Here is a 144,179-nt window from a genome sequence, read left to right on the forward strand (position 1 = left end):
GTAAGCAGGAATCGAACCTACGACCTTCGAATTACGCGTTCGATGCTCTAACCACTGAGCTATTACAGCGGCACTCCCTCCATCCACTTTTTTGGGTTTATCTGTGAATTTAGAAGTAGGAGCGACAGTCAGCGCCATCTATAAGCCAAACAACGAGTGTGAAAACACTCTTATGCGCATGTTTGGCGTCACGTAGCACGTGAACTTATTATGAGCGGGCAGCTGATTAATTGTCCCTCTTATACAACCTAAACACACCAAGTCTGCCAGTACGAGACCCTCGTTCAATGAAATAAGGGAAAGAAGTGTATACCCAAGGGCTCGTTTTTCCGTGTTTTTAACACAATAATAATGAGATATAACAGACAGTAATGCCAAGGAATGTACAGGGGAAGTTATTAACATTAATGGAAAGTAAATAAGAAGAAAGAAAAGTGGATGAAAAAATTACCAACTGTAAGCAGGAATCGAACCTACGACCTTCGAATTACGCGTTCGATGCTCTAACCACTGAGCTATTACAGCGGCACTCCCTCCATCCACTTTTTTGGGTTTATCTGTGAATTTAGAAGTAGGAGCGACAGTCAGCGCCATCTATAAGCCAAACAACGAGTGTGAAAACACTCTTATGCGCATGTTTGGCGTCACGTAGCACGTGAACTTATTATGAGCGGGCAGCTGATTAATTGTCCCTCTTATACAACCTAAACACACCAAGTCTGCCAGTACGAGACCCTCGTTCAATGAAATAAGGGAAAGAAGTGTATACCCAAGGGCTCGTTTTTCCGTGTTTTTAACACAATAATAATGAGATATAACAGACAGTAATGCCAAGGAATGTACAGGGGAAGTTATTAACATTAATGGAAAGTAAATAAGAAGAAAGAAAAGTGGATGAAAAAATTACCAACTGTAAGCAGGAATCGAACCTACGACCTTCGAATTACGCGTTCGATGCTCTAACCACTGAGCTATTACAGCGGCACTCCCTCCATCCACTTTTTTGGGTTTATCTGTGAATTTAGAAGTAGGAGCGACAGTCAGCGCCATCTATAAGCCAAACAACGAGTGTGAAAACACTCTTATGCGCATGTTTGGCGTCACGTAGCACGTGAACTTATTATGAGCGGGCAGCTGATTAATTGTCCCTCTTATACAACCTAAACACACCAAGTCTGCCAGTACGAGACCCTCGTTCAATGAAATAAGGGAAAGAAGTGTATACCCAAGGGCTCGTTTTTCCGTGTTTTTAACACAATAATAATGAGATATAACAGACAGTAATGCCAAGGAATGTACAGGGGAAGTTATTAACATTAATGGAAAGTAAATAAGAAGAAAGAAAAGTGGATGAAAAAATTACCAACTGTAAGCAGGAATCGAACCTACGACCTTCGAATTACGCGTTCGATGCTCTAACCACTGAGCTATTACAGCGGCACTCCCTCCATCCACTTTTTTGGGTTTATCTGTGAATTTAGAAGTAGGAGCGACAGTCAGCGCCATCTATAAGCCAAACAACGAGTGTGAAAACACTCTTATGCGCATGTTTGGCGTCACGTAGCACGTGAACTTATTATGAGCGGGCAGCTGATTAATTGTCCCTCTTATACAACCTAAACACACCAAGTCTGCCAGTACGAGACCCTCGTTCAATGAAATAAGGGAAAGAAGTGTATACCCAAGGGCTCGTTTTTCCGTGTTTTTAACACAATAATAATGAGATATAACAGACAGTAATGCCAAGGAATGTACAGGGGAAGTTATTAACATTAATGGAAAGTAAATAAGAAGAAAGAAAAGTGGATGAAAAAATTACCAACTGTAAGCAGGAATCGAACCTACGACCTTGGAATTACGCGTTCGATGCTCTAACCACTGAGCTATTACAGCGGCACTCCCTCCATCCACTTTTTTGGGTTTATCTGTGAATTTAGAAGTAGGAGCGACAGTCAGCGCCATCTATAAGCCAAACAACGAGTGTGAAAACACTCTTATGCGCATGTTTGGCGTCACGTAGCACGTGAACTTATTATGAGCGGGCAGCTGATTAATTGTCCCTCTTATACAACCTAAACACACCAAGTCTGCCAGTACGAGACCCTCGTTCAATGAAATAAGGGAAAGAAGTGTATACCCAAGGGCTCGTTTTTCCGTGTTTTTAACACAATAATAATGAGATATAACAGACAGTAATGCCAAGGAATGTACAGGGGAAGTTATTAACATTAATGGAAAGTAAATAAGAAGAAAGAAAAGTGGATGAAAAAATTACCAACTGTAAGCAGGAATCGAACCTACGACCTTCGAATTACGCGTTCGATGCTCTAACCACTGAGCTATTACAGCGGCACTCCCTCCATCCACTTTTTTGGGTTTATCTGTGAATTTAGAAGTAGGAGCGACAGTCAGCGCCATCTATAAGCCAAACAACGAGTGTGAAAACACTCTTATGCGCATGTTTGGCGTCACGTAGCACGTGAACTTATTATGAGCGGGCAGCTGATTAATTGTCCCTCTTATACAACCTAAACACACCAAGTCTGCCAGTACGAGACCCTCGTTCAATGAAATAAGGGAAAGAAGTGTATACCCAAGGGCTCGTTTTTCCGTGTTTTTAACACAATAATAATGAGATATAACAGACAGTAATGCCAAGGAATGTACAGGGGAAGTTATTAACATTAATGGAAAGTAAATAAGAAGAAAGAAAAGTGGATGAAAAAATTACCAACTGTAAGCAGGAATCGAACCTACGACCTTCGAATTACGCGTTCGATGCTCTAACCACTGAGCTATTACAGCGGCACTCCCTCCATCCACTTTTTTGGGTTTATCTGTGAATTTAGAAGTAGGAGCGACAGTCAGCGCCATCTATAAGCCAAACAACGAGTGTGAAAACACTCTTATGCGCATGTTTGGCGTCACGTAGCACGTGAACTTATTATGAGCGGGCAGCTGATTAATTGTCCCTCTTATATATATATATATATATATATATATATATATATATATATATATATATATACGTTTGTGTGGGCGTTCATTGCATTACGATTGGGTGTAATAACTTCCCCCATTCGTTTCTTGTTTCTTCCTGCTGTCTTTCTTCTACGTTGCTGACCTAGTGCACCTGTGCATAATGCCTTATGCGACCCGGACCAGAGTGCCAGCATTTTAGAATATTTCATGGTCTTCTAATAGGCTTGAGCACTCAAACGCGAAAAGCATAATTCATTGTCAGTTAAAGGTGGCCACCCGTGATAACGCTCGATTGTTTGCTGCCACGTGCGTAAATGGTGGTGCGCCTTGCCATGGATGAGAATATCGACGGCCTGTAAGCTGTCATAAGTATTTGTTGCGGTCATCTCACTTTCAGTTTCCTGGTGACAAGCTCGGCCAATTGTGTTTCTTCTTAGAGACGCCGATCCTCGACTTTGCAAACGTCACGACTATATGACAACATAAAAACTTTGTAATAAGACAACTTTGATTTTATTTGAAATTGTCATATTGGTAAAAGCACTCAGACGCTATCGGAAGACTTTTCTGATCAGTTGAACGAGGCGCTCGATAACAACAAAGTTGCCTGTGCGCTCCTTCTTGGCTGCAGCAAGGCTTTCAATAGTGTCCATTATACCTTAAAATTGGATAAACTTTTTCAGTTAGGGTTTAGGAGTGCTTTCTCGTATTTGTTGGCCAATTTTCTCCAAGGCAGGCGTCAACTTGTATCCGTTGAAGAATCTCACAGCGCGTTCCAAATCATCAAAACCGGCGTTCCACAAGGATCAATTCTTAGTCCGCTGCTATTCAATATTTTTGTAAATCACCTTCACAGTGCGATACCGGTTTCTTTATATCAATACGCCGACGACACTGTGATCGTGACGACTGCAAACATTTTTTATGAGGCGATTACTCTTCTTCGGTCAGCTGCCACTGAAGCCATAGATTGGTTTCGAGATAACCTTATTAATATGAATGTGTCTAAAACTAACTTATTGAAGAATGTAATCCTTGACTATCCTTTCATTTTGCATTGTTCTGACTGTTCATCCTGCTCTCGTGGGTCATTACAGTATTCATCTGTTGTGAAATACATTGCCTTATACATTGACAGCGACCTTTCCTGGAGTAGTCATCTCGCCTATGTTTACAAATGCCTTCGCGCTGTGTCATGTCTATTATATAACATAAGATACAACATGCCATTTTCAGTACGTAAGATGATAGCACACGCTTTAGGTTACAGTATACTGCGTTAAAGAATAACCATTTACGGACACTGTACTGCCGGATGGCACAATAGAATAAACAAAATATTGCGTTTGATTTTAAAAATATTTCTTACGACCTGAACATCAATTCTGAGAGAGACATTTTAAAACCGCTGTTTATGCCAAACTTCAATGATCTGTTAATTAAAACGGTTGTTTTAAAACATTTCTGGTCCAAAGAATTCCTGGTTCTGTATGTTACTTCTCGTTCTTTAGGGCCCAAAGTACGTTACTGGAGGCTGCAGTGTTCAACAAAGTATGGAACTAGAATACGAGCCCATTATGTCCCAACCTATTTCAATGTACTACGACCCAGCAGTTTTCGCACAAAAACAAAATACAAATTAAGGAAACTGCTACGGCGTATCTGTCCACAATTGTAATGCATGTCGTATGTTATTTCATATACACTTATTTGCAAGCATGATGCTGCACAATCATCCAGTGTGGTACTTTGCTTTAGAAGCATTTGCTATATTCCTGCTCTTTTTTCCCTTATACCTTTTCACTTTTGATTGCTATAACTATTGTATAACGCTTGTAACTATTGCTTGCAAGCCCTGTTATTTCTAGTCTTATATGCACGTTGTTTTTTGTCCTATCATCCCTCTTAGTCCGCGAAATACAATCTTGTAACACGTCTGGTTTGTTTTGCTGTCTGCCAGGCTCTGCCACTCAAGTCACCGATAGGCTTTGGCAGGCCTAGTCACATGTACTGGTTTATTCGAAGAAATAAAATGTATTATTATTATTATTATTCACACTATTAAGATTCCCCTAAACTTTGTGCGATCAACAGGTACGAAGAACTCTGTTTATCTAATTACAAGTAAACGATATCTTTAACTTATTATAGGGGGTAATTTGTAGTTTTTTTGTTAATGTTGCTTTATCTCAATGAATTTAATGCATAGCGCAATAAATTTTGTTACTTTTTTCTTTCCAGCATTCGGTCCAGACCCTCGCTTCCCCTTCTTGTGCACGTTCAGCATCTTTCGCTTCAAGAAAGGGGTACCACTCCCAGACGATGGACTGTGTGACGCCATTATTTTAGACTCCTTGTACAGAAACGGCCAATATGAGTTCTTCACGAGTAAAGATTTAAGCACCTGGGACCAAAATGTTAAAGATTTTATCGCCATGATAGGCACCGTCTACAACATCACGAAAGTTGCCATAGGATTCGATGGCTAGTAAGTATACATGTGTTATATACCGTACATACATAGGTTAGCACAGATGCCTTAGTTCTTGGCTGTGTTGTATCGTACAGTTGGATAGAATTATGTTTGAAGAGATGGCGAACCTTCTTTATAATAATTGCAATAAAGCGCAAAGCGTGGGTGTAAATCCAAGTCCGGGGTCCCTAGAATAATTTTGGTGAAGTGTCGAGTCCGCTTGACATTGTCTCAACTGGCCTCGGGAGGTCCGTCACGTATGGCATTGTCACACAGCGGTTTGTTCTATAGCGGCTAGAGGAGAGCCGGCAAGGGTGGAAAGAGGTTTGAAGTGCACTTGACCGTAACACAGAACATTTATGTGACCTGCCACAGCCTGCAAAATTGTCTGCGTAACACTGTGAATAGAACTTTTTCAGAGATGCAAGACATCGAGATGCTTCGGTTTGCAACTGACGTATTGCCACTGCTTCCTCTCGCGATAATGATAGTAGCGGTGCATGGTAAATATTGTAAAGATTCTTGTAGTGATGGATGTCTCCTTAACTCAGCTGGAAAATCGGAACTGGCTGCCTCACCACGCCCCGCAGCCCGGAAGATGATTTTGCGAGCAACCACATGCGCGCCTTATACCTGAGAGCGAGGTATGGCGAGGGTTCCCGAGTACGAGGATGCGATGAGACGTGGGGAAGAATTTGTGGGATTCATTTGCGAGTTAGTTCTGCTGCTCTCGGGACGCCATGCCCTCATAGAAAGGCCCAGCATACTTGTTGTGAGTTCGCCGGCATATACACATCATATCGAAAGTGAATGGCTGTTGAGTTGCAAGAGTAACGCCTAGAATTTTTACGTAACTGACCGCAGAAGAGTGGCTACGTGGGCTGCTTGTTACTCAATTTGTGCAATATATATACTTTCTTGATGCGCGCTCCACCACGGTGGTCTTGTGGCTAAGGTACTCGGGCTGCTAACCCGCAGATTGCGCGAGTGAATCGCGGCTGCGGCGGCTGTGTTTTCGATGGAGGCGAAAATGCTGTAGGCCTGTGTGCTAAGATTTGTGTGCACGTTGAAGAACCCCAGGTAGTCAAAATTTGCGGAGTCCTTCACTACGGCGTCTTTCATAATCATATGATGGTTTTTGGACTTCAAAACTCACATACCTTAGTGCGCAGGAGACGTTTCAGAAAGAAGACGGATAGTGCGCTTTATCCTATCTGTCTTCTTTCTGAAACGTTCTCTGCACACTAAAGAAGATATTTTGTTCAAACTAGATGTTAGAACGGCGCATTCAGCGTCTCCAGGGATTTGGTGCCGTCTAACACTACCAAGGTGTAGCCTTCTAATTTAGGGGCTCTGTTTATTGCACTGGAATGCCACTAATACATATAGCATGCTTGCATTCTTCTTCACTGGTGCGTGCTGTTGCTCTCATTTGTCATCCTCGACTTTTTTTCGTGTGTCTGAACTATCAGAAGTAGGTGCAAAAAAGAGCTACTGGCAGCATGCCGAAGAACACTTCTCTCCACCTCTAGTGCCTCATTACGCCATAGTTGGTACTCCTGCTACCGTTAAGTGTTCCTACGTTTGTCACTTGCTCCTGGCCTGGACACCACTGGCACCGTGAGAAATCATTTTATAGCGTGAGCTACACTGTAGCGTTGCCAGGTTGAACGAGGTGGCATAACCAAAAACCTGAGCAATATAATCCAAAGTCTAGCCAAAGAGAGACAAAAACGGAGATATTGTGGCCAAATATAGCCATGTTTTTTTTTTTTGCAGTTTCAATTTAAGGTAACCACTCGTGTTAAAGAACATGATGCTGTCACAATTCAGGCACTTCCAGGAGCAGCCATAGTTGTCCATTAAGAAAGTCACAGCTTGGCCGCAAAGCTGAAGTAATGAACGCGACAGCAACAGATGGGAAGGTCACGCGCGAAATGGCAACGAGATCAAAACACGACTTGCGTTTTTCAAGCAAAAATGACGCACGAAAAGTACTCACAGGTACAGATAAATGCGAATAAACTTGTCAGTTGTTACTTCACAGCGTTTGAAAAGTACGCCCTTTTCGCAAGCGGATACTGTGCAATGATTACATTGACCTACCTTTGTGTGCCCTCAAACTACAACCGAATCATTCCGGTGAACGTCCAACGCCAGACAAGACGTACAATTGTCAACACCACGAGATAAGCGCGCGTTAATGGCCACCCTGCTCCCTCTCCAAAGGGCAATGTACGCGTGGGAGTAGAGAGCATGCGCCGCAGCGTCATCACAATATGGCGAAGCGCACTCATAGCACCATCTTCTTGATAATGCTGAAAACATGATAGTTTCTCTAGAGATGCCCGTCACCAGCGGTAAGCGGTAGATATAAATACCTTGCCCTTTGAACATTGAAAAGAGTTTTCCTCTCCTTCGTGGCTCAATGATCAACGCCTCGCACGCATACCTCAGTGCTATCACGTTGGATTTCGTGCGCCGGAGTCTTCTTGTGAATTAGTTTTCTTGCATTTTTTTCACACACACGCACACATACACACACACTATATATATATATATATATATATATATATATATATATATATATAAATATATATATATATATATATATATATATTGTAGGTATTCATTAGGCACATCTACTATCTCTACACATGTTCATCATCATGAGTGGTCGTCATCTACATCTGCTGTGGGGGCATCGCTTGCCTGAGTTCTGTGCCTTGGGTGTGGTCGCTTCATCGTGCCTTCTGTGCCTAATAAAGGTTGCCTTCACCGTTACATCACAAGTGGTGGAGTGTGCTCTACGATCTTCCGTCCTCTCCCAGCCCGCTTTACCTCTTGGAGCTCGGCTAAGGTCGTCGTTTGTGCCAGGTGTCCGGTAACATGCCTCAGGACGAGCCAACCGGCGCTTCTGCGTCTACCTCCACGGCCCCGGCTACCGTGCCCTATCCATCGTGGATTATCACCGCGCACCAGCGTGAGCCGCCCACGTTCGCCGGACTTCGAGGTGAAGATGTGGAGGATTGGTTGGACCAGTTCAATCGAGCGAGTTCCACTAACAACTGGGATGGTCCTACCAAGCTTCGCTGTGTTTCTTTGTATCTGACAGGCGTAGCGCAAGCATGGTTTTTCAATCATGAAACGGACATTACAGGACTGGAAACGTTTCAAGCAACAGCTTCGCCAAATTTTCGGCACCCCGGTAGTTCGTTCAGCTCTCGCGAAGAAGACACTGGATGCTGCAAGCAACAATGCGATGAGTCCTACACATCGTACATAGAGGATGTCCTTGCTCTCTGTCACCGTTTCAGCACGTTCATGTCTGAATCAGAGAAAGTTCGTCATCTGTTGAAAGGGATCGGCACGGTCGCGTTCAATGTCTTGGTCATACAAAACCCGACCACAGTCGCTGACGTTTTTGCCACGTGCCAACGCCTAGAGGAACTTGAGTCCCAACGGTTACCGCCGGACAGCGCTGAAAACACCACCCCGACTGATGCCTCATTGCGCGCCATGATTCGGGCAATTATACGGGAAGAGCTACAATCTTTCGGCCTCTCAATGACACCGAGTCCACCTCCCCCGTCCAAAACTGTTTTGCACTACGTTATCAAAGAGGAGTTGGCGTCCATGACCGGGCCAGCGTATGTAGGCTCTCCAGTACCTCGACTCCAGCCGACGTACGCACAAGTCCTCGCTGGCTCACCACCCGTCGTACAACCGATTCCCAAACACTCCACGCCTGTCCCACTGGCTTCGTTAACTCCGAGTGCGCCTAGCCAGCCCTTTCAGCCACCATGGCGGCCGCATCGTCCGATCTGTTATTACTGCGGCTATCGGGGCCACATTGCACGTGTCAGTCGGAAGCGTCAGCAAGACGAGCGTCGTGGATTCGACACCTACGGACGGGATGATGGGACAAGCTGGTACGCTTTCCAACGTCGTCCTCATGATCCGCCGCTACGTCGCTCACTGTCCCCAACTGCGACATCTGAGCCAACCACTTCATACCGCTCTACTAGACGACGTTCACCCTTACCTCTCCGCCGCTCCGCGTCTCCATTGCTACCTGTCTCGCGATTCACCAACCAACGCCCGGAAAACTAACCTCTGCAGCTTTTGGCGGAAAAGCTGCATCGTACGAAAAGACAAAAATTCCTCCAGTGCGTCCATACAATACGATATCTGTTTTACTAGAAGGTGTGTACGTGGACGCTTTATTAGACACTGGTGCTTGTTTGTCTGTGATTGATCGTTCCTTGTGCTCACGTCTGCGAAAAGTCACCACCCCTTATGATGGAACTAAACTGCTCGCTGCTCAATGGGACGCCATTAGACCTGCCGCTAAGTGCACCGCTCGCGTTTTCATAGCTGGTATTCTTCATTTTGTGCAATTTACTGTGCTCAGTTCGTGTGCCCACCAGCTCATATTAGGCTGAGATTTTCTGTCTACGGCGAACGCTTCCATCTGCTGTCGAGAAAATGTTGTTCATATGATGGAAACTGACTATGCCCTGTATGCGGATGACAAGCCCGTTCGCTTGCTCGGTGCTGAAGATACCGAGCTACCACGTGGCCATCAGCGAATAGTTACCATCACTTCTAATGTGATCGACTCTGGTGACGTGTTTGTCCAACCATCTGCACGCTGTTTCGCAAGAGGTATAGCCCTTGCTTCAGGTCTAGCGCGGTTCCACAATGGCTCCGGACTTCTCTACGCTACAAACCAGACGTCTGAGAAAATTCTCAATTCTGAAGGCACCACAGTGGCTTGTGTTACTGAATCCCAACCTTGTCCTGCCGTTTATGCCAGCGTGTTCTGACCTTCCTTCTATTGGACGTTCATCAATCGTTTCTGTTCTTGCTGCAACTATTAGTCCAGAACTGACCTCTTCACAAACAGATGAGTTGCTTGCCTTGCTACAAAAGCACGGGAGATTGTTTGATGCCCATTCCTCTTCTCTGGGACAGACGTCCATTATTAGGCATCGTATCTAGACCGATGGCACTTCCATCGTACGCCGTCGACCATATCGTGTCTCTTTGTCCGAGCGTGAGGTCATTGAACAAAATGTAGCCGGTATGCTGCAACGGAACACTATACGTCCCTCCGAGAGTCCTTGGTCATCCCGTAATGTTTTAGTAAGGAAAAAAGATGGCTCCGTGCGATTTTGCGTGGACTACAGAGCACCTAATAAGATTACCTAGAAAGATGTTTACCCCATGCCGCGCATAGACGATGCTTTGGATTCACTGCAAGGTGCCGAGTACTTCTCAAGCCTAGACCTCTGTTCTGGTTACTGGCACATACCCATGCACGAGGATGACAAACAAAAGACAGCGTTTTCAACACCAGATGGGCTGTACGAATTCAACGTCATGCCATTCGGCCTTTGCAATGCTCCAGCAACATTCGAGCGGATGATTGACACAGTTTTACGAGGCTTGAAATGGAAGACTTGCTTGTGCTATTTAGACGATATTGTTATTTTCTCGTCAACTTTCCCTCAGCACTTGCAACGACTGAACGAAGTTCTTACGTGCCTTGCAAACGCAGGCCTACAGCTGAACACCAAGAAGTGCCGTTTAGCGAGCAAGACGATTAAAGTGTTAGGCCACATCGTAAGCAAGGATGGTATTCGTCCCGATCCAGACAAGATTTCCGCTGTCCGACACTTCCCGCGTCCTGAAAAAGCCAAAGATTTGCGCAGCTTCCTTGACCTCGCTTCCCATTTTCGCCGATTCATTCGAGACTTCGCCTCAATAGCTTCACCATTGCACAAGTTGCTCGGATCAGGCGTCGCCTTTGTATGGTCTCCTGAATGTGAAGCGGCGTTTGCCCAACTGAAGTGTGCACTCACATCCGAACCAGTCCTCTGCCATTTCGACGAAACCGCGCCTACGCTCCTGGATACAGACGCTAGTGGTCGAGGCATTGGTGAAATTCTCTTACAGCGAGACAAATCCTCACGTGAGAAAGTCGTCGCATACGCGAGCCGTGCACTATGCCCTGCCGAAAAGAATTATACTATCACCGAACAGGAGTGCCTAGCGGTCGTATGGTCGATACAAAAGTTTCAACCTTATCTCCACGGCCGCCACTTTACTGTGGTTACGGACCATCACGCCTTGTGCTGGCTCTCGACAATCAAGAACTTGTCCGGCCGCCTTGGTCACTGGATTCTTCGCTTACAAGAATACAACTTTACGATTACATACAAGTCGGGAAACAAACATCAAGACGCCGACGCACTTTCGCGTTGCCCGCTCTCTTCGGAGCCACTCAACAAACCCGCCACTGCCGCACTCGAGAAGCTTTCGGCCGTCTCTTCCCTACATGTTTCGTCATTACCTACTGTGGACCCAAATTCTCCAAGCGAGTGTGGTTTGTTCTTATCTCACAAACGTGCTGACCCTTACTGTCGCCGCATCATGGAGCGTCCTTACGGGACTTGCCGGACCCATAACGCCCGTCTTCGCCGACAGCTGACGCAATTCAAGCTCAACAACCACGTCCTCTACCGTCATATCTACCACCCTGATGGTCAACGCTGGGTGCCCGTTCTACCTCGCTCTCTTCGGGCTCAAGTCCTCAAAGCATATCACGACGACATGTATGCTGGACACATGGGCTTCCAGAAAACGTATGACCGCATAAGATGTCACTACTATGACCGGGCTTGTCCACCTGTGTCGCGAAGTACGTTGCCTCATGCGCCCTTTGTCAGCGTCGCAAGCTACCTACATCAACTCGAAGTGGACAATTACAACCGCTCCCGTGTCCCGTGCAACCATTCGAGGTAGTTGGCGTTGACCTGTATGGTCCGCTTCCTATGACTGTCACGGGCAATCGATGGATAGTAACAGCTGTCGACCACCTGACCCGCTACGCCGAAACAGCTCCCGTGCCTTCTGCATCAGCTTCGGAAGTGGCTGACTTCATCATTCGAGCAATAATCCTTCGACACGGAGCTCCTCGTGTAATCCTGAGCGACCATGGAAGAGTATTTGTTTCAGAACTCGTCGAAGAAGTGCTCAAGGCATCCGGCTCTACACACAAAACAAGCTCCAGTTACCGTCCTCAGACGAACGGCCTGACAGAGCGCTTTCATCGTACACTGTCAGATATGATAGCGATGTATATCGAACCCGACCACAGAAACTGGGACACCATTTTGCCATTTGTCACTTTTGCGTATAATACCTCTGTACAGTGCACAACCGGTTACACGCCATTCTACCTCGTCCACGGTCGCTTCCCCTCTTCTTTCCTCGATGTTTCGTTATTTTCTGCGCCTGTCAAACCATGTTCATCTTCAAGTGAAGAATACGTGTCTCGTCTACTTCATTGCCGCCAGCTGGCTTGCGTCAACACTGAAGCCAAGCAACAGGATCGCAAGCTTGAATATGATGCGTCTCATCGTGCCGTGTCCTTCAGCCCTGGCGACGAAGTCCTGCTTCTTACACCCATTCGCACACCCGGCCTGTGCGAGAAGTTTCAATTACGTTTTATTGGGCCCTACACTGTCGTGGAGCAAACGTCTCCGGTAAATTATCGCGTGGTACCCGTTTTTTTTCCGACGGACCGCCGCTACAGGGCAGCAGAAATAGTCCACGTATCCCGCATGAAGCCTTTCATATGGCGTTCCTCTTCATTTTAAACTGCGGCCAAGAACTGCGGTCAGGATGACTGCTTTTACGTGGGGGGAAAGTTAGTCTAGGCATTCATTAAGCACATCTACTATCTCTACACATGTTCATCATCATGACTGGTCGTCATCTTTATCTGCTGTGGGGACGTGGCTTGCCTGAGTTGTGTGCCTTGGGTGTGGTCGCTTCATCGTGCCTTCTGGGCCTAATAAAGGTTGCCTTCACCGTTACATCACAATATATATATATATCGTCATCATCAGCCTGACTACGTCCACTGCAGGACAAAGGCCTCTCCCATGTTCCGCCAGTTAACCCGGTCCTGTGCTTGCTGCTGCTAATTTATACCCGAAAACGTCTTAATCTCATCTGCCCACCTAACCTTCTGTCTCCCCCTAACCCGCTTCCCTTCTCTGGGAATCCAGTTAGTTACCCTTAATGACCAGCGGTTATCCTGTCTACGCGCTACATGCCCGGCCCACGTCCATTTCCTCTTCTTTATTTCAACTATGATATCCTTAACTCCCGTTTGTCCCCTAATCCACTCTGCTCTCTTCTTGTCTCTTAAGGTTACGCCTACCATTTTTTTTCCATTGCTCGCTGCGTCGTCCTCAATTTAAGCTTGTAGTACCATCATCATCGCCATCATTTCTTGATCACGGCGCCGCGCCTCTCGCGCAGCTGATGCTAGCTCGAGCTGCGCGAGGATTAGAACGAGCTTCTGGCCTGGCGGTTTGGACGTGGACAGCCACCGCGGCTCCGCTTCAGGCCTGGAATAAAGTGGCGAGACCGGCACGGCCCCATCGGCCGCCATCGACGTCATTTCACGTCTCTTCTCTCGCCGCTACATTGGTGACCCGGAGAACACGCCCTTCACCGAGCGGCCCGCGGCCATGTTCCCGCAACTCTGCCCGCCAGTGCCGCCGTTCCAATCGACCTACCCCAAGGTATGGTTCATGCAGCTCGATGCCGTTCTGGCGCTGAATGCCGTCACGGACCAGCTGCAGATGCACGCCATTCTTCTCGACGCCCTTCCGGTAGAGTTGCGCCATCTCGCTGCCACTTCAAGCACCAGCCCGCAGCCTTACGATGCCCTCTGCACTGCGGTGCTCGCCCGCAGCGGCAACACATACCGTCCGCTTCCGTTTACCCGCACCAGGCAGGTTTCCCCGGCGTCGCAGAGCAAGGTACGAACCGGTTCGCAGCCCTCCATTGACCGCTACCTCGATACCCCGGCTTCGACTACTTCTACACCTGATCCGGTCGCAGAAACATCCACTCCTGCACCTGATCACGACCGCGAGGTAGAAGACTCCCCCACTGCGACTGACCTTCCCTCCGAAAGGTACATTCCCTCAGAGCCCCCGTGCGGAGCTTCATCACACGTACCTGCCACCTGCACGTTTTCCACGAAAGCGACGGCACGTGACACCGTGGCCCCACCAGACTCCATGACGACCTCGGCTGGGCCAGCTGACCTTCCTGCAGACTCTCCGCCTGTCCCGGCGCCTGTGGAGGCCCGCGGCACCACTCGCACTGTGGACCCAGAGCCCGCTGTGACACTCCACGCCATCAGTTTCCCCTGCACACCGGTGCCTGCTGCTCAGGACCTCGTGGACTGCCGGCGCCTACTGACATCATCCTCGATGTGTCCTGCGGGGGTTCGGGCCCCTGGGCATGCACGGCTGGACGTGCGTGATGCTGTGGCGATGTCAGGGGGTCCCGAGGGCCGCACGTCTGGCTCACCGCGGGTGGAGCACACCGTGCGTGCCCCAACGGATGCGCAGTTGGGCCATCCGCCTGCCAGTGCGTGCGCGTGCTCGAGCATTTCGGCGCCGTCGACGGCCCATGACGGCTGTGACGCCACATGCCCGCCGCTCGGTCTCGCATCACCGGACGTCGGGTTTGGCTCGAACAGCGCGACGACTCATCGGCGTACGCCTACGCGTCGCGCGTCGTCAGAGGTCGGGGAAAGCGGTCTGTCAGTGCCCTCTGGGCCGGCCCGTTGTCACTGTAAACCATGTCCCACTTCGTCGGTCCAGAGCGCACCGTTTCAAGCTTATCTGCACCCTGCTCGGCCGACCAGGCGGCCGCCGCGCCCGGTGATGTGCCACCGGAAGCGACGGTACCGGCACGGTGGGCGCACTGCCAGGGTTGACCGCACTCCCTGTCGTCGTCCCCACCAGCTCCAACGTGGAGATAACGCTGGACCCTCTGAACTGGCCGTGCTGCGCTCATGCTGCAGTTCATTTTTTGAGCATCAGTGTCCGAGTGCGCGCGACAATCGGCCGCGCCGGGGCGGCCCGTGTGTGTTCTCGGCCCTTGGACATTTTTCACCTTGTTGTTAGTGATCGCTGTCGACAAGGGTGTCCCTTCATCACGACCCTCGCCCGCTCCTTCCAACAGCATGTCTGCCTGGCCAACCTCGTCCGCTGCGCCATTCCCAGTTTCGCCCGCCAGAGACCGCTGCTTACCGATGGCCCATCAACGTTGACAACCTGGACTTTCCAAATGAACACTTTATGGATTGTCGTTCATGTATATAGCTTTTGTCACTATTTCTTTCTTTTTTTTCATATGCCTTCGAATCGCGCAAAGCGCTAGGGGGGGGGGGGGAGCCCTGTAGTGCCATCATCATCGCCATCATTTCTTGATCACGGCGCCGCGGCTCTCGCGCAGCTGACGCTAGCTCGAGCTGCGCGAGGATTAGAACGAGCTTCTGGCCTGGCGGTTTGGACGTGGACAGCCTCCGCGGCTCCGCTTCAGGCCTGGAATAAAGTGGTGAGATCGGCACGGCCCCATCAGCCGCCATCGACGTCATCTCACGTCTCTTCTCTCGCCGCTACAAGCTGAACCCTCTTTGTAAGTCTCCATGTTTCTGCTCCGTAGCTAAGTACTGGCAAGATACAGCTGTTATATACCTTTCTCTTGAGGGATAGTGGCAATCTACCTGTCAGAATTTGAGAGTGCTTGCCGAATGTGCTCCACCCCATTCTTGTTCTTCTAGTTACTTCAATCTCGTGGTTCGGCTCTGCGGTTATTACCTGCCCTAAGTAGACATAGTCTTTTACAACTTCAAGTGCACTATTACCTATCTCGAAGCGCTGCTCCTTTCCGAGGTTGTTGTACATTACTTTCGTTTTCTGCAGATTAATTTTAAGACCCACCTTTCTGCTCTCCCTGTTCAACTCCGTAATCATGAGTTGCAATTCGTTCCCTGAGTAGCTCAGCAATGCAATGTCATCGGCGAAGCGCAGGTTTAAGGTATTCCCATTTACCTCTTATCCCTAACTGCTCCCATTCTAGGCTTCTGAAAACCTCCTGTAAGCACGCGATAAATAGCATTGGGGAGATAGTGTCCCCCTGCCTCACACCCTTCTTGATTGGTATTCTCTTGCTTTCTTTATGAAGCACTATGGTAGCAGTTGTTCCCCTGTAGATTTCTTCCAGAATGTTTATATATACTTCATCTACGCCATGATTCCGCAGTGTCTGCATGACGGCTGATATTTCTACTGAATCAAACGCCTTCTCGTAATCTTTGAAGGCTATGTATAGTGGTTGGTTATACTCTGAGGATTTCTCTATTACCTGGTTGATAGTATGAATGTGGTCAATTGTTGAGTAGCATGTTCGAAATCCTGCTTGTTCCTTTGGTTGATTGAATTCTAATGTTTTCTTTACTCTGTTAGCAATTACCTTTGTAAATAGCTTGTATACTACATGGAGCAAGCTGATCGGCCTGTAATTCTTCAAGTGCTTGTCATCTCCTTTTTTATGTATTAAGATGATGTTAGCGTTCTTCCAAGACTCTGGTACTCTTCCTGTCAGGAGACACCTCGTAAACAGGGTGGTTAGTTTTTCTAACACAATCTGTCCTCCATCTTTCAGCAGATCTGATGTTACCTGATCCTCACCAGCAGCTTTGCCTCTTTGCATGCTCTCCAAGACTTTTCTGGCTTCTCCTATTATTACTGGTGGGGTGTCATCTGAGTTACTGCTAGTTCTTATAGTATTAAGGTCGTGGTTGTCTCCGCTACTGTACAGATCTCAGTAAAACTCTTCCGCTATTTTAACTATCCTATTCATATTGGTAGTTATTTTGCCTTCTGTGTCCCTTAGTGCATACATCCGACTTTTGCCTATCCCAAGTTTCCTTTTCACTGCTTTGACGTTTCCTCCGTTATTCAGAGCGGAGGAATATACATATATATATATATATATATATATATATATATATATATATATATATATATATATATATATATATATATATATATATGTATTGTAGTGAAGAGGAATGCCCACTACTGCAGCCAAATTGACCTGTGGGCGCGAGGCGCGAGCTAAGGCTGTCTGGTTGCTGCTGCAACGCTGACCGTATGGCCATCCAGCTCTTATTGCTTCTGTACTGAGGCTGCTACCGCTTTTGGCCTTGCATTTACCTTATTTTTGGTGAAGAGTGCAGCGGTTTTCCCCAGTCCTGAAAATGTGCTGCCGAAAGCTACCGTCCATCATGCCTGACGACGCTGTCTTCACACCTCCACCGGCTTCGCCACGCAGGGGGTGTTTCAGTGCCCAGCTCTTGCGTGAACACAACATCTTCTGCAGCACCAGCGATAAAGATGTTGAGAATTGACTGGAATCTTATGAACGAGCTAGCGCTACTAACAAACGGGATGATCCTACGAAGCTTGGTGCCGTCGTGTTTTATTTAACGGATGTTGCCAAGCTGTGGAGCAGATACCATGAGGCGGATATCCTCACTTGGACGACCTTCAAAACATGCATCGCAGATGTTTTTGGACACCCTGGTGCGCGCAAACTTAGCGCAGAACAACGCCTACGAAGCCGTTCCCAACAAACTGGTGAGACATTCACCAGCTACATTGAGGATATCCTCCACCTCTGCCGGCGTGTCGACCCGACGATGGCGGACACTGAGAAGGTACGACATATTATAAAAGGAACTTCCGACGACGCCTTTCAAATGCTGCTCTCGAAAAACCCTGTCACTGTCTCTGTGCTCATCGAGTTGTGTCAAAATTTTGACGAGCTCCGACGACAGCGTCTTCTCACGCGATGCCCTAACGTCCCGGATGACACCCTCTGAAGACAAACCACCACCTTTGACCTTCAGTCGCTGTTATCATAGATCAAGCAGTTTGTTAGTGTTGAAGTCGCTCGTCAGCTATAGCTGCTATCAACAGCTGGCCAACCACCGTCACCTCTGCCAGCAAACATTCACCAGGTTATCCAGGAGCAAGTTTGCGTGGCTCTGCAATCTGCCCATGACACTTCACTGTTGCCGAGCCTGGCTGCCTGTGCCGAGGTGAATGCTTCTCTGGTATGCTGAGGTGGCCACTTGAACACCTCTACAGACTTTTTTATCACTACTATCAGCCGTGTCACTGCGACCCACTCCTCAGTTCGCTCAGCCAATGTCCGTGCAGAGTAGTCGACAATAGCGTACACTCGACAATCGCCCAATATGCTTTGCCTGTGGGCTACCTGACCACCTAGCACGATACTGCCGTCGGCGCGTCCTTGTCTACCACGAAAGCTACCACCAGAGCTTTAAACCTGCCCCTTGAGTGCCCCTGTTTTAACCTCACTATACAATCAATTGTGCCAAAAATGACATGCCCAACAGCAACCCTGTGCGCAGTCGTGAGGCCCCTACTGCACTCATAATGCAGAAGCGGGCTAGAATTGCCATTACACCCACTTGCTAGCCTCAATAGCAAAACGCGGCGCACCTCTTTTTATGAAGAGATGTCGACGGGGCGCTGAGTAGTTAAAGGCCTAAACTTCTTAAAAAGCTCTTTTTCCCCCACACTGAACCGCCAGAGCCAGGAGGCACCGTCTGGTCGGGAACATTGCGTTAGTAAAAGGAAAGATACACAGACCGCAGACAGCCTAAAGGTGAAAAAGAGAAAGGGGAGAGAGAGATGGAGGCAGAAGGGGAAGGAAGAGTGAAAAGGGCACCCGGGCGAGTCCAACTTAATTTCCCCCTTTTTCTTTTCTTTCTTTTCTTTGATTTCTTTTTTTTCTTTTTATGTTTTTACTTCTCTCCTCTCTCAACCTCTGATTCAAATTTGTATAATGCTGAGCACCAACAACCTGTACCCTCAATCCTGATGAAGGCCAGACTTTAGGCCGTAACGTCGAAATAAACGACGTTGTGACCACTCACGGAGGATCTACTTGAGTACTTGCAATGCTACAGCCACTAAATCACCATGCCTGCCTACACAAGACCGGTCACAGGCGCACCTCCAGTCAAGAAGATCTCACGGAAGTCGCCTAAACATATACCAACATAAGCCATCATTGGAAACTCGCAAACAAGTTATTTTCGCCTGCATTTGAGCCAGCATGAGAGGACGACACCTGCGATCAATTCCATCCGCGGAGCCTCTACAATCGACATCGAGAAAGAGCTGGCTGGCATACCATGATCTGTGACAATGCTCGTTTATCACGTCGATACGAGTGAGCTGACATCCTTCGGACTAGAGGTTTCGCTACGCCGCCTTCGTCGCCTATTAAACAACACGCTTCGGACACGCCAGAAACTCAAAACGCTCGTTGTTTTATGCGTGCTGCCCAGTTATCTCAACCAACACCTGGAAAAATACAACGAACAATTCGTGCACCGCTTTAACCTAGACGCTCGCGAATTAAACGAGACAGTCAAGGCCTACTGCCGAAGACCCAGCAAGGAGTCATACATCGACTATCATTTCGAGCAGTTGCCACCAAGACACTTTCTTGCTGCGGATGGGATTTATCTGAGTTTCATGGGTGTCACGCTGAATTTCGAAACCCTCAACAGTGCACTCGGTCGTGGAGACCTCGAACTACCACGGGGTGGTCGACTCAACCAATAGCTTCCGTCAATATCCGCTCATCACAACAAGACGCCCATGACAAGAACTCTGCATATTAGCACATTCCTGAAGCCCACGACAAGAACTCTGCATATCAACATACTCAAGGAGCGCCGCACCCTCGCAACATCTCAGACGAGTTCCCGGGGATCGGCGAAACTGTGACTCCCATGAGCCACAAGCACCCGCTCACCATCATTAACGGCGCACCACTACTAGGGGGAGAGTCTGTTGTACAGCCAACACGCGCCTCCTCATTGCGGATGACGAGACCAAAAGCACTACACGACAGCACCACTACACCACTCCTCAAAGGGAAGCCTGCCGAATAATGAAACCGCGTCCCTCTATTGCGGACCCCGGGAACACAACTCTCTATGAACACGTTCGCCGGGAGCCCAACGCCGAAATCCTCCCTACAACGACGAAGGCCTGCCGTACATAACTACAATCCTCGGACTTCATCAGTGCAATGCCCGCACCCAAAAGAAGATTGACCTCTGAAATGCAAGTCCAGCTCATCGCTTTCCAGTCGCAGGGCCACCTTTCTAAAGTACGAAAACTTGCTGCCAATTGAATTAGACAAGAAATACATAAATCAACATTGCAAGTGTACCTTCGTGCTAGAATAGCCCCCAAGGGTATGACACTCTCTCTCACAGCAGCCGCTACAAACCTACTCAAACACGACTAAGTAACATAGAAAAATGTCCTTATTGAGGCATCTACTGAATTAACAGAAATCGCTCTCAATCATAGTGATAAGCAGGTAAAGCAACTGGTCGCTATGACCAACACCATTCTCCGCCACAACACTTTATTGAACGAAGAAATCACCCGGTTGAAGGAATTCGAAAAGAATAAATACCAAGCCATCATGACCACAAAAATATATATTCTCAAAAGAGACCTTGTGCCCAATCCCGCGTTTCCTGATATAGTTCCTTATCATAACACTAACGGTACAAACGAGCACCCATATATGAACACAACCTGTGACACTTTGATTGTAAACCTATCGGACACGAGCTTGTCACCTGACGAAGAAAAACTGCTATCTAAAGGACTAAGCTTCTGCCCGACCACAAGATTTTTCGATGACTTACACTTGCTCCGAGACCTCCAAAACTTCGCTACAAGCTTAAGTTCGCGCAAACATTTTTTGGACAGGCCTTCTACCCACGAAACAATTCACCGTAGTAAAACAAGTGATTGGAAACCGAAAACTGATCAAGACCAGTGGCTGGGTCTTTATATCACGGCAGTCCAAAAAGACATAGTATACGAATACCACAGACAGAAAGGAAAACGAGAAAACTTAACAAATTCTGAAAAAATCAGTATGAGAAATCTGGCATCTAGGACAGACATCACAATGAAACCCGCTGACAGAGAAGGAGCACTTGTAGTCTTTAATACAACCATCTACTAACAAGAAGCTTAGCGCCAACTATACGACTCAAAATTTTACGAACGCCTTCCAGGTGATCTGACACAAGAACACAAACGTATTGTATTTAACAGAACTAAAGAAACTGTTGGATGCAGAAAAGATAACTAACGCTGACCACAAACACATGCGAGCAGCATACCCTATTCTAGGTCACTTCTACATCTTTTCAAAAATTCATAAACCTGGTAACCCAGGTCGACCAATCATATCAGGCATCGGTAAAATAACTGAACCCATATCAGGGTACGTGGACAAACTAATAAGCCGCATTCCATGCACCCTCGCGTCGTTCACAAAAGACACCACACATTTTCTTCGAGACATTGGAGGTCTGTGTGTGCCGAAAAACTCGTACTTGGTTACTCTTATGTCTCTTCATATTGTATAAAATATTCCTCACGATGACAGCATAACTGAATTACAAAAAATGTACACAGACCATACACCATCTAACACCCCACGTTTCTCAGTCATTGCAACTTTGACGAGGATGGTCCTCGAAATAAATTTATTTGAATTTAACTAAGAGTATTTTCGACAAATCAGCGGGAATTCTATGGGCACCAAAATGGCACCAAACTATGCCAACATATTTATGGGAAAGCTAGAGTCGAAGTTTCTTAAACACAGTTCCTTGACACCACTGTTTTACAAAAGATACATAGACGACATCATTTTTTTGGACCCACAGCGAGGATGAACTTCCCAGTTTTATCGACACTTACAATGCTGTACATCCAAACATACACTTCACACACACCTACTCGCAAACAGTCGCAAGTTTTCTTGATGTTACCACAACGACAGAAGAAGACAAGCTATCTACAACGCCATATTGCAAACCAATGGATCGACAACAATACCTCCATTGTCAAAGCCATCACCCGTGCCACTGTAAAAACGGTATTCCATACAGCCAGGCTCACCGATTTAAGCGAATCTGCTCAAGAGACGCAGATTTTGACAAGAGCTCATTAGGGGGTAAAAGTTATTCTCGATAAAAAAATACCCCCACATGTAATTGATGACGCGGTTCAAAAAGCGAGAATACTGAAGCGTGATGACTTACTTATGGAGCGACCACCGCAAGAAGACCCACAATGAACAAACCTCAGCTTAACTTACAGCACAAATTTCTCCAATGTAAACAAAAACCTTAAACGACAATACAACATTCTGGAACAAAGTGAAAGCCTGAAATGCGCAATCCCATCCGCTCCTGGTGTCGTTTACCGATGACCATGCAACCTCAAAGACACACTTGTCCACTCTCAAATCAATACCTCACCCCCTAATAATTCATGCCGATCTTGTTTAAAGTCACGATGTCTTGTATGTAAAGCGATGCGACAAACACACAAAGCAACCAGCACACAATCGTAGTTTTCGATTAACATACGAGGAAACCTAACATACGATTCCTCTGATGCGGTATATCTACTTGAATGATATGTGGGCAGTATACAGTACATCGCACAAACAGAAACACCAAATAAGATTCGCTTCAATAATCACAGAGCCCATGCAAAATCAGCCGCGAATCTACCCCTATCAAAACATCTCAATCTTCCCGACCATGCATTCGACAGACTATCAGTAACGCTCTTAGAGACGAGATTTAAATAAAACCAAGAACATGAACAACTAGAGGCATACCTTATCCACCAATTTAACACCCTCGATAGAGGAATAAATGAGACTCCGGGTACACTTGCAGAAAATAAAGCCTTAGAAAACAATAACGGCAATATAGAGAAAATAACTGAGTGCACGGCACTGGAGCTGCGAAGGGCACTGGACGACCCAAATAATTTCAAGTATAACTACTCTTACTAAGTACAGCTGTCGTCTTTTTTTTGTTTTTACTTCCCTATACAATCAATTGTGCCAAACATGACATGCCCAACAGCAACCCTGTGCACAGTCGGAAGGACCCTACTATTGTGGCTAGGATAGGGAGGTGTGAAAAGTGGCCGCCTAAACCAGTCCCCAAAGTGCACCAATGCCGCTTGGGGCGCTGCATGTACCGGCGCGGGTAATATTGCGGAGGAGGCAAACGAGACAGCACGCGCCGCTCTCCACAAAAATTCCTCCCACGCTGTGAGATGGTGACCCGTTTTCAGTAAAATCATTTTGATCGATCAAGTGTAGGGCAGTGCATGGCAACTAAGCCCTTCATAGTCTCATCTCTGTGAAACCATTCTTGCAAAGGCCTTGATATGTTTATTTTAGCGTCCGAAAACCACCTTATGATTATGAGAGATGCGGTAGCGGAGGGCTCCGGAAATTTCGACCACCTCGGGTTCTTTATCTATCATTCTCCAAGATCACAAGTTTGAATCAATGCGCCCGCACTGCGGGAGCCAGAATATCATTTTAATAAACCTCGTATTTATAATTGACATGTCATAAAGCATTGGTTAAACATGGTTGTAGTACCATACTTTTTCTTGTTAAGATAAACGTAAACCCAAGTGTTTGTTTCACTAGGCACAAAAAATTTTGGGTTTTACCTATTCCTAGAAGCGCTTATGATGAACGTTGCCCTACTTGCTACCTTACCTATTTATCACCTTAAACCACGAAGACATTGAAACTTTCTCCTTTCTTCTGCCATTGAGAACTTCCTATGAATCTCTTTAAATATTTGAAGAAACGTCGCTACGATTGCCTGTCTTGCGCATTTTATAAATGATTCTTATTACTGTATTGTATCTTTTACTGTAATGAATCTGTGTATCAATGTATAGTTTTGATCCTGATTATTTCTGACACTTTATCATAATAATATGTGTTATATTTTCTTAAGATTTTTGCCCAACTATAGCGCTGTAGATATATGTAAGTTTAAATAATCGAAATTGTTACATTACATGTATCGCCCAGCTAATTTCTTTTCCCTAATACTAGAGGTTCCCGAATTTCAGTCACTCTACTCATTGATTTTCGTTTTTCATGTTCATGCCAAGTCATGATACATATGTATTTCTTCAGTCTCTATTTGTGGGATTTCGTTTCATAATTTTTGTATTCGTACTTCGTATCATTTTATACTTGTGAAGTATATTTTTTATTCTACATGTATGAATGTCTGTCGTGTATTGCTGCTTTGCCAACTTGGAACTGTGTGGGTACTTTTTCAATCCCTCGAGATTTTAGTCCCGTGCTCCTAGACCTATTGAAATAAAAGAAATGAAGTATCTGACCAAAACAACTATAGCTAATTTAGTTGAATTAAAGTAGTAAATTTTGCACAAGAAGCCGGACGTAGAACACAGTGGCCCAATGTGCACCGGAGAGTTGCATTTGATGGCTTATGACACCGTGGCGCATGTTAAATTCATTTCTAATTGTCAAAGAAAGCAGAAATATTATTTCATCGTCAACTCTCTCTGCAAACATATGATCACTGACCTAAAAAAATACAGTAATTCTGGCAGCTTGCATCTGCTAGCGGACCATAGTCGCAGGTATTTGCCGTGTAAAATATTTGCAGTGTAAATAGTTTTTGCCCCTTTAACCTACACAGGGCCCGCTTGAATTGCATCCGTTAATGTAAACGTGCGCCTAGCTTTTCCAGGTACTGCAAACTTAATGCTCCGCGACCTGCACTATCAGCAGAAGCAAATTTTATTTTGGAAACATAACTAATAAATAGCGCTACAGTGTTGCAGGAAGGACTTGCTGACAACAACTCACAGAATTTAAGCAGCAGCTTCATTTCTACATGTATAACGAGTGCGTAAAATACTAATTGTTGAAGCAACGTGCTATACCAGCAACGGTGTTACTTATAACGCGTAACCACCACCACTACGAAACAAGGCGGGCGTTATTGCACTCATCACGATTATTACGAAGTAATAGATTTCTCCCAGCGTAGCTTGCCACAAAATATATAGGGCGACCATCCACCGCTCAGCGGTGTACAATTCGTAGGCGACAGACACTGCTAGTTCATCACATGGAAGTCGTTCGTAGCATTCCTCATTTTATTCCATCTCATGCAGCATTTTTTCTACAGACAGAGCGACTCCTTCTCTAAGTGATCCACGTTGCCACCCTTGGGACTCTTTAAGAGGCTGAACTGAAGCATTAAGTTTTGCGCAAAAGCATAATGCAGCGACGCAGGATCTACTTTTCTTGGTCGTTGACACCTTCAGGCATTTCATAGTAGCCCAGCGCTATCACCGATTGATGAAATACTTGTAAAGCAGCTACCGCCTCAAAAAAAAAAAAGTTGCGCACTCGAGGAAAACTCTGCAAAGTGCGCCGCTCACTACCCACGCCGCTGCCATCAGCGCCCAAGCGGCATCGGCGCACCGAAGGGCCTTCTCCGGTAAGCAATAAGTGCCGCGCTCATCACACATTCCCATTCTTTTCACCCAAACCCTACTGCATAGTAATGCGCAAGCGGGCGAAAATTGCCATTGCACCCGCTTGCCAGCCTCTGGGGCAATACGCGGCGCCCGTCTTTCTATGACGAGATGTCGACGGGGCGCTGAGTAGTTAAAGGCTTAAACTTCTTCAAAAGCTCTTTTTCCCCCACACTTAACCGCCAGAGCCAGGAGGCGCCGTCTGGTCGGAAACAATGCGTTAGTAAAAGGAAGGATACACAGACCGCAGACATCCTGAAGGTGAAAAGAAGGAGAGAGGGATAGGATGGAATGGGAAGAAAGAGTGAAAGGGGGCGCCCAGCGGTGTCCACCTTATACTCTCCTTTTTTTGCTTTTTCTTTCTTCTTTTTGGTTTTTCTTTTTCTGTCTCTCACTCTCTGATTCAAGATAGTATAAAGCTGAGCACCAACAAACTGTACCCTCAATCCTGATTGAGGCCAGACTCTAGGCCGAAACGTCGAAATGAACCACGTTGTGACTGCTCATGGAGACTCAACTTGACTACTTGCAAAGCTACGGCCGCTCAACCACCATGCCTGCCTATATATATATATATATTCATATATATATATATATATATATATATATATATATATATATATATATATATATATATATATATAGTGGGAGTAATAATTCAATGGGCCAGTTACTCTTCGTGAAGGTATGGGATATGGCACAACGGGAGCGTTGTCAACAAGGATAAATATATTTATTTCCCAACAGTTTCGGGAGGGGACCTCCCTTCATCAGGGGATGAGTTATACTGACATGAGCTTCCAAACTTCCTTGCTGCCGCGTCCCTCTCGCCTTGAAAGACGTTTGCGAGAGTGAGAGGGAACTGGAAAAAGGAAAAAAAAACAAAAAAGGGGAGAAAAAGACGAAAAAAGAAAGAAAAGAAAGAAAGTAAAAAAGAGGAAGAACCACTGTCAACACTGAGAACGAAGCCAACTGTCCGTCTACATCCACCTACGGTTCATATCACGTGCTGTTCAGTTCTTGGCGTGTGTCGGGCCACCCAAGATTGTCGCCGCGGCTCCGGGAGGGTCCGGGACGTGAACAGGAGGGCCCGGGTCGCAACGTGAACAGGAATGATATAAATAAGGAACCAAACAGAGTACCTAAAACGACTTCCCAAACGAACCTTGTACTAACTTACTCCTCATCAGCGCCACGAATCAAGAACATACTTTCCCGCCATTTCAACATAATCAGACAAAGCAAACGACTAACTTCTATTTTCGCGAAGCCACCTCACGTAGTGTACCGCCGGGATAAAAATCTGAAGGACATTCTTGTCAGAGCAAAAACAAACACCCCCAAAATTCAATCAGGGTGCCATCCCTGCGGAAAATCTCGATGCAAGGTATGCCCACAGATGCTCACAACACGTGAATCCAAAGCGAACTTCTCGGATTTCAAATTCTGCATAACTGAAAGCCTTAATTGTGACTCCAGTAACGTAATATACATGTTACATTGCAACATCTGCGGACAAGAATATATCGGCCAAACAGACACGCCATTTCGGCTGCGGTTCAATAATCACCGGTACCACGCCACTTCACTGCCGAAGCTACCTTTATCTAGACATCTGCGCCTGCCAAACCACAGTTTTGAAAATATTAGCGTAACTCTTTTGCAGTCCAGTTTTTCAAACAGACGCGAGCGCGAACAGCGTGAGGCATATTTTATTTTCAAATTTCGTACATCAGTAGCCGGTATCAACGAGGACCCCGGAAAACTCAACTGCCTCCGAGAAGTAAGCCAGGAGAAAATTGGTGACAAAGATTGATAGCTGGAGACCATGCTTTTTTCTGACTGACTCGTACGTGTACACTGTCCTTTCTTTTTTTTCCCCATTGCACATACAAAGTGTTTACGTTCGCCTACCACTTCATGACCATTGAAGGGAAACGGACGAAGATTAAAGGTAAATAGCCGACCGACCCATTAACGAGAAACCTTTCATTTACACACACCGCCCGCCGCCCGCCGAACGACCAATTACGGGGAAACCCCTTTCTTTAGGCACGCCGTCCCGGACCCTCCCGGCACCGCGGCGACAATCTTGGGTGGCCCGACACACGCCAAGAACTGAACAGCACGTGATATGAACCGTAGGTGGATGTAGACGGACAGTTGGCTTCGTTCTCAGTGTTGACAGTGGTTCTTTCTCTTTTTTACTTTCTTTCTTTTCTTTCTTTTTTCGTCTTTTTTCTCCCCTTTTTTGTTTTGTTTTCCTTTTTCCAGTTCCCTCTCACTCTCGCAAACGTCTTTCAAGGCGAGAGGGACGCGGCAGCAAGGAAGTTTGGAAGCTCATGTCAGTATAACTCATCCCGAAACTGTTGTTCGGGATGAGTTATAGCTTCCAAACTTCCTTTCCCCTCCCGAAACTGTTGGGAAATAAATATATTTATCCTTTTTGACAACGCTCCCGTTGTGCCATATCCCATATATATATATATATATATATATATATATATATATATATATATATATATATATATATATATATATATATATATATATATATATATATATATATATATATATATATATATATATATACGGTGGTGTCTGACAGTGACGCTGGCGCCGGCAGCTAAATACAGCCGCGTGTATGTTTGCTATCGTATAAAGAAAAAAATAATCTGCAAGCTGCATCTCACTGGTGCTTTGCTTTGCAATGTGACCCTCTGATGCGATGAGTACAGCAATATTTTACACAGGAACCTAAACAAGGTGAAGAAATATTTTTATGGTTTTCCAGACTAAATTAATGGTGGTAGGCACTAGCGTTTGTAGCCTACTTCCTTACCTTTTCTCACCGATATTGGCGGCGAGAAAGTTCAGCAGTCGCTTGCTATCATGGAGAACGAAAACAAATAGGGAGCATCATGTCACACGCGTGAACCGCAACATGTTGGCCCGGCACGTTGTCAAGACGTCAAAGCTAGCGGCAGGTTTTAGTATTCTAGGGGCCGTTCGGTCTTTGAACTCCATGCGGGAGGCGGCCGGTGTGCACTCAACCAGCGCGCTTAGAATAAAAGCTACCGAGCGCAGTGCTCTGAAATTCGGGCAAGTGTAGTTGCTCGCGTGATCTTGCAGAAAAGGTGATGTGTTGGGCCGTCAACGTGGCTTAAAAATGGCATGGCTTGCAAAGGTGGCCCACGTGACGCCACGCTCCCTCCTTTCTTCTTCTTTGTCAATGCTTGAGATACCAGAACTACTGCAATCTGAAGCGGAAGTGACACTGCAGCTGTCCGCCGCCACGCTCCTCCAGGGCCGCATCAGGGAGCTGTCCCGCCACAGTTTTGGCATCACCACCATTGCCATACAACCCACCTGTTGGCAAGTACCACGTTCGTAAGGAAACCGGTTTGGCGTACCCTTGAGACCACCCGCTCTGCTAGCACTGCGGGAAGCCGGGCTCACTTTCCGTCAATGCCAGCACCGACACATTGGTGTCCGAGGATTCGTCGTCAATGCACCGCCTCTACAGCGCAGTCAGTGACCACATGACATCGCCAGCTATACCACAGGAGCGCAGTCGACACCCGTAATACTTTACCGTACGTCGTCGTGAGACGACATCGCAGGTCGCATGCGAGCCCTGCTTAAGGGGGACCAATACGCCTTAACTCTGAAAACTAATGGTAGTACCCGATAAAGGTGCGGTTGGTGTACAACGAACTGCTGAAGGACCTCCGCCGCGAACAATGACGCCTCGACGAAAACTCAAGAACCCGTCGCAACCAGATCGTAGCCTCAAATACAAATCTTCACGTACCGAAGGTGACCAGACAACACAACCTAAACTAATAGAACAAAACGACGTTGGCCTGATTTGACGCCTTTGTTAAAATGGGAACACGAAGGCTGTCTTGCGTCATGCGCCTACTATCATCGTTGGGATTAGGTGTGAGGTTAAAACGTAGAGGAAGAATGGCAGGCATGCCATACGTCTTTGTCTTTTACACTTGGTGCCGTGAAACACGGCAATATTAATTCGGCTGGAACTGAGAACGAGAAGGTTACTGATGCATTGAGGAAGCAGCGTCCATCGCCGGGAGGTTCATGAGTCGAGAGCTCATCACAATTACTTTGGCTCTGGTCTGCCCTTTCCCTTCAGCACGACGACCAGAGGTTCACAAGGCTATGATATCATTAGAGAGAGGGCAGCGTCAGCCTATCAGCCTTGCCCTCGGTGCAGCTAACGCCATGTCTGCGTATCCACTTCATTTTCGTTTTGATGACTGTTACGAGGCGTGCAAAGCCAGGAAGATTAAATTTTACAACGACGACACCCACCCTAGAGGCCAAGTCCTCGAAGCTGATGGTTCACTACCAGACCACCTGTGTTACAGCGATGATAGACAATTCAAGGATCCTCAAGGGAAAAAGCCGGAGCCTATTTTGTGAGAATGATTGCGAAGGCCCTATCAATGCATTAGATTGCGTTGCTCCAACACTGCTGGCTCTGACGATTAACACAGATGTACCGATGAGTGCAAATGAGACAAACATAACGATTAATGATGACCTGAAACGACTCCCACATACCACAAGTTTATTACGCACAGCTAATAAAGAAGCTTCGAAAGAAAGGATTCAACTCCGCATCTTTCAACATTGGTGAAACTTGCGTGGCTAGGAAGCAGGCTGCTGGCATAAAAGCCACGTGTTCAAGTTTAGAAGCAACGGCCGAATGTGTTTCGTGTGACAGTACAAGAGGCGAGTGAATTTTGTTGGTTTTGGCAGTGGCATAAGCGCGCTGCGTAAGCAAAGTAGTCGAGAGTACGCACGAGGATTCTGCGAGTGGAGCTCGGGCTGTGCGCATGCGAAGTCTTCCCTTCTGCGGCGGATGACACTAAACGCGCGACTGTTTGGTCCACGGAGCAGTGGAATTTCTTTCTCGCGTGTGAATCTAGCTTTCGTCGTCAGAATAGCGTTGCAAGAGAGATCGCCGAGCTGAATAATGGGAAAGCAAAGGTAAATGTGGCAAACTGCAGCCAAGAGTACATGGACCTCAACAATGCTACGACGACTGCCTGCATGGAAAAATCTGTTGATGTTAGCGATTCCTTCGTGCTTGGATAGTTTCGACCCAGCCTCGAGGAGTCGACGTTCCCAACCCGCATTTGACGTCAACCCAAGCCTTTCTAGCCCCTAAAATTCCGAGCTCAAAAAGTCTACTTCTATATTTCAAGGACCGCTTTTCGTCATCGAAAGGAATTGGACAAACCCCCATCGCGAAACATCGAATAATAACAGAAGAAAGTGCTTGACTATTCTGCCAGAGCCATTACGAAGTTTCGACATGAGAACGCGAAGCTGTAAGAAACCTATTGAAATGAAAGGCTACACGACATCATGATCCAGCCCTTGAAGACCTGGGCGTCTCCCATGGCGTTGGTGAAGAAGGACAGAGACCTACGTGTCTGCGTCGACTATCATTTCCTAAAAGAAAGTGATCAACAAGTACTTGTATCCCTTTGCACGGTGGTGGTGGTAGAAAACTGTTTACTGGAGAAAATGTACCAGCGGGTTGCGGTATATTGCATACTTGAGTGGCAAGACTATTCTGGGGTGCCAATGAAGTTAACCGCTTCCTGAGCACGCCTCACCAAGGACCATGGAGAATCTAAGGTGGAGCAGCCAAGCAGGTCATCCTTTGAAGGAATAGACGACACCCTGGATCGACCCCACAACGCTAAGTACTTTTCGTCGATGGACCTAAAGACAGGCTATCAGCAATTCAATGTTGAAGGAAAATATAGAGAGAACACTGCACTTATAACACCAGAGGACCTCTCCGAGTTCAAGGTCATGCCTTTCAGAATTCGCTGGCACATATGCCTCTTTAACAAGTCTTCGATGAAGTACTGGCAGGATCAAAGTGGCAGAGTTGCCTCATGCATTTGAACGACGTCGTTTTGGATACAGTACTGGCATGAGTGAAGAGGCAATTTTGTCTCGTGTACTTGGACGACGTCGTTTACACCTATGTTTTCATTCGTTTCTCGCCCACAAAGCCTCTATAGAATTATCAGTGCAAACTGCGCCAACTTGTTTTAGCTTTCACACTTTTTGTACATCGTCCTGACAAAATTTCGCGCAAGGCGCGAACCCTCGAAATTACTCTGGAGCTTTCGCGAACCCCAATGATCATTACAAGTATAAATGATCATTACAATGATCATTACAATGATCATTACAAGTATAAATATATAGTGAGGCGCTTCTCCACTTGTCAGTTGATGGGTGGCTGGCGCTCCGTTCGCCGCAATGAGTAGCAGTAGGTATCGCTATTTTTTAGTTTTCGTCTAGAGGCCACGATTTCAGCTAAAACAGTTTTATCTTTGAACTACAGTCTGCTTACTTCGTCGGCGTCAATACCTCGTCACAATATCTCGATTGGTGGTGACCTTGACTTCCACTTCTTCAGAAGTCAACTCCGGCTAATTTTTGACCATATAATTGTAATGGTGCTTTTGTGTTTATGATACCCTCTGGACACGACCCTAATTGCGGAAATTCTAAAGTACGCAAATATTTCCGATTAGCAAAAAAACCTTAAACCGAAACCTAACCGAGTGCGCTGTCTAATTATCAAGTACTACTTTGCGAGAACTGGAAATCCTGCAAGGCTTCCCGATCCAGTCAATGCTTTGCACGAAAACTGCAAAAGCTGTGAAATGCAGCCGCTCAGCGGATGGGTCACCACGCCAACAACGCCACGCCGTGAGTGTGATCAATCGTGCCTTATGCACAAGCTCCTCGGAGCTGTCAAAGAATGACAGCTATGATTCGGACACATTTGGGGGTCAACAAGCATCGCTGTTCCTCTTTGATCAAGCAAAACAAATCTGTGCAATTGCTGGCCTAGTTGCACTGAATGCCACCAGATGGCTCTACTTTTCAGGCTTCCTATAGACTCTAAAACTTCGCGCAGCAGTGATGTACGTGGTTATTTGCGCACCTCCTCTCCTTTCCCCCTCCTTCGACCTCTCCGAGGCCTGCACCTCGTCAGTAACGGCTAGATGTCGTCTGTGGGACCGCTCTCAGTGTTCATTTGTTTACAATCGCTCGCGACATTTATCCTTGCTCTGAAAGCACGGACTCTTTGGGGCACAGCGCATCTGTTTTGACAGACACGAAGTTGTCCTTGTGAGCGAGGCGCTGTGAAATACTTTTTACGTAAAAAAGGACGTCACTGTTCATTGCGCCTTTTTATGGCAGAACTAACGTAGTAAAGAACGAAAGCTTTTTATGATACCACCCGGTAAGCGCAAAGAGTTGAGAAAAAAACATAGTTGCATAGAATCAGAAGGGAGAACTCCAGAACGAAAGGCTGAATTTTGTTGACGGCGGCGTCGTCGTCCCGCGTGAACAGCATCAATGCGAGATCTGGTGCTTTCACTGCATGACGGTCACTGCAACTACTCTCTACATACAATGTATGCTCTATATATGGCAAAGCTTGCACTACCCATGGGCTGAGTAAGAAGAGAGGGTCACACTGTTCCTTCGAGTGCTAACGTGCCAGCTGATAGAAAGGAAGGCCTCAGCCGCACATGAACGTGTGAGTGATGTTATTTATAAGGTAAATATGTGTGCACACCGGCGACTATACCAGTGGGCGCACGATCATTTGCGACTGGTCGAAAACTGCCGCAAAGCGACTGCTTTGGCTAGTCGCTTCTTGCTTAATGTTCAGTCGCGCGACTGCAGTAACAAAACTGCTGGGAGCAATCAGCGATGCCCAGAAGTGACACCAGCATTTCTTTATATACAGGCTCAATTTTTCTCGCTTTTGTTTATTCATTGCGCCGGCCTCTGGTCGCCAGATAAAAAAGAGTGCGTTCCTCAGGCTCTGTGGCACCATGACCACCACAGAGTACTTGGCTTGGAGATGGCAGTCCACAGCAGCTCGAGCAAAGTGTTGAATTTACGGGGCTACATTCGAAAACAGCTAAACACCACCAAAATGAGGAGAAAGTTGTTTGTCGGCTATCTTCTCCCGTATTCAGAATCGTTTTTTTGTCTTGAACTTGACTTGCCACAACCTTCAATGCAGTGCGTTTGGAACGCATTTGTGCCTCATGTCAGCACTGACTAAATACACCACGTTCGAGGCAAGTTTGTGCTGCATTAGAGGCTGTGGAGAGTAAAGTTAGATTCAAGGCGTGTTTCCAAATACGTACCACTTTCGGGAAAAAATCTCATTTCCCACGTACATAGATAATGAAATAAATGCGAAGCGTGATTGAAAAATATTGATAAGATACTTTAATATCCCCACAACGTTACGAGGTGGAGGTAAATGAAGCCGTATATTACTTCCGTGCCATGATTGTCATATTTGGATGTGTCGTTTACCTTCGTTATCTATTCACGTCACGAGATACCAATTTTTGTATATCCAGAGCTAGAGAAACGGCAACGAGCATGCTATGAGCGTGGTAAGTTGTCATGTTCTTACACGACACGCGTGTGAGGGTTATCATGTTTGCACAAGTCATATATTTCGTCTTCCACTAACGTCACGTAACACAAATTTTGGCATATGTAGAGCTAGCAGAACGACCGCCAGTGCGTCATAAAGCGCCCAATATATTCCAATGTAGCGTTGACACGCGCGCACGCTTGACACAGCAACGCTACATCAGCGAAACGCGAGTAGTCTATAGTCTGACGCCAGGCGCGACCAGCGTCCGTCGGTGCGGCCCGACGTCAACCGGCGCGAAATGCGACATGCTGCATTTCGTGCCGATGCCAATGAGTAAGAGTACTCTACGCCGATGCGTTACCCAGACAACAATGTGTCCTCGCCTTTTCGTGATGGAGGGACACCGGACGCACTGAAACGCGCATGCGTCAAAGCAACGCAGTGCGACGCGCGCCTTCGAGTATGTGTTTTATTTTGATACCCTGATTCGAATTTCACAACCCGATGTTGTTTTTGGAACTGAATCTTGGCTAGATGAACATATTTCAGATAATGAAGTTTTTCCAACAGGTTACACAGCCTACCGCAAAGACCGTAATACGCACGGTGGGGGTGTGTTCATTCTGATTCGAGACGGCATACCAACCGTACCAATACAGGGCGCAGATAACAACTCCGAATTGGTTTAGTGTAGAATAACGTTTTCGCTAGGGAACAGTTTAGTTTTAGGGTCCTTTTATCGGCCTCCTGGTAACTCTAGTGTGTTACCTTTATTTAGTTTGTCTAAAACCATTTCGGCTCTTTCCTCCGAACCAATTATGCTGGCGTGTGATTTTAACATGCCCAATGTCGAATGGTGCAATTTTCGTCCAGTTGAAAATAGTCGGTCCACACTTCATTCTGCCTTTTTCGAGCTTACCAGAGTTTATGACCTTTTCCAGTTTGTTCAGTTTCCAACACGACTGGGTTCGGCAAGTGATAGTGTCCTGGACCTTCTTTTTATGACCCCAAAGCAGGCAAGGCCGTGAATACGGAAAATCTGAGGCCCATATCACTGACTTCGTGCGCGGGCAAGCTTATGGAGACGATGGTACGGGATCGCCTCTCCCCATACCTTGAGGGCAAGGGCTTCTTTGCAGACACCTTGTTTGGGTTTCGCCCACACATGTCTGCACAAGACGTCCTTCTCCAGCTCCTTAGGGCCGTCATACAGCCCATAAGTATGCAACACAATGATAAAGCCATCCTCGCCCTTGATCTGATGGGGGCTTTCGACAATGTTAAACACAGCAGCATCCTGGCTAACTTGAGCTCCACCGATTGCGGGGCTAAGGCATTTGCATATGTCAGAGATTTTCTCTCTAAGCGCCAGGCACTTCTTCGGATCGAGGACGAGGAATATGGCCCGTACATTATGGGAACACGGGGTACCCCACAGGGAGGAGTGTTATCACCGCTCCTTTTCAACATTGCTATGATGCGCCTTCCAAGCGAATTGGCCAGGGTGGAAGGCACACAACACGCAGTGTATGTCGACGATATTACAATCTGGACCACTGAAGGGAGCCTTGGTGAAATGCAGGAACGCCTTCAGCAGGCCGCATCCATAGTCGAGGCGTGCGCCAACGATTGTGGACTCCAATGTGCTCCAAACAAATCAGAGCTTCTGCACGTTAGAGCGAAGCCAAGAGATAAGTCAGCCATACACATCTCCTTGTCTGGGGTTCCCATAAGAGAGGTGGAGGAGCTCCGGATTCTGGGCCTGTTCATTCACCACAGACTCAGACCGGACTCCACTATAGCGAAACTCAAGAGAATAGGCGAACAGGTAGGGCGCATCATCCACCGCGTTTCCAACAAGCGGGGTGGTCTGCGGGGCAGGGACACGCTTCGGCTCGCGCATGCCTTCGTGACTAGCCGGATCCTCTACGCCGTCCCATACCTTCGCACTAACAAGCAAGAAGACGAAAGAATAGATGCCATCATTCGTAAGGCTACTAAACGAGCTCTGGATCTCCCGGTGGCCACTTCCAACGCCAAACTGAGGGCGTTAGGTGTGCTCAACTCCTACCAGGAGTTGCGGGAGACCCACCTTATGAATCAATATACGCGGCTCGTGCAGACGGCTCCCGGGCGCCGCCTGCTAAACCGCTTACATATACAGCACACTTGCACTGCAGAGGAGGCGGAGCGTATTCCGGAACTGTGGCGGCATATGCTCTCGGTCGCTCCACTCCCCAGTAACATGGATAAGCACACGCACGAAAGCAGAAGACAGGCGCGGGCTCGGATGCTTGAGAGGCAACACGGCTCCCGACCTGGTGTATTCTACGTAGATATAGCAGGGCCTCGTTCCGAGCACAAAATCCAGAGCGCGCTGAGGAAGTCGCGATAGCGCTTGCTGCTGCGGACCCCAACTCGAAAGTTATCATCACGGACTCCCGGAAAGCATGTACTCATTACTTGGTAGGAGAGATATCCCCCTAGCCAGCCAAATTCTAAAACGGGCTCTCGCTGATCCAGCCCCAAAACGCATCGTATGGGCTCCTGGCCATCAGGGCTTACGAGGTAATGAGGCCGCTGACGCGGCCGCTTACCCACCGGGCTCCTCACCTTGGCTCTTATGACTCGGAGGACAATACACCGCTGCTGCTGTTCAAAGAAATTCTGACCTATTATCGCGACACTCACCGCCTTTACCCGGCTCCTGCAAAGGGGCTGAGTAAGGCGGAAGAGCGAACTCTAAGGCGCCTGCAGACAGGTACTCTACTCTGTCCTGCAATCCTAAAACATTTTGATGCGAACACAGATGGGCGGTGCCCACACTGCGGGGAGACGTGTGATATCTTCCACATGGTATGGGCATGTCCGAAAAATCCCCACCTTCCCCCTTCCCCTAACCCTTCCCGAGAGGCATGGGAGACTGCCCTCCTCAACGGCTCATCACTAGAGTCTCAACGGGCTATGGTGAGACGGGCGCGAGTAGGGGCCTCGCCATGCGGTGTCCCGGACTAAGGACGCCGACCATGTAGCGGGGTCATGCTTTGGCCCCGTACCTCTCTCTTTTATAATAAATGTTTTTCATCATCATCATCTTTTTATGAATCGTAACAATTTAATGAAGTCGGTTGTTCTAATTCCAGGCATAAGTGACCACGATGTCGTTGCGGCTACTATAGAGTGGAAGAAGATTGAAATCAGTAGACCTCGTTCACGAAAATTTTCGCATATGATAGAGGCAAGGTTTGATCCATTAATTTTGAACTGGATGCATACCTTCCGATGTTTATGCAATGCTGTCAGTCCAATGACATTGAAATATTGTGGGGGTTGTTTAAAGAAAAACTGTTGTCTCTGGTAAACATTTATGTCCCATCAAAAATTGTAACTGCCAATCATCGTGGTGATAAACCTTGGATTACTAAAGATATACGTGCATCAATTAAGCGTGAGGCTCGGGTGTACAGAAATTATTGTCGCACGCGCAGTGCTGATTTATTTAGTAAGGTTAAAGCATTAGGCTCTTGCTTGAAGACACAGATAAAGCTGGTGAAGCGTGAATATTTATAGTCCCTTAATGCAAAATCAAAACAAATTCAAAGGAAGTCTGGCGTTACGTTAAAAGTAAGAAAAAAGACATCAGTGGAATTCCCTTTATCATGCACAATGACGAACTACTTAGAGATGATATGAGTAGAGCAGAATGCTTCAATGCGTATTTTCAATCCGTTTTTTCTCTGCCAAGCCCGATATCTCCCGTTACTACACTCAGATCGTTACCCGCTATGAATGATATCATAATAACTGAATCAGGTATAAGAAAACATTTCAATAGGCTGAATCCCCAGTCTGCGCATGGTCCCGACGGTATTTCAAACCACATACTAAAACGATGTGCTGATCATATAGCTCTATTTCTAGCTGCTTTGTATGAAGTATCGATAAGGTATGGAAAATTGCCACGAGAGTGGAAGTTAGCCAATATCACGCCTTTGCACAAATCCGGCGTCCATGATGATGTATCTAACTATAAACCGGTATCGCTAACCCCCGTTTGTTGCAAGACACTGGAACACATAATCTATTCTTGCCTTATAAAACACATTCAAGATAATAATTTTTTCACTCCGTCTCAACAAGGCTTTCGCGCAGGCCCTTCGTGTGTTACACAGCTAACCGAATTCGTACATGACTTCGCTTCATCATTCGACCAGGGCATTCAATTGGAGGCTGTTTTTTGGACTTCAAAAAAGCTTTTGATGTCGTCCCCCACAGTCTTTTGCTTCATAAGTTGTCGTTTCTTGGTATTCCTAAAACCCTCATAGACTGGATTAAGGATTATCTTAGCGGCCGCAAGCAATGTGTTGTGATAAGTGGTGTGTTTTCATCAACAGCTGATGGACTGTCTGAGGTGCCACAGGGGTCGGTCCTGGGGCCGCTTCTGTTTTTGATTTTTATCAATGATTTTGCACTTGGTTTGAAATCAACAGTGAGGCTTTATACTGATGATTGTGTTTTGTATTGCCCAGTCAAGTGTTTTGATGACACCACAGTACTTCATTTTGACCTCGATAAGATTGTGTCTTGGTGTGCTCAGTGGCAAATGAGTTTGAACCTAACTAAATGTTTTCATGTGCAATTTAATAACAAAAAAAGTTGTATACAGGTCTTTTTACTTAAATTCCTGCGCAGTACAACAGGTAAATCAAGTTAAGTATCTCGGCGTAACATTCACGGCAACACTAGATTGGACCAGTCACGTAGAACTAATCACAGCCAAGGCTTCGCGCTTAATTCATTTTTTTTTCAAAGGAATTTCAGCGACGCGCCGCAAACACTCAAGGAAACCCTGTATATTACAAATGAGCGCCCAATTTTAGAGTATGCTTGTGTTTCTTGGGACCCTTTCACGAATGTACTAAAAGAAAAGTTGGAGAGGGTGCGAAAAAGGGCTGCTAGGTTTGTTACAGGAAACTACGATTTTAGAATAAGGTCTTCTGGAATTCTTCAGGCCTTGGGATGGGAACCCCTTTGTGGACGACCGAAAGTTCAAAGACTTAAATTTCTCTATAATATATATCACGGTAAGACTGGGCTAAATAAAAAGCGGTATTTAAAGACGCCTAGTTATATGTCCGAACGGAAAGATCACTTATTTAAAATTATAGAATATACCTGTCGATTGAATGTCCTTAACTACTCTTTCTTTCCAAATTCTATTAGTGACTGGAATGCGCTAAAAATACCAATATTTTCTGGTTCTAATTTCCTAAGAGCCACTGAAACAGCATTTTGAGCTGCTGAAATAACCCATATATTTAACGTTGGCTTTGTACTTCTCTTGGTTGTTGATTTTTATAAGTATAATTACTGCTTTTGTTGTATAATCCTGTGTTTTGTACTTTTGTTTTAATGCTGTACTACAAGTTTTGATTCCTCCTGTATACTGTAAGGCACGATTTATTTGCCTTTAATTTTGCTGTTTTGTATTCTGTTTTCTACTGTAACCTCCCTACAACAATGCCCAATGGGCGATGTAGGTACTTGTTATAAATAAATAAATAAATAAATGTGGCAGGACCAGCGCCGGGCGTGGACACGCCGGCACGACGCGAAGAAATGAACGCTGGCGAGCACGTGCACCGTGTCACGTCGAAATATAATGGCGCCTTGACGGTCACATAGAGTTATGTTCTCACATGAAACGCATCTCATGATCATTACGTTTGCCCCGGTCACATACCATCGTCTTTCATTCACGTACCGTAACACCAAATTTGGTATGTGGAACGCTAGCGAAACGGCCGCTGGCGCATCATGAGCGTGGCTTGTAGTCATGTTGTTACACGAAACACATGTCATGATTTTCATGTTAGGGTTTGTCGCTTGTCTTCGCCATGCAACCATGTAATACCATACCACTTTTCCAAAGTGCCATGTGAATGAAACAACAGCAATAGCTGCAGGACCATGAAAAGTAAATCATGACTTTCATGGCGTACATGTCAAGACTTTCACGTTGTGACTACTCAAATATGCTTTCATACACTCATGTTATTTCATACCAAGTTTCGTATCGATACCGTTATCGAAACGGCTGCGAGAGCTGATTCAATAGCGGCTATATAGATAGATAGATAGATAGATAGATAGATAGATATATAGATAAATAGATGTATGGATGGATACATAGATAGATAGATAGATAGATAGATAGATAGATAGATAGATACGTTAAAAGTTGCCGAAGTTCGCTAAAAATGCTTCGCATTTATCAATCTTCTTCATCTCAGCGCAGTTCAGGAGATATAGATAGATAAATAGGTAGATAAACAGAGAGATACGCTCAAAGTTGTCCAAGTTTGCTAAAAAATGCTTCGCATTTATTATTCCTCTTCGTGTCAGCACAGCTCAGGAGGTGTGCGAAGCACGGCTGGCCATCCCTGGTGAGCGAAGTGATGGTCACACCCACCACCGGCTCCTAAATGCGAAGCGTTTCTTATCGGAATTTGGTGACTTCACGCGTATCTGTTATCTATCTATCTATCTATCTATTTATCTATCTGTCTATCTTTCTATCTATCTATCTATCTATCTATCTATCTATCTATTACCCATATATCTGTCAATCTATCCATCTAGTCGAATACGACTTTCAGCTCTCCTCGCCGTCTCGATAATAATATCAATACCAAACTTGGTATGTCATAACATGATTCTATGAAGAACACTTTGACCAGTTATACCATGAAAATCATGGCATGATTGCCAAGATTTACATTTTGTGGTCCTGCAGCTCTTGCCGTGGTTTTGTTCACATGCACGTTGTGAAACTGGTATGGTATAACGTGATTGCATGGCGTACACAAGCGAGAGACCCTAGCATAAAAATGATGATATGCGTGACAAGTGAATACATGCCGCGCTCATGATGCGTTGTCGGCCGTTTAGCTAGGTTATCTTATACCAAATTTGGTATTACAGGACGTGAGTGGATGACGAAGGTATGATACTGGTGCAAACATGAAAAACAAGTTGCGGGTCATGTTACAACTTGACTACATGCTACGCTCATAATGTGCTCGTGGCCGTTTCAATAGCTTCACAAGTCCCAAATTCGCTATTACGCGACGCGAATGGACGACAACGGTAAATGACGCATACAAACATGATAATCACGATATGCGTGTCATGTAACAACATGATTACATGCCACACTCATGGTGTGCTCGCAGCCGTTTCGCTAGCTTTACCTGTACCGAATAAGGTATTATGTGACCTCAATGGATGACGAAGGTATGTCACTGGTGCAAACATGGTAATCATGAGATGCGTGTCATGTGATAACATTACTGCATGCCACAGTAAATGGGCCAATACATTTCGACGTGACGCTGTGCGCGCGCTCAGCGGTGTTCATTTCGTCAGGTCACGCCAAAGGTGCCATGCCATGCACTGGTCCTGCCATATACTCGCAGGCGCGGGTCGCGTTGCGTTGCTTTTACGCTTGTGCATTTCAGCGCGTCCGGCATGCCTCCAGCATGAAAAGAAGGAGACGCAGTTTTTTCTGGGTGACGCATCAAAATGAAATGCAGCGTGTCGCATTTCGCACCGGTTGCCATCCGGCTGAGCCGATGGACGCTGGTCGCGCTTGTCGCTCCTGGCGTCCGACTATACAGCTCTCGCGTTTAGCTAACGTAGCGTCACTGTTCTCAGCATGCGCGCGCGTCAAAAATACCTCGGAGTATATTGGGCCCTTCACGATGCGCACTTAGCCATTTTGCTAGCTCCACTTATACCAAATTTGGGTTGCGTGACGTTGATGTATCGCGAAATATATGACTGGTGCAAACAGGATAATCCTGACATGGGCGTCATGTAAGAACATGACAACATACCGCCCTTACAGCATGCTCGTGGTCGCTTCGCGAGCTCCACATATACTAAATTTGGTATCACAGCATGTGAATAGATGACGAAGGCAAACGACACATCCAAACATGTTAATCATGACTTGAAAGTCATGCACGGCATCATTGTCCTCCACCTGATGTCGTTCCGCTGATTTTAAAGCGACATATCTACTTTTCTCATTCCTGCTTCGCACTTATCATTGATTTCCACTGTACGTGGGATCTGCCATTTTTTTTTCTTTGCAGCCTTCCGTGCTATCCGCGCTGACATCATGGCATAGCGCTCCAGTGCCATGACAAATTCTTGTTCTTTATTGAATCAAACTGCTTGACACTGCTGGAAACTCAGTGCGAGAACGAACGGAAACAATAAACGTGGCTGCGCTCGGTTTTGTTCGCTCACATAGCTGGTGGTGATCAGCTGATCGGCGCCGGTCTCCAGAGTTGTTGCTGATAACGAGTTGTGGATGCGACTTTCCACTTTTGCTACTCCCTGTCGCTCGCATGGAGCGTTATCTGGTGCGAACATAAGTCGCTTTTTGGTCGCCAGTCGCGAATGGTCACACGATAGTATCTGGTCACCAATGTGCACCAAGCTTAAAACTTTCTCGGAGATGAGCTAAACGATGGGCCAAGAAACAGCGTGGCATGTCACTTACGATCACAATTTTTTACTTTTAAAACATACAGACTAAGGGTGATGCGCACAAAAAAGTATCTGCTCACTCCTACGACTAGTGACTCGAACAATGCTTGGTTACACGCATGCGTTGCACGTGGTACTAAACTTGAGTGGTCATGGGCCATTGTTACACTCGATCATTAAAATAAATATAGGGTTATTTAGATGGCTTCGGCAAACTTTTTATCTGTGCGCTGCTTGTCAAGCAAGCGCTCTCGTTGCGAAAAGACGTCTGCAACGCAGGAGCGAGACAGGTGGCACGACGCTCGAAAAAAAGTGCAAAGGAGAAGATAGTGAGGAGAAACGAGAGCGAAAGAAGAGAGTGTTGCTACTTCACAAAGTTCTAGGGGCTTTGGGTCACCCAAGTTTTTGCCTGTAACGACTAGCTGAAACGGTCGCGCTTGTATGGTGATTATATGACGACTCATGTGGGACTCAACAAAACAGCACTTTCCACCCGTCGCACGTCCATTCACATTAAAAAGCAAATCGCATGCTCAACCAAGGAAGCCCGTCTATATTAGTGGCAATTAGAATCGTCGTTTAGAGGCAAGCTTTAAAAATCAAATAAAAGCATGTGCGAAACGTTAAGGCCTACAACTTTCAACGAATGGCACAAACCTGTGAATGACCGTAGGTAAGGAATTTCATACAGGTTTCTTCAGCTGATCAAATTGCCGTAGTTAGCATATAATGCACACATCTCATTTTTGCCTATGTACAGGCCAGACTAGCTCTGAATGCTTTTGTGCTTCTTCCACTTTTTGCTGAATGGTTGATACTCTCCATGTTACGACTTCTCACATCAGCCACATTAAGCCTTTTGATCACCTTTGAAAGCTCCGCCGGCTCAATCTTGTCTGCTGCTTTTGGGGCTTTCTTGGTTTAAGGTCTCATACTGAGAGCTTTTACTTCTTCCGGGAGAGTTTGTCAGTGTCCTCTCTAATGGTTGTACCTTCAACGTTTATTGTACAATATTTATTTACGCTAGTCAAGTTATAGTTAATTGTCTCAGCACTAACATCGGTTACCTCGGTTAGAGGTGGGAATCTATTGCAAAGGGAAACTGCGGCAGCTGCAAGGCGTCTCCGCAACGTAACCCCCAGCGCATGTTGGAAACCCGGCGGACCATACAGCCCACCTGGTCTCTCCTTCTTACGCAGTTTTGTCGATGCTGTATCGACTCGGCGATGTTTCTGAATAAACAGACCCAGCAATCTGAACTCATAATGTTGCGGGGTGGGTCCACTTTGCAAGGACAGTTCAATTTTGGCAGTGCACTTTCGCGAGGAGTGAATGTGCAAGAATTCCGATTTGGACGGGGAGCATTGAAAGCCACAGCGGTGGGCGTAGGCGTCCACGATATTCACCACTTGCTGCAGGTTGGCTTCTTTGTCTCAAACCGATCCGTGTTTATCTCATATGATAATGTCGTCGGTACGTAGTGCGTTTTGTATGCCTTCAACATTCTCCAGCTGAACCAGCAGGTTCATCACAGCAAGAATGAACAGTAGGGGTAAGAGGGCCATGCCCTGTGAGGTACCTTTCGTGACTAATTGGTAGGGGCCATGTTCTTAATTTTGTTTTCGAATCTATGACTGTCGGTCTGAGAGAAATTGTGTAATGTATAGAAACGTGTTGTGTCTGCTGTTGGTTTGGCAAAGATGCGTCAGAATGATGTCATGTGTGACGTTGTTGAAAGCTCCTTCCAAATGGAGGTGAGTACTGGTTTGTAATTGAGGGGGTAGTCAATGGGATTTTGAATTTCGCGGTCTCACTGAAGCAAGACTTCCTGTGTGAACCAATGCGGCGAAACCCAAACATCGTGTCAGCAAGTACGTGTTGGTTCTTAAAAAATTTGAATAGCCGCTCTCGCACCATAGTCTCCATCAGCTTTTCCGCACAAGACGTGAGAGAAATGGGGCGACGGTTATCCCTGTTTATGGCTTTAGCGGCTTTTGGAATGAAAGTGACCAGGGCAGTCTTTCATTCGATTTGGAGGGGTGTCCAACAAGCCAGATAGTGTTTATGTACGCGAAGAGTGTGTCGTATGCCTGGTTGGAGAGATTTGCGAGTAGTTTTACTGTTACTTTGTCTCTCTTCGGTGCCGTTCCTCACTTCATTTTAGCCAGGGCCGGCTTCAGGTCATAAAGCCGGAACGGTTGATCCAGCTCCACGTTCTCGGAACCTGCGTACGGCTACGCTGGCCCTTGAATGTCAAGTCTGACACAGAGGTATTGATCGCGGAGTTTGCTTGATCATCTTGAAGTGTTTCCATCGAAGGCGTGGATAGCCCGTTAGAGATGTTTTTGTGTCTCTCGACACTGCTTTGACTCGGATCAATAAAGGCGCAAAAGAGACGCCAAGTGTTCCGGCTGGGTATTCGTCTAGCAGCCGTGTTGCATCTTTCCAGCCAATTTGAGTTAGCGAGCTGAACTCAGCCACTCTTTGGGTGAGCTCGGCCATGCAAATTTTGAGCTTCGGGATGCATGGATTGGATGGATTGATGTGGATGTACCCTTTAGATCGGGCGGTGGCTTACGCCACCTAACCGTAATACTTAGTGAACCAACAACTAGATTTATGTTTTTTTCTTTTGAATGGGGAAATATAGGACGGGTAGTTTGCAGTGAAGGGTTTAATTTTCACTCGTGCTTTCACTTTACCCACCAATCAGGTAACCTCCTTCTAGTTATTTCTACCCGCTTAATGTCTATTTTACCCTCCCTGTCCCTAAACCCCAGTGCATTGAAAAACTCTGCGCCATCACCCTGAACTATAGGGCGAAGCACTTTACAGAACATTATCAAGTGTTCGGCAGTTTCCTCTTCCTCTCCACACGCACTGCAAACTGTGGCTACCCCTTCGTATTTGGCCTGATATGTCCTGGTTCGCAATACTCCCGTCCTGGCCTCAAACTCAAAGGTTCAATTGATCTCTAGTGCAGACTTCTTATACACGCCGATTTTCCATATATTAGTCTCAGCTTTTTTCACCTTCTTCTTAATAAATAATTCTTTTTGGTTTCTTCCTTTGCTGTTTTCTAAGCATTTATCAGTCAATTTTCTGGTTCGCTTCCTTCATTTTGTATCAACTTTCTTCATGTGCACGTACCTGAATACCTTCCTAGACCAACGCTCCTCCCCCCTTTCTCTCAATTTCTTCTCAAATTTTATCTTGTTGCTAGCTTCCCTGCCCTCAAATGATGTCCATCCCACATTGCCTTGTACTCCCTGATTTGGTGTATTCCCGTGAGCTCCTAAGGCAAGCCTAACTTATCCACGTTGCTTGATTTCTAATTTTGCATGAACTTCTGATCTCATGCACAAGAACGCATTGCCGAACGTCAAACCAAAAACCATAACCCCTTTCCATATTCCTCTCACAACATCATGCCTATTGTAATTCCGCAGGGCCCTGTTTCTCATAACCGCTGCATTGTTGTTACCTTTAGTCGTCACGTATATTTCGTGTTCCATTAGGTACTCGTTTCCATTGCTTATTCATACGCCCGAATATTTGTATTTATCTGTTATCTCTAGCCTGACCTCCTGGATTCTAAACTCATTACATTCATTATCATTAAAAATCATGACTGCTCATTTTTCCTTACTGAATCTGAATTCTAACCTATCTCCCTCATTACCACAGATGTCCATCGATCTCAGCAAATCTTCATTGTTTTCAGCCATTAGCACAATATCATCTGCGTACATCAATGCTGGTAGTGCCTGTTCAATGAGTTTTTTTTGTTTGACGAAAAAGAGGTTGAAGCCCAGTTCACTTATATCTAATTTGGCCTCTAATTTTTGTAGGTACATCATGAATAACAAGGGTGACAGAGGACACCCCTGTCTAAGCCACTGTTTTACCTGTGCAGGCTTGGATACCTGTTTTTGCCACTTTATAACTGCCTTGTTACCTTTATAAATATCCTTTAAAAGATTTGTGACTCCATCCTCTACACTTAGTGTGTCCAGTATTCCCCACAAGTCCTCCTGAATCACGCTATAGTATGCTTCCTTGATATCCAAAAAGGCTAGCCACAGGAGCCTGTGTTCGTTATCTGCTATTTCGATGCTCTGCGTCAGTGAGAACAGATTGTCTTCCAACCTCCTGTGTTTCTGAAATCCCTTCTGCAGTTCCCCTAGCACCCCCTCATTCTCTATTCATGCCTGCAGTCTTTCCTTTATAATCTGCATCACAAGCCTGTAGACCACTGATGTCACTGTTATAGGACGGTGGTTGTTTATGTCAGCTTTGTCCCCCTTTCCTTTACAGATCATGGGCATCCTGCCGAGTTTCCATCCATAGGGGACTTCATTATCGAATATTATTTTGCTTACTGCCTCTCTCAAAGCCTGCTTAGACTTCCGACCTAATGTTTTTATCAGCATAATTGGAATGGCAACTTCTATCAGCATAATTGGAAGTTCTTTCCAAATCTAGTTCTGACAATGGAGCCATTGCGCCACCTGAATCATATTGTCTATTGTGTTGCATAAAACACTTCTTTGTTGAAATTTTTTCGTCACCCTTGTTCTTATATATTCAGTAGCTTTTTCCTCTTCAAGCCTATCACCTTGAGCTGTAGGTATAAAACTCTGCTCCACGCTAGTATCATTCCTTAGGGAGTTTAGATGGTTCCAAAATTTCGCAGCTGCCTTTCTATCTTTTTAAGTACTTCTTCCAGCCTCTGAGCTCCCTTTCTTCTAATCTTTTCATTGATAAGAAGGGATGCATCCCTTCTACAGCTTAGAAAGATTTCCCTTTTTTTTCAACATCTTCTGTCGGCTCGCCCCACTGCTTAGCATGTCTGTGTTCCCTAGAGGCTTCCTGGCATTTTGCTATGGCTCTCTTGACTTCCTCGTCCCACAAACTCTTGGTTTTGTGTCTTCGTTTTCGGGGTGACTTGTCACGTGTCTGAACAAGCTCTAGCTCAAACTATCTAATTAAATTCGTGTATGTCCACACTGTTTTATTATCCTCAGTGATTACTTTCTCAATTTGTTTAGTAGCCAGTTCTATTTGCCTTTCTGAACAAAAATTTTCTTGTAGTGGCTCATCTTGTCTCTTTCCGACTTTCACTGCTCTTCCAAAACCTAGCTTGATACGTTTTTGATCACTACCGAGACTTCTGGAGCCACCTTCATCTATGTGCATTCCTCTGAGCTTATCATACAAAAAAAGTGACATCAGTGCATAATCAATCGTCGACTGCAGCCTTCCTACCTCCCATGTTACTTGCCCTCCAGACTTCTCGGTACTGTTACAAATGAACAAATCATGCCTTCCACACATATCTAAGATCATTTTACCTGTTGGGCCGGTATACCAATCTATATCTTCTATGTGCGCATTCATAGCTCCTATAATAATTATCTCGTACTCTCCTCCTAACTCATTATTGTCCTTTGATATACACTGTATCATTGCCTGGTTTTCCTCTCTGGCCTTTTCTCCCGTCCACAAGTACACCAAACCAAGGAGTGCCATTTGCCCTGCAACTTTTCTTTTTAGCCGTAAATGTTCCTTGCACTCCTGCTTGACCCTTTGCAAGTCAGTACTTTTATGAACGAATGACCCAATACCACCCCCTTTCTGCTGCCTTCTCTTCTATTACAATATTCCCACGCGTAGTCAGGATTGTTAGGAGGTTGTTACATGTCCTTAAGATTTGTTTCTAGAAAACCGTAGACCATCGGCCTCTCCTCCCTTAGCTGTTCTTCTATCTCTTCTCAATTCAGCCTGTTCCTTCCACACTGAATAATAAGATACCCTATGTCTGAATTGGCTCGGCGCTTGTGTTTTGGCAACACCGTCCGATTGTGTTTTGGCAGCGCCGTCTGCGGACGAGGCTGTGTCGTGCCTTCAAGAGGTGTGGGAGCTGTGGTTGTCCACCCCTGTCGTGGCCTCTGACAGTTGAACATTAGTTTTCGTCGAACGAAGGCGGGTAACCAATTCTTATGACAACGCGTGGTAACAATTTTCGTGAATTGGGGCCAGATTGATGTAGTTTTTTTCAGAACCTTCTCCAGTGGGGTAGGCGGGCGTGCATGTTGGGTCTAGCCAGTGGTGTGGTTGTGATGGTTGTGTAATGTATGCCGTGGTTGCTGCCGAGGGTTTACTCTGTGTTGGCCCAGTCTATGTGTCTAATATTTTTGGTGAAGCTAAGGCCCGACACATGTCCCGAGTCACGGAGTTAGCCACTCGCGTTGGATATGCAGGGTCAGTGTGAAGAGTGAGACCCAGCGTGGACGCAAGTTCTGCTAGCTTGCGCCCACATTTCTCATTATTTACGTACCCCAAGAGTGTGCTGTGAGCGTTGAAATCGCCCACAATCACAAGGCGATTCTTGCCCACAGCCTTCAGGGCGCTACTGAGGAGTGTTGCGAAAGAAACATTTTTAAGTTTTCAAGAGCAGTAGATGTTGAGCATTTCTAATGGTGAGTCTCGTTTCTTAAACGGCAGGAGGGTGACCTCCGCATAGGAATATTCAGTATTAAATTAGAAATCCACTTGGATGGCTGTATAATGTTGGTGCACCAATATAAAGAAGAGATGTCCTGTTGGAAAGTGGAATAGTTTGAAAGGCTAGCGCCGTTGCCTGGCTCCTGGAGGGCAACCGCTGCGAGAGTTGAAGCGAGATTCGGTAGGAAAAGCAAGAGGTTAGCCCGCTTGGCGCGGGAATGGAATCGCCAGCAGTTCCATTGAGTAGTTTAGTTAGGAGTGGCCGAATCGTAACATGAAAAGCGTCTAATTTTAGCGTTGCCTTTAATGGTCATTGAAGTTAAGAAACGGGTATAGGGACGCAGCTGCGGATTCAGCACTCACGGCAAGGGCGGCGTCCTCAATTCCTCTAAGTGTGCAGCTGTCACTGTCATCTACATCATTTCCTTTGGTGCGACGTGAGGTTTTTGGATAGCTGCAAAACAGGTCCTTTATCAAACCGCTGGATCGTTCGACGCTAAACGACGACTGGGCCAAGAGCTGGCCAATGATTGTGGGGATTGTTTCGGTCATTTTGGTGATAGCAGAGGTTAGTGCCACGATTTGATTTTCTGATGCGTTAAGACGGGTGTCTATGCGCACCTCTAGACGAGCTTCAAGTGCAGCTTCCGCACTCAGTGCTTTCATCAGGGCCGTGGGCGCACTCTCCATAGCCTCAATTGCGGCTGAGGAGGGATCGGTTGGCTCTTTCGATTTGGATTCTACTAGCGATACTTTTTTAGCAACGTCTCTATTTTGCCCTCGAGAGCTGCTATCTTGGTTTGCTTGGCTCGGCGTGCCGCAGGGGAAGAAGGGGGGGGGGGAGGCCCTGCTCATACCGCTCACCTGCGTTTTATGTTTTGCAGTGTTTACCCAAGTCCCGGCCTCACCATGTGGTCGCGTTGTCGAGAGTTTTCCTTTGTCGCCTTGTGGCGGTGGCTGCGTCAGCGGCCCCTTAGTGTTGTTGGCAGCAGATGGTGCCAGCTTCGCAGTGTTGTCGCCCTGGGTATGTTGGTGTCTCACTGGGTGAGCCGAAATGCGTCTTTTCCTCTTGGCTGCCGATTACCTTTTCCTCTCTTCTTTCAGGGTGATCACCTTATGGGTGCAGAATCAGCCGCACACTCGCGTGAGTTTGTGTCATGTTCACCACCTCATGCTGAGCACTGCGGAATACACTCGTGAGAGGCTCGCACCCCCTCAACAAGACGAGCTTCTTGACCACTGAGTCCACACGTGTTAGGCTTCGTGTTTGGACATGTACCCCCTCGATGACTGACGGAACCACACAGGCCACAAGCTGCAATAGTCCGGTGGTATTTGCACACCAGAATAACCATGTTCTCATAATGTACGAAACGCCTTTTCACTTTCCTTGAAATGGTGACCCGAGCCTTGTTAAAGGATCCGAATTGCCTCACCTCGACAATGGTGCCTGCCCTCGAAGCGATTCAGTGGTGTCAGAGTTGCTGACGACGATGACACCATGGCACACATCGCCACCGTCTTGTCGGTGAGTATACATGGAGTGGGATCACCCCACGCTCAGCGTTAAGTGAACATTTCCCGTGAAGCCGATCTACCATTTCTGGGTTCGGCGTGTCCATCAACACGATGTTATGCTCACGAGACGGTACAACCACGATTTACTTTGCCAACGCGGGTCCGAGATAGGCCGTAAAGGCGGCTTCGTAGCGGCTCGCCGAGAAAGCTTGGTGCAGTGAGACATGTTCTCATGGCTTAAACAAGACCACAAAGTCGTCTGGGTGTGGTTTTGGAAACAGGCGAGGCCTCCAGTTCATAATAGCCTCGCCTTTGCCTCCTGCAGCCCGCTATACTGAAGGCTGCGTCTTGCCTACCGGTGTTCTGGAGGCCGGGATGGCGTTGGACGCCACTGGCCTTGCTTAAACGGACTCGCGGCCGCTTCATTCAGCGATTGGTGCCGAAAACTCGGGACAGCGGTGTAGTCGCTTTGACAGGATTGAACTGTAATCCAAGCCATGCCTTCGGGATTGCAGCCCCACAGGTGGAACGTGGTGGCTGCATGTTACCTTGGATGGCTGGTGCGTCGCTGTTGGCGTTCCAGGCCACTAAGTTTGGCATTCGCGTTTTGCGTAATGGTGTCACCCCCGGGATTGGGTGAACCTCGGCTGTAATGACTTGAAAAGTGGGTCCGCTGGGGCAAAGCTGATTCCAACAGGGTCCAGATGACTTGCTGTGTCGATGGACATCGGGCGTGGTGTAGTGCAGATGATTGAGCCGTGGTTGCAGCCGGGAATCGACGAAGCCGATGCACCACGCGTCTTGCTTCGTCACGCACTCGCAGCGCCTCGCTTCATGAGCCACACGGCTGGCTTCTTTTTCGGCACAGCCATCTGGCCAAATTTAGCATTGCGCTACAATCTTTTAGCGAAGCCAACCAACAAAGTATGTGGTGGTCTGCCACAATGTTGTAGCTGTGCATGTACGAGTAAGGAAGAAACTTGCATAAAGCACAAATGACTGCGAGGCACTCTTTCTTACTGACTCTGCAGTTGCAGGTGGTGCTGGCGGTGCAGACGTAAGCAGGCAGTGCAGTGTAAGGAAGGCTGTGTCACATGGTCAGGTCTAGTGAGAAAAATTATCTGGAACAGCTAGAATTGCTAACAGGTTCCATGCTGAAGCAAGGTTCTGGACGAAACGACAAAAATATGAGTACAAGCTCTAGGAGCTCCGAAGTTCTTTGGGAGTAGTCAGCTTCTGGATCTCGGCTACGGCTCAATATTTCTGAGGGTCTGAGTGAATTTCACCCTTTCACAAAGCATGACAATATATAGTAAGTTGGCGAGCCTCGAAGCGTAGCTTCATCAGCTTAGGTTTCAGGTTTGCCTTAGTAAGGCACTGAAAAAATGTGCAGGGACGATCGACATGCGTAGGTCAATCGAAACAGAAGACGACCACAAGCATATTTGCTAGACTAGGCCGCCAGCTGTCCGTTATTCTGTCAAACGTAGGAATTGCATTGCACGGACCAAATGGCATAACCATGAATTCGCATAGAACATTCGGTGTAACGAATGCTGTCTTGAGCCGGTCGCTCTCAACCACCGGTACCTGCCAATGAGCTGAACGTAAATCCAGTGAAGAAAATAAATCCGCAACTTGTAGACAATTGATAGCGTTGTCGATGCGGGGAAGAGGGTTTACATCTTTCCATGTAGTTTTGTTCAGGCAGTCCTTTAAAATCCATTCGAACGGTCTTTTTTTCTTCGTAAGCGCAATAGGTGAAGACCAGGGGCTAGAAGATGGCGTGATGATACCGGGCCAGAACATATTGTCAACCTGTTTCTAAATTACATTTAGTTCACTGAGTGACGCGCGGTAGGGGCGTTGCGGAATCTAGAGCTCGTTCCAGAGCAGGTTGTGTGAGCTACGGTGTTTTTTAATTCATTGGCTTTTAGGAAGGTCAAATGAATTGCGAAATTAGCTCTCCCCGTTGGTCTGAAGGAAGTTGCTGTCGATTGGGATATTGAAAATATCCGAGTAGACGTCAAAAAAGAGGAGTAATAGCGTTCCTTGAAGTTGCTGGTACTAATCGTGGGACTCAACAGGCAGAATAGCGTGATCATTCACAGAATGAACGTAATGGAACCTTTTATGACCATGTAAAATCAAATGTTATAAGCTGGAGTTTCAAACGACAATTATAGAAGTATCTTCGTAAGGTGGAAGAAGGGCATATGCCTTGCAGGGGCGGCTGCTCACGCAGGCATTTGGTGTGTAGCGGCACACGCACCCGAGCTAACGAGAGGGGGGGTTTCAACTCCCTCCCACGACTAGCCAGGCGTGCCTTTGCCGTGTCCGGTAAAAAGGGGATCCTGGGGGTTGAGCGGACGCCGGGTGATTAGAACGATGCGGCCCACCGGCAGAGACAACACGCCCCTTTGGTTGCGGCTTCACGTACACAGCCTCCCTGGCCTGACCCACCCAGGGAAAATCAGCAGTCGCCTTTGCCCATCTCTATCTCACTACATCTTCGTCTTTATCTTTCACTTTTAGTCTGTCCTGTCTACTTCTCTATTCTGTTTACTTCCAATTTTTCTGGCGGCAAGGGTTAACCCTGTGCGAATAGCCTACCTCGGTCTAAGCGCATAGGGTTGTGGCAGTGTTGTATGGCTGATGTCTCCAAACTCTTAGCACCCGCAAACATGCAGCGTCCCCTAGTTGGGCTCCGTGGTGGGTGGCCGCCAACGCGGTTGTATAAAAACAAGATGGAATGCGTAGCGCGTTCCCCCTGCTTACTCATCGTACCGGCTTAAAGCGGATACGCACCGACTACATATTTTTTTCAACCAGCCAAAAGAGACATTTCCTCACTTCAACATCATTCAGTGTGCGAAAACTGTAAAGCAAGCCAGGATCGTATTTTCTTTGGTAGTTACCAGGTCTCTTACCGAAACTCTTGGAGCTGAATACTCTTCCCAAAAATTCGGGACAAACAACATTTTGAAAAGCTAGAAGGCCTTTCTACTTTCGGTGACATACCGATCACCGTAACACCACACAGATAAATGAACATAACTGGCGGAGTATTATCTCACGCTGGCTTACTAGAGCTGACCGAAACCTAACTTTTGGAGGGGTGGAAGAGCCAAAATGTGACAAATGTAGAGAGAATTATCATCACAAGAGATAACAAAAAACACCAACAAAACACTTAATACTCACGTTTGCTTCCGGTTAACTACCGGAATCTATTCAAACAGGGTACACGAAACCCCCTTTGGCCGTACATGCGAAACCCTCGTCGCCGCTTCCAATTTCAGAGGTATGACGATGGCTCTTGATGCTGTCGTGGTCGCCAGACTTGTGCACAATGTGGAGTCCTATGTCACGTGTCATAGAACTGCAAACAACCGCCACACTCTGTAAACTGTGAAGTTTACAGAGTGTGGTTGTGGCACCGGCCCCCAAGGCCGCTGTAGTCCAGACTACTCCGCTTTCTCGCGAACATAGACTGAAGACTCCATGGTCTTCAGGATTTGAAACCTCACCTCACCATGCAAGGCCCAGAATTTGAGCTACCAGCTCGCACGTGCGGACATATCAGTCCCTTCGAGGAGGCAATAGATACGTCGGTGTTTGTGCGCAAAGAGCGGCGCGGCTCCTTGGAGCGCGCAAGAAAATGCACACTACGTGGCCTGGTGACAGACCTGTTAATTGAATAGAAACTCTCCACCTAAACAGCCACTCGCTTTTCGTACACACAGCGCTGCTCTACATTCACCATGAACACTCAAATATGTGTTGGAGCGTCAGGGTCCTTCTCAGAAATCTTGACGACGTCCAAGAACTTTTACACGAACACTCACCAAAAGTACTGTGTGTACAAGAAACAAACCTAAATCAAAACACGCCAACTTTCTTCGTAAATTCGATATTTTACGAAATAACCGTGATGACGCCATGGCACCATCTGGACGTGTTGCCATTATAGTGATTCAAGAGATTGAATGCACACACTTTCAACTACAATCATCTCTTGAGGCAGTGGCTGTTTGAGTTTTGCTTTAGAACAAACTGACCACAACTTGTACTCTTTACGTACCTCTGAGGTACTACCCACAAAAACTCGACTTTCAGTTATTATAATGCGAACTTCCAGAGCCATTTGTTCTCCTTGGAGACTTGAATGCGCATAGCAGGCTATATAGTGACTCTCAATGCAACGCGCGAGGTCTACAAATTGAACAGTTTTTTCTACCGTCAAGCGCATGTCTCTGAAATGAAAGGAGCCAACCTCTTATAATCTCGCTGACAATGCTTACTCCTTCGTAGGCCTAAGCATAGTATCTCCGTCTCATTTGCCTCCACTACAGTGGAAAGTGACCAGTAATCCTTATGGAAGCGACCTTTTCGCCGTAGTTCTGAGCAGAAATACGGTTACTGAGTCCACAATGGGTTCCCAAATGGCTCATAAACAGATCCGACTGCTAACAGTTTTATACTATCGCTTGTTTAGGTTGTAGTGACTTAAGTACGTAGAGCATTTATGTTGCTGTCAACAACTTCACAGCATTTTCGATTGATGCTGCAACAATGTGCAACAAAGTGAGGAGCGTACTATTCTGCCGGTAAATAAGGCACGAAAGTTGTTGAGTGACGTACCGCTTGATTTCCGACCGTAGCATGATGTGGTCAGCCCCGAAAGTCAATGCCGTGGGCGTTTCGTCTCTAGGAGCAGCTCGCTGCACCAGGGCTTATTGTTTCCGCAGTTCGTCTAAACTCTGGCACAGAGTGGCAAGTTCAGACAAAATTCATTGGTCCTTGGCCAGCAACATCTGAAAATTATCATCAATATGAGTTTGATCTTGTCCGCTTCGCTCATTGTGAGGTTCAGGTGCTTGCACAGTACATCTTTGGTGTAGCCTGTGAAGATGTCTCTTTACTGCTATGCACGCTCCAGTAGGAGCTGTTCGGTACGGAGCTTACCTCCCTCGGGGCGACTGAGCACATCAGCGATACGCTGCTTCGAAACGCTTCAAGTGGTAGCATATACTAAGTGGTGGTTGTAAAATCAGACACTGGCAACCTCTTTCATGTAGCAGGACACATATTGAATGGTCGACAGATCATACCACTTGTTTCTCGCACCCATCTATTCTAATATTGCTAGCAAATTTTCGTCGTTTTCTTCTTCGGTGCGGTCTAAGAAAGGTGGATCGCGCAAGCGCAGTGCAGTGGGCACAATAACCATCGGAGGTTTGGTCGTGCCTTGTCGGTTATTTTCGCTGGCCATTTCGGAGAAATTGGCACTCTCCTGTTTTGGAGTCCCAGGTTGGTTAACCGGCACCTCTACTACTCTGTAACAAGGTTCATTTGCGACCGGTAGCCTTTCTTGATAAGGTGTAAAGACGTTAAGGCTGGCGGCGAAAAACCGGTGAAGAATAACAGTCTTAGTACCAACATCTCACGCTCTGCTCTTTTTATTAGCGTGGTTTCCCACTGCACCACGAGATTTTCGTCCTTTCTACATATGGTAAGATACTCCCATCAGATACTGCCAACTACCACATTGTGTTAAATGTCCACGTGTACACACAGAGTGAAGCATTTGCTTGTTTTGTTTCTAGGACATCTTCACATGAACTTGCCGCTAGCCCGTTTTTTGTAGATTTTTTTAACGATCCGTACATAATTACGTTCTGCGATCTGTGCTATTAAATACGCTCTGGCCTTTCTAGAACTGATTTCAAGTTCTCCGACATCATATGCTTCAGCCTCCATCTTGCCTACTTTGACAATAAAGTCAGCCACCAGTATGTTATACTGTCTCTTTACATAATTGATTGCTGATTCTACGACTTCGTAGAAGCGTTCAAACAAATGATTACCATATTTTGATGTACGCGTGTAGGCCTGTAACACGCTGATCTTTTACCTTTTCTTAAACCTAATTACGACACTTGCGTCCTCTAAATGACGCTATTATAACGCTCCATGTTCCAAGCTTTATATGTTTTTATAAAGAACCTTACTCGTAGATCTCTTTCGTCAAATTATTCAGGATGACATAGGACGTACCTGCGTTATTTGGCAGTGCAGAAGCCTCACTTGTCCTGCTGACTACGCTTAGCCTTATTTCGCCCCGTTAAGCCTGCTCTAATTTCTCGAATAGCACAACTATACTCGCCCCACCAGATATTCTCTAGCGTTAAAATAAGCCAAGTTCCAATCCAATGTCAGCTGGGCCGGCCCCTGAGACTCCTAGCACTTTCAGGGGCGTCAATTATCTGACCACCCCCTTCGTCAGTTGCCTCGTAGCCGCTTGGAACTGAACGCCAACGGTCAATATGTGTGGTTAAGTGGGAAGTAGTGGCGAATTACTGCACTGGGTAGACCGATCTTTCTCTAGTAGGGGATTGCCGTAACGGCTCTGACCTGTCATGCCGCACATCAAGCGATTGTGATTTAAGCATCACGCGTGTTTTTATCTCGTGACGAAAGTATTTTATATCGGGGTCTACCAAGGTGACGCTGAAGTTTTTCCGCCGCAGATATGCTGTTAAAATTTACTTACAGTAGCACAGCACAAAGAAAGAAAATACACCATCTTTCACTGAAGGGAATTTTATATGGGTGTGAAGCAACAGAGATTCAGTTCTTTTCTGTGGGAGACACTATACTTCATTATGAGCTTGTGCTGGTGCTAATACGGACAGCGGCAGTGACGTTGACGCTAGCGTTGCCCAGGGGATAAAGCTGGGGAGGCGCAAAGCAAGCAATGATAGACCGGTGTTTCCTACTGATACGGGCCAATCGCTGCTGATTGCGAATGGCACACAGAAGACGTCGATTGCACACAGAGGCCTACAAACCACTTTTAGGTAACGCGCACACTTCGAAATTCCATTAAATGTGAAGCAGCTTATGCCACAGTTCCATTCGGTGTATGGCGTGACCACCTTTGCAGGGTACGTGCGATGAGGTGGGAGAAAACTCTCGTCGTGATCACGCGAGGAAAAGGGGGAGAGCTGGTGCATGCGTCGTCGCTTTGGTGTAGGAGCAAATGGTCACTGAGGAACCTCTACTCACATGAGCATGGGCCTCCACTGTTCGCAAGAAAAGTCGGAGTTACTTACAGTTCAGCCCCAGCATGCTTGACCCAAGAATTTACCTGCAGATGCATGGTCAACCTGTGCCCAGAGTACACGAAATCAGGTTATTGGGTCTACACATACAGTCAAGCTTAGACACAAACTTCACCTTGAACATTCTTGATAAACAAATAAAGTAAATTTCAGGACTGGTATGCCAGATTTCGTCGCCCAGTCATGGTTTATCTGAAATGGACATAATGCAAATTGTTGAAGCTTTGGTGGTAAGTCGTCTCGCTTATCATCTTCCGTATCACCACCTCACTCAAAAGCAAATGGAACAGGCTAGCAGTCTAACCAGGCGGTCGGTTAAAACCGCATTGAGGTTGCCGATGCGCAACAAAGCTACTCTCCTCCTAGAGACCGGTTACAGTGCAAGAAATAATAGAGGCACAGAGAAGCAATTAACTCCTGCGCCTTTCTCGAACACCTACAGGGCGATACCTGCTCTAGACTCTCGGGCTCGAATCAAGCAACACGATGCGTAACGAAGAAGCATGGTCGCCTATTCCGATAAAGGTCGCGGCACACACTCAAACCATTGCCGCGCAACATGAATTGACATCGTTACCCGGGCCGGCACAAGGCACGCACTGATTAATACATACGGCAGTAAAAATGTCGTGAAGACGTGTTTTATGTCGACAATTCGGTAGGCCCACTTGAAGGAATGGCAACGGCTGCAGTTATGACAGAAAACGGGCGCATTAAAATTTCTGTGTCCGTTAAAACGGCACGCCCCGACGTGGCTGAGGATTTCGCACTAGCCCTAGGAGTGGTGCATGCGGCCATACATTCTACCATTACAGAAATTTGCACTGATTCCAAGAGCGCTTGTCGATACTTCCATCAAGGCATACCACCAAAGGCAGTCTCACACATACTAAGCAGCATTCCTTCAATTCTATATCCAGTGACTATCACTTGGGTGCCTGGCCCCGAGTGCATCTCTGGGAATGAGCGAGTTTATGCGCATACACGAGGTCTTTCCATCCGGACCCTGGTGGCTCGCTCACGCAAACCCGTGAGAAAATCAAAAGAGTGAATTCGAACCTACCTTGAGATTATGAGGTATTACCGAAACGGCAGACCAGATTTCCCTGCCCCACACTTTTCCCTTGACCCGGTAAGCATACTGCTCTGTCACGTGACATCATGGCTGCTCGGAGGCAACTGTGAGAGCATTGCTGTGTTCGCAAGAGGTGCCTGTTGGAGTTGCTCGCCTTCGTAATGAATGAGGAGGGTAAAATCAGAGGGTTAAGCAGCGCGTTCACGGCTCATGTTTTAGGCCTATTTTTCAAGAGGCGTTTTACACAGAAATCAGAGGGAGAGTAAAGTAGTACACAACAAATACACAACTCGACATGCAAACCAAACAAGCAACAAACACAAAATTGAAAACATCGAACAGAAACACTAGTGAACTGCTAGTTCACGCTAGTGAACTGTTAGCGCACGGCACCACGTTCCTATGGTTTCGTTTATTTGAAGATGGTGAAATTTCGTTCAACAGTGCACTGTAGAAATCACTCACAGACACAACAATGCAGGTCAAGAATAGTGCCGATATATATACAATGGGTAGCCAGTGAACGATAGTTCAGCGCGAGCAGTCTTTTTTTTTCTCACTTGAGAAAGTCGCTAGCAGATGCTGCCTTACTGTTTGCGTCAGCATTGCGAGGCGAAAGAGGAAAGAGATGCTCACGGGCAGTGTGGGTGTACACAAAGCAGGAATTAGCAACGAGGGACACAGGCCGGAAATAAGATGCTTCGCATTTGAAACGAGAACGAAAGAATCGGCCACGAGGAACCAAGCCAGTGACCTCTCGGTCTGCAGGCCGCGGTGCTAACCACTTCGCCACGAAGCATACCTCATGAAATTACTAACAGCAAGCCATTTATATACAGAATATACTGTTTGGCAGTAAGACCATCTCGCGTTTGCCGTTGTCTAAGCGTCATCGCCTTCGCATTTCGATGAACGTCGCCTTCATGAAGCGTTCTCCTGCCCGCGCACCTATAAGACTCGCCATTCTGGAAAGTACCAAGATCACCTCACTTATTGAAATAAAATAGACCCGTGCCATGAAGGCAAAAAAACTTGAGGACAGAGTAGAAAGGCAGTGTTACATCTTCCGGAGGAAATCAAGGTGCCCTTTCTGCTTTCTTTAATTTATCTTTATCGGTGGTACGCATCCTTTTTTCATTTCAGTAAGCATGTACCAACTTACCCAAGAAAAAAAATCGCAGCTTTGACGAAAATGCAAAGCAATGAACACAATAGCAACAAATTGGAAGGTCGTGCACAAAATGGTAAGCAGACCGGAACTTGCCCGAGGTTTCTCACGCAGAAATGACGCACGAAACGTACTCACAGGTACAGATGAATGCAAATAAGCGCCTCAGTTATTACATCGCTGCGTTGAGAAGCGCAACCTTTTTGCAAACAAGGAGTGTGCAACGATTGTAGTGTCTTTTGTATGCCCGGTAACTACAAAAAATTGTTACGATGAAATCCCAAGAAGTACGATTGTCCCCATCGTGATATAAACAAGTGCATTATTGGTCAATCTGCTCCCTCTTGAAGCGGCAAAATCCGAGCGGGAGCAGAGAGCATGTGCCGCAGCATCGTTACAACGTGGCGACGTGCACTCATTGCGGCATCTCGCTGTTAATGCTAAAGACACGATAGTTCTACTCGATATGCACATCACTAGCGGTAAGTGGTAGATAGAAATTGCTTGCCGATTGAATGTTGAAGGAGCGCCTCTTTGGTGGGTCTTTGGTGGATTCGCTCGTTCGAGCTTCATCAGAATGATATATATATATATATATATATATATATATATATATATATATATATATATATATATATATATATATTATGCGGTAACTTACGTCGAAGCCGGTGGCAAAATTCAGCCGAGTGTGTCCATATAACTGGTGTCGCTTTAAAAGTTTTATAGGTCACAACGCTCGCTGTCATGGCCATGCTTACGAAAAAAGCACACTGCTCAAAACGAAGCAAGAATTGTGACAGTTGTTCAAGCTCGTCTTGCGTAAGATTCTGTGTTCATTTCATGTGTCTTTCTTTTGAGCAGTGTGCTCTAAAGCGTCGGTATGGGACACTTTGTCTGAGCTCGTGCTGCGTATGCTCATTTCACGCCTGCTTTCTGCACGAGGTGTGCAATGTAAGTATTGAGCTGCTTCCGTTCTTCATTTGAAATGGCAATTTGTTGTAGCATTCATTTCTTCACTATTGTGACGGAGCGGTGCAAAATAAACGCTCAACCACCCCATTGAAACCAAGTTCCACTTACGCGTTATACCAATTTTTAAAGCGAGGGATCAGCCGTGTTTTTCTTTGCTTTGTTGGATATTGGTCTGCTTCAATGATTGATATGTGGGGTTTAACGACCCAAAACCAACATAGGATTATGAGAGATGCCGTAGTTGAGAGCTCCAGAAATTTGAACCACATGAGGTTCTCAACGTGCACACAAATCTGAGCACACGGGCCTGCAACATTTCTGCCTCCATCGAACACGCAGCTGCCGCAGCCAGGATTCTATCCCGCCACCTGCGGGCCAGCAGCCGAGTACCTTAGCCACTAGAACACCATGGTGGGGCTCGGTCTGCTTCAATGAAAAGACAACTAGGTCAACTATTTATTGTATTTGTGAGATCTTAGACTGATGACTCAAAGGGTTGAGTGAGCTCATCTGCTATAGCCGTGAGTGCTACTGTCTATTGAAGAATTTCACGCTAAGTGAAAAGTTTGGTGGGTTCATTTGACACTTTAATTTTCACTAGGACTAACTAAATGCTCAAATGAAGACAGCTATACTTACTCTAACTGTGGTAGAATACCAGTCAGTAGATGCTGTTTAAAAACTATTTCTCTGTCAATTGCTGAAAAATCTACCTGGCGGCAAAGTAGCTAAAAAACAGGGCACCAAAGGTGCAAACTCCAATTTTCTGAAGCCCAGGTTGAATAAAATAGTGAAACTTTGTCCCAAACGCAAACCACATGGTCGCAAATTGTAAATGAAAGGTGCACCTTGCGACCAAGTGGAAAAGCTGGATAATTTCACTGAAGGGCGGAACATAATATGTGGTGTCCTGAGAACAAAAGGGATGAGACAAAATGCTTGTAGGAGACATAGCTTCTAGAAGGCTCCTGTTTGTAGAGGCGACCTACAGAAAACTACAACATTTTTTATGTTTTGGTAACGCTGTTAGTGCTTTTTCTCCGACACACTGAAATCTCTTTAAGAGAGCAAATTCATGGAAATGTTTTACTTTTTCAGCAATAGAAAGTTTCAATATGAATTCCTGACTTCGAATGCTGACCGTTTCATTTTGAGGGCTTTTAGAATGATGGAACTCACGTATTACGGTATTATGGATGTAGACACCGAGTCCTTCCATGTAAACCAAACCTTCTCGCAAGTGTTGACCACGGCCCGAGTGAGTATTTTTTCCCGTTTTTACTATAACAATAACTTTTTTGCAAACTATATTTCTTCTCCCATTGTAGCTGTGACGAAAATGCGTGGCCTAGTTGGCGTTTCAGGCAGCACGGAACGTTGGGCCGACGTTTGGCCGACGTTGGGGATAGATTGGCAGTTCATGGCCCAAGAATGGCAAGTTTAGACAACGTAATGCAATGATAGTTGTGCCAGCCGAATTGAATGGCGATGTTGAACCTGCAAGACAATGTTTCGCCAATAATGACTGTGCCAGCCGAATGGAACGGCGATGTTGGACCTGCATCAGAACGTTCCGCCTATATTGGCCATGCTAGCGTATTATAACGGCCACGTTGGACCGAGTTGTACAATTAGCAGCCAATGTAGGCGGAGCCATGCAATTTGGCTGGCATTATTAGCACGCTGTTCGACCGTTATTGCCGGCGTCGGCTAAAGAGTCAACTTCGTGCATAACAATGAACCGGTGTGAGCTAATTTCTGCGTCTGCTGCTTTGGTGTTGTTGTGGTCACACAAACGTGTCGATTTTTCAAGTTCGAGAGAGTAATATGCCGGCCGCATGAGTAATATATTTTTGTCATTAAATCATGCACACCAAGTTGATATGCACGATTGTTGATTGAAGTTGCGCCCGGTAGACTCGTTCACTGATAAACATTTATCGAGTTTGTCGCCTGTCAGACGTCCAATGCGGTGCTTTCCTAGATAAAAATTGTACAGATCAGTGCGATGAAGCAACCGCGGATACCACTGCCGTACGCGACCTACTTCGACGTGACCCGGCGCGTACGCGCGCCGGCGTTTGTTTCGTCGCATCACGCCGCATCACGCCGGCGATGCCACACCAAGCACTTTAGACTTCAGGAATATCGGACGAAAAGCGTATCGTGTCGTGTGTCCTGCTTTGCTATCGCCACGACCGATTTGGTTTTTTCGCGTTCACAGCGCTGTACCAGTTAACGGCATACGAGTGCTCGACCTGTGTGAACTGGAGGTTATCACTTGCGTTATGGTGATTGAATCATACAACAGACACATTTGCCTAATCTGACACTCGCATCGACACTCGTAATCTGTATCGCAACGACTACAAGAATTACGTACAATGCAGCAAACAGTATAAAGAGTGGCTGAGTGCGCGGACATCGGGCATCTTGTCTCCGTGGGTCGTCGCGAGTTACAATTTTGTTGGGGAACATTTTTGTAGATTATATTGATATATATATACATTGCCGACTGTAGCCAAAACATCAGCTAGATTACGCAGTATGTAGAGTTAATTGAGTTCACAGTACGATGCGCAAAAAAAAACGTTTTCATGAGTTCATATGTCCTGAAGCATAGAACACATAACATGTAGGCTAAAACGTTTATAAACAAGAAACATGCAGGCTTACGGCGTCGTGTTGTTTAATCAAATACAGAACCACGGATCCCTCACCGCCCCCCTCCCTTCTGTTTTTTCAAGTCAGTAGAAAGAAGGAAATGCTCTGCACAGATCTGGCAAGCTGGTTCCTGTAATGTAGAGAGTTTTATTTCACACTCACTGTCCTTTAATATTTTACGTTTAGTGGGGTGGCTAAGGCCAGCTGGATGTCTTTCGAGAAATGAATGGACGTACACGGTACAAACAGGAAGATGTGTCAATAATTGCTGTAATTTCCAGGGCATGAGGAGGATCATTTGACAGCTGGTGTCAAGTCTGGTCCTCAAAACTTATCTATGAGGCAATATCTATGAATAAATTCAGGCTACGAGTGAGTGACTTTTTGCAGTAGTGAAGAAGGTTGGCTGTGGTGTCAGCAGCTGTGAATTTTTTGTATATTCGGCATGTGAGATCTTAATATTTCTTTCTCGTGGTGTTTCTCAATCTAGCTCAGTCGTATTTTTATAGTTTCCTTTCTCCAAACTCAGTGCAGAAGAGCAAACAGGATTGTTGTGATCAGCGAATAACTAGTTCATCTGTCTTATATAATCCCATACTCTGTGTGCAATTTTGTGGTCTATGTGTCTTCAGGACGTCCTATATTCAGTGGGAGATTCAAACAGAACAAAAAGCAAGGAACAGCAAAGTTGGGCTGTGGAATATCGCTCTGCTCATGTTTTATAACTTTGTGACTTATACTGCTCTACACGCGTGAAGCTCTCATTGTTTTTTATATTCGTGTGGTATATGAACATGTTTCCTCAAGGCTCTTCAAACTGAAACGACCCTTTTCAATTTTAGTTTTACATGCAGATCAGGATATTTAGCTTATCTGTATTACAACGACTGAAATTGCCACGTCCACCATAGAGGCAGTTTAATTGATGAGCCACGGATGGCACAAAAGTGCAAGATGGGTACTTCGTAGTTAATTCAGTGATGTAGCCAAGGAATGGGACACTGGGTAATTGGCCTACCCCTGAAATTTTCAGCAATCGGATACCAAGAAGCAAATAACACATACTCGACTTACCTGCAATGAAGATCAAGGACCCTAGTCAGTATGTCCTGACTTGACCTCAGCCTGCTGCGCACAACCGTAGCTGATCACTCTAGTGAAGGAACTTAACTTTAATGCGTCGTTCAAATCGTGTTCTAAAACCAACTTGAAGTGTTGCTATTCATCTCGCGAAAGTTTGCAATCAAAAACTATTTGCACTCACATCAGGCGCTTACAATTTATATGTTTTTATATCAAAACTGAATATAACTTACAGCAGAATGATCAAGTACTTAATTTCATAGAAATTGTATGGCTTGCTGAAGCTCACACAAAAGAACACATCATTTTCTTCCTTGGAATGTAGTATTGAGTTCCTTGTGATTGTGCTATCTGACTTTGCCGCATTTATTGACAGTACATCATAATTCACACCTGAAGGGGCTCTAATCTTAGCAAGTGATAATAATACTCTTCGCACGTGATTTGCAATAAACGAAAAGAAGACATAAGACGGATGCTTGTGGTAGGAGGTGATTTAGAATCAATATATTTGCTTAGCGCAAGATTACGAGTAGTTACAACGAAACTACAGAAGAAGAGACAAAGACAGAAATAGCGCTAACTTTACATAAAATATTATTAGCGAAAATGCTGAAAATATATACTCGTTACAGAACATAACAGTGCAATCGCGCAACCTATTGCATCACAGCAAGACAATTATCTCATTACATGGTTACAACACCACAGCTCAGCCCAAAATTTACGAATTATTGTGTCAAAGCCAGAAACTCAATTTCTTTTTCAGTCAGAGCAAGCGAAGGCATGCTGATACATCGATCACCGAGCATTTTCATTTCATTTTACTCCATAATCTTCCTTGTTAGCTGCTGCCGGTGTTTGGCTATAACAGTGCACTTTTCAAATTCCGGTCTGCAACCACAATCTCTACAGTGAATGCCCAAATGACCTTGCACAGCTGAATATAGATTGTAATGATGCTCCTTTAAACTTTCAATCAGGAACAGGCCCGTTTGCCCAACATATAGCTTGCCTTCTGCTGTAGTTATGTCGTAGCTACTCGTAGTCTTCACCTGTGCAAATATGTTACAGGAAGAGGCTTTGCCTGTCGAGCTAGTAATAGATACTCTGGACATCGCTACTGCAAAGATACACCAGCCGCAACCACCAGCCGCAACTTTGACTTCTTGCTCTGTTGGCAAATTAATCTAGCAAGAAGTTTGTGGAACACCGAATAAAAGCACCACAGTCAACACCTGCTTGTACCTGCTTTCATAATTGTACAATGTACTGAAGAAGCATGCAAAGAGCAATTCTACGAAGCGAAATATTATAAAGCAACAAAAGGCTATGTGGCCGTGAATTAGACAACACCACAACAAAAAGAAAAACCTTTCAGTCATGTCAGCAGCTCATGCACAGACTTTAAAAATCATGAAAACCTACCTTCAATGCCTTTTTTGCGAAATAACAATAACACAAGAACATTGCCAAACACACTGATGGAGAAGAAAGCCATTACTAAAATCCGGATCTTATGCACTGATGGAAGATACTTGGACATGGATTCTTAACAATGGCTTCAATACAACTCTTCAACATACCCTCAAAAGTGCTGACTGCAATTGGACGAGACATGAAGGCAGACTACAATACGACACAATGAACAATTCAACCACCATCCATGAAGTTATGCTAGAGTGGATGCCACAAGAAATCTTGAACACTGGGAACACTCAACGTTCCCAACCAAAATCTCGACCTCCCAAACACGAGAAGAATGTTACGAAGACCTGCTGCCCATTGCCATGATATCGAACAGGGGCATATACACAAAAACAACTCATCTTTGCGAGTTTAAAATGCTCTTGCCACCAGGTTTATCAAAACCGTCTCACCAAATTTCTCTCTAATAAGCTCACCACATTTATCGTTGCTGGGAGTGTGTTCAAATTGAAGGAGACAATGGGCACTGATAGGGCTGCATGCAGATGTTCTTCGAATAAACGAGCAATGGTTTGCATGGTCATCTTTGACCACCTTTCACGTCTGAGGCATTTGTTATATTTACGTTGACATGTTAGTGTAGTTGGAACTGTGTTAGAATTAAAAAAAACAAACCAAATTGCTGCTCTATTGACACTGTGTATATTATAGAGAAATATTTGTACTGTGTGTCTGTTATTTGTCTACATGTAATGAGTGGATAAAGCGAGGCTTGCTTGAGCTAAAGTTAGACTTGGAAGCAGATCAGAGGATAAGAATCAACGTGCTTATTTGTATAGCCCCTATCAGACTCGGATCTCTAGCTCAATATTATTAATATTATCATTAAACGTATATAAATAGGGCTCACTTGTTCCTCAATTTATGTGGCCTTTCTTAAAATCTAATACTATGCCTTCTCCAAAAAACTTCTTCAATATGAAAAATGACATCACTAGCTGTCGTCTTACTTTATTTGTCTTGAATTTGTGTTTGGTTCAGTGAACTGCAGGAATATTTGCTGCATTCACTTACTGTCAGTGACGATTTCATTTGATTGCAATAAAGCGGCCGGGAGTCAGAATTGTGGCATTATTTTAGTGTGCTACAGTTCACTCAAATAAGAACTCAGAAAATGCACAACAAATATGGCTACAGTGGAGTCAAAAACAGTTCATACTAGTGGATTTCCACATAAACAAGTAGGGGAATTACTACTATACATAATCTTGAGATCCAGCAAGCTTTCTGGTTTTTAAACTGGCACGACAAAGAAGAGAAACAAGACTATTGAGTGTCGTGCGCGAGCAAAATCTTCCTGAGTCATCTTGTGATGATGTTTTAAAAAAAGAAACTAATTGTGACCGCACAGACAAAATGAAAAACAATCATGCATCAGCTTTCTTTCAGATATACTGCAGGGTAAACGAATCCTTCACTTTTGTGTACAACTTGTTTTTTTTTACTTTTGGTATTGCTGGTCAATTTCGCGTATTGACATGTGGTTGTAGTATACATATGTTCTGTATTTTGAGTAAATTTCAGCCGTGAATCGGCGCTTGTGTTCCTGTGGCTCATTTGTCTTCATTCTTCTTTGTTGTACTCTTATAATATTATGAATTCATACCAACTTAATCCCTCAGTCCTATTCAAGCTTTCTGGCTCCTATAGTTGTATTACTTAACCATTCTAGATTTGTGACCAAGCATACCTCTCAAAATGTGTGGGGACCGTTTGATGTACGTCAGGGTCCACAGCAATCATCTCATTGGTTACGTGAATATTCCTTTTTGCTGTTCAGGAGCACATGCACAGTTTTAATCTTCAATTTTTGCAAATGTGGCTTTAAAGCTTCAGTGCTTTTATGATGTGAATGAGCTAGGAAAGAAAATTTGGCATGACCTACAACCACGAGCTTGTTGATCAACAAATGAAACAAAGTTCAAGATGCAAAACCACACCATTTTTATTCCAACTGATTGAAAATTCAGGTATTTAGAATAGTGCCGCAACCTCATTAAGTGAGCTCTGGTTGAAGGGATCAAGCTCACAGCAAACCTGAAGTTACCTTTATTTATCATAGCACTTGAGCGTAAGTACCAGGCAATAAAAATTGAGATTACACTCTCACTTTTTAATGTGCCACTCGTGAACTAGCACAATTGCAAACCCATGCAAAACATAGATTTACTGAATCTTGTAATAGCAATACAGCTGTTATTCAATAAGTTTTGTAGCCATCATAACTCAGGTGTCACAACCTAAATGGGGCACTTTTCAAACCTCAATTAGTATTTCAGATAAAACAATAGTATAAAACACAGAAAAAATATTTTCACTTTGCCTTAAGAAATGATGCTGGTAAAGGCTTTATTAGCTAGGTTGACTTGACAACCAGTTGACATTGAATTTTAATCATGGCATTGTCAGGAATGTTTACTGATGTTATTATGGAAGTGGGAGATTTTTGCTGTTTCATGCCATTTGTGCAGTGATGATGACTTTTGCATAGGATGTGAATCATCTGTTTTGTTTTTATAACACTTTAGTAAAAGTTACTTGAGAGAAAGGTGTTTTTTTGTGTTGGTAGCGTGACACCGATGAGGCATGGTTAGCCCATATCATTTCATTGTGCATGCGTGTACAAGAGTCTAGTTCACTGCTACCATATGTACCTTCTAATGCGCTGTCACACAGCTATAGGTAGAAGCTTCTTTATGATATAACATACACGAGATGTGTAGTCACTGGCAGGAAGGTGGGCTTCGTGTCGATGAGAGGTAAAGAACATGGTCACTGGGTAGACCTACAGTCACACCTTAAGCAAGTTTTACAGTGTTGCAACTAATGCCTGCCTAGATCGTCATGCATATACGTTTCATTATTATATTGCTCATTGGAAGGTAGGACTTGGTGGAATACTGTCGGTCTATATTGGCTTTCTCTATATATTGGGACCAAGGATGACATGAGTGATGCAGCCAGGAGCTACAAAGACAGGAGCAACAGTGCGTAAGCTAGAAACGTCTGGAGTAAGATGATACACGACCCAACGCTGCACCATACAATCAACACAAGACTAAAGTTTTTCTTTTGCAAGACAGCAGTACAGTCTATGGCACGATAAGATCCCCAGAAACGTCGCTGAATCAAGTGGTTGGGCCTGCAAACATATCCAGCGATGTCACAATGTGATTAAATCTTATAGTGCTGCCAAGCATTCGACACAGGTGGTACGCAAACCCACGTTATGCCATACAAGTTACATTACCTGCAAGGGGAAGCCTTTAAATTTCCCGTGTATTTGAGCATGATAGACAGTCTAGTAATATGCCTAATTTTGCTTGCAAGTGGGCATAAATGGTCAGTTCTTTGGTCACAGCATGTGTTGAAGCTAATATGTCTCCTGTTACTGGCAAACAAATCTGCACCACTGATAGTCTAGCAGTGTCGAAGCTTATATTTCTTGCAAATGGCAGAATCTGTTGTCATGTCAACCAGTCACCACTTTTTTAAGGTGTATATTTCTCTGGGACAGGTGAAAATGTGTATTGGGCTATGTGACAGGGCATCAATGACAATGTTGACAGCTCCAATTATATATTTCTGTTATGTTGGACATCTGTTGCAGTTCATGAGAAAATGGATGCCATGATTGTAACTAAGGGAGTGTAACATGTAGTGATAAGAGATGTACTCACATATTCTATGAAAAAGAAATCACGTAAATTTCTTCCATGTAGCATTGTAATGACATAACCATTAATCATTTATGCCCACTTTTAAGCACAATTAGGTATATCACTATTAGAGAGTCCTTCACATGCACCCAAGTACACGGGAAATCTAAAGAATTTCCCAGGCAAATAACATGAGGTGTAGTGTAGCTTCATGTGGGCGTATGTACCACCTGAGTAGAATGCTTTGTGGCACTTTAATACTCGGTCGCCGTGTCACATTGCTGGGCATTTTTACAGGGCCAACCACATGATTCACTGATATTTTTGGGAATTCATTGGCTTCAGTCTCCACCAAAAATGCTGCGATGCTGCTCAGATAGTGCGCATAAGTTTTCCGGACATGTCAGGGAACTTATTGGCCGCCATATGTACTCCGTTTCCTTTGAAGAGTTGGTGATCTAGCACAAATTGCATTCAAGAGTCCCTACGATGATGTATAGTGGAACTCTCGTTTTATATTCAGGGAAAAGCATATACTGTCGCGCAAGCATCTGTTCATCCCCAAAAGTTTGTGTGGGAGTTCATAGTCTAAGGGAGCTCATTATAATAGCATTTCTGTGTGTCAATTGCACGAAGTGGAGGGAATATGTGTAATGGCCTGGCACCATGCTTGAAAATGTTAGTATAGGACGTAGTTATCAAAAATAAGACAAAGGAGCTTGTAGGGCTTATCAGAATCTAGTATTCAGAGATGGGAAGCTCTAAACACCTATAACTCTGCCTGGGTAGAGCTGAATACTGGATGCGGAGAACACAAGGAATGGACAGGTGAGCTTTTGGACCTCAAATGCACACCTGCCTATGATGACAAGTGTGCTCTGTTCAGGTGTTAGATTACAGAATTCAGATGTGAACTGTGCTCATCTAGTGAACTCGCGATAAGTAGCTTGTTGAGGCAAGCATGACATAATTCACGTCTGGGGAAAATGCTGAAATCTAGGTCTCCAACTTATCACTCGACACGGCATATCTAGATTAGACAAGATTAACGGTGTCACTATCAGTATGTTGTTTAAAATCTCCGTATCTTCCTAAAGAATTTAAGGATTGAACCACATGAAGCCAATTTTGGAGGAAATTGCTGCATCAAATAAATGTGACATCATATACGAATGTGAGGTGCTGGGTGGAAACAGCGAGGCTCAGTTGACTGTTGGTGGTATGCCGTCAGTATCCACATTTAGACTTCAGCAGCATTCGCAGAACACAGTAACACAAACACACAGCTCACACTGGGCTCAGTGAAGTCGGCAAAATCTGTAAATATATCGTAAGTTGGTATGGCTGTCTCAAAAATTATTTTCAATTGCAGCGCATTTAAGATAGTGCTTCTAATATAATATACGCAGTACATCAAATTCATGGTTGAGTTGCCATATGCAAAATTAATTTTTCTTTCTCTGTCATCTGAGCCCTGAGACTACAGTCTTTCTCAAAGAACCATCCCATACTGTTGTGGTGGCTCTGCGGTTTATTATATGAAACAGTGATAATGCAGTGGGTAATATTATTGTTGCAACGAAAAGAAGCAGGTACAATTGCTTTGCCTTAAAACACAAGGAATTATCTGACCGATCGCTTCGAACCGATGCAGAGCTTTCCTTAGCGGTTTAGCTGTCAAAAATGTTGAAAATTAGCGCTCGTGTGGTGCGCACTCTTCCATAGTCCTGGTTATTTTTGTGGTATTTTGCTTATATGCTCACTGATAACATTATGTGGTACTTTTCCAGAGTGTATACTTGAATTGTTGTTGGGCCTAAGTTAATAGCGGACAAGCGTAGGTTGACTGTTATGTCTTTGCACATTTCTTACTAATAAACCATGCACGTGTAAACGCCTATTATTGTACTTTATGACCTGCCGTATTGGGTTCACGCGGTCTGGTGTATGTCGCAATCAGGGCGTGGAGCATCTGAGATTAAAAGTACACACAATTGTGACCAAGCTTAGTCCCGTTTTCAAGAGGGTAGCCAGTGTTTATTTCTGAGTGAAGTGTTAAACCCACGGTGTGGCTGATCCGGTTTGATGTATTGAATTGCATAGTTTGAACCCAAGCGTGTTTTAACGCCTAGCACCTTATACTACCACATAATTTATTAAGGACAAAATATGTGCGCTTCTTCACCTCTTCACGGCCGTCATTCTCGCTTGGTATATACGCGTCATTCTCACACTTACAACCGTGGCTTTTCACGCATGTCGAGTTTGAGACTACTGCAGCTGCATACTGTTCGGAACTTCAGCATGATGAAATGAAATATATGCTGCAATCGGATCAGCTGATTCTGGTTTTCGCAATACTGCGAGGATCGCCTGATTTTTCTTGCTGATTCTTTGTAACGGCGTCTTGTGATCGTGATCATACTTCTCAGGTTGTGTTTGGCGCAGAATTATGCAAATGTTTGGCGAAGACGTTAGCTAAACCATGGCCTGAAAGCCGGAAGTTCCAATGCAGATTGCGACCGTCTTATTCCCTCCGCAATCATAGGTGTCCGTTTGAGAGCAAAGAAAGCTTAGAACAGTCGTAAGAAGTAGTACGCTTGTTTTGTTGGTTATACAGCCAGCTGGTGCTGTATTAAAGCTATCAATTGCATGCTACTTCATTAAATAATTCGTTTTACAGTATTTTGCGCCAACCGCGACCTCGGTCGTGATACCAGCTCGCCAAGCTGAGCGATAGTGGATTTTGATAATTGCTGGTTGACTACACCATCGCTGCCTTTATGAGTGCTAAACATCACTTTTGTTAAGGGGGATTGAAATCATTTACAGTTTTGTTGTGAATAAATACTTCTCTGGCCACATTTCGGGCAATATCTCCCGATTTCGTCGACGCTCCCTTACAAAGACCTGGCGACACTGATTTTGTCATCTGGGTTCTGGGCAGCGAAAACAGAATTTCAACTGCCTCAGCAACGCTAGGGACGAGTCAAATTACATTCGTGAGTATAATTTACTGTTCTTCTGTACGAGTGTCCTCTTGTTCTTACCTGTCACGTGCACCTTAATCAACCACTCGCCGTAGTGTGCTTGTATTCGGCGAGTAAGTAGGACGCACAGTTGCGGCTTGTCGCGTACGTGCGACCTGAGTGATCGATCTTTTTTCTTTAGATTCGAGAGTACATGGTATAGCACAGGTAATGTTTCATTGTGCAACTTGTGTAAGCTTACCGCAACTTCACAAGAGCCTATGTTGTCTGCCTATGTCTTGGGTATCGTTTAGAAAAGTGTCTGCCTGTCACCAATGCTAATGTTATGGGCCTGGGTGTCAAAATTTTGTGGTAGATCGACAGTGTGAGCTAAATGGTGCATACGCGTAGCACATGTCACACCATTTTGCATAACCGCAACTTTACGATGCACCTTAAACAAGGCCAACTACTGCAGTCTGCTGTAGGTTCAGTGTGGCCATTATGTGGAGCATGGCTCATTGTAACTAGAGGCAGTTCTCTGCGTGGAAGGTTAGTACGCTAAACAAGGCTTGTGTACCTTGCTAGCTACATTAGATATAATGAGCAGCGACATTTAAGAGCTTCGGGAAATCAATACGAGTAAATAAAAGGGGCATCAACATTTATGTCAGTTACTTCGCAGCAAAGAAACTTGTGATGGAGAATATGTTGCTGCCAGCAGGGTTAGCTCCCCTACTGAAACGTTCCGTATGATGCGGAGACCTCAAGTACGGAATTATTGGAATATAGAAGACGTATGATGCGGACTCCGCATAAGACATATGATGCGGACTCCGCCTAAGACGTAGGATGTGGACTCCGCATAAGACGTAGGATGCAGACTCCGCATCTTATGGAAAGACGTATCATGCAGAAATTACTGAAATGTGTGCATGTTACGTCTGAATCTAGTGAAAAGCAATATAATGTGTAAATTGAATAGACGTCCACATCTTGAGTACATGCAATACTGTGTACAAATCACAATATTTCTTAAATGTGCATGATGAGGGATTGAATCATCGGCATAATTCTAATTGTCGTGATGAGGAAGCAAAATTACCTTTTAAATAAAATACATTACAAAACTACTAAATTACCATGCTAGCGATCATAAATGGTGCTTACATTGCAACACAGTAATGCAGTGTTCTATGCAAGACTTAAAGAACTTATAAAGTTATTATTATCAATAGAGAAGCATTAATATACACATCAGCCCTGCTACAATCAATATATTTTTTATTTGTCTGTATGCTCCAGCTGTGAATAGTGACATTGCAGTGTTGATGGTACACAAATGAGGTGACTGCACCGTAATTTCACGAGCTCCACCTAAGCCACAGGATGGTGGCACAAAACACAATGCAACAGCAATTTTAGAACGAAATGTTTAAACATAAATAATAATCAAAGCACTGTGAAAGTGTGGCGCTGTGTTTATCTCATGAACGCCTTGTGGAGATCGGCGAAACGCTGCTTGAGGCTCCGGCACCACTGTAAATTTGGAAGGTCACTGCCATAAAACTTATGTGTCCTTCATAGGCACCTGGAAATGAAAATAATTGGCACAAATATTGTCAGAGACACATGTTAGCACATTAGTTCACATGCACAAGAAATATAACACACAGAATGAAACTGAAAATGTAAAGGACACAATCCTTCATGTTATGCATATGTGAATAATAGAAGGAATGAGTGTATAAATTAGTTCTGCCACATCAAAGAAAACAGCATGCTTATCACAGTGAAAATAACTAGGTTGTCACGATTTTCAATGGTAGAGATAATCGATTATTTTGTCCTTATGAAATTATGACTTAAGTGCTTCCTGCACAGTAAAACTTTAGGAACTGCAAGTGAAAGCTCTCAATGTACATTTCATAGTGTGTGCATGTACATCTGCTGCCTTTATTGCTATACGGTTTGTGCACAAGATTGGCATCTTGAACAATTTTGAGAGTTAAACCTATGCAACTTATGAAGGTTAAAATCACAATTAAAGCAAGCAGGACCAGGCAGGTGCCTTTAAAAATCTGTGCAAGCCAGATAACTATAACCGAACTGCACACATATAGGGGAGCAAGCGTAACGAAAATTCGGCTGCTGACCCGCAGGTCGCGGTATGAAATCCCGGCTCCATTTCCGATGGAGGCAGAAATGCTGTAGGCACGTGTGCTCAAATTTGGGTGTACGTTAAAGAACCCCAAGTGGTCGAAGTTTCCAGTGCCCTCCACTACGGGGTCTCTCATAACCGTATAGTGGTTTTCGGATGTGAAACCCCACATATAAATCAAGAATAACAGAAATAAACTGCCAACAGAAAAGTTGGGTGCATGTGCTCTTTGTAAGTGCTTACACCTTACTACATACAGCATGCTCATTTCATTTTAAATACTGATATTGAAAATAACTGCTCTATTAGGAATGTAAAAGGTAAGGTAGAACTGAACGACTCTACAAAAAGTGACCCTATTATGACATCACGTTTTCTTACAACAAAATTGACTAAGACTCTGAAATATCATTATGCAAGAAAAAATCTTCAAAATAACAATCAAGTTGGAAGTCATAATTTTTAATATGGCTACTATGACTATAACCAAGAAATCGACCTCAAATGGCTAATGTTAGTTTTTAAGGCCTATGTTCACTTGACAATGAACTATACCACAAAAAGCACAGCGTTCAGGCAAACCACCACACAAAAAAGAAAGCAGTCCTTTTTTTATTACCTACAATGCCTTTAAAATGGTATTTTTACCTCTACTTACCACTTTTTATCTAAGTAACTGGTGTGAAACAAGTTAGCTGAAAATGCACTGTGCCTCCAAAACCTGATGGTTGAATCTGAATTTTTAAAAAATGGTGAAGCTTGCACTAAATTAGGCTCCACAAGCCTTGGAACAGCGAGACTGCATGACTCTTAGGACTACTTTGGTTACTTGTGTTTTGTTTCTGGGCCTAAGCATGAAGACAAGGGCTTAACTTAATTGCTGCTAATAAACAAATGCTTTCGAAATTGCCCGTGCGTCAAAGGATGCTCAAACATTTGTTCTTTTTCGCACTGGCTTATTCTACACCAAACATACAAACCATACGGCCTGGCGACCATCACAGATGTATAGTTTAAAAATGATGGTAATTTACTCTTCTGAAAATAGTTATTTGCAGAAATGTTTTGAAGAGAAAAAAGTAGTGGTCACGTGGATATCTTCAGAATTTCGCAGAATGTCGTGCGAGTGTTATTTGTGAGAACAATTTCAAAGTACCGCTTTTTCTTGCCATATTAAATTTGATCTACATATTAAGTAAAGGTGCTTCTTAAAGTATTTGAAGCCGAGTAGCATTAGTGCAATTTTTCCGCTACATAGGCTTTGAAGAATTCAGCCAAACTGTTTATCGTTTGCATTTCTTGTATGGCAATACTGCACTATGTATGAATATTTGAGCCACAAATACTCACTGCACAGAAGTTATATTTCTTGAAAAAAAATAATGTCCAGATTACAAATACACTATATAATCGTTTTTGTCCACATTGAGATGCAATTCGAGCTGTGTGTTTGTCTAATTGATTGATATGTGGGGTTTAACGTCTCAAAACCACCATATGGTTATGAGACGCCGTAGTGGAGGGCTCCGGAAATTTCGACCACCTGGGGTTCTTTAACGTGCACCCAAATCTGAGCACACGGGCCTACAACACTTCCGCCTCCATCGGAAATGCAGCCGCCGCAGCCGGGATTCGAACCCGCGACCTGCGGGTCAGCAGCCGAGTACCTTAGCCACTAGACCACCGCGGCGGGGCATGTGTGTTTGTCTAATTGAAAATTACTTTTTTGTGTAAGTTGAAAGCAAATAAACAGTTATTGTTATATGGCAAGTGTTATCATTACAATTTTTGTTTAAATGAGGAAAATGATTTTTGAAGTCTCCTATTGAGGGCCAAGGGGAACTTCGGAACGGAAGCTGTCGTATATCAAATGCAGAAAACAGCCATCATAAGAAAACTTCAAAAATTCATTTCTACTTTAAGACAAAGTGTAATCATATAACTTGCCATATAAAGAGAACTGCTTCCTTGCTTTTGATGGGGCAAAAAAATTGCACTAATATTACTGAGCTTCATGCACTACACACAATCACCTTTACTTAATACCTAGACCGAATTTGGTGTAGAAGAGGCAGTATTTTTGAAACACTTTTTACTTTTTACAAAAAAAAACACCCAGACGACATCCTGGGAAGTCCAGAAGGCACCAGTGTGGCCTAATATTTTGTTCTCTGTGATATATTTTAGTATTTTTGCTGTTTTCAATACAGTAAACGAGAACAATTTTATTTTTCAAAACACATTTAGGACGGTTGGCAAAATGGCTGGGATGTTTGATGTGTAATTGCCTCACTGCCAGCATTTATTCTTCCGAAGCTCGAGCTATCACCTCTCTGTTACTGCCTCCCTCATATACAGTGCCTGCATAGGAAAGAAAAAGAAAAAAAGAAAGCCAGGTCCGACAAAGTTCACAAGGCAAGATATTTTCATGTTGGATAAATTCATTACCATAAACAGCAGCAAAATAACATTCATTTTGAGTAGTCCAAGACACAAGCTATATACCAGCATACAAAGAGCCAAGCACAAACTTTTCATTTGAACATGTGTGGTGATAGACAGGAAGCACTTATTGCAAGACTGATCAGTCTGTAATTAACTGAATGAAGTACAATACACTGTTCAATCCAATATCACATAGTCATCTTTGCTATAGCAAAGCCATGTGTCATTGATTCATGCACTAGATGGGACAATGCAAATGTAACAAAAAAGGTGAAAAAAGAAAACAAGGAAAAAAAAAGAGGAAAAGGGGGTATGCAAAGTAGGAGCAATGTAGCACTACTTTTACTTTGCATCCCCCTTTTCTTTCTTGTTTTTTCTTCTTTTCTTTCTTTTACCTTTTTTTTGCTTTCTTTACTCCCAACCTCCGACAGGAGAACACTTTGTATCATTGCAACCTAACTTGAAAGAAAGCGATGGCTGCATTCTTCTGCGTTATAAGTTTTTTTTTCAGACAAACATTTCCAACAGGCACACACGCCTACACCAAAAGACGACGTCATTACTTACCCCATTTAAACTAACACGCCAAGAATGACAAGGTGACTTCTAAAAAATAGGTCCTCCTATTGCAACATCGGCCAGCCTGCCTGAAGCACTTCTACTGTTCACCCTGATTACCCCACTAGATGTTTCCATCTGTCGACTCACATCTTCATTTTGGATAACACTAAGACGAGCTTAAATTGATGAATACGCACGAAAGTTTAGTGATGTATCATGTATCAGATTAAGCAACTCTGTTAAAAAATTAATTATAGCTAGCTTCCAGGCTTTTTATACTGTAGCCTGAAACTTCGTAATGTCTTCTATGCACATGACCCAGATTGACAACGTAATGCACAACATGCTTCAGAATACTGCGAGGAACATGATAACGACAAAACGACCAGCCACCCAAATTTTTCGCTGTACATGTTTATAAAATGTTCATGTACCCCAAACGAGGTGCTTATGATACAAGCCGAAAAAACCTACAAGTAGGGCCTCGGAGACTTCTGGAAGTAGACGTGTTGCATTTTTTCTGTGAAGGTCTTTACACCCATAAGTGAGGAACAAAACTCCTGTATAATGAAGAATGTTGGCAGCTATCAGTTATAGAAAAACCTAATGCAGCTACTCTTCCCTGACACATCTGTACATTTAGAGAGGTGACGTAGCTTCTGTGATTGTGGCAGTAACTCCAGAAGGACCAGTGCGAAAATTGGCACTACTTGGCTAGACAAATGTCCAAACATGCCTGCCCGACTCCCTCTAGCCATCCCGGCTGAATCTGACACATGATTTCTTAACTGCTGGCTGGACAAAAACAAAACCACTCAAGCACTCACACTACACAGCGTGAAGTTTCTCTGGAGTGGTCAACTTCGTCTTCTGCGATGAAAGAGCAGCACAGTGTACTGATAAGACACTCCTTGCAATGGTTTTCAATGCCACACAGTGACCTTGCTGTTCCTGTCGAAGAGAGCTTTGGGAGCTTGGAGGGTGCTTGCTCTTTTCTGGGGGCTGCTGCCGCTCCTAGTTTTCTGCTCAAGGTCAACCTGCACAAAGTTGTAGACGAGGCTTTAAGAGTTGTATATAATGATATACAAATTTTCGCTGAACACACATTTCCTCGTGGCACACTGAGGAATTTCTTATAAAACTTAAGGCCTCGCATATGCAAACATTTACAATCGATCCGAAGATGCACTCGACTCTAAAGGAGCAAGTTTGTTACGTAGTGTATATAAAGAAAGGTCATTCAGCACAACCACAACTACAGTTGCACACGAAAACGACATTTTACACGATCCTGTTTATTTACATGGTCCTGTTCATTTTATTTACACGGTCCATTTTACACGGTCCTGTTTTACACGATCTGGTCTGCATGAACTCTTGAACCGGGCACCATATAGGTTGAAAGACACACACAGAGTTTGGGACAAACCTAGTTTCCCGTGGAACATCCTCTTGCACTATAACAACACATCTCAATCTAGTTAGTTGGTCAGAACGAGCTGAAAACAGCTCGCACTTGAAAAGCACGGGCAGAAGGAATGACGCCTGCACCTTGTGCTCCCTGTACATTCTCGTTGAGGGTGCAGTTTTAACCTTATCCTTATGCAATTTCGCATTTATCACATTGTTGGCTGCATAATCTTTGTGGCATTAAAGTGTGTGATACCGTCATGTGTATCCCATGTAATTTATAAAAATAGAATACAAGATAGCCTAATTCAAAAATAACAAAGTGCATCCAGCGCCATGTCCAGTAGCCATTCTTTAGGCAAGTGGCAGAATGATTTATTCTTCAAAACATATCTTACTTGTAACCACTACAAGAGCTAACTCGTACACTGGCACATTCTGTTTGCCTCTTCAGATTATAAGGTACCTTTTTTACACCAGAAAATCTTCAAGAAGAATAGAAGTGTTGTAATTGTGAAGAAAGAAAAGTAGAAGGAAAAAAAGATAACCTGCCCTGTACAGGGACCAAGCCTGCGAACTTCGAATAGCATGTCCGATGCTCTATCAACTGAGCTACCATGGCGGCTATCCCTCTTCCAATTTGCACGGTATATATGTGCGTTTATACATGGAAGAGTCAGTCAGCGCTGCCTGTTACAATTATGGCGAGTGTGGGACACCTTTTTTTGCCTACTGGCAATTACATTACGATTGCAATTACGTTACGATTACTCCCAATATCTCTATACTTCTTTGGCAGCATTATGCATCTGTCAGTTCTCAGAAACTCTGCAATCACAGGAGGTGGCAATGGTTCGCCCTCCCACCTAAATGCATGTATTGAACACATGCACAACTGATAAAAAAAAACAAGTCACACACCGCTAAGATTACTGAGATTCACTGTTTCAGATTCATGAGTAAAGGAAAGGACCATAAATTTAAGGGTTTGTTGTCTTTGTTGAACACATTAAAATGAGAACTAGCAGAAAACGATGCCAAACAAACTATAGGAGATGTTATCAAAAGTAACTTTAACAAAATTGTGAAAAGAAAAGTGAACAAAAACGTACCTTGGCAACGTTTTTTGACCATTGAATTGACATTACTTTTTATAACATCCCTTTATTTTACTGGGTAATGTTGTCGGGTAATTCTCATTATTAGAGTGGTGAGTAGGCTGACAAAGAAAGTATATGGCATTGATACTTCTTTTGAACACCTAAAAGTTTGAGGACCTTAAAAGAGCGGAAGCTACTTTGAGTAGACCAGAATATTTAGTTGGAGTGAAAAAAAACGTACACACATTTTTACCAGGCTTTTTAACACATTTTGAGACATAAAAGTGTATGCTGCCAGTAATGTTAAGTACCATTACTTTTGTCACACTATGCACTGTAGCAGGTGTAGTTAGAGTGGTGATAGTGAAGGATTAATCAAGCACGCCACCAACTGCGTTCACATCAATGATCGCGTATTTTAAAAATAAACCTGCTGTATAGTAAAAAAATTTTAGAGCATTTATGATTTTATCCAAATCAAGTTAAGCCGACTTGGTAAGCAAACCATTTGCATAAAATCAAAAGGCATAAAGTGATTCATGTATTATAACTATGTGAACAATTTCAGCAACGCAGGGCAAAGTGAGAACAGTTCTATTAAAAAACCCCTCTCATTATAACATGCATGAAAAGCACCACACCAGAATATTTTATAGTGCATGTAATATCGAGACTACTAGACTGTCTATTGACCTTTTAGAAGAAGGGTATCTTTTTCACGTTCAAGGGGCAACCACTTAGCCTTTTCGTGAGCTTTTCTGTGAATATTTCCTGAATTTCAGATATCATTAGGATTGATTTAGAGTGAACAGATTTTGCTTACGCTTTGAAACCTAGTTCTGTATGTAACTGCAATTATGGGTGCCAAACCACCTCCAAATAATTTTTAACATTTAACTTATTTCTTAACTGCAGCAGCACAACTAGCTATGGGTGCCCAAAAAGTAGCTAGAAACAATACCTTTACCTCTTTGAGCCTTTTGGAAGTGTTCAGCTTCTCAGCGCTCACCTTACAACATTTTTTTTAAATACGTGTTTGTGTGTCCATTGCTCTTGCTCCTTGTACAGTAAGGAGAAGCACATGGCAAGAAGAGACAAGAAAGAAGCATAGCGAAAAAAAGCGAAATAAGCGAGGACCTCTTTTGTATCGTACAATGTGTGTAACATTACTATTGCGACAACATATAGACAAATTATCACGGCTATGCATCTATTGTAGAGTCATACACAGCTGCAACACCACGACTAAATTCCAACCTTGTGTTGGTTTAGGATCCCTTTATAGTGGCAAGCTAAAGATATCTGCATTTGTTTGGCACATATTAAGATGCAGTGAAATGTGATATGGTAATCTCATTTAGAATGCACGTCATGTGGCTTCATTGTATATGTGGCCACAAGTAACTCTCGTTGCAAAGCAATATGGCGGAGCCTAAACCGACGTCACCGACCACTCCAATCTGAACTTGCCTTTGCTACTTGCCCATTATCATCCCAGCAAAAAATGAATAATTGAATCTGCTACAGATATGTGCTAGCCTATGCTAAGGACCAAGTATGAAAGGTGTTTTGTCATTTTGAGATCAGTTATTTGTTCAAGAACACTTGCTGTCAAACACAAATACATTGCTGTCGAAGCATCAAGACTCAAATATAAAGCAAAAAGAAGTGTCTCTTTAAAAATTACAGGCCACAAGGAGCAAGATAAATATTTGATATACTTGGGATGTAAGGCACGCACAAGAGGTGCTGCCATATTATACTTTTCCTTGTGTTGAAACCTGCTTGCTTTACTCACCCAACACATCTGTAAAGATGCCGTGAAAACACTAAGGAGCTGATGCAGCAAAGTTGAACACATGTCCAGGAATTCCACCATTCCTAAGCAGCCCTACAGCCTCCACAGTCCTGCAACCATTTGTAAGATAAATATAGTTCTACCCAAAGTTCTTGGTTTACAGACACACATGCAAGACGCATAACCACTCTATAGGAAGTTTGCATGATAATGCGCTGGGTAGCAAAACGGATGCCAATATCAAGTATCCCGGCCTGCCGCTTCTTTCTTTCCGTTCTAAATTAATCAATCCATGGTTAATAAATGTTCCCCCAATGTGAAGTGTACTGGCCGTCCGGTGAATAATTGCAATGTATTTCAAACACAGTTCATTTCATGGCAAGTAAGCATGCAATAGCGATTTGTCAGCTGTTCGAGAAAAGAGCATGAAGTTTAGCTAAAACCGATGTTTTTTATAAATACCATTCAATTTGATATAAACGTTGTGAGCATTATGTGAAGGAACAAGGATTCATGTTTAATCAATGATTTCTTATAATGTACTGATATGAATGCAACTAACTGAATATGAATTAATAATTTTTGCTTGAGAATTTAGAGTTGTGAACACTATCGCACTTGCAAGCTGCATCTTGTCCAAAACAGCGGCAAGATAGGCTAGTTTCTGTAGGTGAGCAGTAATGAGCAGTGCAAAGTAACAACAAGAAACACCAGTAACAACAGTATGGGGCAAGCACAGACTGCCAACTGTATAATTTATTGCACAAAAGTTCCTGAATATCAGTCAGACAACTTGTGCAAATGGAGGTCCAGTTGGGAATGAACAAGTTACGAAATTAACAATGCCTGCTTTCACTAACAGGACCCTCATTCACATAAAGTAGGTTGCGATAGGCCCCTACCGAGGTACGTCACAGCATGATGTCACTGGCACATGTAAAAGGTGTGGCTGGAAAAACACTCCCGCTGGTGGCTCAGCCCGGTACAGCCGTGCGGTGTTTGGGGCAAGTTTTAATTTTTCAAAGCTTACACTTCACGTTACAATGTCGACATTAGCTGTAGTATGTGTCAGCAAACATCTAGCTGTGTGGTAAACTGTGTGGTAAAATATTTGCCATGCTGTCTGTTTATCTTGAAGAAGTAAACACACGTGGTGGCCTGTGCGAGCAACAGCGGCATAGTCTTCAAAAAATGTGCACTGTTGATTGCGGCATGTAGTGTGCATTAAAAGGTATTGAGAATATCGGTTCAACTGAGAATATTGCGTGTGGTGTGGGCAGTATCAATAACAATGTGTCTTGTTTGCGAAGACGTCAGCACTCATGGCAGGGACCGGTCGATGAAAAAACTTGATTCGACATTTTAGTCAAGGTAAATATGCACTTGACGCGATCATCTGCGAGTAGGTACATCTTGGTGTTTGCGCTGTGTGCAGAAAAAAAATTGCATGGTGACCGGGCTGGAAGATACCATTTGCTGAAGCTGCATGTATGAATCGCCCCGACGAGTGCGCAAGCCCAATAAAGGTATAACTCGTTTTATCGAAGGCCTCATATGTCTTCATGTAATGGGCAGAGATTCTTGTTTCACATATACTCAGTACTTTTACCGCTCGATATTCATGAAGTGACAATGGAAACAACAAGTTTGTGTGTTAGGTCCTAAGGGAGCAATGCAAATATGCAAATAAGCTGTAGGTGTCAGATGCAGCGATGTAACTGCACAAAAGATTACGTATATATTAGGCTACAGGTTTATAATCGCATACATCTCAGTGGTCTATCAGGAACGTCACAAACAACTTCCTTGCCAACCAGCGCTTGCACAGAGGGAGGGAATGGCTGGCACGGTGCTCGAAGTGACGTCACACTATTTGCAAACATAGAGGAGGTTTCTTACTTAGGCAACATTTTGCACAATATATTTTTTAGATGCAAGACTGTACTCGTCCACATTGATCATACTGATGTCTTTTGTTGTTACTTTGTGCTGTGAATTACTAGGCATTTAGTCACCATGATCTTTAAAAGCTAATTTCAGTGTTCTCTCTCATATTGCTGACAACTGTGTTGTTGCATAAATTGGGCAAAAAAGCAACACAGAAAAGCTGTCACAATAAATACACCAACATGGGTATTCTCCTGCAAACAAAAGTCGGCACTGGTCCTGTCATTACCCGTCTTCCTTCTCTCTTTGCCTTGTTTGTGCTGAAACAGCCAAACACCTGATGAGTTAGATGAGAAATATTAATGCATCAGACTATAAGTGCTTGCATCAGCAACTACACAACAGCGTGATAACCGCACCCCTGCCACACAGCAGCGAAACATATTTTGAACATGCTGGCAGTGTATTATTGTATAAAAAGCAACTCTGGCAGAATACAAAATCTCACATTGTGCATGCAAGTTTTCTTCAAAGTCAGGCGTACAATGTAGGTGCTGGCCGGTACATTATTAGTTACAAGCAAAGGCGTCTTGCAGGTACGCATGCAGATTGCACGAACACCTCTCTCTCTCTACACTAGACACACACATTATATCTTTCAACAAGCACACGCCACTGTTTCGGGGCATAATAACGCTCTACCGTGAAAGTATGTTAATTAACCCACTTAGGCGGTTGGCTAGGTGAATCGAGCGAAGTTACAAATTGTATCGCCCGCGAACGTAAACAAAATGCTGTTTTGCATCAAATGGCAGTGCAGGCTTCGTTTAATCAACAACGTAGCAAGCGCCGTGTGCGTCTTCCTCACTACATTGCACATATGAAAAAATCTATCACCATACACATGCATGTTGCCGCAGTTGTCTCAAATTAGCTCTAGTAAGGCCGCGCCGATGCGCCAGGGGCTCTTCTGGCGTTAAGCGTTGTCAAAGCGAATCGGCAACCGCACTCGCAAAGGCGCGTAAGGTTGCCGTTTCACGACGCCTCGTTCGAGTGCAGCAACACACACTTGCACTGAGTGGCATACTTGGTCTACATAAAAAAGTGTCCTCCTTACCTTTAGTTTTTTTCACACTGTCCTGAGGGAAGCGACCACAGGCGTCAGCCGTCACCTCGGAGTCCTTCGAGCGCCCGCCCAACCAGCCGATTCCTTGGACGACTCGCACTTGATCCGCACTCGAACAACCGCGGGAATAGGGCGCAATCTTAACACATCACACGGACGAGGAACGGCGCTTCCTTGCGTAAATTTAACATTTCGTGCTCTCGTGTGTAGCAGCGCGTACACATGAGAGACGTACCTAAACGGCATGCCTACTTTAACAAAGAAGACAAACAACATGTGGCTTTAGCTGTGAATGGATTTGACTTGGATATCTGTGTGAGGAAACTAAAAAAAAGCATCTGTCGCTGCTATAAACTGAAAAAAATGTACGTTATCTGGCAAAATAACTTTAAAAGTGATAAACGGTTATTCAAAAAACAAGTTACAACTTATGACTATATTCCAGGTCTTTGTTTTGTTTTTGTTCTAGCAGACGACAGCCTCCTACTGCTTCTACGACAGACGTAGTGCGGTTTCACGTTCGGTGCGTGTCGCCGACGCAAAGCTCTACAGTAGTGATATCAGAGTTATCAATTCTCAATGAATGATAGGATGGCTAGAAAGCAGTAACATTTTGACATAGTGCAGTACGCAATCATTCAAGGTATGACATTTCTTTGCTTTGAAGCAAATCGAAGCAAGCCGGCCGGCGCAATCAGCTGACATCGCCGCTACGCGAGGCATGGTCGTGCGCAGTAGCGTCGCGACCCGCGCTCGATTTGTCACCAAGCGATAGAGCTACTAAGTGGAATACAACTAGATGCAGGGATTAATGGCGTATCACTCTAATTCCCTGTGGTGGCTGACTCAATCGCAAGAGAGCCCCGGGAAACAACCTTCAACTGCTCAAGCTTGTGTGTGGGTGTAAAATACTTGTTTTCATCCGCGGCGGGGCAGCAATCCATAGTTGAAAGACATGCGAAAAGCATGTGACGTATATACAATCACAAAACATATGCACACAACAATAGATACGATCGCATATCGTACATAAATATGCCAACACATAGCGTGTAAAAAGCAAATTTATATACATAACTTAAACACACCTGCACGCTTCAGCGCGAATAGCTTAGCAAGCTAACGCAGTCAGTTCATGTACACGAGCACAACTAAGTGGCGCAGGTTCGAGAGCTGCCAAGTAAAATTTTTTTTGTTTTTTTTTCAACGTTTTTATTGTACTGCTATCTTTTCTAATGCCTTAGGTTCTAAAACAAAATAAAAGCAATATCGCGTTCAAGCACGTATGTGGGACTGTGTTTTTTGCGCAACAGTTATTAGTATTTTTATTTTCATTATTAATTTTTTAATTTATTTTATAATATAACAAAAGTAAGGACTAAGGGGAACATTGGGTCTGTTGATTGTGAAGGGACTCGAGAAGTGAGAAAACTCAAACGAAAAAATTTATTTGAGATAAAACTGAGCATTTCACAGCCAGACCAGTTTCTTCAAGGGTAGGCCCTAGGTATGCGCGAAACTTGCTATATGACTCATCTCAAGCAGTGGCAGTTGAGGGAAGGCAATATCACCGAGAAGCAGTTCCAAAATATATTTTGGTTGATGTTTTTTGATTCCTCCAAAATAAGGGCCGCACAATTGTGATCGAGCCAAACCAAGAATTGCGGGCACGAAGTCATGGGACAGAAAATGAATAATGTTGATTGTTTGAGAAATTGCCCTTAATAAAAGGAAGAGTTATGGAGTGCTACGTAGCTTAACTCGCAGTAGGAATTTTATATATACATATAGATAGTTTAAAATGGACAATGTTGCACACGCAGATATTGGTTAAATTTCTTTGCAGCACAGTTGAAGCATCTATGTAGAACTGAAGCATCAAGAGAAGCTCATGCGTCCTCACTTTATTGCGCTTTACATAGCTTGTATGCGTCCATGCAGCCATGATATGATATATTTTAAAGCATTTGTTTAACCTATAATCTTCTTATTCATTAAAGCTGGCCCATAAGTTGTGTCTTATGTAGCACTACAATTAAAGCGTATTCTGCATGGTGGTCTGAAACAATGCTTTTGAAAATCTCAAAACGACCCAGCTCTATACACGACCATCCGAGCATCAATGATAAGCACCATTATGTATCCGTACATATCAGTTGTGCTCTCATACTTAATTATTTTTCTGACCACTCCCTCTGCCCCTACCTCGTATCTGTCGTGAAGCTGTGGCAAGTTGTGTATAGCTGTATTTATAGTGTAGGAGCACATACTATCATTAAAAAATAACTTTAGGCTACAGGAAATTACTTTTCATAGATTTTCATTTCTTTTGTCGGTGCTCAGGAGAGCTAAGCTCATGGTCGATATTTTAAAATGACATTTCTCTTTGCCAATGTTAATGAGAACAGTGTCATTAATATTGACAAGTTCTTTCACATTGAATTTAGTTCTCATTATTATTGTTTCTACCAAAAAACGAGCCCTTGAAGTTATGCTTTTTTGCTTGATTTGTTTTCGTGTGACAGCATGCAAGAAAAATGACATTTATTGTCATTCCTTGTGAATGACACATGTTCCATTTGACAGACTTTAGCACCTGGTCATCTGCAGAAGTTGTATTCATTCTGGAAAAGGGCGAACAGCGGTGACTGACAACACAGACTAGCCTGCGTTATTCTTTTGTACTATATATGTCACTGTGAATTCATTTATAACTTTATTGAGCTTGGATTTCCTGCTGAAAATGTGACAACAACTGTAGAGTTTTCACAATTTTGCAACAATCCACATGCCTTTCATACACTATTGCACATTTTCGTAAGCACCTTACAAAATCTGTATATTTCCGTAAGACCTTACATTCTGCATTTTCCTTATGAAAGCTTCTGTACACTCCATACACTTTCCTTATCCTTCCATATCTTCCATAATGAACTCTCCGTATGCTCCATAAGTTTCCTTATCCTTCCATATACTCCATAAAAAGCATTCCATATATGCCATACATTTTCCTTATCTTTCCGTATACTCCATAAAAAGCATTCCGTATACGCCATACAATTTTCTTATCCTTCCAAATACTCCATAAGAAGCTTTCCGTAAATGCCATACAACTTCCGTATATTTCCATAAAACTCCTTATTTTTTCCGTATGTAGCATAAGGAAATGTTACGGAGTCCATATATTTTCCGTAAGATTTCATACGGAACGTTTCAGTAGGGTCGGCAGACAACAAAAGGAGGTCTGAGTTACTTTTTCGTTTTTTCTTGCTTTGCAAGCCCAACAATACCTTAAAGTTCATTTTGAAAATAACTCGTGGCGAGTCAGAAACAAAATATAAAAATTCAAGTAATAATTCATATGAATTCCTATGTCTGCTTTGTCTGTTAGCTTCGTGTGATTTTAATATCGTAAACCCCCCTATTCCTCATCGAATCATGCTGCTTCTGCGCATAAATGTGTCAAACTAAGTTTCCTGCCCCATCCTAATAAAATCTATAATAAAAGTATTTTATGCCATGCTGCACCAGACTCTCACGTTTGACAGGGTGCATCAGTGGAAATAGCATTGCTGGTCTAAACATTTGCCACTTGATTTCGAGGCCACTAATCTCACAGCCGTACAGCAAGGAATAATTTATTAGGTGAACAGGGCTGACATGCATTATGTGTTACACTGCACGCAGCCAGAAACCAGATGCAATATTTACCCACCCAGAAGTGGCGATTCAGTTGTGGTGAAGAAATTGTGCGCAAATGCACAACGACCATAACGCCGTTAAAATTTTGCGCAGGGTTTAGCCTAGTTCAAGTTGTTACTTCGCCTACACTTGTAATTAACACCACATCAACCCTTTTAGATCTCGTTCTAACGTCATCACCAGATATAATATCCCAGGTTTCACACTCACCTGGTATGACTGATCATGACGTATTGCATTTTACCATTATCCTTCCAATTTCCCGGTCTCATAACAGTCTGAAAACCTGTCAAGACTACAAGAAAGCCAACTTTACTGCTATCAACCATGAACTTGGTGCCTTCCTCGATAATTTGCTTCCTAACGGCGCTGAACGCTTATTGGATGCTAAGTGTAATATGTTTAAAGAAAAAATTCATGATCTTGTCAACCGGTTCATTCCAGTGAGGCGTGTTTTCCCGAACAACAATGCGCCAAGGTATACCAAATCCTTAAAACGACTATCTAACCGGAAAAAAACGTCTCCTTCGCACAGCTAAGCGGGTACAAAGCGAGGCTGAATGAACGGTTTACAAAGAGGCTGCCTCGACCTATACATTTGCTGTAAAAATGCAAACTTTTTATTTTTTAACACCACCCTTCTGACCATGCTTATCGAGAACCCGAAAACATTTTATAATGTAATAAAACTTACCGAATCCCAAATCATATCAATCAGTTCATCTGCCGGTCATCCCATTCCCTAGGACCACTGTGCTACTATGCTAAACAACGCGTTTGTGAAGGCTTTCTCACCTGCAAGACATGATGTACAACTACCAAGGCTACCACACTCCAACTTTTTACCCATAGATCAAATAATGTTTCACTCCACAGGCATAGCAAAAATAATAGACAGCCTCAAGCTTACGTTTTCATGTGGAATCGACAAAATCATGGCGAAATTTCTGAAAAATACCAGAGAATACTTCTCAGTTAACTTAGAGAGCATTTTTTCACAATCGTACATGCCTTCATCTTTACCTTCCGACAGGAAAACAGCGAAAATCATTCCGATTCCGAAATCTGGTGATACTCATGACCCATCTAATTACAGGCCTATATCGTTAAGTTCAATACCATGCAAAATAATTGAACACGGAGTATTCTTTAACATTGTTACGTTTCTGGAAGAAAACAACTTTTTCTCTAGGTGTCAACACCGCTTTCGCAAACTCCTTTCCTGTGAGACTCAACTGGTAACTTTTACTAATGACTTGCATGTGTATCTTCATAACGGCTTTTTTACAGACTGTATTTTTTTGGACTTCTCCAAAGCATTTGACAGGGTTAAACATGTATTGCTTCTACACAAACTACGCGCACTAAACATTGGCCCGGGAGTGCTTGGATGGATAGAAAACTTTCTTTCTTCCCGTTCTCAATTTGTGGTTGCGAATGACTTCACGTGATTCAGCTCCTATCAACTCAGGTGTTTATCAAGAGTCTATCCTCGGTCCTCTTTTATTTTTAATACACGTTAATAATATACCCGACACCATTTCCTCAAAAGTTTGCTTATTCGCGGATGACTGCGTTGTTTATCGCAAAATTACAAATGCCTCTGACGTAGCAACCCCTCAATCCAACTTCAATAACTTATGTAAGTGGTGCCTCACATGGTGCAAGGAAGTCATCGTTAACGAATGCAAATCGATGCGCATTTCTCGTTCTAACACAGTCTGTCCAGCCTATGCACTAAATGACTGCCCCCTTCAATCTGTTAGCACCTACCTTTATCTTGGCATTCATATTACCAACGACCTCTCTTGGAAGCACCACATACAATGCACACCATCAAAAGCTAACCGCTCATTAGAATATTTGAAAAGAAACTTTTTATTTTCACCTGTACAATTAAAACGACAGCTATATATAAGCTACATCCGCGCCAAACTGGAATACGCCTCATCTATCTGGTATCCACATCAAGTCACATTAAATAATGAAATGGAATCGGTACAAAATCGCGCTATTCGTTTCATCTCAAGAAATTATCATCGCTCTGCTAGTGTTCCGTTAATGAAGAGTGCACTCCATATTTCATTACTCTCTACTCGTAGAAAGAACCCGCGAATCTCATGATTTCATGAAATCTATCACCACAATTCTTTCCTTCGCGCACTTTGGATTCACCCGGCATAGTACCATTTCGCTCGCCATGATCACGTGTACAAGGTCAGCGTACCTCGTCCCGAAACCTTAGCGTGTTCACAATCAACCCTCCCTAAGACGTCAATAGATTGAAATAACCTACCTGCATTATTAGTAAGCATCACCAACCCCACTCGATATAAGAATATCGCGTAAGTGTTATTGACTATTTGGTGTACTCTTTGTCGTTCTAGTTCAGTTGTTTTTTAATAAAGTGTACTCCTTGCATGCAAAACTTCATCATTATATTTATCTTCATGTTAAATGTGTTAACATAATCCTGTAGTTATTTTGTTGTTCATTTGTACTTCCAACCCTCCCCTCTATAGTGTACAAATTTACCCTGAGGGTTTGTACAAATAAATAAATAATTACAAATAAACGGTGCTGTTATAGCGGCGTCGATTGCATTTGCTTAAGTAAGCACAGCAATCACTCTTGGTGGTGGTGGTGGTGGTGGTGGTGGTGCAGCAGGCGGGGTTAGGCTGGCCTGCATGGCCGGCAATTGTTCCGCCTGAGCATCTTCTGAATTTGGAAAATGTCACCACGTATCACACAGCCCAGTGTTTCGCAGGAAGACCAACAAAATTCTTTGCACGTTCCTGCTAGTTGCCGCGGGTCCTTCAGGAAAGATGACGTCATCAACTGTCCGGTGCCTATGACAGCCTTTTCGCAAGGTGCGAATCATCGCTGCTCTTTGCACATCAAACTGTGGGCAAAGCCAAATGAAATGTTCAATATCCCCGATGTCACCACAGAAGGCACAAAACGGGGAAGCGTATCTCCCAGTTTTGAATGACCAGGCCGGGGTGTGTGCGGAGCCGGTTCTTATGCGGTACAACAGCGTCGCTTCTTCACGAGAAAGTCCATGAATTACGCATGCTTGATGTGGAAACCTGTAGATCGCCTTGAAACGATTGCGTATCACATCTTTGTTGTTCTGGTAAGTCTTGGGAGTTCTTACTTTTGGAAACGATGTACGTGCTTCGCATGCAAGGGCATCAGCCTTTTCATTGCCCTCAATGCCAACGTGGGCTGGAATCCACTGGAACTTTATATTAAAACTCTTGCCATTTAGGTGTTTCATTACTGCCAGAGATTGTCTGGTGAACTTTTCTTGAGGTAGGCCACGATGCAGTCTTTGTAGCGCCAATTTGGAGTCCGTCAGCACTACAACATCTCGTGCAGAAAAGGATCGCAATTTTCGCAAAGCCACCGTGATTGCAGCGCTTTCTACCGTTATGGACGAAACAACGCGATCCAGGCGGCCCGAACATGACATGCCAAGGCAGGGTATGCAGAAAGCCGCTGCGCAGCTATCCGTTTGTCTGCACACTGATCCGTCAATGTACACTTGTAGGTGGCTGCGGTACATGGTGCTCAAGTGGTCTAGCGCAAGAAATTTCGCTTCCGCGGCTGGAATGGTGCGCTTCGCTGGTAGATTGCGTACGCTGAAGTTAGACGCAACATCTACAAAAGACCATGGCGGGTCCATAGGGCGTTGTTTAGGCAGTTTTAAGCCTAAATATCGAAATGTGTTTAGTGCCGCGTTGAAATGTGAGCCAGTTCTTGCTCTTACCGCCGGAAAAGCGCCGTGCCTGCAAAGGACTCGCCCAGTCTTGAAAGCTGCGTCAATAGGGCCTGAGACGCCAAAAGGCGGAGTGAAAGAGACTCGGCTTCATTGGTGACCTTCGTGTTTGAAGCCGCCTGAGGGACTCCCATCGCCAAGCGAAGACCCTTTCTGTGCACTGCCTCTAGGCATTCGATCCGGCTTGGTGATGGTGACATCAGGGGCAGCTGATAAAGAGTGCGGCTTGTTATAAGCGCATCATTCAATTTAAGCATGGACATAGGATTGTTGCCCCAACGGACCCCTGCCATGCGACGATGAAAGTTGATCCTTTTCACTGACGCAGTGACTATACCATCAACCGCACGTCGCTATAATAGCTTGTTGACGATGGTAATGCCCAGGAAACGGACACTTGTTGCACAACGGATTGAGTGGCCTCGAATATTCAGCGACAGACGCGTTGACTTCCGTCGCGCTCCCGGAAAGAGCATGAAGGCCGATTTTTACGCTGATAAAGATAGGCCAAGTGTCAACAAATGACGCTCAATGATTGAAATAGCGCTCCATGCTATCCGGACCAAACGTTTGTGCTGGTACCCTGAGATCCAAATGCAGATGTCATCGGCGTAGATGGACAGTTTAACTGCTTTCAGAGCTAAGTGCAGAGTGTCGGGAAGGCTGGCCATGGCAGCGTTAAAAAGCCAAAAAGATAGAAGACTTCCTTGTGGGACGCCGAGAAAAACGCGTCTCTCTTCGCTCGTTACATTTACAAGCTTAACACGGACACAGCGGTCTCTGAGAAATTCATGTATGAACCGAAGTGCATTTCCCGACACACCCATGGCTTGGAGCCCTTTCACGATGCCTGCCTGAAGCACACAATCATATGCCTGGGCAACGTCCAGAAAGACGGCGAGTGTCGAGAGTCCGCTGACGTGGTGGTGCTCGATGTGGCTTAATAGGTCCAAAAAACTGTCCTGAGCACTCAGTCATGGGCAAAATCCAGTCATACACGATCGCCATCGTCTTCCTTGTTCAAGGTACCAAGTTAATCTTGTACATCAACTTATATACGCATGATAAAGAAATACCGGTTGGTATGACGCGAGGCTCGCAGTATCCTTTCCGGACTTGAGGACTGGCACAAACCATGCTGTCTTCCAAACAATTGGAATCTCTCCGGTGCTCCAGACATGATTAAATATGTCCAAAAGGGCCCTTTTTCGCTCGTATGGTAGATTTGTCGGCATTTGATTGCTGATCAAATCGGGACCCGCGGCACAGCGTCTTGTTAATTTGCTAAATGCCATATCGAGCTCTCGAAAGGTGAATGGCGTATTCATCGTGTGAAAAAACTGGGGTGACAGAGGAATCGACGCTCCTGCTGATCTACCAGATGTGTACACGTCTGCAAAATCCTCTGCAAGTGTATGCAAATCTATCCCTTGTTTCAAAGTGAGTGCTTCGAATGGCCTTTGGGTTCGGATCTTCCCAGAAAGGCTATTTATTACTGCCCATATCTTTGTCAAGGGCGCAAGCGTTGATAAACTCTCACAGAAAGCGGCCCATTGATTTCGTCTTAATTGTTTTGTATGGCGATGAATCGCAGCGTTTATTCTGTTATATTCGGTTTTCGCAGACGAGTTTGCTTTTGTTCTCATTATTTTCCGCTCCGCCCGTCTTCGTGCTGCGCAGAGGTTCTTCAGTTTCAAGTCAGGAGCAGGAAAATGGTCGGGCAGTTTCAGCAACGAAGTTGCTGCTCGCTTGCTTTGCAACATATCTGCGAACAGCTGACCAGTGGATTTGTCCAACACTTCTCTCTAGGTGTCCCAGCGTGTTACATTGCATAATTGTCGACCAGCAGTTCGAAATCTGAGGATATTGGTGAAGATGGGGATATGGTCGCTGGCCATTCTGTCTGGTGCCGTGGTCCATGATACCAGAAGGTCCGTGGAGTGAAGTACAAGGTCTATTGCACTCCATGAATCTGGTGGCCTGAAAAATGTAGGTTTGCCATCGTTCGCCACACATAAGTAGGCAGCATCCGCAGCTGCTAGAAGTTCCTTGCCTCAAAAAACTACACTCTTATCTCCCCAGAGTGGATGGTGCGCGTTAAAATCACCACAGATTATTCGAGGAGCAGGGCATCGAGTGCAAAAGTCGTTTAGGAAAGTCTCCATGGAGACCTTTTTTCGTGGGAATATGTACACCGATACCACACTCAGTTTTCAGTTTTCCAGGCACACTTGCACAGGAGACCTTTGTTCCAACTCACTTCCAGTGAGTTGGAACAAAGGTCTTGTAATGGTAAGGCGACGTGAGGTATTTCCCGCCTTATATATATCAATGCGCTTCCATTTGCAAACGACGTTATGCTCGGGTTGCCGTGTCGGGTGTACCCTGGGAGCGTCCTTGCATTCGGTAGACCGGCTTCGAAGAGGGCTAGAATCGGTATTGGAATGTCGCGCAGGAAAAGGTTGACTTCGCACAGACGTTTTAGAAGACCGGCGCAGTTCCATTGCATTATTAAGGGCACTTTTGAAGGACAAAGTAGACTAGGTGGGCGAGCCATTGCCATTATTCTACTGTGTGTTTGTGGAAGCAGAGTAAAGTAACACTGACTCTAGCTAGAGCCAGGACTTCTTCCAACATATCCTTCTTTGAACTCGCAGGCATCTTAGCGACGTGTGAACGTAGTGCGGTGAACAGAGCGCGAATAACGTGCTCGAGATTTTCTTGCTGTTTGCTTCCAGATGGTACTTGAGGTGGGCTGAGTGCATCAGCGTAGGTGTGCTTGGTGGAGTCTTTCGTGATACATTTCTCACCAGAGTTTAGCATTTGCGTTGGCTCAGTACCACCTTTTGTCGAATTTAGGCGCGGAAAATTTCCTGCGTACTCGTTATCCAAACTGCCATGTTGTGGCGCGCCGGACGTCTTATTTGTGAGCGATGGTTCGTTCACAGTCTTCGGGCCGAGGACAAACTTCTTATTTCTTCGCTGCGCAGCTGTTCGTGCTGGACATCGGCCGTAGCTAGCTGGGTGGTCGCCGCCACAGTTTGCACACACAAGTTTTTTTTTACTTGTACACGTCTTAAAGTCATGAGGCCCCCCACAGCGCTTACACCTTTGTTCCCCACGACAGTGCTTAGCAACATGTCCAAAACGCTGACATTTAAAACAGCGTGGCGGCGTCTCCACGTAGTCTACCAGCTCGTGACTGGTGAAGCCAAGGTTGATCTTCTCTGGACGTTCCGAATTGGGAGCGAATGTGAGAACCACAGAGTCAGTGCACCTTGATTCTCACTCGGAGGATGAGGTTTAGACCCGTCGTATGATTCTTCTTGCGTGGTATACTCTCTGAGGTCTGAGGTAGGTTAACAGCTTTTTCTCCGAGTACCTTCTTGGGACCCCTTTTATAATGCATGTATTTTTCATGTAGCTGTGTGGTACATGGGCAGATATGGCAAGGCCGCAGATAGTGTTGGTCTCTAGAAGCATATTAGCTTGGTGTTCTGTCTCTATATCCAAGAGCAGGGCTCCCTGTGCTGTGAAATGGCTCTTAACTGGGGCTCCACCAAGAATCGTTTCAATTTCCGAGTATAGGTCAATAGGATTCACTTGCCTCAAGTTAGCTCCTTTAGATGTTGGAGCAATTAACACAGGAATGCCCACCGTCCTTTCTTTGCGATGTCACACAAGGCGGAAACCACCCTCGTCCATGTCAAGATCTGTGAGGTTCGTCCCGTTGTGGTCCCCGATGACAGTTGATTCGTCCTCTGATTCAACGCTGTGTTTTCGCTTGCAGTCAGGTATGCTTGCGCAAACTAGCTGGTGCTTCTAACCTGGTGTCACACCTTGGGAGGTCATGGTCACTGTCTTGTTACACTTGCCATGACTTCGCCCTCTGTCAACTGCGTGCTTGTTGGCGAATCGCTTTTGCTGTGCCGGTCGGTGCTTATACAATTAATGTCGGTATGAACGCTGTGCTATGGACCACAGTACCTGATTAGCAAGCACGTGCATGCATGCGGGCATCACGACAAACGACGGGTAGCGTGGACAGCTTCTTCCAGGCTGACGGGAAGTGATAGGTGCTTGCTTGACCAATTGCAGATATTTATTGGGCACGTCAGATTCAACTTCTTGATGTCAAGTGCCTGCCGAAAGGCATGGGGGAGATTGTTTCTTGGAATTTGTGGAGCACTGGCGGCTTCTTGCGCTGCCACGTGGAGAATCATAGATCAAGCAGCATTTTGCATATGATGCACGTGTTTACTTCAAACGTTAGAAAAAATTATATAGGAGGTAGTTTAGGGGCCCTCTGAATGAATCGTAGCCGTCGCCATATTTTAAAATAAGGATTGCCTTAGTTATTTGCTATTTATGAGGAAGAATGCAGGGTGGCTGAGAAAAGGCTATAGCGAGACACAGCTGGTAGCTAAGGAAGCTCTGTTACACCATTGCAAAACGTAGTTCACTAGAAACAGCCTCTGACGACGTGGGGGTTATTTTGTTGGCATTTTATTTAGAATAGGAAGAGATATAATAATTGAACAAGAGGGATCAAAAAGTTTTAGGCAAGCTAAGAGAACTCGTAAATGTTTCCAACACATGAAAAAATACAAAATGAATACAGCACATCATCGATATTCGCACGTGTTGTTTTTGTAAGCTCCAGATTGCAGAGTGGGTGACTTCAGCCATTTATTTGTGTCTTGAGTAGATGCTAGGTGGTGTTGCGATTTGGAGGAGTCATTCTGTTGGGATTTTCACAGCAGGATTATTGTAAGTCAGGTGCAAAACAGACTAATTCGATTCTTTGGGCTCACGCACTTCATTTCAATGGAATTCATGTTGTTCGGATGCCATTTTGTGCCCATTTTATTGACGCAATGCGGCCTCAAACCGTTCTATTCACCTTCCATGGCTATTCTCATGTCTTGACTATGAGAATAGCCTTGATCAATCTAGTGTGGCTCCATTTCATTCTGATGTTTCATGTCTGCCCTGTTCTAGATAGAATACTTACAAAGTAGCCCCTCCGATTTATCGCACATGCAACCTAAACGAAACGTTTTGCTGTTTATTTATATATCAGATAAATAATGTTTTGCTGCTGGAGTCATCAACGCACGTTATATATAGCATTAACACACAAGAAACATTTTTTTAACTTTTAGTCTTTTGTGCGTGAAAAAAAATGAAAAGCGTATCCATAAAGTAGGTGCTAATTAGCTGGTATCTCCATGAGTATCCTTTTGGGGGGGCATGTGCTTGTAAACAGCACAGTAAGTGTAAAATATTTGGGTTCGCGTCATCACTTTTGGGGCTAATTTGCACCTTACAATTTCACGGCGTTTGCAGCAGGGTAGTTGTGTATCACCTACTGAACAATTGCGAAACCTCCTCTGTGCGCAAACAGTGGAAGCGCACCCACAGTTAAGGGTAACAGATTTGCCAGAACAGCATTTTTCAGCTTTGAACAGTGTTAACACACTTGATACATCTATTAACATTTTACAGTATACAAAGATGGATACGAGATTTTTATGAAGGAGGATCACCATTCGGAATAACATATTTGCTCTTCTTGGGGTATTGAAAAATAATAATAACGGGGGAGAGTCACAGAATTCGGGTCGCCCTTTGAAATTGGCTGCCCCCTCTGAAAGAGCACAAAGAATGCTTGAAAATTACACATAGTAAAGCAATACCTGTGCAACCACACCACCAAAGGTTACCTTCTTTAATTCCACAGTAAACAAGTAACAATAAGCAACATGTTCGAGCACAACCACTTCATTAGATGAAAATCTATGAAATGCAGAAGCTACGCGGCTAATATGTAATTGTTATCGCAATGTAATGGACAAAGTAATGCTGTTATAATGTAAATGTAAGGTTCGAAGGTCTGGTCGTAACTCTGGCGGTAGACAGGGACGCGCCTACAACAGTATCGCGCTATGTGGCCAAGTAGCCCTCAGGCAAAACATATTGGGCGATTGTAGAGTCTACGCCATTGTCCACTACTCTGGACGGACCTTGGCTGAGTGAGCCGAAGAGTGGGTCGGAGTGGCACGGCTGAGAGAAATGACGTGAAAGCCTGAAGAGGTGGTCGAGCCGCTGCTTCACTATAGCTTAGAGGTGCATTTACCTCGGCACAGGCAACAGGGCTCGGCGATGGTGAAGTGTCACGGGTAGATGGCAGAGCCGCGCAAACTTGCTCCTGGATGACCTGGCGATTGTTTGCTGGCAGAGGTAACGGTGGTTGGCCAGCTGTTGATAGCAGCGATAGCTGAAGAGCGACCTCAGCACGAACAAACTCCTTGATTTGCGATAAAAGCGACTGAAGGTCAGACGTGGTAGTCAGGCTTGAGGGGGTGTCATTCGGGACGTCAGGGCGTCGCGTGAGAAGACACTGTCGTCGCAACTCGTCGAAACTCTGAACCAACTCGATGACCTCAGAGACAGTGGCAGGGTTCTTGGAGAGGAGCATTTGAAAGGCATCGTCGGAAATGCCTTTCATGATATGTCGCACCTTTTCAGTTTCTGCCATCAACGGGACTCTATGTAGCTGTTGAATGTCTCACCAGTTTGTTGGGACCGGCCTCGTGGGCGTTGTTCTGCGTGAAGTTTGGGCACACCAGGGCGTCGAAAAACATCTGCGATGCAGGGTTTGAAGGTAGTTCAAGTGGGGATATCGGCCTCGTGGTTTCTGTACCACAGCTTGCCAACATCTGTTAAATAAAACATCACGGTACCAAGCTTTGTGGGATCGTCCCATTTGTTAGTAGCGCTGGCTCGTTGATAAGATTGCAGCCAATCCTCAACGACTTTCTCGTGGGTGCCGCTGAAGATGTCGGGTTCTCGCAAAAGCTGGGCACCGGGACAGCTCTTGCGCGGCGAAGCTGGTGGGGGTGTGAAGACAGCGTCGTCAGGCATGACGAACGGCAGCTTTCGGCTACGCAGTTCTAGGACTGGGGAAGACCGCAGCCCTCTCCAAGAAAATATATTGTAAATGCAAGGTAAACAGCGGTAGCGGCTTCGGAACCGAAGAAGCAAGTTCATGATGATACGGGGCGCGAAAAAACGACACACAACAGAGAAGAAGTACACAGACGACGCGCTACTAGCAACTGGAATATTTTATTCAGGAAACACCATTTATACCGCAGTGACGTCAACTTTAACCCAACGAATCGACCAAAAACTAAAAATACATGCTCAGCATGCCTATAAGTTACGTTGCAGATAGGCTATCTCCCCTTCCTGCAGACTGATAGAGGGGTGGCTGATGCAATCATGCCCCTCCCTCTGGATAAAGAGGGCTTCTATAATCTCCCTCTCCGCTGAGCCCCTGTGCCTGTAGATTACAGTTGTCTGCTCAAATACCGGCTTACAGTTACCCTGATCGCATCCTCTGCAATGCATCGCCAGATGCGTGAACGGCCTTCCTATTAAAGAGCTGCTGTGCTCTCGCAACCGCACGTTGAGGCATCTACCAGTTTGCCCTATGTATGCCTTGCCGCACGACAGTGGTATTCTATATACAACACCACGTGCGCAAGGAACGAACTGCCTTACGTGCTTAATGGCACATCCTCTTTTTTCACACTGCTTTGGCCTACCTGTCTTCTTACCAACCGCTGAGCAGATGCGGCCCACCTTGTTTTCTGCGGAGAACACGAGATCCACCCCATACCTCGAAGCCACTCTCTTAAGGCCGTGCGAAAGCCAGTGGATATACGGGATTTTTGACACTCTTTTTCTTCCCTGCGGGACATTCGTGTCTAGGCCTGTCCCAGGCCGTTGCTTAATGGACTTTTTTATTTTTTCGCAAGCAGCAGCTAAGACACTATCAGGAAACGCCGCGTCTCTTAGTCTTTCCACCTGCGTGAAAAAACTTATCTCCATAAGATGTGGGCATGATCTGTCCAACGCCGTTTTTAGGCACGTCATGGCAATGCCATTTTTTACTAGGCGAGAGTGCCCAGAGCTGTAATCAAGGAGCGGCATCGCGGTCCTAGGGGAAAACATCCAACACACATGTTTTTGTTGGAATGACAGCTGCAAATCCAGAAAACGCAGCTTTCCATTCTTCGGCACTTCGCGCGTGAATGTCAAGCCCCGCCCCTTATTACCAAACACACTGAGCACTTCATCTACTCTGCTATCAAAGTTGTCTGAATTATTCAACAGCAAATAGTCGTCCACATATCTGTACACTTTTTGGACCAAACCATCAAGGCCAGTTACAAGATCGTTGTCAACTCTGGCTAAAAAAATGTTGCTCAGTACTGGAGCCACTTTGGATCCAATACAGATCCCTGATCTCTGCACAAAGTTCTTACCCTTCCAGCCGACGTACGTGTGTTTTATGTAAAAGAACAATAATTCTAAAAAACTTGGAACAGAGATGCCGCTCTTGGACACAAACTCCATTTCATCATTGTTGCCGTTTGTTTTTTTTCATCATTGTTGTGTGTCGTTTTTTCGCGCCCCGTATCATCATGAACCAGCACCAACTCGCCCAACTTTTCACTTTACTGAGTATAATTTCTTGTACAAAGGGCTCTTTTGAGTGTTCTAACGCAGTCTTGTTTAACCCCTCGGTGATGACGGCCCTCATCGGAATCTACAAATGCAAGGCAAGAACAGCTTCTTGGTATGCAAGAGAATCCTTGTGCCCCCCTGAATTGCAACAGATGTGTGGATGGATGCAACCTTCGGAAGGCCATTGCCGGCGTATGTGCAGGATTCTCAGCGCTGAGTGGCAGCATCAGGTGCGTTTCTTCAGGGATTGCCTTGTAGTCTCGTGTGAACGGCAAGGTGGAAGGCGCGCTTTCGGGAGTTGGACAAAAATTGCTGACCAAGTCACGGAGCTCCTCTGGAACAGCGTTCGTCCCACACTGCCGACAAGAAAGAAAAAGCGCCTCCCTGAACGACCAGTAGTCGTCATGGATGACGTCCACATTCCTGAGGAACACAAGAGAGTGCTTCAGCTGGGCCCAAAGTTTTGTTTGGAACCACACCTACGGGCCATCGATAAGGTCGCCTTGGCAAGGTCGGTGTCCAACAAGGTCAAGGAAGAAGACAAGTCTAGGTGTATCACAGAGTGCGTGGAACTTCTACCGCGGTCAGAAGGTAGGAAAAAACGGATTGTTAGTCTCGATCCTGCTATTGATTTTTTCACCAATAATGGCCTGCGTGTTCTTCTGTCGGACAAAGAAGGATCCTTTGTAGTTATGCCTGAAGGTATGTTCAGTGAAAAAGCAGGTGCGGCGGTGTGTAAAAACTTTCGCGAAGTGTCGGAGAAGCCGCAGGAGGTAGTAAAAAAAGTGCGCGAGCTCCTACTTCGGTTAAACTTGGAAAAAGTGTGCAGTGAAGTGAAAAAAATGAAAGGCTCAACTATGGAGACATTCTTTTCAGTGAAAACACACAAACCAGACTTTCCTTTCCGTGCGATCGTGTCGGAGAGAGGCACTTGGTGTCTTGCGGTGTCTACCTATCTTCAGTCGCAGTTGAGCTCACTGAAAGTGGAGGACCCGTTCATCATTCCGAACTCGTCTACGGTAGTGGATTTCCTTAAAGGAAATGTCCATGAGAACACTTCGGGATTTAGCATCGACATAGAAGACTTATATTATTCACTGCCTCATGATGAACTGATGACTAGTGTGAAAGAGTGCATTGGCAACAATGATGAAATGGAGTTTGTGTCCAAGTGCGGCATCTCTGTTCCAAGTTTTTTAGAATTATTGTTCTTTTACATAAAACACACGTACGTCGGCTGGAAGGGTAAGAACTTTGTGCAGAGATCAGGGATCTGTATTGGATCCAAAGTGGCTCCAGTACTGAGCAACATTTTTTTAGCCAGAGTTGACAACGATCTTGTAACTGGCCTTGATGGTTTGGTCCAAAAAGTGTACAGATATGTGGACGACTATTTGCTGTTGATTAATTCAGACAACTTTGATAGCAGAGTAGATGAAGTGCTCAGTGTGTTCGGTAATAAGGGGCGGGGCTTGACATTCACGCGCGAAGTGCCGAAGAATGGAAAGCTGCGTTTTCTGGATTTGCAGCTGTCATTCCAACAAAAACATGTGTGTTGGATGTTTTCCCCTAGGACCGCGAAGCCGCTTCTTGATTACAGCTCTGGGCACTCTCGCCTAGTAAAAAATGGCATTGCCATGACGTGCCTAAAAACGGCGTTGGACAGATCATGCCCACATCTTATGGAGATAAGTTTTTTCACGCAGGTGGAAAGACTAAGAGACGCGGCGTTTCCTGATAGTGTCTTAGCTGCTGCTTGCGAAAAAATAAAAAAGTCCATTAAGCAACGGCCTGGGACAGGCCTAGACACGAATGTCCCGCAGGGAAGAAAAAGAGTGTCAAAAATCCCGTATATCCACTGGCTTTCGCACGGCCTTAAGAGAGTGGCTTCGAGGTATGGGGTGGATCTCGTGTTCTCCGCAGAAAACAAGGTGGGCCGCATCTGCTCAGCGGTTGGTAAGAAGACAGGTAGGCCAAAGCAGTGTGAAAAAAGAGGATGTGCCATTAAGCACGTAAGGCAGTTCGTTCCTTGCGCACGTGGTGTTGTATATAGAATACCACTGTCGTGCGGCAAGGCATACATAGGGCAAACTGGTAGATGCCTCAACGTGCGGTTGCGAGAGCACAGCAGCTCTTTAATAGGAAGGCCGTTCACGCATCTGGCGATGCATTGCAGAGGATGCGATCAGGGTAACTGTAAGCCGGTATTTGAGCAGACAACTGTAATCTACAGGCACAGGGGCTCAGCGGAGAGGGAGATTATAGAAGCCCTCTTTATCCAGAGGGAGGGGCATGATTGCATCAGCCACCCCTCTATCAGTCTGCAGGAAGGGGAGAGAGCCTATCTGCAACGTTACTTATAGGCATGCTGAGCATGTATTTTTAGTTTTTGGTCGATTCGTTGGGTTAAAGTTGACGTCACTGCGGTATAAATGGTGTTTCCTGAATAAAATATTCCAGTTGCTAGTAGCGCGTCGTCTGTGTACTTCTTCTCTGTTGTGTGTCGTTTTTTCGCGCCCCGTATCATCATGAACCAGCACCAACTCGCCCAACTTTTCACTTTACGAAGAAGCAAGAGCAGGCCGAGTATACGGGCAGTGTCGCAGCAGTAACCAGGCAGTCTTAGCTCGTGCCTCGCGCAAACGTGTGGATGTCGCTGCAGTAGTGGCCATTCCTTTTCACTACACTGTAAACAGCACCAGAGGCAAGCATGAGTAGCCGTTATGCAGCTTTGAAGCTCGTGCACAAGGCCAGTTTGTCTGTGCCTGCATTAACACGGTGCAAAAACTGTTTCGTTCTGGCATGGAATGAAAGAACGAGCTTTGATGAGTGCCTATGCTCTCCCATATCTGGACAGAACGGAGAACATAAACACGCATTTAATATTAAGCAGAAAAATGAGCAACAGATCTGGCTTTTCGCGTCAGCCACGAGGAAGTCAAATAACACAGAGGTTATTTTCTGCAAATATTTTTTCTGCAACTCAGATTTCTCAGTCTGAGCAACATGGCACACGAAAATTTGTTGGCACTGCCGCCCCTATCTGCCACCACACATTAATATGGACATTCTGTGCCTGCACAGATGGAGCTTGCTCAGCCTTACAGAATGCAGAAAGGCGCTCGGTGTCTGCTAGATGGCAGCAGATTCTACACAAGGTATGCACAGCACTGTCGGGGGTTTCAAAACACACCAGTTTTTCATTTATTTCTTTTTTAGCCTAGCGCACTGTTTACCTGTGGTTTGCATCCGAAGGCTTGTTTAGGGCAGTGTGTCAGCTATCGCTTGATTTCAGTGCTAGTACAGAGTGGCAAGTTTCAAAATGTCTCGTAAGGGCTTCCTATTCATAAAAACCAGAAAAGCTGAATTCTCAAAGTGACGCTTCCCTTAAAGGCTGAGCTCCTGGTAGTCACTTGCTCTTTAAAGCAGAGCATTTTTAGCGCACTAAAAGCACCTTAACTATATCTCTCTCTCAGTCGGTTCGTGTAGTATCTATCTGATCGATCGATTTATTCTAGCCTATTAAGTTTGGGCGCTCTGTGATCGTCTCCTTATCTTGACACTTCAGGTCAGCAGCTCACTTATGCGTTGACTTAGTCGAGACTAGCTCATACTCAAATTAAGCCATGTGCTTGAGTGAGTAAGCGTGAGTAATATTTTAGTGAGCTTCAGGCTGAGCGAGTCTGGTTTAAGAAAACTTTGGTGGGTCAGAATGATCCCCAGGCGCGAAGTATGTAAAAGAGAGTATGAGTGACCTCTAAGTTTGTGCCAACTATTGTTTGACATGAACCGAAACTTGCATGACAGGACAGAGTATGTTATAAAAGAGTTTGATACAGCAATTCAGCCATTCAGCACTGACATTTGGTTTCTATATTATACAAGATGTTTATTTACACTACTTACAAATGCGTTAAAAACCAAGTATCTAAGGTTGAGTGTTTTTGAAAAGTCTCTGGTCACTGTCTTTTCGACCACTGATTCACCCTGCACCAACGACTCTTGTCTTCCTCTATTGGTTGCTGCACCGTCCAGTATACCAAGGGTCGGTCATGCAGTTTCCCTAACATATTGGGCGTGTGGCCCACCACCAGGGGCGCGAGTGCTGCAATCGCTGTGACATGCAGGGTTGAATCACGTGATCTCGCCTCGCACTTGCAACGAAAAGCTGGCAGTTGCATGTGTGATTTCATCATGATTTTGCAGTGTTTTCATTTTCTAATAGCGCTGTTTCGCTCTGACTTCATGTGTGCAAATTTCTGCAGACTACACAATCCAGAAAGACAGCAAAAGTTACTGGCGGCATGCCACAGTGCGCTACATACGTTAGGGTACTTTCACAGTGTCTTGCAGCGCCAGTCTCACCTCTCTCTTTTTTTGTTGTGGTTGTTATTCAACTATGAGGATAACATGAGCACCAACTATGAATGCTCGCATAAAAGCGGAACGTTTCAGTTGCCGCACGGGAGCTACGCTCACAACTAAAAATGAAGGTGCGAACAGTTCCATCATGTATATTTCAAATTAGATTATAGAGGTTTATATCTTGGAGAAGTTGCTGTCATTGTCATTACACCCAAGATTGTACCCTGTTGTTGTCCAAATTGTCAGAGAGTCTAGATATAGCCCGAAAGTCGAATAGGTTTTTTTTATTTCGGTAATTTTACCTTATTCCTGTCTAGTTTGTTGTCAGTTGCTTCTGTTTGTTCGGCCAGCACGTTGGACGAAACTTTATTTCTTACATCATACAATTGCCGCTCCAGTTAGAGCTACTTCTGTCGCCGAGCTACTTCTCTCTAACAACAGCCTGTGCCACACCCACCCTCCTCCCCGGCTCTCCTTTCTTATGTGTGTACTCCGCCACACTGGTTTCGATCCACCAGTAGCGTAGCCACGGGGTGGCACACCAGGCCCGTGCCTCTGCCCCCCCTCCCCCCCGATATTTTCTTATGGTATATAGGGGCACAGAAAATAACAGTCTGCCACATCTGCTTGCCTAGCTGGGGCCCATTCTAATCAAGGGGCCACCCCCTTCAAAAACATTTTCTGGCAACGCCTCTGCCATCCGCGACCTCAGCTCACAGGGTTCTTTGATTATAGATTACGTCTGCAGGATGGCCCCATAGCCACTGCCAATTCTTCTCAATACTGTTTTGATCTACAGTCGAAAACTTCGTAAGCTTCGAAAACTGATTAACCCTTTAAGAGCTGCCGTGAAACATCACACAGTTTCTTAATAAAGCTTAAAAAAACTGGACACTCCCTATTTTTTTGAAAGCTCTGAGCCCCCCCACCCTTTTCTTTTGTCCTCAAGTTGCGTCGCTCGGGCCACGGTCTTGGCGATAGACTACTGCTGTACTGTCGCCAGGTCAACGGACGCACGCCGTTGTTGCTTTACATGGTGGGACGAGCCTTCAAAGGAGAGCCGAAGTGATACCTAACCCTACGGTGAACAAAAAAAAAAAAACAAGATGGGAAGTCGGGGTAGGGGAGGTGCAGTGATTAGAAAATTTCTTGGCTTGGGATTCTAACCCGTGCAGGGAATCCTGAATCGGCCACCTTTGCCTTTTTACAGCGGCGCTCTGCAAAAAAGCGTACTGAAATTTTGAAGGGGCTGTTATGTCTTGTCACGGGACAATGCACCTAATGTTCACTTACTCATGCGTTAGTACGCTGCCTAGTCCTGAGTATCAGTGAAATCACTGATGTCTAAATGTGCTACTGGAAATAATTTGGAGCAGCGTATGACATTTCTGCTTCCCTAAAAGAACAAACTAAATTTTGCATCAGTTTGTTTTTGTTTTCTTTCACCACCTGTGTTCTTCGGTTTCAGTAATCTTCGATTTCAGGATTCAGACAATGCGAATAGAAATCCCAGTGGCTGCCAAATGATTTTAAAGGCACAGCAAATGATAATATGGACTTTGGCATTGTTCGCTCAGTGGGGTGCTTCAAATACCACTTTAATTGAAATAGCAGTGCTCATGTTTACACTGCACTATTTAAGTGATGTGGTATGGTTTACACATTCTTTATTTCTAAATGTGTACCTTCTTTATACTGCTCAAACTTTGGTATCCAGTGATAAAACTTGCATGTTTTCCCCCTGTACACTGCTCAAAATTTATATTTCAATGTTTGAAAACTAATATTTTTCTGCTCCCAAAATTGCTCCAAGTTGTTTTTCAGCTGTTCCACCCCTGATCGTGTTAAAGAGTAGCTTTCAGTGACGATGTGTTTAATAAGCAAACAAGTTTGATATTCGGACATTCTTATCGCATTTTTTCTGGTGCCTCCGGAATCTAGCATGCACCTACCAGTCTGACCCATATAACTGTTGGCGCATGACAGAGGAATCCTGTACACTACTCGTGTAATACAAGGAATGGAGTAGCTTCAGTGTTTCTGACCACATTCACCTTTAGTTTTGGTTTTGCTTTTCGCCCCGAGCTTAACAAGTCAGCAAGTGCTGCCCAGCTTCTTGAGAGTCATACATACCACTGCCACATCATATCTAGATGCAAAACCCTTAATTGTGCACCATCTTGTGCACTAGCCTAACAAGTGTTGTGCATTTTCTTGTACTAATAAGAGCTTGTATCAATAAAGAACTTGAACGTAGGGCAGCAGGCTGAAGCGGCTTTTATGATTTTTGACGCGGACTTCGCATTTGCTGAAATGTTTGATCATCTCGCCAAATTTTCGCAGAAACAAGTGACTGCATAGTCTGAAAACCCTGTTGTTAAAAACATCTGGATCTGAGCATAAACACTGCTCAATACCTTGTGCACACAAGACTCGCACACAGCCTCCTGTACTAAAGATGCAGCCGATCCATCTTTGATCACTTTGGCATAGGCTAATGTGCAAGGCAAAAGAGGCCATTGTGATCTGTACCTGTACTGACAACACACATGCGTTGGTAAGATGTGAGGCAGCTGCTCATATTGCGAATTTTTGATACAATTCTGTTTTTTGCGCCAAGCTGCTATAAAGCATATTATTCAAGAAAATTGCACCGAACTGCTGCGAAACAGTCTCGAAAGCTAGAATTTTGACGCTGACCTCGGAATCAGTAGGAATAAATGGCGAGTTTTACTAATAAGACACACCCGATTGTGTTTTTTTTTTCGCTTTTCATCTTTTTGGTGACAAAGGCTCCCATGGTGCCGCCATAATCTGTACACTTTAGCAAGTATGCATGACCCCACAAAAATGTGCTGCTGTGCACCGAGCATGCTGCTTATATTAGTTAGGCTGTGTGTTCCAGTGCCACTGTCGGCTAGCGAAAACCACCGAGTTAGGTGGCCAGCATAGCGGGGTTGACTCTCCGGTTCTCTGCTGTGCATAACGCATTCCTCCAGGCACTGTGGCTTTCATGTTGGCGCTGCTGCATGCGGTCACCTACGAGTACGTGTTTGCTGTGGATGAGTAACTGTAAACGTGAACTCGTTTTTTCCCTGAAACCGACGCGTATCCCGGATGCTCTGGCACGTGTACAGGGGTTCTCAAAATGGGTTCCGTGAGTGGCCGAATGTGAGCAACCTCTTCCCGGTACACCCATTAGCTACTTATTTATTTAGACAGGTGAGTTCTCATTGCATTTTGCATTTAGGAAAGCCATCGCAAGTAAAATCTGCACATCAGTGTCTGCAGATATAGAGAAACACTTCGTTACCTGTGAAGCTACGGTGATAAAACGAGTGTTCAAACATTTTAAACGGTATTAACGGTACCTTGGCGCTTTATTTGTGACTCATTACGCATCGGCAATCAATTGCACAGTTTTCATTATTGGCCATTTGCCACTGCTCCGTTTTGTAATCGAAACTAGCAACAAGTGCCTGAAGAGGTGTCGCTGCATGCGTGCCGACCCTGGGCTACACGAGCTTTTCGCATATCTAAATCATTGTTTCGTTCAGCGGCAGTGTGACTTCGTTTTCTTTCTTTTCTTTTTTTTTTGCACTAAACCTGCCTCTCTATGATCAGCGGTTTGTTTGCGTGGACAGAGATTCTTTCACCTGCGGTGCGCGAGCACTTTAAGCGGGTCATGAAGTGGCGCGGGCAGCAATCGCAAGTCGATGTATTATTGAAAGTTCTTCATCGACAGTGATGACCTAAAGATATTCAAAATCATAGAAATGGCTAACTTGTGCTGTATTATTAATGCATGGTTGCTCCTGTGGAGAGGCATTAACTTATCAGCATCACTCGCTTATCACTTAGTGCCATATGAACGCGCTTTACAGGATAGTCGATGCGGTAAGATTTCTGGGCTTTCGAGCTGCGCACTTGGAGGTGGTCCTGCATGAGGTGCGCGCGAATGGTAGTGCAGCACGCTTTTGTTGTCTGTTAAAACTTCTCGACGCTATTATTTCAGACTTTTTCTAAGCGAACGACCACTGTTACGTCACTAAGATTCTTGTGCAATCACATTTTTTTATTTTTTATTGTGACGTGTTTTTTAATGTTTCTGCGGAACCCAGCCTTCAACAAAACCTTTTTTAGATATTATTTCACGTGTTGTGAGGGCTAGATAGGTCACGTGTTTGGTGTGTAAAAAAGTAGGGCAGTTCATACCTAACCATAATCTGTTCAAAAACTTCGTTCAAAATCTGTTTCAGTGTATTGTGTATTATAAGCCAGATATATTATGCACTGGTGCCCCCACGTTGCTAAACATTGCTATTTTTAGGCTCCCAGGACAATTCAGTAAAGACTGCCAACTTCGCCAAAATTGAAATTTAGCTGCTCAAAAAACTGCTCCCAAATTAGTTTCAGCCATCTCACCACAGTTTGAGTAAAGCGTTAGCCTTAGGTCTAAAAGCTGAAGTTTAATTCCTGCGGCATTTCTGTCATAAAGTGAAGTACGCTTCCATTCTCTTTGAAGAGACACTAAAGAGCAAAATATTTTTTGCTAATTAGTAACTGTAATTTAACTATCCCAAAAACACCTCTCTTGCCGCGACATGACGCTCGGCAAAAGAGAAAATATGTAAGAAAAAAATTTGGGTGGAGATTCCACTGAAATCGCAGTGCCAAACACAGTGACATACGAAATATTGAAGGCGTCTACTGGGGCGGTCCCACATAGCTTCTACTCAATAAAAATGAAGTACGTTGTGTTTAGTGGGTGCTAGACCTAGCATACAATAGCTGAAAAATTTTATTTTTTTTAATTTACAGATACTGCAGGCCCTACCCGGGCCCATGCAGGAGTGGAATACAAACAATACATTCAAGCAATAACTAGTAATACACTGGAGTACAGGGCATACATGAAAGAATACATAACTATCAAGTACAGAAAAGTCAAATATATTTTCTCGCTGTTCAACAGAACTGCGCTCAACTAAGAATATTTTCAACATTTGTAGCCGGATGATTTGCACTCAAATGACACTATTTTCAGCATACTTCACTTATATGGTGAAATTAATCTTTTCTATCTGTTGACTGAATGAAGCCGTCGAGGCAGCATTCACTACTTCCGGAGGTACTGCGTTCCAATGAAAAATTGCGCGAAGAAAGAGAGCAAACTTGTGGGCATTAATGTGGCTGGGTGGCTGCCTAAACGTTTTGTTGTGATTTGCCCTAGCTGAAAGTTTAGAAGGATGCTGAAGGTATCGTTCCCGTGATAATTTAAAGTCCCTGTGATAAAGTTGGTAGACGAATTTTAATCTGGATATTATCCTGCGCTGTTCTAGTATTTGTAGGCTTGCCCTATTACGTAGATTAGTTACACTATGTTGTCGGGAGTAAGCGGAATATATAAAGCGCAGAGCTAAATTTTGGACCCTTTCTATTTTCTTAATCAAATATTGTTGCCAAGGGCTCCAAATAATGTCAGCATACTCCAATTTTGGTCGCACGAGTGCTTTATACGCTTTTAGTTTTAACGTGGGAGGAGTGTTACGCAGTTTTCTTTTCAAAAAGGATAATTTCTTCAGTGCACCCGAACACACATTTTCAACGTGCGTTTCCCAACTGAGGTTACTGGTAAGTGTAACTCCCAGATATTTAACCCGATCAGCTCTCGTGATTGCAGCATTTCCTATGAAATATGTGAAATGAAGGGGTAACGTTTTGTTGGTAAACATAACGGAATTTGTTTTGGAACGATTTATTTTTAGTCCCCACCCTATACACCATTCGTTAATTGAGCGAAAGGCATCATTAAGTTTAATTTGGTCTTCTTGGTTATTTATGAATGTGTACACTACGCAGTCGTCCGCATTAGTTTAATCTGTATCGGTGGCTCAACACAAAAATAAATATCATTAATATAAACCAAAAAAAGAAGAGGTCAGAGGACTGAGCCCTGAGGAACTCCCGAATGCACTGCCAACTCTTTCGAGAGACAGCCATTTATGGTAACACACTGTCTTCTGTTACTGAAGTAGCTCGCGATCCATGCTACAACCTTCTGCTCAATGCCTATAGCTAATAATTTTGTTATTAAATTCTGATGGGGTACGACGTCAAAGGCTTCAGAAAAATACAAAAAGGTGGCATCGGTTTGCCCTTTGAAATTAAGCGTTCTAATTAAATCATCAGTTATTTCAGCCAGTTGGGTGACGGTCGACAAACCAGACCTATATCCATGCTGCTGGGCATACAGTAGTTTGTTATTTTCTTAGTAAGTGATCATGGCCTTAAATATAATGTGCTCAAATAATTTACAGCAAGTACTAGTTAAGGAAACAGGCCTTTAATTGTTAACTTCCAAAGTGGAGCCCGATTTATGTACCGGAATTATTTTTGACGAGCGCCAGTCATCAGGAATAACTGCAGCGTCTAACGATGCAGTGTAAATGCGATGTAAATATTTTGCCACCCAAACAGCGTATCTACTAAAAAAGCATTAGATAGTTCGTCCGGACCAGGTGATTTCTTCACATCTAGTTTGTGTAAAAGCAAAGGACTCCATCCTCAGTGATTTACACTTCTGGCATAAGGCTATCAGAGTCATATGACCGCAACTGAGCATGCGTGGCTGTCCGCGTAAAAACGGACTGGAAAAAGACATTAAATTTGTTGGCAATGGTAGTCGCGTCAACAATACTTTCTCCCGCAACCCTGATCTCTGAAATGGCTCGTTAATCTTTTGACAGATAGCGCCATAATTTTTGGGGTTCATTCTTCATGAATGACGGTAGAGTATCTGAAAAAAAGCTTTCCTTTGCCGATCGCGTTAGTTCTCGCAACTTAGAAGTAAGGCTTGAAAAATCACTCGTGTTCCGACGCTTGCGCTGACGCTTAATTTTGCGTTTCGAATGAATCATTTCTCTCGTGAACCACGGATATTCCCTATTAACTCGTTTCTTTTTTAACGGCACATATCTTTGCTCGCAAAAGAGAACAATTTCTCTAAAATTTGACCACATTTCATTGACATCATTAACTTGGCTAAAACAATCAAAGCGTAATTCCAAGTATTCTAAAATAGCGCTATCATCCGCATGAGTGTAATCTCTCACGAAAGTATCCGACGGTCTAGTAAATAAACGTGTTCCTGAAACAGGACATGACACAGCAAGCAACTTGTGATTGGATATTCCTTCTTCTACATTGGCTGAACAACCTTATTGATCCAATGTCGTGAAAATACGAAAAAAAACGTTTTGAAATTTGCTCCGTGATGCTCAAATGCAGGGGTGCAGCAGCTGCGCTGATTGCGCCAATTTGATAAAATTCCTCATTTGTGCGCAAAGCTGTGCCAAATCTATGAAATTTGCCGAAATTGTGACATGCTGCGCCAAAATGCCTTACCTGCCTCAAAATATTCTCATTTACTCTAGTTTGAGCAATAAATGGAGACCACTTTAGCCACTTGTAATTTGCATTATCAATCTATGCGGGCAGACCCTACCCCTTAACCGTAGTTTAAGATAGCTGCTCATTAGGTCAAGACACTCGCGAAACGCGATCGACCAGATGAAGTAACATCGCCGCGTGCCTGTTGGTCTGCTGTCCGCGGCAGATATTTACCGGCGGAACGACACAAGTACAACCCAAAAGTTGTGTTGCCATAGCCAGCAACACTTCGTTGAAAATGTGAATTTTCTACTCAGCAATTGTGGCCATGGCATGTTAGCAACCATTAGGAACTAAAGCTGGAATTGTACAAACTCTCAGCACGTTGAGCTTGTACACTACCAGCTTTAGTTCATGCCGTTACCACGTCAGTTTCCACAGCAACGCCACATGAGAGATATATTCGGTGTCGTTGAGAGGCCAACTGGCGCGTGTCAATATCACTTTATCTGGTCAAACGCGCCTTGCAAGCAAGCCAAAAAGTTGTGCCCTAAACCTAACGCCTTCAAGAAAAAAAATGGACGGGGGGGGGGGGTGTTCAAAAGTTTCTTGGTCTTGTTCTAACCTGTGCAGGAACACTGCTTAAGCCACCTTCGCTATGGTACAAGGGTGGCCTGCGGAAAAGCATTATATTAATTAGAAGGAGCTTAAACTTGTAGTCTCTAGACACTGCGCAGCTTGTTCAATGACTGATAATTGTATATGCCACATATTTGTGAATGCTAGTATGCTCGCTAACGTATAAAAAGTTACTGGCAAAATGATTTGGAGTACAATATGGCACCTCTGCAGCTGTAAAAAGTCAGATTTTTTCCCAGTTTTACAAATCTCATGGTAACTATCTTGAGAAATCCACATTTGAATTCTCAAACGATTTCACAGGCCTGGTAACTTCTAATGTTGACCTCATTATTGTTTGCTGTGTGGGGTGAATAAAGAAAATACTACTTTCTTGAAATAGCAGTGTTCATATTCACTGTGCATGATTTAGGGAATGCTAGATGGCTTGCATGTTTATTTTTCTAAATCTAAACCGTCTTTCTCAAGCTGCTCATAATTCTGTCTTTCGTGGTAAAGAATGAATGTATTTTCGCTTGTAACCTGCTCCAAATTTGGGTTTTAGTGGTCCAAAAGTAACATTTTGCTGCTCCGCAAACTGCTCTAAATTGTAGTTAGGCTGTTGCACCCCTAGTAAATGTTTAGGCGCGAAATTTGCCAATAAACGTTTGACCATGATTTTTATTCATTATTAATGAAATGATGACAGTGAAACTTGTAACATTAGAGTTCTCAGACCACAGTGTGTTAATATAAGTTTCTCCTTGTTGTCCCGAGTATATATACCTGCGACCGGTCTGGAGGCGCACGCTCGCTTTTTTTTACGGCCTATGTATTGGAAGGAGGCGCTGCTTCTACCTATCGCCGGAATCTCACTTCAAACTAACTCGCTGCCGTTCATTAGAAAAAAAAAGCTAGCGTACTCAAGAAATGCTCAGGTTCATTTAAACTGTTGCACTACCTGGTGGTAGCAATGCAATAGAAACATGGTACGAAGCATATATGACAGCTCTTTTTGATACTTCAAGAATTGATAAATATTCCATTCTGCATGCATGTACCATTGTGCGTCACGTTCAGAAGGCTCGGCCACATGATCCGTCATTAACTGGCAGACAAAATGACAGACAATGTAATCTTTTCTTTCTGAGAAAAATAGTTTAGGAAACGTTTAATTTGAATCTGCATGCCGGCAGCCAGTGCCCATGAAAATGATAAATTTTGCAAATTTTGTTCAAGGTATGACAATTTGGGCCTATTGAAATGAGTACTTCAAAAAGGTTAAAGTAAAAGCATAATAGGGATGGCCACTATTTTTCACAAGTGGGTGTGAATAGCAATCGCAATAGCAGGAGTAATAACAATAGTAATAAGAATGTCAATGAAAATAATAATTGTTCAAAATGAAAACACAAAAGTTGGAAACATGAAACAGAATGTAGTAATACAGTTTCGGAAAGTCGTGGTAGTAAAGAAAAAAACAACCCCAAGCCCACACAAGCCCATATGCAATCTTCAGTGACAATGAAAATTGTGAAATATTTGCAGGGGAACAATGCAATTTTGAAGAATCAGAAAATGTTCTCAATAGTACTAATGTATTTTCATGTCGCCTGAAGAACAAAAAAGCACTGTTGGCAAAACTTTGTCGTGATGCTTTAGGTGAAGTAGCGACATTGTTTCTAACCAGAAATTCTTTTGTGTGGGCTCGTAAACAAAGCCAGATGGCATGTCATTTTGATCAGTTAACATTTTCATGTAGTTAACTAGAAGAATCCCGAGAAAATTTTCACAAGTATTTAGCGTCGACCTTTCTGCGCGACTCTTCTCCACACTTTCCGGACAGGCCAGTAGCAGTGAATCTTCAATGTATGGTTCAAGAATCATCTGTGAGTGTCAAGAATTTTTATTCCAGGAAGTAATTTCACTGATATGTTTATGAAGGACGCCATCGTGCAACGCTTTAGGAATTTTCACCATGTGGAGTTCTTTAACGTGCACCTAATTGATAAATCTAACCACACGAGCCTCAGGCATTTTCGAATTCAGCGAATATAATGTGTTTGAACCTTTAAGGAAGATTTTGTGCCATTGCGTGTGTATATTCATTACTCAATGCATGAGTGTCGAAAAATGCAGGCTGTGCCCACACACACCTTTACTACTCTCACTGCTTCCTACAAATGGATAAGTAATTGGCACGAGAAAGTGGCTGGGGACAGCTGATCTACAATGCAATGCGTATGCTGCAAAATGCGTTTCGAAGAGTTTGCTCTCGACGCCCTCGTACGGAGTGCGCTGTCACTGTAAACGAACGACCATATATCACTCGCGGCGGCTGCTTAGGCCATAAAAGCAGGGAGCGAGCGAGCGCCTATAGACCGGCCATGATCTACCATCCATTCGTTAACATTGTTCCCTTTACAATTGATCAGGTACTAGTGCAAATACCAAAACACATACTACCAAACCATCTGATATTACTGTCCCGATTCTATATTGTTGGCATCACCTAGAGTAGTACTGAGACGAATTTCCAATATTTAGGAATTGTTCTTTTATAGAAAACGATTGGGTTCAATAAGAGAGTTGTGTGCTGCCGGGAAAAGCATCTGATATATTTTTAATACCTCTACCTTTAAAAGACACTTTCAGTTTCAATATCAAGTGGGTGGTTTCTCCGTGACATGACAAGGCAGTGTGGCGTACAAGAAGTTGACAATTCGCTACATACTAATGGTAGATAAGCGATATGCTCGCGGTACATGTAAACCATGAGTGCATTGTCGCTACTGACCATGACAGTGATTTCTGTGATTCAGGCTGCATTGTAACTTCATTTGCATACTAGGAGGAACCTTATTGACTCGTAATGATAATGTCCACTCCATCGCTTGCCGATACCCTGCAACGAAAACTTTAAAATCAAAGTAACCATTTCATGCATGCTGGCTGACTATTGTGTGGTAAGTGGTAATACTACTTGCATACCGAGAAAACTAAAATGTCTATTTTGCGGTGTCTCGAAATTGTCTCAGCACACCTCTAAAAACACTAAAACCAAGAACATGTTTCGCGTAATAGTCAAGTACAATTTCTTAATCTAGAAAATGCCACTTGTAACCCCGCCGCGGTGGTCTAGTAGCTAAGGTACTCGGCTGCTGACCCGCAGGGCGCGGGTTTGAATCCCGGCTGTGGCGGCTGCATTTCCGATGGAGGCGGAAATGTTGTAGGCCGGTGTGCTCAGATTTGGGTGCACGTTGAAGAACCCCAGGTGGTCTAAATTTCCGGAGCCCTCCACTACGGCGTCTCTCATAATCATATAGTGGTTTTGGGATGTTAAACCCCACATATCAATCAATCAATCAAATCAATCGAAATGCCACTTGTACCACGAAACGACACTTGGTAAATGAGAAAACGCGCGAAAAGAAATAGTGGGTTGAGATGCCGCCTTGATCTTCTCGCATGAAACCACTGACATCATAAAAGTCAAGCGTCTGTTTTGGGTCTTACGTAAATATCAATTCTTAAAAATTAAGCACACTGCCACCTGTCGGTGTGATGGACCTTAGATGCGAAGTTTCAGAAATATTCATCAAGTCAATGTTGTAAAAAACAATACAATTTCAAAATTTGAGCATCACCAAATCTAAAAAGAAACTTCAACCCTAATTTTCTCCGCTGATAATGAACTTGTGGCATGAGAGGTCTCGGTGTGCAGCCTGTCAGTCCAAACTGAAACATTGGTTCTCTTTACTGTACCTTTAGGAAAATATTGCCAACTGCTGGTGCACTACTAGTCACAGCATACACTGCTTTGAAACAGTATTTGATTTTATTCAAGTAAAACATAAGAGATTTATGACATTTTTGTTTTATGACTTCGTTGGACTTGGTCTTGTCGTTAACCTCGTGTTCTAGCGACTTAACAGCAGTCATTAGTTTTTTTGTGGCATGGCGTAGTGTTATTAGGATCCCTTTCTTGAGCCCAGTTCAAAGGCTATCGTGATATTTTTGCGGCAGAATGACCCGAAGACATGCAGTGAAATTAGCTTTAATGTCGAAGACCTGTACTACCGTGAAATGGGGTCACTTTGAGACAGATTTTTTATGTTTTTCTCTTGTTGGAGAATCGAGCGCCGCGCTATAGCCTTGCTGACAGCTGAAGGGCATCCCGTGCCCGACGTAGAATGCGCATCTGTACTAAATGACACATTCATAAAAGCTTTCTCTCACCAGGCGACCATCAACAACCAAATCTCCTTGCCGTCACCCCATTACCTACCTATGGACGCTATCTTCGTTACCTCGGAAGGTATTCGTGCGGTCATTAAGAAACTTAAAAACTCATCATCATGTGGAGTTGATGGTATCAATGCTAAATTCCTGAAGAACACTGTTGAATACTCCTCTATTATCCTGTCATGCATTTTTTCACAGTCCCTGCAGCATTCTAGCCTTCCGGAAGACTGGCTGGTCGGTAAGATAGTGCCAGTTCACAAATCAGGGCTAACACACAATCCATCAAACTTCCGTCCAATTTCACTGACATCTGTCCCGTGCAAAATACTTGAGCATATCATTTTCACCCACCTTGTTAACTTTCTCGAGTCTAACCAGTTTTTCACACCCTCGCAACACGGTTTCCGCAAGAATTTTTCTTGCGAAACGCAGCTCTTAGTCTTTACAAACGACCTGCATGTCCTACTCGATTCTGGATTCACCATTGACTGTATTTTTTTAGATTATTCTAAGGCATTCGATAAGGTCAGTCATCAGTTACTACTTCTTAAGATGAAACACTTAAACCTAGACCCTAACGTGTTTAACTGGATTCGAGCCTTTCTTTCCAACCGAACACAGTTTGTTTCTGCTAACAATATTGATTCCCCCGTCCAGCCGGTGCTCTCGGGTGTTCCCCAAGGCTCTGTGTTGGGACCCTTACTGTTCTTAATTTTCATGAACGACCTGCCAACTAATGTCTCATCAAAGGTATGCCTATTCGCAGATGACTGTGTAATTTATCGGAAAATAACTAACCAAAATGATGTTACCTCGCTCCAGACGGATTTAAATAACATATTTACCTGGTGTCAATTATGTAACATGGAACTAAACATTTCAAAATGCAAAGCAATGCGTGTGTGCCGCACCTCACTTGCGTATCCAGATTATCATCTCAATGATACCCACCTCGAGTCTGTTTCATTTTACAAATACCTAGGTGTTCATATTTCCAGTAACCTGTCATGGAACCACCATGTGGAGCACATCATCGCCAAGGCTAACCGTTCTCTCGGGTATTTTCGCAGGAACTTCTACATGGCGCCCTCATCCCTTAAGAAACTTCTTTACACTACTTATATTCGTCCATCACTTGAATACGCATCATCCGTCTGGGATCCTGGTGGCACTACACTTACACATGAATTAGAAGCAGTCCAGAATCGTTCAGTTCGCTTCATTTTAGCCAATTATAACCGCACGGCCAGTGTTACCTTAATGAAGTCCCAGCTCAACCTTCCTGAACTCGCCATTCGGCGTAAAATAGCCCGACTCAGTCTCCTTCATAAACTTTATCATAGCAAAAATCTTCGTGAACAGTTTATTAAACCCCCCTCATTCATATCACCCAGATTGGACCATCTGCAAAAAGTTCAAGTTCCCCGCTGTAGAACCGTAACCTATTCGCATGCCTTCATTCCAAGAACCACATCCGAATGGAATCTACTACCACAATCAGCTACGGCTATTACCGATACATCACGTTTTAGGGCCTTTTTGCAAAACATGTATTGCGATGTTTGATTTTGCTTCGTGTTATATATGTCGTGCTTTTTTTTTTTTTTTTATCAAAATCGTTGTCATGTATTCCCGCTGCTACATTTAATTCTTTGTTACTGTGTGTTTTTGCCAACCGCTTTGTATTTTCCCTTCTTTTCCTTTAAGTTTTGCCGTTTTGCCGTTCTTTTTTTTTTTTTTTACAAAATCGTTGTAATGTATTACCGCTACTACATTTAATTCTTTGTTACTGTGTGTTTTTGCCAATCGCTTTGTATTTTCCCTTCCTTTCCTTTACGTTTTGCCGTTTGCTGTATTATTTTTTATTGCCACTCCCCTCTGTAATGCCTTCGGGCCCTGAGGGTACCATAAATAAATAAATAAATAAAAAAAATCGTCAATATAAACGCAAATCAATAATGGCGGAACGTTTATAAAACCTTCCCTCAAACTACGGAGTGTTGTACTGGTCCGCATTTTTAATCCAAATGGCTCCATTGAGATGGGGAGGTGAGGTGGGCCAAATGACTCTACATGGTTTGGGGAAGCTTTGTGTCAACGTTGTTTTTGGTTGATTATGATGAGAAAAAGGCAGCACAAAACTACAAAATCAAAAAAATATTTGATTTATTCACAACTGGTATCTGTTCTAGCATCCTCACAGTTGTACGAAAATTCATTCATACATGTACCTCCTCAATCAAGATTTTTTACCTCAAAGATACCTTGTTTGCCTAGAAGATTCAATTGAGTACAAAATTGCGTCTTCACAGTCCAGCCATTGCCAGTTCCTTAGGGTCCTCTCCATAGGGCTGATGATGTGCCTACCAGGTTTGGCTTCTGTCGCTCATCCCAGGTAACGGTGTCGTTCAAAGTTTGCTATGTCGAAGTTATCTTTCTTTCCTCCGGAACCCGCACCACCGAATCCTAAACGTTGCTAGTATAGGGAACCAGCGCTCGAGTTTCCACGGTCACCCTGGCGGTGAGAGCGCGCACTTCTCACCTGCTCCGAAAGACGAGAGTGGCGGCTGGTAGAGATGGTACGTGCGCACATCGCCGTAACGAAACCAAAGGAGTGGCTACTTGGGCTGGCTGGTATTGCATTTTTGAGAGAAGTATACTTCCTTAGTGCGCAGAGAATGTTTCATAGGGAAGATAGAGCAGAGAGATAGAACAGAGCGCACAATTACAACCAGTTTTATTGCACAGAGGGCTGGAATATATACGGCCAAGAGCGTTAGGAGACCACACAAAGAAGCAATGACAAATGATGGCGCATGCGCCACACCACCTTATTCTAATCTTAAAATAACAACTTAACTTTAAAAGATAACTGACACTCCCTTGGATATTGATTACAGGCATCTTCTCAGTTAACTTGTCATTTTAATACTGGAATATGGTGGTCTGACGCCTGCGCCATCACTTGTCCTTTCTTCTGTGTGCGATCTCTTTGCCCTCTTGACCGTATATATATTTCCGCCATCTGTGCAATAAAATTGTCTGTAAGTGTGCGCTCTGTCTAATCTCTTTGCCATATCTTCCTTCTGAAACGTTCTCTGGAACCAAAGAAGTATATTTCTCTCTCTCAAAAGAAAAACCAAAGGGCTGGCGGTACTGTTGAGTATTCAATTGCAACAGTATGTAAAAAGGAGGACGTATAGAGGAAAGGGAGAACGTAGAAAAAGGAGCAGCGTAGCATCCAAGTGGTCAGCCAAGCGAACTTCTGCTATCGCTCTCCTTTCTAGCGCTGTCGGGCTCGTTTATAAACCGGATGGCACGTGTCTGCTATATTTATTCGATAGTGAAGACAGCAACCAGAGAAAACCAAGGCTAAACAGTCGAATTTAAACGGTGTTTTGTCGAAAATGAAACCAGCATATTATGCAACAACTTGCATTGTAAATTTTTTTTTATCTTGCTCGCTGAGCGTTGAGTAGTGAACTTCAACAGTAAAAAAGTTTCAATGCGTCCGTCACTTGACCATCACCACCAAACTCTATCCGATGCCACTGCGTGTAGTGAACGATACGATAGACAGGTAGTCTTTTTTTGTAAACGGTTGCCTGTAAAGGAAAGCTGCGTTGCCCACAACACTTGTGCAGGAAGACGTTCATACGCCTGTGGGCTGTAATAAAAGATACTCTCGCGGTGAAAACTCGATGCCAAAGTTCCGCTGCTTAACTTAATTTGTGCAAAAGATAGGGTTCTTGTTACGAACAAAGGAGCAGACTACTCAAAACGTAGCTTTATGAAGCCAGTCAGTTCAGTAAACGTTTTTGTCACTTGCTGCCGTAGCTAAGTAACATCGGAATTTATGCGTTGCTAGAGAAGTATCAAATGTCTTCGATGTTTACTTGTTGTTTAGTTCACCTAAATACATTTTCAGTTTTTTTCTTCTTGCCTGTGTCAGGCTAAAAATCAACTTGTCTGTTCAACATCGATAATTGCTAGGCTTTAATGTGCCAACAAGATATCATTCTGCGGTACGCTGTAGTGTGCGTACTAAGGTTGTGACCGCTTGGGGTTCGCCAATGGGCGCATATTTTTTGGTTCACGGGTGTTCTTTTTATAATTCGTCCTCATCTAAATGCAGCCATTCTGGTCGGAAATTCATCCCGTGCTATCGAGCATAAGACCGCGACACCACCCGTGCTATGCTGTCACAGTGGTTTGCTTGATCAACGTCACCGTACATACAAACCGTAGATATGGCGTACATATGCCGCCAGAAAAAAAAGTGACAACGCAGCCACAATTTATTCGTTTTTTTACTACAGAAGTGTGTGGTGTAGTATCATTGCCGCACGGGCTCATAAGCCGGTACTACCATAGCACAAAATCCCGACCAGAAAATGTTCACAAGGGAGTTGCCACCCCTGCACAACACTGTCTCTTGAATGTCACTTGCATAGATGTAGTCCGCTTTGCAGAACTTCACTCCCTTTTAAAGAACTATTTATGCGAGAGTAGCCTTCAGACAGTTTTCTAAAAAGCGCAGTGCAGTATTACTGGCGCAATGGCTTTTAGAGCTGTTCGTTACAAATTGAAGCACGGCAGCACCACAAGTGCGTGCTCTCCCTGCAGCCGGTCGTCTGGGCGCGAATGGCTGAGTTGTGTCGCGACTCTCTGCCAAGTGCTGTTATTTGGCGAGCCACTTTCCAGTCCTGGTCTCCTACGAAACCAAGACTTTTGAACAATGCAAGTCCCAAAAAGCACGTGAAACTTGGGAGGCTTATTTATGCGAAAAGGCGCCCCGCCGTGGTGGTCTAGTGGCTAAGGTTCTCGGCTGCTGACTCGCAGGTCGCGGGATCGAATCCCGGCTGCGGCGGCTTCATTTCCGATGGAGGCGAAAATGTAGTAGGCCCGTATGCGCAGATTTGGGTGCACGTTAAGGAACCCCAGGTGGTCGAAATTTCCGGAGCCCTCCACTACGGCGTCTCTCATAATGATATCGTGGTTTTGGGACGTTAAACCCCAGATATCAATCAATCAATTATGCGAAAAGAACAACATAGGGAACCACTTCAGCACTTTGCATTTGCATTTCAGCATTTTCAGCACTTCAGCATTTGGAAATAACATTTTAAAGTTAACACAGTAGCCCTGCAATAACCCACAAGTGTCAGTGCTGAAATTTGGTTTGCATAAATTCTTTCATCTTGTGTTGTCTATTTGGTGGTCAGTCATCCTCTTGTGCAGTATTAGCTGATTTCTGTCGAAGAATAATCCAGAAATGAAAGTTTGTGCGGTCGTGCGCCTTGTTGCCCTATCACATACTTTACAGCCATAGGGTATAGCTGCAGACTATTTCACCTGGCTTGCAACCCTGTAAGCTATGTTTAGAAATCTTGAAAGACCTTGTGTTAATTTGTAAATTAGTCAAACAAGCTTGTTTATTCAACTTTAATTGAAACTGAATATTTGGGTCTGTGGTAGATTTGTATGCACAATGATTGTTAAAGTATTTGTTCATTTCTTTTTATAATGGCCACATGGCTTTTGATTTGGATAGTATATTAAAACATCTGCTGTCACTGTTTTTCATTGTTTTAGCTTGCATATATATTACGCTGCAGTGCTTAGAACTTATCTTGAGATATTTATTTCTATTCACGTATGCAGGTGTTCGAAAAAGCTCAGCGTTTCATCAAGACGTGGCTTTTGAAGTTTGTTGGCCTCGATGGGGGTTAGGAAAGGCACTTCACAGATGTGTTCATAGATTTGCAGCCCGATCACTGCTGCCCCTCAGAGCAGGGATCTGCGACAGCCTGTGATGGTTAGTCTTATGCCCAATCGCTGGTTTCAGGACCCTGGGCAGCCCATCACTATTGCCTTATCTCCTGCCACAGCCTCTAAATGATCGCCCGAACTCTGCTGCCCTGGCCAGCCCTATGGTGATAGAGCCTTGTTGAAGTCGCCTCCTAGTTTGGGCTGCATTACTGAACAGCAGTAACTTGAAAAGCTGAACTGAAAAATAAAATGGCCTATAGTGTATTTAAAAATAAAGCTACAAAGTTTGTGTTCTGGTGTTCTTATTTATAGATTGTTTGTGTGCAAAATATTTGCCCCTAGCAGTTATTTTAGTTTTTGTTTTTTAGCTAATACTTGATGGAACCGCCTATGTTACGATTTCTCGGAAAGCTGAGAAAGAATGTGTGGATAAAACTAGACAGTGACAAGACTTGTGCTGTCTAATGCTCTACATGTGGGGAGGGTAATAGGCAATCCAATAAAAAGGTGAAAATAGACAGTTTAATGAAATTGTGCTGTGTTTCTACAGTCGTCAACCAGTGGTCAGTCGCTTCAAAGTATGTTACACTGCGAAGAACGTACGAAGCTGCTATAAGCTGCTAAGGGAAGTCCTGGGGGGCGTAATGTAAAGTCTACCGGATAAGAAATGCCAGTAGTAAAAACACCATAATTATAAAGGTGAAATATTGGCAAGGTAATGGTAGCCAATATTTGTTGTAAAGCGAATGTTGACGTAATAATGGCATTTCAGTGGCAACAAAGTGGACCGAGAATGATCCTATGCTAAATGATTGTTGGAAACTACGTCGGTAAAAGGCAGGCCTTCATTGGCATGTGTAGATGGGGCCAGCGTCGGCTGGTTATTGGCAAATGCATCGGCAGAACGTCGGACCCAGGTAGGCTTGAACATGGATCCAACATCGAAAGAAGTTGCACTTGGTCGAGATGCGAAACTTGGGCCAATTTCGCAGCTGACGTTCGCCGTTACGGCTCCATCATTGGTCTAACGCCGGTGTGCTGCCTTGGATACTTCTAAGGTGTCCTCATTTCGCGAAATTTTCTATTGGTATTATCTAGAATGCAGAAAGTATGGTGAAAAAATCAATCAACGTGCCAAATTCGGTTGTTCTTTCTTTATAAATTTATGGTTTTGTTTTTTGCTAGAATGCTTGCTTTATCAAGCTAACAACCGCAGCCATACCAAAAATAAAGGATTTTTAACGAAGATTGGCATCTTTATTTGAACGACAGTGCCTTAACTTGAGGCGTCTGAGCATGTTCGTACTAGCAGTTGTGCTTCGTTGGTAAGGCTATTCAATTGCAATTGATCACACTCTTCTGCACGCAAATGACTGAAAATATAATAATTGAAAACAATAATGGTGCTTGAGCGCTTGCTTGCCATGAGCGAGGTTTCATAAGTATGGCTAGTATAACGTCTGACATGAATACTACTGAATTATGAGTCTGAAGTAGAGCGCCGTTCATCGGCGGTAGGAAGGCGGTTGTGCTCCGTTGTCTTGGCTGGCAGTACTGCAAGTAGGCTGCTTTATGTGTCGTGCAAAATCTGTAATCCTGTCGGTACTAAATTGTTCTGGGACGCCGGGACATTTCAGGTCGTTTTCCACTAAAAGCTTTGCTACCTCGTTGGCGCTGTAGTTTTAGAAAGGGCAATGGTTTTGCCGTCGTAGATGAGTCAATCAACGTGTCAGATAGCTATATACAAATTATCTTTTGCAGCACTTACTATCTCGCAGCAGCCTGAGACGTCAGATAAGCACCACTCACTTCAGTAAAATTTGCTCATGCTGTCTAACATACAGCTGTGAATATTTTAAATAAGTCTGGTGGTTATTTCTCAGTTTCAACGCTACTGCCAGCGATGACTGCACTTCCTTGTATTAGGCTACATTGCTGAATGAAACAATTTTCTTTTTGTAAATACTTGTGCGGTAAGCTGTTTACCGGGGCTGTGTGGGGTGTTGACATTATTCTTAGGAAATGTGTTAGCAGTGATGAGGACGAAGCAGCAGAAATAAAAGGAAGGCCATGCTGTGTGTAGGTCCCACCACGTGGGGGTAAAGTAAAAGAACTGTTACTGTCGCAGTCAGTAACAGTGACTAGTTCTAAATAACAAGATATCGAACTAATCAGGTAATGTAATGGTAAGTTGTATCGATCAAAACGAAAAGCAAGTTAAGGTTGGCTGAAAGTATTAAGGGGACATGCGGGTCGAAAAACGTGAGTTTTTTTCTCAAACTGCCAATTTTTATTTTCGCATGTTTTGATAAGACTAGTACCTCTACTGTTATGAAAAAAAATAATACAGGTCAGACTTAGCTGAAAATGCTTCAAAATTGCATCTAACGAGCCCAAGGTGCCAGGTAAAAGGTCGAAAGTGTGCAGGCTTCGACCACCTTGCCGCCGATAATGTGCCGCCGGTCGCCATTGTTGATCGTATGAGTCGAATAGCCGAGCCTCACACTTCAAATAATAAGTTTCTCTCGCTGATGCAGCGCAAGGAATAATAAAAAGAAGCACTCTATTGCGTGTTTTTCGAGTGCCACGACTGGCTTATCACATGGTACGAATCGGGAACTGCCTTTGGCCGCTGCGCGCCTGTATGTGCTATGAAACCTATTTGCGGTGTCCATGTCTTGTCGAGCAGCATAGCTGAACAATGCTTTTCTCGTGTAATTATCTCTGTTATGAATTAAAAAAGGCATTGCTCGCAAGTGAAAGCCGTTATGCAACGTGCTCTGTAGAAATAGGCTACGAGCAGCTGGTTCGATTTGCGGCCGTTCTTGGCTTGCAAAAGCCGATGCAACAAAAGTCATTGACACCCGTCAGCTGGAAAGTTCGCGGTGCGGCAATGAATGAGGTCAGCGCAAATTTTGAGAGGTCAAAAGAGCTCGCAGTGAGAGAACTTAGCAGGGACGGCATTGCCATTAGGTACGACGGTATGTGGACCAAACATGGCTTCAAAATGACATGACACTGGACTTAGTTTAGATTTCGAAGTCCAGTCAAACTTCTTCCTAGCCTGCAGTTGGCACTAGGCTCTGCCAGATGGAGCGGAAGTTTGGCAAGCATTTCATGGCCCTGTCTGTGAACGAAATGTCTGTGAAGAGTCGGTTTTAAAAAGCCGAGAAGGACAAACTCATGGTGATGGCGTATTTTAGTGGCAGCGGCCACTACAATAAGGCTTGTGCTTTTTTATGTGCGAATTTCATCTGATTCATTGATATCTTTCATGAATAAAAACTCAGTTTAAACTTTAAAACTCGTTTTTTCTCAAAACACAACTTTCGCCAATTTTTTACATGTGCCCCTCCTTTTTCGGTTACTTGTATTGCTCGGATCTGCACGAAATTCTGCCCAAATATTTTTCCAAAGCATGTTGGATGCAATTATCTACTATTAAATTCCTATATTTTCTTGTATAACAAAGAAATTGTAAGTAAACTTTTAATAGGGTAGGAAAAATATGGACTTTTTATGTCTATTGTTTTTCACGCGTATTACATATTTTGTATGTGCTTCCTAATTAGTTATTTGCACTCTACGTTCTATTTAAAGCATTATGAACGATGAATTGGAAAAACTTACAGAAGTTTAGGGATGAAAAGATGGGGCAAAAGGGTTAAGGTTTTCACTTTGTCATGTTGTAGAGTTAAAAGTGTGTAAATTGCAAGAAAACTAATTATATATTTAAAATCAGCATAAAATTTCCATAAACTGCTCAAGTCTGATTGCTGTAGTGTGAATATTGAAAAAAAGTGTCTTTGAGTTGCATATTCCCTTAAAGCGCGCATCTTGTCATCAAAAAGAAATGAATACACAGTGTATCATTTCTTGTGAAGGAGTTCGTGGTACGCTTCCTAAAAAGAAGTTGGTAGGTCTTTCCCGGTTTTAGTGTATTGCATAACAAGAAACATTCAGTAGGCCTTGTTCAAGTGATGTCGAAAGTCATGACGCATTTTTTCGCATTTCCTTCTCTTTTTTGATGTCACTCCTGTTATGTCAAGTGAACGGCTGTCAAAGCGTGGAAGTCCCGGCGTGCGATTGGGTCAAGTGAGGTGAGAGTTAGAACTGAACTAAACACGATTAATGCGCAAATACTAAAGATCACAAGAACTCAGTTACATGAAGGAAGGATAAGTTGCTGATGGAAAGTGTTGTTTTAGTGTATAGAAGATAAGTTGCATATAAAAAGAAAAAAACAGGTTACCTGCATGGAGAAAAAATGCACCCAATAAACTATCTATATTTCATTAGCAGCCCTATAGCACACGCTCAACAAGAGAGCATACAGGTATGGGCACCAGTAGGTTTCTCTGAGCAATGTGCAAAATACCCAGACTTCATAGAGAGCACTGGTGAGAATGAGTCACTACACAGCATTCTACTGTTAGGTGTTGAGGACCTTAGGGTCTGAGCGTGTCGGCGTACATTCGTATTAATGCGGTGGGCTACTAATGTGCAGTGTATCGTACGGCATGAGTGGAGGAGGCGTTGCGTAACTTTAGAAATAAAACACGCGACCTTTGTTACTCTTTAGCTCCCTTGTAGTATCCTCGAGTTCAGACCCCCAGATGTAAGTTTATTGCGTCAAGTAATCAGATGACTTTCAGTGATAAGAAAAACATTCTTTTGTGGCCGTGAACGTTTAGTTTCCAAGGCGCCAACAGCAACACCTTCGAAGCAGGGAGCAGCGGCAACATCTAAAGCGTCGCCAAAAGTTAATTTACGGCACAAACCGATTATTACTAGAGTAAGGTAAAATAGTCAGCACAATTTAAAAAAAAATGAAAAATAGTTTTTACACCTGACTTCGAACTTGCCACCTACGTATGACAAGGCTGGTACTCTAAAACTATGCCACGTTGTTTTTTTGTGACAGTCATCATTCAACACAATAAATTTTCTTTAACTGTTTCATGTACAATGGTGATTCCAAGCGAGGTACCCAATCGGGCGTATCGTTTTGCATTTTTTTTCAGCTCCAGAAACAAATTTAAGTACTCGCGAAATTATTTATAGCTCGTGGAGCATGTAAATCAGCATGACGTATTAACATGCGTGACCTTTATATACTATGCAGAGCTAATAGCATTACATTGTTATACAGCAATCCGTCCTCATTGTCGATGGCGGGCTACCCAACGCCCTGTGCGTCCAACGGGAAATCCTCATTTAATGTTCTTCTAGAATCTCCAGAAGAACACTATGTCCCAAGGTCAAGGAAAAGATGCTTATTTGTTTCAGGTTTCTGACACAAAAGCAGCGATCACACCACAGAACGTATAAATCTTTGTGAGACATTTACGTCTTAACTGGCAAGACACCGGCATGAAGTTTGAAGAAGAATGTTTCAACCCCCGGACGCACAGGCATTCCTTTAACGTGCTTCAACACTTTGCTCCTTGTTCCAGCAGAGAACGGAGTGAAGAACAGTGGGACTGGAAGAACCACATCGCATAAATTCCAATATAATTGTTACGGCAAACTGCGCCTAAATATTGAAAAAAAAACGTGCCTTCAGGAAGCAAAAGGACTCGATGATTTCCTTAAAGTAGCTTTGTGTTGTACCTTCCAATGTAACAAAAGACCTTACAAACTCGGGCAAAGCAGTAGCCAAACGTTTTTGACAACCAGTGCGCACAAAGAATTTTTAACATCCCGAAAGTGCAGAAAATAGTTTACAGCCTGTCGCGGAAACAGGTGCGACAAAATCACCAACATCACGCACACGCCGAAACTGGTTCATCCGGCTTGTTTTGTCCTACGTGGATTTCCATATAAAGACGGCAAGTGTACTATGAAACATACGCACAGTCATTCGGGAGCAGTGGAATATTTGCAGAACATAACACAAGTTACGTAATGAAAAACTGGCTGCAAATCGTCATGCGAGCAATATTAGATAAGTATCCTCCATTGCAATTTTCAGCCTTTTCATGAACTTCAACTGCCCGCCTGCCCCAGTGAGGATCAGTGTCACTGTAGTTTTCCAAGGGTACGCCCAAGTATGTAACCGGTGTTGTCACTCATTGAACGTCCAGGAAACAGTTTTGTGTGGGTTTCTAATTCCCATGCCGAAACCCAAGACCCTTTGCCCAGTTAACTGCACTTCCACTAGCCTCACAAAAACCTTTTGCTATGTTCACTGCCTCTGCGATACTTTCATGGTTTGTACAAATGACAGCTATGTCATCGGAACGCCAGCAGACGCACTTCACATGCCTGAAGCCGGAACCCTTTAATAATGTTGCTGCGAATTATACTTAGACAGGAACTTTAAATGTAAGTGCAAAAAAGTACACGAGCGAGCGAGCACCCTTGGCTTATGAATCGCAGCTGCTCTATCAATTTACCTTACTGTTTACTAACAATAAGGCGAGTGGTACATCCCGTATGTGCCATCTTACCCACTTCAATTATTACTGCACTGACTTTAATATGCTCTAATGCGGCTACAACTATACTGCGCTGCACGAGATCGAAGGCTCTCTCCAGGTCAATCTGAAGCATAGCGACCGCAGAGCCTATGTTATCAGTAAATTCTAATACGCATCTCGCTGTGAATGATCGTAAAGAGTGGGGAAACACATCCGAAGGCACGCGAGCCGATGCAAAGCGATGAACAAACGCGTTCAACTGCGAATTCGGCTTGTTGTAGAATAAATCAATAGACACGATGGCGCCTTCATCGATCAATGCGACCGAGCACTTCCTGGTGGTGTAAACTGAGAAGGAAGAAGTTGCTATCTGTATAAATTATGTCAGTAGTGCCTCGACGAAGCGCCAGAATGACGAATGGCAGCCACGTGTCGTGGCGGCTTCGAAAGATGCCATATAGTGTGAGAAGGTTGATGTTTGAGCAATCCGCAAGCTTCTCATTGTTTTATAAAGTGTAGACGAGGTAAGAAAACTATAAGGATTGCTGGACATGCGTTTGATTTGTGGTTTTGCCGACTGGGGTTGTTTTTGTTGTGTACTAGTACACAACTCGGCATCGCAAGTCGGTTCAAATGCCGGATCGTGATGTTTTTAGGTTACTTTTTGGCCAGCACTGCTGAGAGATGGTGCCAACTGTGTTTATGAGCGCCTAAGCAGAACGGTTGCGTTTAAACGTGAGGAGCAGTCGGCATGGACAAACACGGTACTAAAATGAGGGAGGTCAGTAACTGTCTTGACAACAAGGTTGGTCACACTAAGTGCGGTTGCATTGACCAAAGGCACATCAAGATACGGTTACAGTTTCACTTCGGGCCGAGCGCAGTCGATAACGGCGTGATGGCATAAGAAATCCTATCCTAGAATGACGTCGCGTGAAGATGAAGCCAATGCGAGAAAACCCATGGTGTACAATACATCTCGAATTACCACTTTCACTGTAGACGTGGCTATTGATTCAATTGTTGTGCACTCACTGTGTTGAGGCAAAGCACATCAGAAATCATCGTTACTTTACAATTAGTGCAGTACAATTTTTAGCTGATGAAGGATATTGCGGCACCAATAACAATGAGTGCAAGTGTATGACTAATACATCAATTAAATTGGGGGAGACGGGGTGGAACACACGCAAATACACGATCACGTAGCTTGCGTCTTCGAAGCTGTGGTAGTTAGTTTTCCGTGTAAATGGAGGTGGATTTTCACTAACAGGTGACAGAATGCCAACTTGGTGAAGGGTAAAAATAGCGGGAAGCAGAGCGTCATGAAGAGGAAATTTGGATATTGGGAGCACCTTGCGGGTCACGTTCGTGAACATCAGAAGGCATGTTGGCGCGTAGTACGGAGGCAGAAAGGAGTAGTAATAATATTGCGGCAAGCCGTAACGAACAAGCAGGAATGCTCAATTGAAGTGATAAAAATGACAATTTAAATAATGCTTGCAGTCTCTTCACTGCCCTATTGGCTGAATGACTTTCTGTGGACTTTGCCGATAGATTTTTTCTCCTTTTGCCTTATATTTTAGATATTCCCGCTCCCGTGACCTTCTGCTGGAGGCGCTCTTTACCAACAAGGTATAACGAAGCTGCATAGCAGCTGATGCTTGACGTAACCCACGATGGCGGAAGAAGGTTCGTCCCTGCAGCAACCACTAGAACAACACTTGTTTTTCCACAACTTAAAGACTCTAGCATGTCCTGCAGCACAGACAGTGTCGACATGGTAAAATGGTTGCCAATGTACGTACACACTAGAAAGAATTATTGCTGTGACGGCACGCTTATGTTAGTGAACATCCTCTTCTACCTGAGACAGACAGCCAAAGCGTGGTTCGGGAAGCACTAAGCAGAAATTGACAGCTTGGATGTGTGCAATTATAGGATGAGTTTCTTGTTCGAAAAATTGACCGGCGCAAAAATAGCGGTTATCTAGGAGCTGGCCTCTCATGCTCAAACTTTGATAGAATCAAGCCTGCCCTAATTGCAAGCCATGCTCGTCCTTTGCCGCAAAGCGTTCAACAGCTTGAAATAAATAATGGATCATGCATTCAACCTTTCAATCTGCAAGGAGTGTGACACGGCAGGTGCCATTATACGTGAGGGCCAGCGCTTTGAGACCGCCAACGTCGGCGTATTACCCGTTCATTCACTCGACTTCTTTAACACGCCACCAAGGTGGTCCTGCGAAGGCGCCCCTCTACCGCAGACACTGCTTACTGCAGAGCACATGACGAAGATTGATCAACGTGAACTTGAAGCTATCTCTCCTGCGTCTACGTGCTCTCGTACCTGTGATTCCAGCTTCCAAATAGTAGCACCAGAACATGCCATAGTCCATAAAGAGCTTTCTAACATTGGCCTAGGCTCTGTTTATAGTGCTGCTACCTCTCATTGAATGACCATGGTAGGCAAATTTTGTTCACCTAAGGGCAGGAAATCCTGGCATTTCCCTGCAAACCCGACGACTGGTGTACTGCTGACAACCGGCCCAATTGTTTCGAATACCGTCGTATTAGCCACGTGGCCTCATATAGCAACAGCAGGAGGTATGGGCGTCAGGTTAACCAGGGTATGAACTTTTTCTCAGTGCATTTTAATGCTTCACACGGCTAAAGTAACAGTGTTTACAAGGTAATATTCGTTCTTGAGCTTTGATGCGCCAAAACAATGATAACGCTTAAAGACATGCCGGAGTGATTGATTTTGACCGTTTTAGGGGTAATTTTGACTGTTTGTTTATTTTTATTAACTGGTCATGTTAACATGTGCTGAAATTTACTAAGTTTGTTGTAATTGTCTCATGCAACGCGTGCACAATTGCCTTTGGTTCTTTATTTTGTACTTCTCCGTTTCGACAATATCAGAGTTACGTTTGCATATCTCAGTTGCGTAAGTTAAATCAAAAAGTATTTTCTTGATCTATGCATATCTTTTGTGTAATTTTTTTTGTTTATATATAATACGTCGAGACAATTCCTCTCATAAATAATCCAAATGAAAACCACATACCATTTAAAATAAATCAACAGCCGGATACCAAAAAGGTAGTAATGGGACAAGAACGATAGCAATGGCTGCAGTTATTACATCTTTCATTCCAGTTACTAACTGTTAACTAATGTAGGTAGCGAACAGGTCGTAAAAAGTTAGCAACTCTAGCAGCTAATTGCTGTATACTAACGTAGGTAGTAAACAAATCGTAAAAGGGTAGTAATGGTCCTAGTAAGGTAGTAACTGCTGCAGTTCCTACCTACTTGCTTGCAGTTGCCACCTTCTTACTAACGTTTTTTCAAGAGTGCAACTGCTACCTGTCACGTGTTGGCACTGAATCGCGCAGGCCCTGGCTGAAGTTCAGGACCACACGGCTACGGTCCTTTCGAGTAAGAACGTGAAGATAAGAGGCCAAGGCAAAAGAAGTCTTGCAAGTTCGGGTCCTAAACCCGACGGTCCATATCCAGCGTGACGTCTGGTTACCAGCTTTCACTTTCCACGTACCCTGCCAACTCATCTGCTGTTCTGTAGCACATGATCTTTCTTTAAACTCTGGTCCACTTGTCCCGTTCTAATTGGTGATGCGGCAACTTAGTGGTGCTTAACTATTCGCTCCTGAAAATTTCGTGGTAACTGGTCATTTTGCCAAATTCATTTTGTGTTGGTTACACAGCACCTGGGTTCTGATGTTTCTCAACATCGTCTTCGCCCGGATTCAGTCTGCACTTACACTGCTTGTCTCCTTCCCCTACTGAACCGTTTTGTAAGATGCGGAAACCTCAAGTACGGAATTATTGGAATACGGAAGCCGTATGATGCGGACTCTGCACTTTATGGAATGACGAAGGATGCGGACTCCGCATTTTATGGCGATACGTATGATGCGGACTCCGCATTTTATGAAAAGACGTATCATGCGGAAGTGATACGGCACTCCGCATTCCCTCGAAAGACGAATCATGCAGAAATTACTGAAATGTGTGCATGTTACATAAATGTGTGCATGTGTGCATGTTACGTCCGAATCTAGTGCAAAGCAGTATAATGGGTAAATTGAATAGGCGTCCACATCTTTAGTACTTGATACTGTGTACAAATCACAACATTTCTTAAATATATATGATGAGGGATATAATCATCGGCATCTTTCCAACTGTCGTGATGCGGCGGCAAAATTAGCTTTTAAATGAAATACATTATAAAGCTACTAAATTAACATGCTAGAGATCACAAATGGTAGTTACATTGCAACACATTAATGCAGTGTTTGATGCAAGACTCAAAAAAACTTATAAAGTTATTATTCGCAATAGAGAAGCATTATTATACACATCAGCCCTGCTACAGTCAATATATTTTTTATTTGTCTGTATGCTCCAGCTGTGAATAGGGACATTGCTGTGTTCATGGTACGCAAATGAGGCGACTGCACCGTAATTTCATGAGCTGCACCTAAGCCACAAGATAGTGGCACAAAACACAATGTAGCAGCAATTTTGGAACGAAATCTTTAAAAAAATTAAATCATAGCACTGTGAAAGAGTGGCGCTGTGTTTATCTCATGAACGCCTTGTGGAGATAAGCGAAATGCCGCTTGAGGCTCCGTCACCACTGTATATTTGGGAGGTCACTGCCATAGAACCTATGTGTCCTTCATAGGCACCTGAAAATCTAAATAATTGGCACAAATAATGTCAGAGACACATGTTAGCACCTTAGTTCACATGCACAAGAAATATAACACACAAACCGAAACTGAAAATGTAAGGAACACAATCCTTCTTGTTATGCATTTGTGAATAATAGAAAAAAAGAAGTGTATAAATTAGTTCTGCCACATCAAAGAAAACAGCAGGCTTATCACAGTGAAAATAACTATGTTGTCACGATTTTCAATGGTAGAAATATTGTAGTGATATTTCCATATAAAATTATGATTTAAATGCTTCCTGCACACTAAAGCTTAAGAACTGCAAGTAAAAGCTCTCAATGTACATTTATTAGTGCTTACTTGTACACTTGCTGCCTTTAAACTATACAGTTGGTGCACAAAATTGGCATCTTGAACAATTTTGAGACGTAAAAATATGCAACTTATGAAGGTTAAAATCACCATGAAAGCAAGCAGGATCAGGCAGGTGCCAATAAAAGTCTGCACAAGCCAGACTAATATGACCGAACTGCACAGAAATAAGGGAGCAAGAGTAATAGAAATTCGGCTGCTGACCTGCAGGTAGCGGTATAAAATGCCGGCTGCAGCGGCTGCATTTCCGATGGCGGCAGAAATGCTGTAGGCACAAGCGCTCAGATTTGGGTGCACGTTAAAGAACCCCAATTGGTCGAAATTTCCAGAGCCCTCTACTACGGCGTCTCTAATAATCAGATAGTGGTTTTGGGACGTGGAAACTCACATACAAATCAAGAATAACAAAAATAAACTGCTAACAGAAAAGTCGGGTGCATGTGCTATGTGTAAGTGCTTACACCTTACGACATACAGCATGCTCATTTCATTTAAATACCGATATTGAAAATAGCTGCTCTATTAGGAATGTAAAAGGTGAGGTAGAACTGAACAACTCTATAAAAAGTGACCCTAATATGACATCACGTTTTCTTATAACAAAATTGACTAGGACTCTGAAATATCATTATGCAAGAAAAATTCTTCAAAGGAACAATCAAGTTTGAAGTCAAAATTTTTAATATGGCTACTATAACTATAACCAAGAAATCGAGCTCAACATAATTAATGTTAGTTTTTAAGGCCTATGTCCACTAGACAATGAACTATACCACAAAAAACACACCATTCAGACAAAGCACCACACAAAAAAAGAAAGCAGACCTTTCTGGTATTACCTACAATGTCTTTAAAATGGTATTTTTACCTGTACTTGCCGCTTTTTATCTAAGTAACTGGTGTGAAACAGTTTAGCTGAAAATGCACTGTGCCTCCAAAACCTGTTGATTGAATCGGATTTTTTTTAAATGGTGAAGCTTGCACAAAATTAGGCTCTACAAGCCTCGGAAAAGTGAGACTGCATGACTCTTAAGACTACTTTGAGGACTTGTGTTTTGTTTCTGGGCCTAAGCATGAAGAAAATGGCTTATTTGAATTTCTGCTAACAAACAAATGCTTTCGAAATTGACCGAGCGTCAAAAGATGCTCAGACATTTGTTGTTTTTCGCACTGGGCTATTCTACACCATTGATTTGTGGGGTTTAACATCCCAAAACCACCATATGGTTATGAGAGACGCCGTAGTGGAGGGCTCCGGAAATTTTGACCACCTGGGGTTCTTTAACGTGCACCCAAATCTGAGTACACGGGCCTACAACATTTCCGCCTCCATCGGAAATGCAGCCGCCGCAGGGCTATTCTACACCAAACATACAAATCATACTGCCTGGTGAACATCACAGATGTTTGGTTTAAAAAATGATGGTAATTTACTCTTCTGAAAATAGTTATTTGCAGAAATGATTTGAAGAGAAAAAAGTAGTGGTCACGTGGGTACCTTCAGAATTTCGCAGAATGTCGTGCAGGTGTTATTTGTGAGAAAAATTTCAAAGTATCGCTTTTTCTTGCCATATCAAATTTGATCTACATATTTGTAAAGACGCTTTCTTAAAGTATTTAAAGCCGAGGAACATTAGCGCAACTTTTCGCTACATAGGCTTTGAAGAATTCAGCCAAACTGTTTACTGTTTGCATTTCTTGTATGGTAGTACTGCACTTTGTATGAATATTTGAGCCAAAAGTACTTACTTCACAGAAGTTATATTTCTCAAAAAAGCAATAATGTTAGGTCCAGATTACAAATATAACTTTATAATCGTACTTGTCCACTTTGAGATGCAAATTGCATTATGTGTTTGTCTAATTGAAAATTACTTTATTGTGTATGTTGAAACCAAATAAAGAGTTCTTGTTATATGGCAAGTATTATCATTACAATTTTTGTTTAAATAAGAAAAATGATTTTCGAAGTGGCCAAGGAGGGTCGTGGGGAACTTTGGAACTGATGCTGTCGTATATCAAATGCGAAAAGAGCCATCATTAGAAAACTTCAAAAATTATTTTCTTCTTTAAAACAAAAATTGTTTTAACATAACTTGCCATCTAAAGAGAACGGCTTTCTTTTGATGTGGCGAAAAAATTGCACTAATAATACTGAGCTTCACGCACTACACACATTCACCTTTACTCAATACCTAGACCAAATTTGGTGTAGAAGGGGCAGTATTTTTGAAATACTTTTTTTTTCATGAACAACACCCAGACGACGTCCTGATAAGTCCAGAAGGCACCAAGGTGGCGTAGTATTTTGTTCTCTGCGATATGTTTTAGCATTTTGCTGTTTTTAATACAGCAAACGAGCACGATATTTTTTTCAAAACATTTTAAGGATGCTTAGAAAAAAGGCTGGGATGTTCGATGTGGATTCGCCTCACTGCCAGTATTTACTCTTCCGAAGCTCAAGCTATCACCTCTTTGTTACTGCGTCCCTCACATACAATGCCTGCATAGGAAAGACAAAGAAAGACAGGTCCGACAAAGTTCACAAGGCAAGATATTTTCATGTTGGATAAATTCATTACCATAAACAGCAGCAAAATACCCTTCATTTTTGTAGTCCGAGACACAAGCTATATACAAGTATACTAAGAGCCAAGCGCAAACTTTTCATTCGATCATGTGTGGTGATAGACAGGAAGCTCTTCTTGCAAGACTGATCAGCCTGTAAATAAACAGAATGAAGTACAATGCACTGTTCAATCCAACACCACATAGACTTCTTTGCTATAGCAAAGCCATGTGTCATTGATTAATGCACTAGATGGGACAATGCAAATGTAAAAAAAGGTGAATAAATAAAAGAAGGGAAAAAAGAAGAAAAGAGGATGCAAAGTAGGGGCAGTGTAGCAAACTACTTTTACTTTGCATCCCCAATTTCTTTCTTGTTTTTTCTTCTTTTCTTTCTTTTACCTTTTTTTTTGCTTTCTTTACTCCCAACCTCCGACAGGAGAACACTTTGTATCATTGCAACCTAACTTGAAAGAAAGCGAGGGCTGCATTCTTCTGCGTTATAAGTTTTTTTTTTCAGACAAACATTTCCAACAGGCACACACGCCTACACCAAAAGACGACGTCATTACTTACCCCATTTAAACTAACACGCCAAGGATGACAAGGTGACTTCTGAGAAATAGGTCCTCCTATCGCAACATCGGCCAGCCTGTCTGAGGCACTTCCACTGTTCACCCTGATTACCCCACTAGATGCTTTCATCTGTCGACTCGCATCTTCATTTTGGATAACACTAAGACGAGCTTTCATTGATAAATACGCAAGAAAGTTTATTGATGTTTCATGCATCAGAATAAGCAACTGTGTTAAAAAGTATTTATAGGTTGCTTCCAGGCTTCTTATACTACAATACGATGCTTGAAGTAGCCTAAAACTGCGTAATGTCCTCTATGCACATGAACCAGATTGACAACGTAATGCACAATATGCTTAAAAATCTTGCGAGAAACATGATAACGACAAAACGACCAGCTACCCAAATTTTTCGCTGTACATGTTTAAAATGTTCATGTTCAACCAAACGAGGTGCTTATGTTACAAGCCGAAAAAACCTACAAGTAGGGCCTTGGGGCCTTCTGTAAGTAGACGTGTAGCATTTTTTCTGTGGAGTGGTTTACACCAAAAGTAAGGAACAAAACTCGTCTATAATGAAGAATGTTCGCAGCAATGTGTTATAGAAAAAAATAATGCAGCTAATCTTCCCTGACAGATCTGTACATTTACAAAGGTGACGAAGCTTCTGTCATTTGTGGCAGTAACTCCAACAGGACCAGTGCGAAAATTGGCACTACTTGGCTAGACAATTGTCCAAATATGCCTACCCGGCGCCCTCTAGCCATCTTGGCTGAATCTCACACATTATTTATTGACTGCTGGCTGGACAAAAACAAAACCACTGAAGCACTCACAATACAAAGCGTGAAGTTCCTCTGGAGTGGTCAACTTCGTCTTCCTCGATGAAACAGCAGCCCAGTGTACTGATAAGGCACTCCTTGCAATGGTTTTTAATGCCACACAGGGACTTTGCTGTTCCTGTCGAAGAGAGCTTGGGGAGCTTGGAGGGTGCTTGCTCTTTTCTTGAGGCTGTTGCCGCTCCTCGTTTTCTGCTCAAGGTCAACCTGCACAAAGGTATAGTTGAGGCTTTAAGAGTTGTATTTATTGATATACAAATTTTTGCAGAAAACACATTTCCTCGTGGCACATTGCGGAATTTCTTATAAAACTTAAGGCCTCGCATATGCAAACATTTACAATCAATCCGAAGATGCACTTGACTCTAAAGGAGCAAGTCTGTCATGTAGTGTATTTAAAGAAAGGTCAATCAGCACAACCAAAACTACAGTTGCACACGAAATTAACATTGGCTCGACGCTGAGGACCACTTTCATAGCATAGCTTAAGCTGACACCGATCGTGCAACAATACTAAAAATATGCAAAGATAGCCTGATCGATTTAATTCAGAACTGAAGGATAGGGCACGAATCTCTCGTTCTACTTATGAGCAATGCACAAAATTCAACATCAGTACCAACCCATTCATCTAAAAATTTTGATTAGGATTTCTTCAATAAAGAGACTGACAAGTCGCTCAGAATGTGTGATTTGAGGTGGAAATCAAAATCTGTGAATTGAACTGCATTCTTTTTGCAACTTGAGTAGCATTTCCTTTTAAAATTGCACTTAGAGAGCCTAAAAATCAGTATGTCATGCAGCCTGTTTATTCACTGCAAATTATTTGATGCTTTAACATGCAAAAAGATTAGTGGTCAAAGTTACAGCATAGATCCATATTACCTGTGCCAACATTATTCTGTGCTGCCTACGCAGAGGAGTCAACCCTCAAAAAGCAACACTGCCATCGTGGCAAACAGTGCAAAATATGTGCATTTCACACGCTCGTGAATTGCATGCTTTCGCAGCAAACTGTAATGCACAAACGTATAAAGCTGTTATACCGACCTCCCACTGTTTGCAACGTGTGTTGTGTGACACTTCATAGCAGTCAGAGACCCGAAAATTCCTAAAATGTTTCCAGCACTTTCTGTGTTACCATTAAATGTACTCATGAAAGCCTTGTCAAACCGGAAGAAACAAGCCCCGAAAAGTCTCTTCTTTCACAGCATGATTATACGCTCAGATCAGTAGGCTTTCTATTGCAGAAAAAAACAGCTACTATAAAAATTGATATTCGGTCCCATTACCTGCATTATGCTTTAAGCCATGTTATTAAGTTAAATGGGTGTCCTGTTTTACACAATCTGGTCTGCATGAACTCTTGAACCGGGCACAATATAAGTTGAAAGACACAGACAGGCTTTGAGAGAAACCTAGTTTCCCGTGGATCATCCTTATGCACTATATTAAAACATATCAATATAGTTAGTTGATCAGAACGAGGCGAAAACAGCTCGCACTTGAAAAGGACGGGCAGAAAGAATGACGCCTGCACTCTATGCTCCCAGTATATTCTCGTTGAGGGTGAAGTTTTTACCTTGTCTTTACGCAATTTCACATTTATAACTCTGTTCGCTGCATATTCTTTGCGGCAATAAAGAATGTAATACCGTCATGTGTAGCCCATGTAAATCATTAAAGTAGAATTCAAGACAGTTCGATTCAAAAAGAACAAAGTGCATCCAGCACCATGTCCTGTGGCCATTCTTTAGGCAAGTGGCAGAATGATTTATTCTTAAAAACATATCTTACTTGTATTCACTACAAGAGGTAACTCGTAGTGTTGTAATTGTGAAGAAAGAAAAGTAGAAGGAAAAAAGATAATCTGCCCTAGACAGACCGAGCCTGCGACCTTCGAATAACGTGTTCGATGCTCTATGAACTGAGCTACCATGGCGGCTATTTTTCTTCTATTTTGTACGGTATATATGTGCATTTAATCATGAAAGAGTCAGTCAGCGCTGCCTGTTACCATTAGGGCGAGTGTGGGACACCCTTTTTTTGCCTACCGGTGGCACGCTGCACGTGCCATTAAAACACGAGCTAACAGCTGACCAATTACCCCTCATAGACAACCACATGGCACCAAGCCTGTCATAACAAGTTCCTCACTATCAATACAGGAAAGAAGGGCTAATTTTTTGTTAGAAACGATAATATTGAGAACTTACAATGCTGCCAAAAAATACTAGGGATATATTTGGAAGTATTTGTAATGCGATTGAGAAGAAAGTAACGTGGAAAAAAGGTAACTTGTCATGCGCAATAACCGAATCTGGAAACCTTTGAATAATGCATCTGATGCCCTACTAACCACGCTACTATGACAGTTATCTACCCGTCCACTCATGGGGTATATATGTGCATTAGGCAGAAGAGCGTTAATCAGGCCGCCAGCTTGTAACAAAATCACATCCTACGTGATGCCAGTAGAAAAGAAAGTGTCCCAAACTAGCCATGAAGGCAGCAAGCGGGGCTTACTGTCTCTCTGACGATTAGGTACACATATATACCTTGTCAAGCGGAGCGGGCAATAGCTGATGTGGTACGCAGCACAGTTAGTAGAGCACCGCACGCTTTATTTGTAGGTGGCAGGTTCAGTCGCTCGCCATGGGAAGTTATCTTTTCTTCCACCTTTCTTTCACGTCAATTACATTATGATTACTTCACATATCCCTATACTTCTTTGGCAGCATTATGCAACTGTTAGTTCTCAGAAAATCTGTTAGTCACTAGAGGTGGCAATGGTTCGCCCTCCAACCTAAATGTTTGTACACGAACACACGCACAACTGATAAAAAAAAACAAGTCACACACCGCTAAGGTTACTGAGATTCACTGTTTCAGATTCATGAGTAAAGGAAAGAACTATAAATTTCAGGGTTCGTTGTATTTGCTGAACGCATTATAGTGAGAACTAAGAGACAATGATGCCAAACTAAAGGGGATGTTATCAAAAATAACTTTAACAAAATTTTGAAAAGAAAAGTGAACGAAAACGTAACTTGGCGACAAGTTACTAATGGGTTCACGTTTTTGGCAATTGAGTTTACATTACTTTTTATAACATCCCTATATTTTTCTGGGCGATGTTGTCGGGTAATTCTTATTTCTAGAGTGGTGAGTAGGCTGACAAAGGAAGGATATGGCATAGCTACTTTTTTTGAACAGCAAATAGTTTGAGGACCTTAAAAGAGCGGAAGCTGCTTTGAGTAGACCAGAATATTTAGTTAGAGCGACAAAAGGTACACACATTTTTACCAGGCTTTGTAACTCATTTTGAGACATAAAAGTGTATGCTGCCAGTAACGTTAAGTACCATTATTCTTGTCACACTATGCACAGTAGCAGGTGTAGTTAGAGTGGTGATAGTGAAGCAATAATCAAGCAGGCCACCAACTGCGTTCACATCTATAATCACGTATTTTAAAAATAAACCTTCTGTATAGTTTAAAAATTTTAGAGCATTTATGATTTTATCCAAATCAAGTTGGAAAGGCTGGGTAAGCAAATTATTTGCTTAAAATCAAAAGGCATAAAGTGATTCATGTATTATAACTATGTGAACAATTTCAGCAACACAGGGCAAAGTGACAACAGTTCTATTAAAACTGCTTTCATTATAACAAGCATGAAAAGCACCACACCAGAATATTTTAAAGTGCATATAGTATCGAGACTACTAGACTGTCTATTGACCTTTTAGAAGAAAGGTATCTCCTTCATGTTCAAGGGGCAACCATTAAGCCTTATCTTGAGCTTTTCTATGAATATTTCCTGAATTTCAGATATCATTAGGATTGATTTAGAGTGAACAGATTTTCCTTACACATTGAAACCTAGTTCTGTGCGTAACTGCAATAAAGGGTGCCAAACCACCTCCAAATAATTTTAACATTTCAAGGAGATGTGTGCAACGACTTCAGATTAGTATCCTGATCAACAATGACAACTGCAGCACCACAACTAGCTATGGGTGCGCAAAAAGTAGCTAGAAACAATACATTTACCTCTTTGAGCCTTTTGGAAGTGTTCAGCCCCTCAGTGCTAACCTTACAACATTTTTTTTATATACGTGTTTGTGTGCCCACTGCTCTTGCTCCTTGCACAGTGAGGGGGAGCACATGGCAAGAAGAGATAAAAAAAGAAGCATAGCGAAAAAAAGCGAATTAAGCGAGGACCTCTTTTGTATCTTCCGATGTGTGTAACACTACTATTGCGACAACTTATAGAAATATTACCACGGCTATGCATTCATTGTATTTATACACAGCTGCAACACCATCACTAAATTTAAACCTTGTGTTGGTTTAGGATCCCCTTATAGTGGCAAGCTAAAGATATCTGCATTTGTTCGACACATTTTAAGATGCCGTGAAATGTGATATGGTAATCTCATTTAGAATGCACGTCATATGGCTGTATATTATTTGTGGCCACAAGTAACTCTGGTTGCAAAGCAATATGGCACAGCCTATACAGACGTCAACGACCACTCCAATCTGAACTTGCCTTTGGCACTTGCCCATTATCATCACAGCAAAAAATGAGCAATTGAGTCTGCTATAGATATGTGCAAGCTTATGCTAAGGACCAAGTATGAAGGGCGTTTTGTAATTATTGAGATTAGTTATTTGTTCAAGAACACTTGCG

This window comes from Rhipicephalus microplus, unplaced genomic scaffold (genome assembly GCF_043290135.1).
Source record: "Rhipicephalus microplus isolate Deutch F79 unplaced genomic scaffold, USDA_Rmic scaffold_30, whole genome shotgun sequence".
Classification (NCBI taxonomy): domain Eukaryota; kingdom Metazoa; phylum Arthropoda; class Arachnida; order Ixodida; family Ixodidae; genus Rhipicephalus; species Rhipicephalus microplus.